The sequence below is a fragment of the Podarcis filfolensis genome (genome assembly GCF_964270895.1).
Source record: "Podarcis filfolensis genome assembly, chromosome: 3".
In the NCBI taxonomy this organism is placed as follows: Eukaryota; Metazoa; Chordata; class Lepidosauria; order Squamata; family Lacertidae; genus Podarcis; species Podarcis filfolensis.
Genome location: NC_139606.1, coordinates 31639042 through 31783220, shown reverse-complemented (window position 1 = coordinate 31783220; position 144179 = coordinate 31639042). Strand labels below are relative to the sequence as shown.

The 144179-nt window shown below is 42.8% G+C and overlaps 1 long non-coding RNA gene across 1 annotated transcript; it reads left to right on the top strand.

The window, feature by feature from the left end:
- The first annotated feature begins 58128 nt into the window (after positions 1-58128).
- Positions 58129-124457, top strand: LOC310759858. The gene is made up of 5 exons (XR_014546581.1): positions 58129-58219; positions 58520-58605; positions 61647-61715; positions 107195-107256; positions 124408-124457. It is a non-coding gene; the product is annotated as an uncharacterized lncRNA (long non-coding RNA).
- Positions 124458-144179: the final 19722 nt, after the last annotated feature.

Sequence of the window (144179 nt, the reverse complement as noted above, 5' to 3'; positions counted from 1 at the left end):
TTAACTTTCATTAGCCCCTGGCAGCATTACTAGTGCTCAGGGATGATGACAGTTTTAGTCCAGCAATTTTTAGAGGGCAGTATGTTGCCTGTTCCTCCTATAGATGGTCCCCACAGCGCCAGTTCACATGCAAGGATGGATTCTGAGGAGAATGCTTGACAGATTCTGAGCAAAGATGCAGCAATATTAGCAGTGTGAATTAGAGACAGATAGATAGAGAAATACTGGATCAGAGCAAGTTGTTTACTATCTAAAGGGATATACAGTGGAACCTTGGGTTAAGAACTTAATTCTTTCTGGAGGCCCGTTCTTAACCTGAAAATGTTCTTAACCTGGGGTACCACTTTAGCTAATGGGGCCTCCCGCTGCCACTGCACCACTGCCACACGATTTCTGTTCTCATCCTGAAGCAAAGTTCTTAATCCGAGGTACTATTTCTGGGTTAGCGGAGTCTGTAATCTGAAGTGTCTGTAACCTGAAGCATCTGTAACCCAAGGTACCACTGTATCGTTCTCTCGCACATATGATAAAGGGGAATGCAGGGAAATTGCACTTTCAGTGTGATTTCTGTATATGTCCTAATTACAATTTGAAAGTGGTAGGTTTTTGATTAAAAGTATAGAGGTATTTCCCCCCCCCCCAAATGCTGTAGATATTCCAAAATGATGGCGTTTTTTTTTTAAATAAGACAGCAAGCTAATCCTTCTCCTACAAACTAGGTATTTTAATATAGTTTTTGTAGCATAATTAACCCCACTTAAGATATGCATTACTTGTCCCCTTGCCACATTATTCCATTAGTAATGGCTCATTTTGATAAAATCTAATTGTTGCATTTAATAGTAAATTAAAAGTGTTTCATGCTTAGAATTTAGAGGGGGAAAATAATGAGAAAGAGAAAGTTTTCATCCTGTGTATTAGAAGATGGTAAAAGCATTTATAGTTCTGTCCCACATTATTATATTAATGAGTGTAAATTTGTTTTCTTTTTTGATGGACTGACTGATAGATCTGGGAAGTGACATACATGCACATAGTATGTGGATGGGGGTGAACGATAGCCAGAACTTAAAGCGGGGGGGGGGAGGAAGTGTTGCAACAACAATTGCTATGTGGCTGAAGATACAGGCTGCTACTAAACTGTAACAGTGGCTCGGCTTGTCAGTTCTGTAAAGTACTGTAGCAAAATCATGCCTCTTGTCCACTTCAAATTTAATTTCTATGCACCCTAGCTAGGAAGTGCAATATATAGAACTGACCCAGAAGTAAGTTATTTTGTGCATCTTGTTCCTTATATCCTTGTATCTTGGAGACGTGTACTAGGGAGGGGCATAGCCTCCTTAGATCTGTGACTCATCCACTCAAAATAATGTCTGCACTCTGTTGCTTTTAAGCTAGTTGAACTTGCATGACCTTGCAAGAAAACCATTCTGTTTCCATTTTCAGGTTTTCCTGGGAACAAGGAAAAATGAAATCAAAGTAGTTAAATTCTGTAGTTAAATATGCTCTGAGGAACACTCCGCCTGTGGAAGGAAAAGGGCACTTTAGCACCCTTGGCTTGTGCTGTTTGTTAAGAAATGCATGCATTTGATTGGATCTTCCAAAGTAATCCAGCACAGCATTAAAATCATGCCAAATTGAATCTACTTCTGCCTGTTTTCTCAGCAGAAGTAAAAATAAATAAATAAGACTGCACTTATAATTATATTGTCTGGTCAAAAAGCCCTCTGGAACCAAGCTGCAAAGTTGGCACAGAAGCACAATTCAAACAAATAGGCAGAATTCAGATTGCGGAGAAATGCCACAAAAAATTATTGTTTCTGTTTTTGAGTGACGAAAGTAAATTCTGTGATCTTTGGTGTCAGAATACTACTATGCTACTAAGCCTATTAAGTGGTAGCTGCTGCTTGGGGACAAGTTCTGAACGTGGAGAGAGAGAGAGAGAGATTTCTGTTAGCAGTGTTTCTTAATCTGAGGTTTCTATATGTTGCTAGACTAAAACTCCCATCATCCCTGACCACTGGAAAAGCCAGAGGAATGTTCATGTAAGACATGGGATTTTTCAGGCTTCTGGGTGTGTCAACATTAGATAAAAAGTGTGGTATTCATGAAATTGCTGCAGATTTAATGAGGATTTAATTTATTTAAAATGCAATGTTTTATTTCTTCTTAATGTTGAATTCAAACTCCCCTCCCTGTCATCTCCCTCTCAGAACGAAAAAATGAACCCTCTCACTACCACAGGTGTCAAACTGTATTTTGTTAAGTGAACCGAACATAGGAAACAATAGAACAAGAAATGTGTTTATTAAGAGTTCATGATTTAGAGATATTCTAGTACCTGGAACACTAGTATTAATGAAATAGTAATTTGACAAAATGTCTTAAATCTACTAGGAAATGTTATATTAGAGGAAGTCTTGAAATGGTTGTACTAGGTGCTTAGAGTAATCTGAATCACTCTTTAGATTGAAACTGCATTTTATTCTGATCTTTATTCCATGGGATCTACATCAATGGATGAAGACATTTCAGGGTGAAAACAGTAAGGATTGGCGATTGTAAAGGTGTGGATGGTAAAAGTATGGTAAAAAGACGGAAGGATCCCGGCACCATCCGTATGGCACTGGAGCGGCGGCGCCAGCAAACAACTAAGTACAGCACATGTGCACCGTCACTACATACAGTGCATGTGTGCAATGCCACACATGCACTGTACATAGCGATTTGCCGGTGGTGGCTGCTCGGGCTGCCGTGAGCCCCCGCAGGGTGACTTGTTGTCACCCCCGCAGACATGGAACCCAGGATGCACTGTCCCCCCGCCTCCATTGCAACGCCACTGGTCTTCACCATGTTGCAGTCTGTGCTGGTCCCAGTGGTGGAGGAAGCCGCTTGGGTGCCTGGGGCTGCACACCCAGGGGAGGAGCGAGCCTCTGCGGGGCCTCTGGAGTCTGCCTGCCTCCTCCTATTCAGCCACCCTACAGCTGGGGGGGGGAGCAGGCGGATTGTTTGGGCAGGGCAGAGCCTGCACACACCCAAGCCACCGCATCTCTCCCAGGAGAGGCCCTGTGGTGAGTGCCGCCCAGCATTTTGTCACACACACACCCCCAGTGGTGACACCCGGGGCAGCCCACATCCACCACATCCCCCCTTCCTCCACTCCTGGCTCGTCCCACCCATGGCTGCCAATCAGCAGCCACGGTTAGCTACAGGGGGTGGGACTAGAGTGGCAGACAGTGCCATTTTTCTAGAAGAAGAGGTGCCGGAACTCACCATGAACACCTCCCTTGTTCTCTTATAATGGCAATGCCACACACCTGAGAGGTGAGTTGCTGGCAGGTGACTTGCTCAGGTCCATGGAGTTCCTTTTTTTGGGGGTGAATAAACATTATATATTTTGAGTGCCGAAATGCCTCCTTGTGGGGGTGCTCTCTAGGAATTATGAAGTATTTATCAAGACTTTGCTTTATGCATTATGCTTTCAGCTTCAACAGCCTCAGAAAGATAAGGATCTAGAAAATGCTCTATAAAAACAAAAAACAATTGCCATTTTAATGCATTTTGCTCTGCAGCTCCATTTTGAGAATTAGGGTGCCCATTTCTGTTATCTACTAACCATTTTCTAAGAGATACTGAAGAGCTGTATCAGGCCAAATGACAACTATTGATTTCTTTCACACCAAGGCCTGTGGAGCTCACTGAAAGACTAGAGCGGGATTATCATAACTGTAACTGTATTTATTATAGTTACAGGCCTGAAAATAATCTTGGAAAAAATGAATCTTCTACCTAATTCACAGAGTGTTTTAGAATTCCTTGATTATTTTGGTGAGTGCTATGTTGAGCTTAAGGGATGCGGGTGGCGCTGTGGGTTAAACCACAGAGCCTAGGACTTGCTGATCAGAAGGTCGGCGATTCGAATCGCCGCGACAGGGTGAGCTCCCATTGCTCGGTCCCTGCTCCTGCCAACCTAGTAGTTCAAAAGCACGTCAAAGTGCAAGTAGATAAATAGGTACCGCTCCAGCGGGAAGGTAAACGGCATTTCCGTGCGCTGCTCTGGTTCTCCAGAAGCGGCTTAGTCATGCTGGCCACATGACCCGGAAGCTGTATGCCGGCTCCCTCGGCCAATAAAGCAAGATGAGCGCCGCAACCCCAGAGTCGGCCACAACTGGACCTAATGGCCAGGGGTGCCTTTACCTTTACCTATGTTGAGCTTACTTTATTGTTGCAAGATGGCTGAGAATGACGTGTGTTGCACCTTCCAATAAAAATTTACCCAGAGGTGACTTTTAGGCACCTCCTTGTCCTATATTTAGAGATACATTAACAGAAGGGTTCTAGGGGTATGGATAAGTCAGGAAGAGTTTATGAGGCCACTCTTCTGTTGTAATAATACTCACAATTAGGGACGTGGGTGGCGCTATGGTCTAAACCACTGAGCCTCTTGGGCTTGCTGATCAGAAGGTCGGCAGTTCAAATCTGCATGATGGGATGAGCTCCTGTTTCTCTGTCTCAGCTTCTGCCAGTGTAGCAGTTTAAAATCTCACCAGTGCAAGTGGATAAATAGGCACCGCTGCAGCAGGAAGGTAAACAGCATTTCCATGCGCTTTGACACTCTTCATGGTCCTCTGTGCATTAGTAGCATTTAAGTCATGCTGGCCACATGACCCGGAAAGCTGTCTGTGGACAAACACTGGCTTCCTCAACCTAAAGAGATGAGAACCATACCCCATAGTTGCCTTTGACTGGACTTAACCATTCAGGGGTCCTTTACCTTTACCTTATCCTCACATTTCAGATGTGAATAATTAATAATAGCTAATAATATTAATCATTGCTGTTTAGTTTCTATACCAGGAGTCACCAAACGTTTTCAGCAGTCCACTGTCCCTCAGACCTTGTGGTGGGCCGGACTATATTTTGAAGGGGGGGAAATGAACGAATTCCTATGCCCCACAAATAACCCAGAGATGCACTTTAAATAAAAGCACACATTCTACTCTTGTAAAAACGCCAGGCAGGCCCCACAAATAACCCAGAGATGCATTTTAAATAAAAGGACACATTCTACTCATGTAAAAACACGCTGATTCCTGGACCGTCTGTGGGCCGAATTTAGGCAGCGATTGGGCCAGATCCGGCCCATGGGCCTTAGTTTGCCTTCTCATGTTTTATACCCTGTAATTGACAAAATGGCAGTTTACAAGCATAAAATCAATTCATATAAAATCACATACGATGGAAATACACAATAAAGTTGTGGTTTTTTTTGAAATATTGAAATCAACATCCACAACTGAAATGTGCAATAAAGCAACCCCATTGAAGTAGCACAACAATTGAAAAAGCTAAAGCAGTTGAAACAGATGAACTAAGAGGTTCGAGTCAGAAGATCAGGGGAATGCTCATCTTAACAGGTGTGTCTTCAAGAGCCGGATGAATGGCAATACTGATGAGGCCTCTCATATTTCAGCAGGGAGGGTGTTCCACAACATTGGTGCCTCCAGTGAAAAAGCCCACCTCCATGCTGTCAATGCAAGTGATTCATAGAATTGTAGAGTTGGACGGGACCACGAGGGTCATCTAAGTCCAACGCCCTAAAATGCAGGAATCTTATGCCCAACATGGGGCTCAAACCCACAGCCCTGAGATTACGAGCCTCACGCTCTACCTACTGAGCTATTCCCCTTCCCCAAGGACGTTAGGTATTTTCCTTCTTTATTTTTCACTCCTTTTCTTGAGAGCTGGTAGAAGACATGTTCTATCCTTCACTGTTGTTTTCTTTCCATACATAATCCCCCCCTTTCCCTCTCTATATTGCATACATTGATCTACTGAGTTAAAATTATCCCCAACAAAATTTATTAAAAACTCTTGAAATAATGAATGAATGAGAAGAAATTATAGTCTGCCCACAGATGTTCTTTCAGTTTTTTTTAAAGAAAGAGTATTAGCTGGAATAAATTATTCATGGAAAACTATTAAACTTGGTCGTGCGCATTAATGACTTCTAAATCACTGAGTTTACAAATTCAGATGACATTTTTCCTAATAACTGATATCCGAAGGAAAATAGTTGAAACAATGAAATAGGCAATGAGCTATACATAAACATAGCTACAAACAAAACCGAGGAATAATGGTTAATAAAAAACAAGACGTGTTATATTAATGTAACGTAATTGCTTTAAATAACTATTGGCAAATAATACTTTGAGCATCAATCACAGAGCTGCAGAAAAATGCCGAGTATTGAGCTTTGCCTTTTGCTTTCCTTTCGTTGAATAAATGAACATGTTAGGGAGTAAGCCACAGTGGACCAAGTAAACATGCATCGGATTTGGGCTTTTAGGGAGAAATTCAAAACCCACTGGGATGAACAGTGTTAAGTTGTGGGTGAACATATCAGACGACACAGCAATTCTTCAAACAGCTCTTGTTTATTCAGAGGCCAGAACAGAACTGAACTGAAGGGTTCAGCCAGCCTGCTTATATAGAGCTCCAGTACAACGTAACTGTAACAACTTTCTGTAACTATCCAATCACTTAACGTCACTTTCGATCCCTTATTTGCATATGTGGACAGTGTACCCCTGCTGGCCCAGGGTGAGAACTTCAGTACATAACAAGCAGAGTTTGGAATAGGTGTATCTGCAGCTCTGCCTGGTTTAGCCAGCTGCGCTGAGATGGAATTGATAACTATGCCTTCACATGTTCCTACTCACATGGCAGGACATTGAAAGGCTTCTGCTGTTAGAAAAGAAAAGAGAGAAGTTGGCTAGATCAACTTTACTTGGAATAAGGTTCCTCTTTATATAAATAATGCTACTCATTCTTCCACTGGTTAGGAATTTGAGAAAGGCGCTGGATATTTTTCAAAGCCCTCATTGCTGAGATAAGTATGGGCTATGGCAGAATAGATAAGGCATGTCGTTTCTATGGTTTATCATTGATTAAGAAGACAGCATTACACTTTCAATGTGATTTAGAACTAATGAAACACAGTTGCAGTCCATGGGAGACTCACAGCCATAACTTTCGGGGATGCAGCCAAGTGCCATAAACCAACTGGTTCCTATGTCTAGGCAACTCACCACCTAATGGGAGGCACCAACTATGTATTTGATCCTTCAGTTACTGGGGTCATCTTCAGAAATAGATCATAATTTTTTGTAGGTTTATGGCGCTGAGACAAGATACAGGAGAATACCTTTAACACAGAGAGAGGATTAAGGCTGCAATGTGTGCATATTCTTTGGATAAATGCCGAACGGGCCTGGATTTCTGAAACTGGTATATGAACTGAACATTTCACTGCCTCTGCAGTTCCTGCACACGCCCCACCATTTGCTGGCTTGTAGAAAGGAACTGCTTTAAAGGCATCACCAACTGGGTTTTCTGTGCAGTGATCATTGACTCATGCACATATACATCTGCAGTGCAAAAACCTTTAGCTTTGATGGCTTTAAAATGGCAATAGCAGCTTAATGAGGCTGGTGGGGATAGGGCTGTTCAAAGAGGTCAGTGCCAGATACAGAAGATGGAATCAGCAAGCTATCTGGAAAAAGTGTGGCTGAGATACCCACAACACCTTATATCTCTCCATTATTTCTCCATTACTTCTATCTGCACACCAACTCAGATGCGGTCTAAAAACATTTGATGGCTTCCTTTTTTTGCAATCTCTCCACTGTTCATTTTATTCTGATTGTATTATTATTATTATTATTATTATTATTATTATTATTATTATTATTTTAAGTTAATTGCCTATTCCTATCACACTTCCAGAAGAAATCCAAGGGGTTCCAGTTTGAGACTGCTCCATGTTGTTTGAAGACACATGGTTGCAATAATAAGGCACTGGCAGACTCCAGGAGCAAAATCCAGTTTGCAATCTGAAATATAGGAAGCCAACAAAACTTATGCTGGCTTAAATTAAAATACAGCTCAGGTCTCCGCTCAGGTGAGGAAGTTGTGTCAGCATATCTCCGGCTGAGCTGGGATGTGGAGCTTGCACCAGTGTAGCCCACCTGCACCAGAGATCTGCAGTATCCCAGCTTATATTTGGGTTCATCTGAACCCAGTGCACACCCCCTAGCAAATGCCAACTTCAGAGGAAATGTTTTCCTCAGGACCACAGTAGGGTGTGGAGAGGATTACATTCCTCCTCCACATCTTGTGCAGTCTCAATGATGATCAGTCCTATTCCCATGGATATTAATTGCATTTTTAAATTGAAAGGTGCATTTAATGCCTCCTCTTGTTTAGCCATCAGACTGCTGGTCCCCATTTACACACCTGCTTACATGACTGTCTCTTAGAGCCTACTTGCCTCTAGGTCTCCTAGCACACCCAGCCTACTGCATTTATTCTGACTTTTCAGAAACAGTAGAACCTTTTAAAAGCACAGAGCATTTCAAAATCCAGGAGATCTAGCTGCAGATTTCCCCCCCCAAAGCTCTAGTGATCAGATGCTAACTAAATTAAAGTAGCAAGGCTAAACTCCAGTTGAAAATTGCTGGCAACTTTCCCTCAAGATTTATTTGTTAGTAGAGTTATATAAGCAAAGCTAACACAAACTACAAAGTGTGGGGAAAGATATAGATAGGTGAACAGGCTGTGCCTCTGAAGATCACATTCAAGAGCTTTCATTCTCAGAGGAGGGAAAGTCAAAGAAAGAAAAGGTGTGGACTGGAACTTCGAAACAGCAAACAATGCTCCCAACTCATTCTTTAATCCCTTGCATTGTCTTCAGAGGATATCCCTTCAATAAGAAGTGCAGCACTGAGAATTAATGGAAAAGAGAGAATAAAAAATCTGGAACTTTTCCTCTACCCTTGCTTTCTGCCTTCTCTTCAAGATCCTGCACTAATAAAAAGAGAGAAAATATTACCTGCAACTTCTTCTGAACAAGCTACGAATGCAATATCATCTTGTTTAAAGATTATTATTCTGGTTGGGGGGGCAGAATTACTTCCTCCTTACTGTTAGCATGGCATTATCCCTGCTGCAATATTTGGTTTATTACATTTATATCCTTCTCTCGGTCCTGCACAGGCATGCTTACTGGGGATGCAGGACCTTGTTGGTGGCTGCTCCCAGACTTGGAAATATTTTGAGGAATGCATGCAGTTAACTTCCTGAGAAGCCTATAAACCAGCCTTCCTCAAAATTGCACCTTTTCTAGATGTTTTGGAGTACAGCCCCCATGAACCCTGGCCAGGATGGCCATGGCTGATGGGAGTTGTAGTCCAAGCATCTTGAGGACATGAAGGTGGGGAAGGCTGGTAGAAGCTGCATCTTCTAAATTCACTGCTATGCTGGGAAGCATGAAAGCAAATTGCGTAAGTCCATTGTGTCTTCAAAAACTAGAAACAAGTGAGAAAGAAGAGCAAAATCAACAGGCATGGGGTCTGCATTACACCTATTCATCTCTGGCTTTGTTACATTCACAGCAATTATATTTGAAACATGGAAATGAAAAAAGCTATTGTTTACAAAGCAGAAAGTAATGTATTGGCCACTGTCTCTGCCCTTTTCCAGGTTGTCAGCAAAATGTGTAAACACAACTCATTGTTCAAAATTCAATTACACTTTGCATTCCTCTGGAATCTGCAGATATGTTGAGGTTGAGTGGCATGCTGGTGAATTCAATTCGTTGCCCATTAACCCGAAAGTACTGCAGGTAGTGAAGAAATTCTCCATTCGGTGGGAATAGGGAACTCTATTCAGTTCCAAGATGACATTTAGGCTGCATGCTGAATTTTATTCTTTTATAAATCTTTTAGCATTAGCATAACTTGCTTTTTACTAAGAAATTAGGTGATTAATAATAAACCTTAACATTTGCATAGCACTTTCAAGTGTTCAAAGTGCTTCACATGCATTATCCAGTTGCAATCCTTACAGCATTCCTGTAAGTATTTGTATCCCCCATATCGCAGATAGAGGGACTAAGGCTGAGAGTGACTTGCCTGAGGCCATGTTGTGAGTTCATGGTGAACGAAAGATTCAAACCAGGGACTTCCTGATTTGTGGCTCTTAGCCACTATGCTACACCAGATCTCAAGCTCTTATTACTCATTGACATAACTAGTAGGAGTAGATGAAGGTTATATATCAGCTCTAAGATTCAGCTTGTATCTGTATCTACATTCTGGCTTATTACTGAGTCGCTGTGAGCTCTCTCCATTTCAATCTGTGTCTTGGCTTCCAAGACACAACTTTCCTCCATATGCTATATTAGGCCAACTAAAACTCCCAAATTCACATTAGTTCCATATTTTTTCTCTAGTTATTTCTCATCTTTAAAAAAAGGAGGTGGTAGCATGTTGTGTGTTCCTACTTATATGCTTTAAAACCTCCACAGTGGTTGTTTGTGTCCTTTGAGATAGGCCTCCAAGTCTCCAATATAGGTTGGAGGTAACTAGAATTCTACCTCTAGGGTTCTGAAGACCTATGTTTCTTGTTTTTGTTAAAACAGAGAAACATAGGGTTTTAAAAACCCATTGAAGCTTTTTTTAAACTCTTCCAAAAAATTGAACTTCCCTGAGTGGTTATTCTACACCAGAGCTTTCCAAACTAGGTGTTGTGACATGTTAGTGTATCAGCTGCAGTGTGTAGGTGTGTCAGGCAAATGCTCTCCACACTCCTTCCGGGGCTGGAAAGGGGTTAGTTTAACCTCCAGTTTGCTACTAAAACTGAATTACTGTGTTGTGAAATGGTGCAAAACTGAATTACTGTGTCACAAAATGATGCATGTCTAAAAAGTGTGTCACCAACATGAAAAGTTTGGAAAGCTCCGTTCTACGTGAACCGATGCTCAGCTTTTAATAGGGGACACCTGCTATCAGGAAGAATGAAGGAGGTGCCTCAGGTGGCAAATGCTGGGGCAGAGAGGTGCTTGAGAACATAGCTGTTCACACAGCTTGCTCTGCACCCAGTAAGGAAGCCTGCTACCTTCAATTGAGGTACTACAGCAGGTGCTGAAGTAAGAATCAATTGCCAGTCCAATCAGTTTCCAGGCAAGGGGTCATAAGAAGATGTTGTTGCCTGGCTAACACATCTGATATGTCACATGCTGACTTCTCTTCCATGTGAGCACTGTAGTCTTTAAAGTGGGTTTCTTGAGTGAGAAAGTTTTTGGAACGTGGATAGCTGCCTTAGGCTCCTGGAGCATCAAGCTCAGCTTGCAGGGCCTTTCCAAGGTTTCAGATAGAGATGAGTGAATATGACTATTTTGGTTTCTTCCCATTTCTCATTTTTCCAGTCTCAAGTTCAGTTATTCACATTTCTACATCCAGTTGTGATTTTCCATATATGTCCTCATGAAAAGTCACCAGCATTTTAGTGCTAATTTCTCTTAATACATGCATTTTCATATGCAATTTTGCTTAAGATGCACCTTTTTGTTTGCAAAGTGATCTCCTCTAACATAATACATTTTTGGCATGTTATTTTCAGCAATATATGCATTTATAGGCACACTTTACCCTAGTATGTACGCCTTTTGTACATATTGCTTGGCTGTAGAAATGCATTGCAAAACTTGGGTGAGTGGCAAATTTTGAAGGAGGGCTGCATTTCAGTCTTTGGAAAGAGCATGTTAGGCAGGTTTACCTTTACATGCAAACTGAGGTAATTTCCTCCTCCGATCCTAGTTTCAGATGGGAGCGTTTTTCCCTCGTCCCTCCCTGGAGATGTCAGGGGTTGAACATGGTACCTTGTGCGCTCAAAGCAGATGTTTTACCACCGAGCTATGGCCCAGCCCTTGGAGCGCAATTGATTTTAAAGATGTGATTACCTTTGAGATTCAGAGCTTGGGCTATCAGTTTGTGTTTGCTGAGTTGCCGTAATGACTGCCTTGAAACAAGCGGGAGGGAATCAGTCCCCTGGGAGTATGGGTGAGAAAGTGCTGAATCATAATTTCAAATAATCAATGCAACCGTAAGGAGTGGTGGCACAGCTGAGACTTCTTTTGTCAGGTAAAATGTGCCCCCTATGGACATGATGAAGCAATCTGAAGAGAGCCATTTTTCTTTTTAACCACCTCACGCAGCCGCATGAGCCTGTCAAAGCCTGGCTTTTATCTCTTAAATTATAATTAAGGCATTAAATTGTATTGTTGAAAAGCTTCTACTTAAGAATGAACCATGAATCTGAATAAAGAAAGGGTTAGTGTGTGTTTGTGTGTGTGTGTTTGTGTGTGTGGAGGGGGGGGATAATCAGAAATTAACCAGCTGAAAAATAAACAGAGATGCCATTATTTCACCCAGAAGCAGGCGCTGAACAAAGAGAGACACATTTATTTAAAAGTGCACAAAAAATACATCAGCCTGCAGTTATCAGCTCACCATGACAGTCACAGAATCAAAGTTTAATTTGGATAAATAGATTGGAAAAGAAATGTTGTTTTCTGCTGGCAGGTAAGCCTGTTTTCAGTTCAGATAAATTGTTCCACCAAATAACTTATATTGACAGGCTTATGAGGAAAGCAAATATGATTGTGAGCTAAGGGTACAAGTGGGAATAGTGTGAGAGAGTGTGTGTATGTGTGTAATTTATTTATTTCATATCAGCTGGAAATGCTGTGGATTCTGAAGCTGCATTTTGCTCCAAGTTACAACCTAGGCTATACAGCATGCCTGAGTTTGCCTGACAGAGAGGGTTTTCTTCTTTTCTTTTCCCCTTTACCCCCTCTCTTATTTATTTTTTTAAAAAATGGCTTTAGGATGAATAATAGAAAATAAGTTATTCTCTTTTAAAGTGCAAAGGAAAGCAAAGATCAAGATTCTAGCAAGTGTATCTTGCGAGCATCTTTTCTAAAGGCAAGAAAACATAACAGTCCGTAGAGCAAATATAAATGATGTGGCTTATGTCCTCCGGTATTAATTGCTGGTCGAAAATTGCTGGCATCAGGAATGCCAATTTAAATAAAATATTAAGGAGGGGCAGATAAGCCCCACCCCACATAACTGATGACATGATGTGGTGCACACACAACATTTGAATGGCAATGCCCATTAACTTGGGGGAGGGGGGCAGTGACCACCTCAAATATTTTACAGTGGTACCTCAGGTTACATACGCTTCAGGTTACAGACTCCGCTAACCCAGAAATAGTACCTCGGGTTAAGAACTTTGCTTCAGGATGAGAACAGAAATCGTGCTCTGGCGGCGCGGCGGCAGCAGGAGGCCAATTAGCTAAAGTGGTGCTTCAGGTTAAGAACAGTTTCAGGTTAAGAACAGACCTCCAGAACGAATTAAGTTCTTAACCCGAGATAGCACTGTACTGGAGGAGCCAAAGGGACTTTGGGGCTGAGGAGTTGGCTCCAATGGCTGACTTGATATCTTTGATTGCCACAAGAGCCATGCTATCCAACACTTCATGGATGAAATTGCTGTTGTGTATTTTAATACGACACAGCCAGGCTGTTATCATGGTAAGGTCCTGTCTAGCACCCCAGCTGCATGTGGATTTATGGCAGAGACTAGAGAAATGCTAAATAGGTGGGTGGGAATTATGGGGTGGAAGCAGGCTAGGCATCTTATGTGCCCTCATCAGAAGTTCCCTGTGAAGAAATCACCAGGGGGATATTTTCATGGCCTGGAGCTACATACCTTCACCTACTGAAGAGACAGAGGTGACCCTAACATACACAGAAACCAAGTGTATGTTGTAAGAAAGGGGTTTATGAACCAAGTTCTGGCATAAGAACAATATGGGGGCAGGGCACAAAAAGGACAAAGTACACCTCAGATGGAGGCAACCTTGTCTTGGGATGTGGGAAGGTATTGCTTTCCATTCCAATCTGCATTCACATGCAGCAATGTTCTTGTTCACTGCAGTTTGGTTTCTTATCAAAACGACGTTGTTCGTCTCACTGTCTGATGTGGTAGAATTTTATGTAAATAATTATGTTGTTATGGTATCATTATATTATTTCAATGCAAGTGAAACACAGTGCTCACAACAACAACAACGACAGCAAATATCAATTGCATTTGCAGGATTGATTTTTCATAGAATCATAGAGTTGGAAGAGACCACAAGGGCCATCGAGTCCAACCCCCTGCCAAGCAGGAAACACCATCAGAGCACTCCTGACATATGGTTGTCAAGCCTCTGCATAAAGACATCCAAAGAAGGAGACTCCACCACACTCCTTGGCAGCAAATTCCACTGTCGAACAGCTCTTACTGTCAGGAAGTTCTTCCAAATGTTTAGGTGGAATCTTCTTTCTTGTAGTTTGGAACCATTGCTCCGTGTCCGCTTCTCTGGAGCAGCAGAAAACAACCTTTCTCCCTCCTCTATGTGACATCCTTTTATATATTTGAACATGGCTATCATATCACCCCTTAACCTCCTCTTCTCCAGGCTAAACATGCCCAGCTCCCTTAGCCGTTCCTCATAAGGCATCGTTTCCAGGCCTTTGACCATTTTGGTTGCCCTCCTCTGGACACATTCCAGTTTGTCAGTGTCCTTCTTGAACTGTGGTTCCCAGAACTGGACACAGTACTCCAGGTGAGGTCTGACCAGAGCAGAATACAGTGGCACTATTACTTCCCTTGATCTAGATGCTATACTCCTATTGATGCAGCCCAGAATTGCATTGGCTTTTTTAGCTGCCGCGTCACACTGTTGGCTCATGTCAAGTTTGTGGTCAACCAAGACTCCTAGATCCTTTTCACATGTACTGCTCTCAAGCCAGGTGTCACCCATCTTGTATTTGTGCCTCTCATTTTTTTTGCCCAAGTGCAATACTTTACATTTCTTACATTTTTGTTCAGAGGTGGGACAAATAAATGAGGCACAGCAATTTCTGCTCCTGTTTCCATTGAAATTCTCTGACATCCCTGACTCTGTCCCATGTGCTTCAGATTTCTGAAAGAGAAATAACAGAATATTTCACATTAATGCTCCCATCCAACTTGTATTTTGTCTCTGAGGTAAATCCCATTGATTTTGATGGAGTTCACTTTCAGACAAGCATGCTAGCGATTACTGTTTTATTTTAATTTCCAGTGTATGATTCAGTTATAATTTTGTATGTGAAAAGTGCCTTTCCTTCAAGGAACCACAGGGGTCCAGCAATGGTGGGGGAACGCTTCATCAAAATTTAATCTATTTTTCTCCTTCTAAAGGAAAAAGAACTGTGCAAAAAGAAACTCACCACCCAAGGCTGACTTTTAAGCATTAGCTACCCTGCTCATAGGCAGTGAATCCTTTGGGAATGCATTCCCACAGTTTTTCATCCAAAGGTTCATGGAGCGGGTGGGCTTTGTTCATGTCCCCCCTCCCCCCACCTTAACTCCAGAAGTTATAGCTACCTCAGGTAGCAGTGCAGTTTGTCATGAGCCCCATGGAGATATCTTGGCAGCGTTGGACAGAGGAGGAGAAGGAATGGTACAAGAGTACAGAACTGGATCCTGGTAAGGGGCCCAGCATTTTGGGAAGTGCTGATCTAGATGCCGGGAAGGGGTTGAGTGAGTTGTCAGAGGAGAGGTCAGCCTAAGTGACATCAGATACCCAGGCCACTGTGGAAGAGTTGCCTCATTTGCCACACACCCACACACCCCATCAGTGAAGTGCTGCCCACCTCCAGGAAAGTTTCTCAGGCTACCAACAGTGAACCAGCTGCATCAACTCCATCTCCATCACTGAGGGTGCATCAACATGCGAGATATCAGCAGTTCCAGCTTACCCCTGGGAGTGTCCAACTACTTGCCCAGTCCTGTAGTTTTGTGACATGGATGCATGAATGAATGCACCTACTCCGCTCTTCAAAAGGAGAGCCCTGGGGAAACATCAAGTGTTGAGATGATGCCATATCTTACGTCTAGCTGTATAACTTAGAGTTCTGCTCTGCCTTCTGAACTGTAGAGCCTGTGACCTGATCTATGTTTGGCACTGTAGTGAATTCTGGAACAAAACCATAATAACCAAACCAAGAGTCCAAGTACTGAGTCCGAAAATGGAAGTCAGGACGCAGCTCTTCTTGGGAGCTGTCAGCCACTTTCTTGAGTGGTGGCCAACATTTCCCCCCACCTCAGAATGATACTGCATTTCGGACATCTTTATAAGAAGGAAAGGATGACTCTTAGCTATTCTTTACAGATGGTTGAAGAAAAACAAAATGGCTGGTGCCACCTTCTTCAAATGATATGCGCCACTTCACCTCAGCATCCCCCTATGATTGTTTACATTTTAAAATTTTTCCCTTAAGAGCCTCCTGCTATTTTTAAGGCACCATGGAACTCTCCCAGAGTTAGCCAACATGATGTCCACTAGCTGCTGCAGGACTGCAGCTCCCATAATCCCTGCCCATTGACCATGTTGGCTGGGACTGATGGGAATTGTGTTTCAACAACATCTAGAGATCCTTGCCTACCCCTGACATATGCCGGCTTTCAACTAGCCCACAGAGCTGAGTACAGGAAAGCCCTCAACTTTATACCATTCTTGTAAAGAGCGCTGAGCTAATATATGTTCAGTGCTTTCAGCACTGATGATGAATGCTAAGCATTGTTGCTATTAATGACCAATGTTTTGAGCACTTGATGATTTCAAATGACCATTTCTGGCATGGTGTATGTGCCATCTCTAAGTGCCTGGAGAGCCGCTCCATCTGTAGCTTATATCTATGTGCTGATATGGCAGTACCATTAGCACTCTGTTACCCTGGATTTCTGAGCTGTTAAAGCAGTCATGCAGTGAATATTAAGTAGCTACTAGAATGCCAATGGTTCTCTAAAACTTGGAACCCATCAGTATATATGGGCAGTTAAGATGATTTGCTTCAGTCTGCATTGCTTCTCCGCCTCTCACTCACTCTTCAATTGCCCAGTGTGGAGTTAGCCTTCTGGAGCCCTGTACTATGGTAATTTTGCATTTTACAACCCTGATTATATTTGCTACAATCTGCAGATTTGATTTGCTCAATACGTCCTCCTCCTTTTCATAATATTCATGGACAACAGGTACTACTAGGGCAATCCATTCCTTGTCATCAGTTTCCATTCTCTAGCTGTTTAAAATGAACACACTAAGTGTTTCCAAAGTAGTTTACTGGTGTGTCGACATCACACTGTGCAACCCTTAGGAAAAACCCAGGGATTCTCTGCCTGCCCTGAAATGTGTACTTGGCTTTCTTAGGTTGAAGACTGTATGTCCATTGCCTGTTCAGACACTGTCTTGCTGTTATCATTGCAATAAACAAGTGAGACCTGCAACAAAATGCTGCAGTATATGCTGTTCCCTTCCTCACAGGAGCGCTCCTATTCAGAGTTACAGCCAGTCAGCCCTGCTCAGCCTTTCGGGGGGGGGGGCTTTTGGGGGAGGGATTTGTACCTTCACAAAACTCAAGGTTTCCTCAGGCATGATGCCTGTTCTCAGTGACCCTCTTTTGGCTCTATCGGCACTTACCAACCATGTCTCCTATTAAAGGGAAACAAGGAACACGTCCTTTAGATTTCTTGGTGTGAAGAAACTACAGCAGCAATCCAGTCTAATCAAGCAAACAAAGGTAAATTGCGTCTTCTCTTCTTTACTTCCCAAAGTTGTCTTACTGCGAGACAAGATTACTTTGTAAAATGTATGCCAGGGTGCTAATTATGTAGAAAGCTGCTGCACAGAAGGTTTTAAGCAAAAGTTCACGACAGGGATGAAAGCATCCCCGCGAAGCTGCGGCACGTTGGAAAACTCTTAAGTGGCTGCTTGTTCTTGAACGCATACAAAATTTAATGAGTTTTGGAACCTGAACTGATTGAACAAATTAATGAGGTTCCGTCACCTTTGTACTCCCTCAAGATCCCCAAAGAATTCGAAAGTATCTGCCTTTCCCTGAAGACTCATTTCATTTCATCTCCTTGGGTTCCCCCCTTCCCCACTCCATTTCTTTTTCAGCCATCCAGGATTTGCAAAACCTAGAAGTGTTCTCGATCCAAGGTGAAACACATGGCAATTACAAAGTGACTGTGCTTCATGTCCAACTAACAATTGCTAAAGTAGCAATTTCTCCTTGTGGGGCCCATTTTTATACTGTAATGCTGACCCCACTTTGGGTGCTGAGAGGTTCCAAGGGTGCTGTGCTTGCCAGGTTTTAGTTTCCTTTGGACGGTGGTCACTGGAGACATACAACATTCTGTAATATTTCGGTTTATTTACAACAAATAAATGAATTGAGCAGAGCTCAAACACTCCCAGCAAACTGCCAAAGACCACTGCACCTATACTAGGAGTCTGGGGAGAAGGCAGAACTTTAAGATGCTCCCAGACACTCTCTGCATCTCTCTGTCCTTCTTCATGTCTACCAAACTGCAGCTGGGGATGCAAGAAGGCATTGTTTTCTATTCCACTCTGCATTCATTTCATGCAGCACTGCTTCCATTCCACTGCAGTCGGTGTTCTACCAAAAATGACATTATTTAACTTGCCATCTATTGTGGCAAAATTACATAAATTTACATAAGCAACTGTGGCACAATGTTTCATATACACACAGGTCCCACCTGCCAATCACAATGTGTTCCTTGGAAATCATTTGTTAGGTGAGCGTTTGCATAACAAGTCAATGGTTGCCATGGATTCCTATGTGAAAATTTCTAATGCATTCCTGGTGATGGAATTTTGACTGCAAAAGGCCAAAATAACCCAGGAATACGCAGGAAAAAATGCTCTTTGGTTTGTCTGATCACACCTCTTCCTTCCTTCCATTCCTCAGACAACCAGCAAAAAAGCAAACAAGGAAGTAATAAAAATACTCTGTGTTTGGATATCTGACTCTGCAGTGTACATAGCTAATTTTGGGTACTAATTCCGTATGTCTGGATAAGTGAATTTTTGCAGAGCAAATATTCGTAAACCAGGATGTGTGTATGCATGAACTCAGCCTTACAGATTTTCAGTACTGGAGTACATGAAAATTTTGTGGATTCCAGAGTATGCAACAAATACGAAACCTTAGCTCAACTTTCACTATAGTACACGAAAAGACTTCTTGTAAAAAGCTTCATCATGAAATAATTGTAGTGTAGCAATGCTAGTCAAAGCAGAAATGACTCATTATGAACTTCTGTTCCTAGACAAAGTTTTATCCCGAAATACATACAAGTCACTTGTCTCAGCATGATTATTGTTTCCAGAGTACAATATAATGGAAAATGCTCATCGTGCTCAGAAGTAAGAAACAATTTACTGCTTATTCTGCTATTATAAATTTAGCTTGATATGCTGTGCACAATAGCTTAGCACGCTAATACTTTATATGCTTTGTTGCCGCAAATCAACATGAAACGGCAAATGGGGAGGGGAGAGAGGGAATGACTTCAGTCTTTTGTTTCCGAAAAACCATTGTGTGGAATTGAAAAATTCTCATTGTTTCTAAATGTATGTGCCCTTAATCAGGATATTATACCAGAAAACCATATCTAACAAAGGCCAATCCAGCGTGTATTTGTGAAATGCTGAGAAAAGAATTTTCACATAAGCCATATTGTGTTTTTTATTTACTTGATTTGTATTGTGCTCTTTGATCTAGAAAGGTTCCTAAAGTGACCAACATGAAATAATACACCAGGGCTGTTACAACTGACTTTGGTTGTCTGTTGGAGCATTTAAGCTTCTGGGACATCCAAAAGATTGTGATATACAGTGGTACCTCTGGATACGTACACCTCCAGTTGCGTATCCTTCAGGATGCAAATGCGGCAAACCCACAACCAGAGGTACCACTGTACTGCCATTTATATCTTTATCACATTCAAGCTTAGTATCAAGAGGCAGTGGGACACGGGTGGCGCTGTGGTGTAAACCACTGAGCCTCTTGGGCTTGCCAATCAGAAGGTGAGCTCTCATTGTTCGGTCCCAGCTCCTGCCAACCTAGCAGTTTGAAAGCACATCAAAGTGCAAGTAGATAAATTGGTACCTCTCCAGCGGGAAGGTAAACGGTGTTTCCGTGCACTGCTCTAGTTTCACCAAAAGCGGCTTAGTCATGCTGGCCACATGACCCGGAAAAACTGTCTGCAGACAAACGCCGGCTCCCTTGGCCAGTAAAGCGAGATGAGCGCAGCAACCTGAGTCGTTCGTGACTGGACTTAACTGTCAGGGGTCCTTTACCTTTCTATCAAGAGGCAGTAGAATATTTTCCGCATGACAAGTACATGTATGCACTTCCGCACATTCTTACACTCCCTTATATGCTACATAAATCACGACCTAGGGAGCGTAACTGATCCTTCCCTTCCTCAAAACCAGAAATGGTTTCAGAATGAAAGGTGGGGTGGGGAAAGCTGAATATATTACTTCCGATAGAACAGTAGATTATTGTATTGGAAACATTGGAAAGGAATAACCATTATAGCAGTAAAACAGGCTATTCACATAATTGTTCTGAATCAGCTTGGCAATAAGCTGCAAACTTATGTCATCACCAAAACAAAATTTTGACTTGATTGCAGTTTCATCATAAATAGCAACCAAACTATGCTTGCATACTCAGAAGTCAGTCCTTATTCTAAAGTAAGTGCACACTTGACTCCATATCACTTCCAAAAAGTTATAAAATACAAAAAAGGAATTGCTGTAAAAAAAAATGAAAATTCAATGCTTCCCTAGAGATTTATTCACTGATGCATGTTGTGCTGCCTGATATTTGCTGACCCCCTTCCTTAAATTTTCGCTGTTGCCACCATCCCTATTCCTATGCTGAAGGTTCCCCCTCTTTCAGGAGCAGCTTTTGTATAAGCAGAAGTGCTTTGTGCTCATCTTTGGAGCCCAGCCATCATTCCAAAATGTATATAGATGGCCTGTCAAGAGAAGCCTAATAATAGTAGTAGTAAAACAGCAAGAAATCAACTTTCTATGAGCCCGAACAAACAGGAGGACTAAATTAAAATATAGTTTCCCGGGGCTTCGATGGTTTCCAAGTGTGCATCTTTAGCTTCAAATCAGGATGCTGCAATTTTTTATCATTCTTCATCTGTCATCCTGGTTCTATAATAATTTGAAAACTAATACAAAATAAACTAAAAAAAAATCTGGGTACTGAGAAAACATGGGTGATGGTTATATAAGAAACCTACTTTCCATTCATGAAATACTGAGCAGAAAGTTTAGAATTTCAGGGTGAAAGAGGTCGGAGCCAAACAATACAAACTGAAAGCTTTCGCAGATGATTTAGTATTGACATTACAGGAGCCAGAATCTAGTACTAAAAGAGTATTAGAACTGATTCAAGAATTTGGTCATGTGGCAGGATTTAAGTTGAACAAGTTAAAAACTAAAGTTCTTGAGAAAAATTTAACACCGATTGAGAAAAAGAGGTTTCAGAAGGAGACAGGTTTAACATTGGTCAAGAAAGTAAAATACCTGGGGGTTAATATGACTGCTAAGAACTTAAACTTATTCAAAGATAACTATGAGAAATGTTGGTCAGAAGTGAAAAAGGACTTAGAAACATGGTCAAATTTGAAGCTTTCCTTGTTGGGTCGAATTGCTGTTATAAAGATGAATCTATTGCCAAGAATGTTATTTTTGTTTCAATCATTGCAAATTTTGGACAAAATGGACTGTTTCAAGAAGTGGCAGAGAGACATTTCTAGATTTGTCTGGCAGGGCAAGAAGCCCAGAATAAAATTTAAAATACTAACTGATGCAAAGGAAAGAGGTGGATTTGCCCTGCCAGACCTTAAACTTTATTATGAATCAGCAGCATTCTGCTGGTTGAAAGAATGGCTGCTTCTTGAGAACACAGACATTTTGGATCTAGAAGGTTTTAATAATGTTTTTGGGTGGCATGCATATTTGTGGTACGACAAGGTTAAAGCACATAAAGCATTTAAGAACCATATTGTCAGGAAAGCATTGTTTAATGTCTGGATAAGATATAAAGACTTGAAAATAAAACCCCAAGGTGGTTGTCACCGATAGAAGCAAAGGCTCAGAAAAAGCTCAATATGGAGGCCAAGTGGCCGAAATATTGGGAAATTTTGGAGCAAGAAGGAGACAAATTGAAATTGCAGAGTTTTGAGAAATTAAAAGACAAAGTGCAAGACTGGCTTCACTATTATCAAATAAGAGAGGCTTATAATTTGGACAAAAAAATTGGCTTCCAGGTGGAAAAATCAAAATTGGAAACAGAACTGCTAGATCCCAAAACAAAGATACTTTCAAGAATGTATAACTTGCTGTTGAAATGGAATACTCAGGATGAAACGGTTAAATCTGCTATGATTAAATGGGCACAAGATGTTGGACATAACATTATGTTTGCTGACTGGGAACAGTTGTGGACCACAGGTATGAAATTTACGGCATGTAATGCCTTAAGAGAGAATATTATGAAAATGATATACAGGTGGTACATGACACCAGTCAAGCTTGCAAAAATATATCATTTGCCTGATAATAAATTTTGGAAATGTAAAGAAAATGAAGGTACATTCTTTCACCTTTGGTGGACGTGCCCAAAGATTAAGGTTTTCTGGGAGATGATATATAATGAAATGAAAAAGGTATTTAAATATACCTTCCTGAAGAAACCAGAGGCCTTCCTTCTGGGCATTGTTGGCCAATTGGTGCCAAAGAAGGATAGAACTTTCTTTATGTATGCAACAACAGCAGCAAGAATACTTATTGCAAAGTACTGGAAGACACAAGATTTACCCACCCTGGAAGAGTGGCAGATGAAGGTGATGGACTATATGGAATTGGCGGAAACGACTGGCAGAATCCGAGACCAGGGAGAAGAGTTGGTGGAAGAAGATTGGAAGAAATTTAAAGACTATTTGCAGAAATATTGTAAAATTAATGAATGTTAAAATGATGCTGGATTGAAAATAAGTGGCATCAGCAACAAGGTTAATAAGAATATGCAAAAATGGATTGATAATGGATGAAAACATATAGCTATAATATGTTAAGATATAGAGTTAAGATAAATGAAAGAGGGTAAGGATTTGCTGAATTGATTATGTAAATGGGAATACAAAAAGGGGAGGTGTGAGGAGGTCAAGGAAACAAGCAAATGAGCTTAAAGATATCAAAAAATGGATTTGTTTTTTAATTTTTTCCTATCTATTTGTTCTTTGTATTTTGTATTTTCTTTTTTTCTATGTATTTTTGCATTTTTTGTATTTTTTATTTTCTTCCTTTTCTTTGCTTTCTTTTTATTCTGTAAATCTCTGTTTTTTGTAAAACCCTAATTAATATCTTATTAAAAAAAAGAATTTCAGGGTGAAAGATATTGTGCCTATATGATGTCCATCTTTAGTAGAGTTGGGTGAATGACATGGAATAATCCAATTCACAAGACCAATTTCATTCTGTGAATTCCAACAACTTTGCAGAATGCAAAAGCAGGGCATTAGGGTGGCAATGGGGTTTCCCCTCCCTTTGTGCTCCCAAGCTCCCCCAAATTGGCTCAGGGCAGGGTGCGAAGAACCCCCTAGAAACATGCATGCAGGGTGGGGGGGCAGGAATTGTTCTATCTGAAACAATTGCACAGATGAAATGATTGCACGGATATAATGTTGAATTCCTCCCAGTAGTATTATTATTCAATTTATATCCCACCCTTCCACCCAGAGTAGCCCAGATCAAACAAGCCAGAATCAGTGTTATATGCTCAGACTGCCTGGTCCCAATCAACAGTATGGTCACTGAATTTTGCACTAGCTGCAGCTTCTGAACTGTCTTCAGAGGCAGCCCTATGCACAAATCATTGCAGTAATCTAACCTAGAGGTCACCACTGTCTGTTGACCTCTTGCTAAAATACTTTTAATCAAACAATCTGTGTGGAGTACACAACATCTCACTAAGTTCAAGCCGTTTGACAGCTGCCACTTTCTAGCAGCCAGTCAGAGAAGCATATTGAGCAAAATGTCAGCTGTTACTAGGAAGCAGCACCTGTCAATGTGATCCTCTCAGCTCACAGGCTACTGGGATATCTGACATGGAGGCTTTTATAGCAGGTGGAGTGGCCCCATGTTCCCATACCCTCACAGAGACCCCTGTCAGCTTTGATGCAGCTGATAACCAGTTTGAGGGAATGAGAGAGACTCAGCCCAGGTCCCTCTCTTTCTGCTTCTATCACCAGCAGGATGTTTTGCTGTCACAACTGACAGCAGTGATCATCATCTCTGTGTTACAGGCCAAGCAGCGAGTGTGAGTGTGTGGCCATGGTTAGTATGGGCTGCGGTTCATGGTTTTGCCCTTAAGTATCTGCATATGAATGTATTCAAATGATGGAGAACAAGCCAACAAAACTGGAAGAAAAAACATCTTGGCAATATTCTTTCTGAACAGTATTGTAACTTGTTGCCCTTCATAAAAGTATTTGCACAGCAAAATGTAACACTCCCCCCTGTAAAAAAAAAAAATCAATCAGGCTTACATTCCACATTTTGAAACGCTTGCAATATTATTCAATTTCAGATAATGTCACCTAAAACAGCACAGCTCTACATGGAAAATATGTTATCCCTAAATCAATGATCTCCCCCCTTTCTGGGTTTCTTCTGGGAAACAATGAAGATATTTGGGGTGTTTTTTAAAAAATGGCAATGCAAATCAAGGGGGGGGACTTACTTGTTACCAAAAGACTTACAGTGTGGATGTTTGACTGGGGTTATATAGCTACAAGGAAATAGTTGCATTAGCAACTGTTGTAATTGTGGGTTCTTGTAATCTATGGTGAGGTCATCCCTCCCACCTCAAAATCACAAAAGCTTGATTCATACATTACTTTTTGACACAACTGCATGCAGTGTTTTACCCCTTCATTTACGTGCACTATGAAACTGTCTGCATTTGAAATGATTTTACAAAAGCTTGACAATGTCAGGTGGATGAATCGACAGCCTGTTGAGCAACCACACCCAATGAGTGCTCATTAATAGCTCTGCATCAACCTGGAGGGAGAGCTAGACTGAAGTGTCAGAAGACTTGATCAACATTTTCCTACCTGACTTGGATGAGGATGTTTCTCAGATGTGCAGTTGCCACAGATCTGGGAGGGAAACCAAATACCGTAGAAGACAAGCGTCAAGATTTAAAAAAAACAATCTTGACAAGCTGGAACAATGAGCCCAAACCTACAAGATGAAATTCAGCAGAGATAAATGTGAAGTCCTGCACAAAATACAGGAGGGGAGGGAAACCTGCCTTGACAGCAGAATATTTGAAAAGGATCTAGGGGTCTTAGTTGGTCAGATGCTGAACATGAGTACAATGTGACTGCTTAAAGCTAGTGGAATTTTCAGCTGCATGAACAAAATCATAGGGTGCGGATAATGGGAATCAACCAAGCAACAACAAGGCATCTTCAGACATTCACATGAGCACACAAATGTTCAGAGTGATAGAGGGCACCCCTTCTCAGGACCCAATCTTCCCTGTGTTGCACTGGAAAGGTCTGCAGGAGTCTTCTACTCATAGTCACTTGAACATGAGTAGAACATGAGTAGAACCATGATCAGAGAATCCTGATAAAGGTGGTTGGGGTCAGGCTGTGGATGGAGGGCTATGGACACTGCAAGTGGGGTTTCATGCATTCTGTTTGGTTCCATGAAGACTTATACTTTCACTTTATTCTGCACTGGTCAAGTCACACCTGGGGTATTGATGTGTCCAGGTAAGGGTGCCACATTTTAAGAAGAACATTGACAAAGTGGAATGTGTAATGAAGGGCAACCAGACTGATAAAGGAATGGGCAACAAGTCCCATGGAAAGCTGTTGAGGAGTTGTGTTTGTTTAGCTTCGACAAGAGAAGACATGAGGGGGGTTCAAATATCTGAAGGACTGCCATGCAGGAGAAAGAATAATGTGGAAAGGGGAACCTCCCTGGAAACTGGGCTTGGCTTCTCAGATAAGTTAGCATAAGGAAAGTAATGGAAAGGAGTTTTCCATTTCCCCACTCCTGCAATTCCTCCCTGCCCCAATTGCTCCCGAATCCAATTCAACACTGTTCAGAAGGCACACAGGATCTTCAGTAGGGATGGGTGAACGTGTCAGTTTCCCATTTCTGGGATGCAGCCCGGAAGCTCTCTCCCCTGACTCTCAAAAACATCTATGGCAAATGAGAGCACCAAGTGGCCATGGTGTAAATGTATCTCACAAAACTACATTCCGGTATGTTGAGGTGGACTTACTCAAAAGGTGTGCCGATTCAAACTGACGTATCTTGTTTTACCATATTTCCACTAAATACCACAGCTCTCTTTACTCATTGCTTGTGCAAAGGGGCAATATAGAAAAGTTTTCAAATTTGTGCAGATTTTCCTTCAGCACAAACATCAGTAAAGTTCCATTTTTTAAATAGATGGAATAAAAGGGATGTCTAGGAACAGTCCTGTTTAAAGTTTAAGATAGCTCTGTGGGATAGTATGTAAGATGCTAGAAGCCATGAATTTTGTGGAGAGGAATTGAAAAGCATGCCCAATGCCTCTTTTTGGGTAATCAAGGTCAAAAAGTTGACCTTGGGAGACTGGAATATGGATTGCTAAGTATTTCTCTCCATGAACATTTCATCTTTTTCTCCTCAAGAGATACTCCTATTGTTTTTGGTGTGGCCTGTCTAAGCCTCAGTGAAATTATATATGCAAGTTCATCAGCAACTGATGGAATGACATGTCACCCCCATGTTTTTTGTATGTAACATGAAAATTCATGCACCAGTTACAAAATTGCAGAACACACTCTCCCTTTCTAAGGCAACGTTTTTTGTTTAACTACCAGCTATGTCTTCCATTAGCTTTTAATGATTGGTGCTGTCAATGTTTAATATATCTTTCTTCCTCTAATATATAAAATTATTGTGATGAAATATTCATTGCTGGTTGACTCATGTCTTTTATATCTCTCTAATGCAATTAAAGCTGAAATTAAGCCAGCTTTGTGACACATATATACGATTCTCTTAAGTCAGGGATGGGAAACTTGTGGCTGTGGAGAAGTTGCTGGACTTAAACCAACCACTGTTGAGCCTGGCTGAGGCTGATGGTAACTGTAGTCTGGCAACATTGGGGGGGGGGGGTTCCCCATCATTCTTCCAGGCTGTGGTTTGCTGTGGATCCGCTGTGCAAATTGAGCTATACTTTTAAGTCTATTTAACTTTTTTTTTTTTTACTATCTACTGTTTTATGGCAACATAGGGGGTCATAAATGTGCTTCCTTCTCCAAATGTTTAGGCAGGGGAAATGCCTAGCGGTGAAAATTCTCTTCCACTCTTCGACATTTTGGCAGGAAAGAGCAGCAGGATTTGGGCATAATTGCCATGGTTTACAAGGCTCCTTGAAACAACCAGGTGTTTGTACCCAGAAGATCTTGCTAATTATTATTTTCTTCCATTGGTCCTTTAACATCAAAAAGGGTGGGGGAAGGAGAGGGGTGATATTCACACATTTTTCAAATTAGAAATGAATAAAAAGGAGGAGGGGAGAAACTATGATAACGATGTTGACATTTTTATAACGTGAGCAGAGGGAGATGGATGAGGTCACATACATAAGGTGGCTTCTTTTTCATCTGGCTGGGAAATGACTGACAGCTCCAGGTGAGCTGCAGATACTGCACGTTAGATGATCAGACATCAAAGTGAATCATAACTGAGTTTTGAATGGAAAGCAAGAGGCACTTCTTTTTCAGGTGCACTTTTTTCAACCTTGGTTGCTCAATGCGATTCCACGGTTCTATAAGTGTCACTCAGAGAGGCTCGATTTGCATTTCCAAGTATAGTATGAACATTCAAGACAAAAAATAAAAGGGAGAAACTCTCCAAATTTTGTGTGTGTGTGTGTGTGTTTGATTTCCATATTTTATGTGCTTGGCATTTAGCACATCATGTTTCCGGTGCCACACAGTACATGACTGTCAGGCTGGCCCCCACTATTTTTCTTTCTGAGGTGGGGCACCCCAAGTAGCCAAATAATAATATCCCAGGCCAGGCAAGTTGTTTTGGCCCCCAAAGCAGACAATTCCCCAAGAACCTGTCCCATTCCATTGCAATAAAAATAACATCAGTAATGCCTGAAATCATTATCAGAGGGTTCTTTTTCATTAGATGGGCTCCTCATTCTGCCTAATGACAATCACAGGAATATTCTTGAGGGTTGCAATTCACCATAGGTTTAGGCACACTTAAATCCACTGGTTTAATTAGGAATCGGATTCTCACAGCTGAAAACTCACAGAAAAAAACAAGACACAATATATGTCATTGTCTGGCAACAATAGTAAATCCTTTTATTTTCTTTCAAGGTTTTGTAATGGTGTTTGTGTGTAGAACAGATGCTCAGGAAAATGTTCTTCCCTTCCAAACCCCCCCCCCCTACAAAACCCCCAAAAAACCTTTCAATAAGAATTATTTTCTTTCTGCATAGTTTCTTTCTGTTGGTGATCAAAAATAGCCTTAATATTTTGAATATTTTATTTATTGATACTCTGGTTTTATCTCTTTCTGTGCTTTATAGTTCTTTAGATATTGGTCCAATAGTTCAGCATTTCCCCACAGATCCAATTCACTTTCTGACATGCATGTTTTGAGATGTGCAATAACTTAGTCTCTGTGTGCCTCTGTGTGGGGCAACTTTGCCTGGAGGTGTGAGGGCTCTGGGCACAAATGGGAGGCAGGGCTTCATCTCCCCAAGGTGCTCTCAGGAGATTTCACAGAAATGATATCATCCAATGGGATCTTTGAGGGTGGAGAGAGGCCAGGACCTTCAGAAGGTCTTGGCCATGATGGTTCAGCACCATTTTGCCCATTCCCACCCTGCCTTGGTGTTAGAGCTTCACAAGGGTCACTTGTTGATGAGGCTGTAAAGGAATTGGTCCTTGGTTGTTGCTGTTGTTTTGTGCCTTTCCCTCAGTGAAATGCTTCTTTGTTTTAGGCAGTTAAGAAGGTATTCCCTCGCCCCCAATTTTGGTTATAAATAGCATTGGACAACATCTCTTTCAGCTTCTGCCTTCTGGAAGAAGGTACAGGGTTATAAAGACTAGGACTAGCCGCCTGAGAAACAGTTTCTATTCAAATGTGATTTTGGTTTTAAACGCAGTGTAAGGTAGTCTCTATGGGAGTCTATTGTATTTAATTACGGGGTATCAGAGTTTTTAGGGGCCTAACCAGGCTGGGATAGCTGGGATAGCAGGCTTGCTGGTTTCTGAATGTCTGATGTAGATTTTCAATTTCGTTGTTCTGTATGGGACAATGACAATAAAAATTATTGTATTGTATTGTATTGTATTGTATTGTATTGTATTGTATTGTATTGTATTGTATCGCATCGCATCGCATCGCATCGCATCGTATCGTATCCTATCGTATCGTATCGTATCGTATCATCGTATCGTATCGTATCGCATCGTATCGTATCGTATTGTAAGGTGCCTGGGGGGAGGACTGGGTATGGCACCTGACTGGCTGGAATCTCTCCCTCTTTCCAGTTGCCCAGGCGGATCCTAGATGTTTGGCTTGTGCCATTCCAGAACTCAGAGCTGGTTGAGGGGTTGAGTGCTTCCTAACCCTGAACAGAATGCCATTCCATCAGCAAGGTGGAATAGGCACTGATCTTCATCCTACTGCTGTGCCAACCCTGCTTGCCTGCCCAATAAACTTGTGGTCTGATGATGATGATGATTTCACCCAACTCTAGCGTCCAGTCTGAGTTATTTTGCTTACGTATTTTGTGTTTTTATATTGCGATTTTATTTTGTGAACCGCTCTGACACCGGTGGGTATAGGGCAGTATACAAATATTATATGTGAGTGGTGCTGTGGTCTAAACCACTGAGCCTCTTGGGCTTGCTGATTGAAAGGTCAGCAGTTCGAATCCCCATGACGGGGTGAGCTACTGTTGCTCTGTCCCAGCTCCTGCCAACCAAAAAGTTCGAAAGCATGCCAGTGCAAGTAGATAAATAGGCACTGCTGTAGTGGGAAGGTAAACAGCATTTCCGTGTGCTCTGGTTTCTGTCACAGTGTTCTGTTGTGCCAGAAACATAACCCAGAAGGCTGTCTGTGGACAAACACCAGCTCCCTTGGCCTGAAAGCAAGATGAGCGCCACAACCCCATAGTCACCTTTGACTGGACTTAACCGTCCAGGGGTCATTTGCCTTATTATTATTATTATTATTATTATTATTATTATTATTATTATTAATCAAATTTGTATACCTGCTGGTTCACAACATAAAATCACAATATTAAAAAAAAAAAACATAACAAGAGCAACCCCCCCCACACACCAACAGATTTTAAAAGGGCATTGGATAACAATCAGCCAAAGGCCTGGTTAAAGAGGCACGTTTTTGCCTGATGCCTAAGGTGTATAATGAAGGCTCCAGTCAAATCTTCCTGGGGAGAGCATTCCACAAATGGGGAGCCACTGCAGAAAAGGCCTAACAACCACAGCAGCAGCAGCAGCAGCAGCAGCAGTAATTCCACTGCATTTACAAGCTACTTTTTTTTTTATTAAATATTTATTGGTATTTTCAAAAAAAAACACACAACAAACAAAAACAAAAAAAAAATAAACAAAATAAAGACAACACAAAAAAGCATATTCGAAACTAAACAGAAAAATAGAAAAAACACATACAGTTTCTGATACTTATTTTCCTCAACCTTATTTCTCAGACCTCCTCACACCTCCCCTTCTTGTATTCCAATTTAAATTGTCAATTCAGCAAGTCCTTAACTTATTTAACTTATTTCTTCACCTTAACTTAAACATTTATTCTAACATACTGTTATTTTACTTTACTTCTTTTTTCCATTTCCTCCATTTATTTTTAATAGCCTTATTTTCACTTAATTTAAAAAAAAAGAAAAAGAAAAAAAAAACCAATTTCACCTTATTAAAATTACACATCAATACTTATACCTCATTAATTTATTCTTAAACCTTTTTCCTAAGGTCGACCAAAATTTCCCTTCCACGGTTTACCCAATTTCCTTACCACTAACAAAATATAAAACAAACAAAGCAATGCAAATTATCCTTATGTACCCTTTGGATTCCCAACCTCCACCCACCCTTCTCCCGGTTCCAGTCCCCAACCAATATCCATCAGTCTTTATATTATTTATTTAGCCTGGAGATCTCAGGTCCGAGGCCCTTATGTCTCTCTCAGTTCCTTTCTGCCGGTCTCTTTGATAGACCTTGATGTTAAGCCCCAGGTCTCGGAGGGGCTCCGGCCCAACAGAATCGGTGTTGCTTCTAGCCAGTCCTCCATACTTAAAAGCAAAAGCAAAGCCTATGGGGTATTCCAACTCTTGTTTCAAATTTCTTTCAAATCCAAATGTCCCCACAGCTCCAGCTTCCACCTTCAACAAATTTATAATCCTCAGGTCTTCAGATCTCCTCAAAAGAGGATCTCTCCATTTTCCAAATTCCCAATCAAACCAGGCTTTCCGCATCCAGTTTTTATTGTCCTTTTTTATCATCATGTCAGGCCTCATATTGTAGCTCTCCTTTGACTCCTGCAAACCTCCATCTCCTCCTTCGTTTTCTTCAAAAAGAACATATTGCTCCATCGTGTCTACGCTTTCGGTTTCATTTATTTGTTCAGTTGAATAGGCTTCCTGTTTCAAATCCTTATCAGACTCCAAGCTGTTGTTTACTGTCCAGTGTAATAGCGATACCTCTGTAGACAAAGCATCGTACTCATCTTGTAAGTTTCCCAAGAGAACCAGTGCTCTGTCCAATTCTGCTTGGAATTTAGACACTCCAGCCATTTTTGTAATGTAGTATCCTTGTTACCCCTCTAGGGGGATTTAATTCCTTGATCTTCCTTTCAGCTCAAAAACCAAAAGTCCAGTTATTTTGTATCAACCTTATTTTCAACAAGTTATCCCGAATAAACCAGCAAAAACAGCAGAAACAATGTTCTCTTTTTCCAGCTGACAACTAGCTGACTAGCAGCTCACTTGACAGCTGTCAAAATCTTCCATGCAACAGGCTTTCTCATCGGACGTTCCCGGGTCTGGGGGGGGGGGTGTAGTTTCAGCTCCCAAAATTCTTTTTATCCTCCAGAATATCTTCTTATAATGTCCAAACCGTGAGGTCAGGATCTTTTGTTAAAAAAAGCAAGAAACAGATTCTCTCGACCTTAGCTGCCCAGTCCTTTGCTTTAAGTTGTTTACAAAGAGGGGGGGGTGGACTTCCTTTTTAGCCCCTTCCCGCTCGTTCCAAATCCAAGATAAGAAATTTTTTAAAGTTCCAATCTCCGTATTACTCACAGGTTGATGTTTTAGGATCCAATCACTCTTAGAAGAAGTTGGCGCTCTCTGTCAATGGCTTGCGGCTTCACTCCGTAGACGAGGGAGTACTCTCAGCACCACGCCTTACCCTGCCTCCGTTCCGAAGCCTTTAAAAAGGCTCCGTCGCGGATTGGGGGGGCGCAAATGGTGCCCGCCGAGTCTCTGTGTTCACAGGCATCCGCGCCTGTGATTTTAAGGGTCCCCGCTTCGCCGCAGCGGCCAGACCCAGACACTACGGAGCCGATTCCCTCCGGAGCTCGGAGGGAATCCGCCATTAAACAGTGGCACCAACCCGGAAGTCGTGCATTTACAAGCTACAAACATGTACCTGCTTGGGTAATACAGCAAGGCTATAGGAATTTGATCCCATATTGGCTTAAAGCAACATTAATTTGCCTTTAGATAATGTATCCTTTGGCAAGATAAGGTGAGCTCCATTGTGAAACATGGATGTATGCTATGACTTGGAACTGACAGCAAATTGCATAATGTATTCCACCAGGGAAGCATGTGGTTTATGATCTGAAATAGCAGAGCCGGGAGAAACTTCGCAGAATGGTGGAAATATCCTATATATGATCCTACAATGTCGCACAGCACAATCCTACGCCTGCCTAATTGGAAATATGCCCCGCAGAGTTCAATAGGCCTTACCGTCAAAGATTGCAACCTTCGGCATTTGATGGAGTGTCTCTGTAAAGAAGAACCCCATCAAGCAGTAAGCATGAATAGGGTGAGTGTAGCAATTCAGTTTTGCCTTCGCTTTATGAAGCATTATGTGATTGCACCTTGTCTAGTTTGCATTCCGCCCTGCATTATACAGCACCGTGCAATGTCACGTTAAATGAAAATATGCAAATTTAACAAATGGATTTTGGCAGTGCTTGCAGATGCATGTTTCAGGTAGATTAAATTACCTGTTGGTAATCTGAGAACTTTGGATATTGGAATACAATATATAAATGATTAGTTTAACCCGGAGAACCTCATTAATAAAATACAGTAAGGAGCTCTCCAGTTCTGATGACTCTATGAAAGTTTTCAAGAGTTGCAGGAATAGTAATTTCAAACATGGTTAAACTTTCTAAATAGCTCCAAGAAGCCAAATCAATGTTATTGGAAGAACATCTCACCTAGGCTCATGGAAATAACAAATATGAAATATGTACCTATCTGACAATTAATTCATCTGAATGTCAAAATAATGACTGGATCAGCACATCACTCTTCACTAAGAGGGACCTAAATGAATATTTTAAAGCCTCAGCAGGGATGGTTTTTAGGTACCTCGCTGAGCAAATCACTTTTAGAGCTTGTAGTGGTGAAATAGTTCTTAGGAAAGGCATCATTGGGCTCAGAATGAAAATGAAAACCAATTCCGACCTTTTCTCAAATGTCTAAATTGAAGGGAACTTTAAAAATTCAAAAATCATTCCACACATTGGGAATGATCCAGCCAAACTAAGCATTTTAAAATCCCATTGATTTCAATGAAAGCATTAAAAATGTGTGCTTATAACAGTGCAATACTATGCATGCTAACTCAGAAGGAAGGCCAGAGCTCAGTGTTACACTCCCATTATAGTGTTTTGCCTTTCTGCATGATTTGCGTCTTTGCAGTGCAAATCATGCAAATGTTGAGCATCCAGCTTTCCATATCAGGAATTCTGTGATGGTCCGGTGTACCATTCTACTTGTGTGCTAGAGTGTATATTTACAATAGATTGACACAGGATGCACCTGGGGAGGAAGTGGTTTTATTTTACAAAACCCCACAATGCAATTGTTAATCATCGCCCTACTGCAACATGTACTTAGACAGGCATAGGCAATCTCGGCCCTCCAGATGTTTTGGGACTACAATTCCCATCATCCCTGGCCACTGGTCCTGTTAGCTAGGGATCATGGGAGTTGTAGTCCCAAAACATCTGGAGGGTTCAGGTTGCCTATGCCTGTACAGTGGTACCTCTGGTTACATACGCTTCAGGTTACATACGCTTCAGGTTACAGACTCCGCTAACCCAGAAATAGTACCTTGGGTTAAGAACTTTGCTTCAGAAAGAGAACAGAAATCGTGCTCCGGCAGCGCAGCGGGAAGCCCCATTAGCTAAAGTGGTGCTTCAGGTTAAGAACAGTTTCAGGTTAAGAACGGACCTCCAGAACGAATTAAGTACTTAACCCGAGGTACCACTGTACTTAGGTCTTTAATTGGAGGCCATTTGTGCCTGTGAAATGGGGATTCTTCTTTTTCTCCTTCTTCTTTCATGTAATCTATTTTCTCTTAGAAAGCAGGAGTAAATTTATCACCAAGAGCCTGGTCTGTTCCACACACCCATGGGTGCACAGAAGCCTCTAATGTGCACAGGTTTTCTCACATGGAAAAATTAACACCAGAGATGAGTAGTAATGTGGGAATCCTATGGACACAGAAGAACTTATGGAAGGTTGTGTAAAGGACAAAGCAGGAAACTAGATTGTTGCCCAAGCTGTGTATGCAACAAAGGAGCAGCAAATATTTGTAAATATTTTTTTGTGGCGGAATATAGCACCTCATCAATTTGTTGTGCTAGAGATGTTATAACAAGGGCTGTGCTGAGTGTTCATGTTAAAAACATCTCAGCATAATAGACTTGGGAGTAGAGTATTTTAAAGCTCTCTACCCACCCAAATTCTTTCTGCACACCTATTCACAGACTGATCTGATTTATCTCACACTTTTTACCTTAATCGCGGACATGCCATGTTATTTGAAAGCTCAGAATTCACCAATTTCAAGGGGTGGGGAAAATATGCCACAGCCCAACCCACCTTTCCCTGTAGCTGTTGAGGTTTTGCAGTATGTAGTACCAATGGATATGATCACTTGAGGGGAAACTTAATAGAGTAAGGGACATGGGAAATGGAGACAGTAACAATCATTGCAAGACTAGAAGGCGACAGGAGTTTAAAAGTTAAATTATCCTACAGAAAATCTATACCAGGAAAGGCAGGAGAGGCAGGAGGCCTAAAAAATGTGGCACCTGACAGGTTGTCAATAAGGCCATAAGTATCTCAAGGTCAGACTGCTGAGTATTTACTTATGCCAGACTTTAAAATATTTAGCATTTCCAGAGGCTGCAGAAGATAAGATATGACACCATTGACATCTCTAATGGACATCCAGGGTTATGCAACACTACAATGTATCCTGGGTTTTTTTGGATTGGAATGACTCCATAAATAGTGGGGGGAGGCTTTCATCCATACTTTCGTCCCTCTCTCCCCATACAAAGGGGGTAACTGAATCCCATGCTTAGTGACATTCTGACAGGGAGAACTGCTATATGCAGCTGTTGCTGATACCCTAGTCAAGGTAGCTCAAGGTTAGGAGACGCTACTAAACTAGTATTTTGATAACATGGGACTGTGCAAAATTTGGCATGCATTGAAACAGCATGGAATTGCCAAAGGAACTAAGGCAAAAGCTGTGAACCCATCCAGCCAAAAAAAGGTACTAGACCAGGAAAATGGTGAGTGTTTGTGTGTCACATGGCTTGAAGAAGAAGCACTAAGATAGGTGAATGTAGGCAGCAAGTGCCAAATTTGCCACTCCCTGATATGCGTATGGGTCCTGTAATGGTTATAAGGGGTTGCTCGTGCGTAAGTTGCACTCCAGCTGCTTGCTCCGTGGCGCCGGCTCCTCCGGTTTGGCTCATGATGCTGCCTGCCTGTCGCTGTGCACAAGCAACGTCAGGGACTGACGGATTGCTGTAATGGTTATAAGGGGTTGCTCGTGCGTAAGTTGCCGCCACTCCTGGCTAGGTTGCCTGGTTAAACCTTTTCCTGGCTGGACAGCCCTTCACTTCGTGGCTGTTCAGTCGCTAGCAGAATCCGTCAGTGGGCGTTTCTTGAACTTCTTCCAGCAAAGAAGTTCTTTGACGCCAAGTCTATGCCTACTTTCCCTGCGCGGAAGTCTTCTGCGCAGGGTGGGTGTGGGTAGCGGAGGACCTGTGCTCTCCCCGCTGGTCTCCGGTGAAGAGTCCTGGAGCCCCCTCTCTGATTCCTCCATCCGCCCCCCTTTATCCCTGGTGTTACGCTGATTTCCTTCCCCAGCCGATGATTCCCCTCTCTCCCTGCTGGGCCCTTCTCCGGCATCGCTTGGGAGCCTTGCCTCCACTACTGGCTCCGATGTCAGTTCCCTGACAGGTCCCTAGACAAAAAAAAGAAAGAAAGAAAGAGAACCCTATCAAAAGAGTTGAGCAATTAGTATGCCAGGGTGCTAAGGCATATTTAGTAGTGCTTAAGCAGCCGATCATGCTGATCACTTCAATGCCGTGTTCAATATGGAAACCAATGAGACATGTCTGCTCTATGCAAACAGAATTGTAGCACTAGAGAAGCCAAATGCTGTTCTCTGGGCGGCCTGGAAATAGACAGAGCAAGAGAGGTTTTCTTTTATTCAGGTCCTGTAATTTTTCCCCGGGATCATTCTGCCTTACATTCTGATAGAGGGAGCACAACAGTGAGGAAAGGTGATACAGATTTAAAAATACAATGGAATCGGGAGGCGTATATACGTTTCCTTACTTTTATCAGTACTATTTTTCTAGGGAAAAAAGAGATGCCAGAACTCACCAGGAACACCTCCCTCATTCTCTTAGAATGGCAATGGCGCTCACCTGAGCGGTGCCAGAACTGAGTTTCTGGCAAGTTCCAGCTAAAAATACTCCCAAACGAAAACACAGCCCATTTCCCCCAGACTGGCTGAGACTGCTCAACTAATGATAAGTCCAAGAGCACCCACATTTTTCCAGTTCATAGATCCTTACCCACTTGTTATTCATAGAATAGTTGTTCAGTCTTTGTCACGTACATTAGAGTGATAACACAAATGCTAAGTAGATTTTTGCTGGCAACCCAGTGGCATTTAAGATACCAGCCATGTTCCTTTTTTAAAAAAAGAATCACACATTACGCGGCTAATGAAAATTATAGAGTAGGAGACTTTTCCTTTAAAAGTATTTTAAACTGTCAAGCTGCTGTCACACTCCAGTGCCGAAAAGTGCATCAGATGCTAAACACAATTAATTATTCAATAAAAGCAGAACTCTGACAAAAGGTTACGTTTTTAAAAGGCAACCAAAATGAGTAATAAATAAGGGTTATATGGCACTTCTGATCTTTAAAGATTGCACAAACAAAAACTAATTAAGACTAAGCAGGATTTAAATGTTGCTGTGCCCTGATGGCAAGCTGGGCATGATCTGCTGTGGCGCAGTAAGTGGACATATGAAACTCCCTCAGCTTGGCCAGGGATTTTCCTGCTGGCAAGTCAGTATATCTAAGCTGAGAGCCAGTGTGGTGTAGTGGTTAAGAGCGGTGGACTCGTAATCTGGTGAACTGGGTTCGCTTCCCCACTCCTCCACATGCAGCTGCTGGGTGACCTTGGGCCAGTCACACTTCTCTGAAGTCTCTCAGCCCCACTCACCTCACAGAGTGTTTGTTGTGGGGGAGGAAGGGAAAGGAGAATGTTAGCCGCTTTGAGACTCCTTTGGGTAGTGATAAAGCGGGATATCAAATCCAAACTCCTCTCCTCTTAAGCTGTGGGGAGGAAGTATCAGTCCAAAGACCACATTCCTTCCTGGACAACCTTCTGAGAGCCACACAATTTGTTAGTGCCTGAGTGACAACTCTTGGGGTTCATTTTCTTCGTCCCAGCAGAGTTACTCAGAAAGTCTTCCTGTGTCTTCACAGCAACTGCAGTCCAGCCCTCTCTTGGTGAATTCCCGTGACATGAATAACCACCTCACCCATCCAGTTCTTCTCTTAAAGTCTTTATTATTTACATTACAGGTTATATAACACTACTGGCCTACATATAAAATAAGATACAGAACTATATACGGATCTCTACTCCCTTCAGCCACCTGGCCAGAGAGACAGGCTCTCAGATATTCTTCCACATATTCTGGCAGCCACACTGACTGCCTCACTCTCCACCACATGCCACAATAAAGACACCTGTCGCCGGGGAGAAGTCTTGTTGCCAAGCGGACATTTTAGGTGTGCTTCAAGGATGTGCTTGATTCGAGTTCATTTTGGCAATACAACAACGCACCTGTGGTAGGTGGGATGCGAGGCAAAAGTGGATGGAGCAAGACATGGGACTCTTTACCTTTGCATTGGTAACATGGTTATATTCAAGCCACAGTGAAGGAGGACATTTCTGTACATAGAGAGTCTTCTCTGTGCTCTTCCCAGGCAAGCGAGAGGCAGTATCACATCTCAAAGACACATTCCAGCTAGACAAAAGTTTTCAGTGAGGGTGCGGCATCTGGGAATGGAAGTTGTGTGGCCTGGGATAGTCCCAAAGGCCAAATAGGTCTGGATTTTTGACCCTCAGGCCTGAAGTTCCCCACCCCTGACCTTAGCCTTTGAAGACAGTAAGGCATTTAGCGTGGCAGTCAGTCTAGTCTTGAGTTTTCAAGCTCAGATGGTTGTGAAATGTCAGGAGAGGAAGAAACTTGGCGGAACCGAAAGGCTTGGAAAGGGGCCTCAAGAGACTAGATGGGACACTGTGACTTCAGAGTCAATTGCATCTTTTCAGGCATGGAATAAATGAGGCAAACATGGCAAAGTCTCTCACGGAGAGGGCATCAGAAAATAAATGGGCAGGGAACAGAAGGGGCAAAGTATATTTTTAGGTGGGCAAGCTGTGTCCCACATGTTAAGATGTCTGAATGAAAAATAACAGTATATGTCAATGACATAAGTCCAGCAATGAGGAGGCCTGGGGGGGGGGTTTGAGCTTCTTGTTTGGGGAGAATGTGTCCCCCACCCCCCTCTGGCACCTCCCATGGTCTCTCAGCTGCATGTTTACTTAGCATGTCTTTCAGACACATGGGAATACCTTTCAAAACTGACAGAAAAGACCTGTTGGGCACACATTTGGAAATGCAAAAGCACTCTCTCATCATTTGTGAAAGGCCCCTGAGATGAACAACAATTCATAAGCGCTACCAAAGGAGAGGGGGAAATGATAAAAGGAGTGAGAGACCTTGGGAGAAGGAGGTGAAAACAAACATCTATTATGATTTATGGTACTTTTGACTGTACCTAAGATATGGCAGTATATGTGTTCATTTTCATTGTGAGATGGAATTCTTCAGTTTAAAGGTTATGTTCTAATTTCATTCAAGCCATTGCATTTGCTGTCCTTTTTCCATTTGTAAACAGGTAAGAAGAACATGTGTTGTCTTTTTCACTCACCCTCTCTTCTTTGAAAAGTTTTGCTTTACAATAGTGCGCCATTCCCATTAAACAGACGCCAGGGACATGTGAAAGAAACTCCTGAGAGAAATTGCTGTTCGCCATGAAATCCTTACTGCTGCTCACAGGCTAGAATCTCCAAATTGGCCTTCACATTTTGCTTTACCAAATTTTGGAGACAACTCCAGTCCCTAACCTTGTGATTTTTGCTCAGTGTGTGGAGAGTTGCATCACCAGCCGTGGACTCCAAATGGGTTACCCTGTGATGGTGAGAAGCAACACACAGCACACTTTATTTGAGAATCTGTATCGGTGTTTGCGACTGCTTTCACGACATCCCATCCTTCCCCCCACCTGGAGGAATATTTACAAATGTTGTCAAAACACGTTCCCCCCCTCCCCTTCAATGTCTCGTCCAGAGAGGAGCCTCCATACATGGCCGGAGAATTAAATTTATGTGATATTTAGGTGTCAATCCTAGTATAAATAATTATATTTTCTGTGTACAGACCTAATACCCTTTATTAATTAATTTTATTCCTATCCCACCCTTCCTCCAAAGATTTCAAGGCAGGGCATATATTAACCCTCCCCCCATATTATCTTCACAACTAAGCTGTCAGGTAGCATCGACCAAGAGGGCCAGCCAATCAGCTTTGTAGCTGAGCAAGGATCTGAACCACAATTGGCCCAAATGAGTCAGACACTCATTAGAGCCACACTACATTGGCTGACAGCGCACCATTAGTGCAAATAGGAGCCTCCTCCCTTATGCAAATAGTAGCAGGGATAAGTAAAGTAAATCACACATTTAAGTCCAATAGCTCTTGCAAGGTTGTTTTAAGGGGAGGAACTGCTTATCTGAGCTGTTGGTAGGAAGCACAGAATATGAATGTAACAATAGCACAACAACTACAGCCGTTCCTGGACCAGGAGAGCTTAGCTACAGCAGTTTGTACGTTTATTATTTTAAGATTGGATTGCTATAAGGCAGTGAACTCCTGCACTTCAAAATGTACTGGGGGGAGAAGGGGAGCAAGCTTCCCTTCATTCACATATATGTTGCTGGGTCCTACTGCTTTCTGTTTGTCGGAGGACAAAGTGTGACGTAGGGAGTCAGCTCTATGCATGTGAGCTCCACACACGAGTTAGAACCCGGATGGTGCAGGTCTTTTCCTTCAGTGCATGGTGCACACCAGGGGCAATGTAGGGAGCGGTGCAAGCAGGACAGGTGCCCTCTCCACCATGTGATTCTATTCATGTGAGGGACTGAACATGTGAAGGGCTTTGATCAACAGTCCATGCAGAAAGGTAGGAAGGGATGTTCTCCAACTGCCACTGCCCCACTCCAAGAACTTGTATTGGTTTCTTCAACATTCCTCGTTTCTGAAGTTCTTGAATTTCACTTTGGGACAAATTTGATGCCACCTCTACATCCGCACTTGGATCAGGCACACACATGTTGTCCCCGTAGGTGAAAACGCTGCCGTTTCTCCCTGGTGATTCTGATAGAAGGAGTCTAGATGAAAACACTAAAAAGGAAGACTTTGATCTGAAGCTTTTGTTCTGTTCTTGGTGGTCCCTGCAAATCTATATTTACAACTTCAGAGACATCTAAGCAGGCAAACATCTGTTTAGCAATTAACATGCTCACCTCCAAGATTCCGTCGTTTACATTTCAATACATGGAAGGTTGTGAAAAGAGGATCCAAGGCAAGTTATAATAAGCCGGAATCCTAAGTGTTCATTGTGATGGCTTTGGACTGTGCATTGTGGGATGTAATCCACTGGGAGCAGTCAAATACAACATTCCTTGTTTTGCTAGAGTTGAGATGCAAGGGAATTTTGGTCCAGCCAGTCGAAACTTCCTGTTCCTCCTGGCCTGGATCATCCTTCCTTGCATGTGACTAGTGGGTGGGCGTGACCTTTCCAGACCTGGTAAAAGGACAAGGCATGCTGCCACTCTCTCTCTTTTCCATCTTCTTTTCATCCTGCGAACTTCCTGGAATGAATTGCTGGTTGGCAGCCAAGCAGTCCCTCAGGCCATCTCCCTTATGGGGTAAACCTGTTAGTATAAGTTTGTAACTTTATGCCTTAAGCCTGCCTTCAGGGATCACACTGTGCTCTGTCTGATCGTGAGTAAACTTTCTTTTTATTGCTTATGAATAGGACTGTGGTGTCTTTATTCTTTTAGGAGGGATTCAAGGGGTCTTACCAGGAAAATATTAGAACACATTTCAATCTGGACAAGCCAGATTGAACTGCGTATTGTCTTCAGAAACTCACACGAGTTTGCAACTAGTTTTCTGCTGTGTAAAGGGGAATGCACTCTGCTAAGTAAAAGGAACTTGCTAGCGCAAGTTAGGAAGGATATTCATAAACAATATATCCTCTCCTGCCACCCTGAACATTCCCACATGCAAAGACTATGAAATGTAGGCCACGTTCACATTTAAAGCACTAGGATACCGCTCTAAACAGCCATGGCTTTCCCAAAGAATTCTGCGAGTGGTAGTTTGTTGAGGGTCCTGAGAGTGGTTCCCCTCACATCGCTACAACTCCCAGAGTTTTCTGTGCCGAGGGATTGATTGTTAAGCCACTCGGGGAATTGTAACTATGGGAGGGGAATAGGGATCTGCTAACAAATATCAGCACGCTTAACAAACCACAGCTCCCAGCATTCTTTGGGGGAAGCCATGACTGTACAAAGTTGTATCATCGTGCTTTAAATATATGGTGTGAAAGTGACCTTGAGAAGGTTGGGGTCCTAAGTTACTCCTCAGCTACTCACCCATCCTCCAATTTCAGCCACAAACCCACATCATATCCCACACATTCCCCACAGGTTCCCCATCCCAGGAGCAGCTAATGGGGAGTGGGGTCACTGACTGATGGGAAGGGCTCACTCCATGAATGTACCTCTCTGTTCCTAGAAAGAAAGTTAGAATGCAAGCCATTTTGCTCCACTGGATTCAGGACCAAAGCCTGTAGCACTTCCGTCTCCAAGATTTAACATGGCATAAAGAATCTCATCCATCAGCACAAGCGCAACTGCTACAACTAATTCATCAATAAAAGGATGTTACAGTTGTTCAGCTGTTAAATTATGATCCTTTTTGAATAGTTCTAAAAGCCTGTGGGATTCAGGCACACACTTTCCTCTGGTGTTTATTTTTTAATTCCTAATGCACACGAAGGAAATGAGTTATAGTGATGAATTTCTGTTTTGTGATTATTAGTTTTTTAGATTAAACTTTTTATCTTGCCGGCTGGAGCGAAATAAATGTAATTTGCATGCAGAGCACTTTCCCCTTTCTCATTAAATGCACACAGTTTAGAATTTTCAATCCAACCTCAACTCCAGTGGCCAAAGAGAGAGAGAGAGAGAGAGAGAGAGAGAGAGAGAGAGAGAGAGAGAGAGAGAGAGAGAAAATGCCATCTAATGATCAAGTACTGTGGAGCAATTAATAGCACGCATCCTTCCTTTCAAGTCCAGCAGCAGGGAAAGAATCCCTGTTGCTGTCATCATTCCTGTTTCACATATATTTGCAGCAATATCCAAAACAAAGGATAAACACAAAGTTCACATTTAGCAGATTTTGTAAATGCCCATTTGAACTGTCCCCACAATGGGGGCAACACTGGGCATTATTGACTAGTTTCTGTAGGAGGCTCTCTCTATTTGACTCAGTTTCATTGAGAAATGGCCAATCCACTTGATCAGAATAAGCATAAGAAGGCCCAGGAAGATCAGGTGCCAATGGCCCATCTGATCCAGTCTCCTGTTCTCACAGTAGCCAACCAGATGCCTGTGGGAAGCCTGTAAGCAGGAGCTGAGCCCTCTCACCTCCAGTGGCTTCCAGCAACTGGTATTCAGAAGCATTAGTCCCTCCAGTTGTGAAGGCAAAGCAAAGCCATCATGACTAGTAGCCATTTCTAGCCTTCTCCTCTTGTGAATTCGTCCAGCTCTCTTTTAAAGTCATCCAAATGAGTGGGCACATTCCCACCTTCCAATTTATCGAAGGGGGTGTACATGTGGTGGATCCGCACAAAAGTGAGGTGGTGTTCGGGGGAATCAAGGCAATAACGGGGCAAAATGTTATTAAATGTCTGGAGTTGGCATTACTTGAACTTTATTTGGGGTGTCATACAGACCAGCAATTATAAACACCTTAGTGGACAACGCTGGCTAGCAGCAAGACTAGAGATAAAATGGTATTGGGAACTTTTGGAGGGTGCCATGCTGACTTCAGCATGGTGTGGGTGGTGGGTGGCACTGTGGGTTAAACCACTGGGCCTAGGGCTTGCCGATCAGAAGGTTGGCGGTTCGATTCCCCGCAACGGGGTGAGCTCCCGTTGCTCGGTCCCTGCTCCTGCCAACCTAGCAGTTCGAAAGCACATCAAAGTGCAAGAAGATAAATAGGTACCGCTCTGGCGGGAAGGCAAACAGCGTTTCCATGCGCTGCTCTGGTTCGCCAGAAGCAGCTTAGTCATGCTGGCCACATGACCCGGAAGCTGTACACCGGCTCCCTCGGCCAATAAAGCAAGATGAGCGCCGCAACCCCAGAGTTGGTCACGACTGGACCTAATGGTCAGGGGTACCCTTTACCTATGCTGACTTCATGGCACAAGAAAGTCTTGTGACTAGTGTTAACAGAGAAGATAGTCAATAAAATAAAAATAGCAAAGGGAAAAAAACAAAATATACATTTTTCTTAGACTGGTACCTCTTTATTATGTACACAGCAGCAAGGGAGAGGGTGGGACCCCTACATATTGTAGGTTTTTTAAAAAACGAAAACAAACCCAAAACATATTTTTTTAAAGGGAAATAATATTTTTGGGGGATCAAACCTTCCAAAAAGCCTTTCCTTCCTCTCTTGATTGCTTTCTTAAGCAGCTCATCTAAATTCAGATGCGAAACAAAGGTTTGAGACCAAATTGAGGCTTTCCGAAACAAAACGTCCGCACATCCTTTATAGTGGCATGATATATAATCATTTCCGCACCCCCAGCATTACGTGACCACACGACACTGTTCTTCTTTATTTTTAGGAGATCTATGAGATCAGAACTAATTCACATTTTCCATTCTTCAGAATAATTCTTTTTCAGCCCAGGCTTCACCCGAATACCATGCAGAGCCAAGTAATGAGAAACTGTCTCAGATCTCACAGCTATATTATGTTTAAAGAGCAAATTCCAGGAAAATGCAAAACTGGGAACAGCAGATGCAAAACTGATGCAGGTGAGGGTGGCGTTTCTCTCCTCCGTTCCCAGGAAAACATGAGCGAATTGGGATGTCTACATTCTCCCCTGTTCCACTAAGCTCTCCCCTGCTGAAATTGTACTGACACATTAGACAGTTTAGTATTAACTTCTGCAGAGAGCCATCTCTCTGCTTAACTTTTCTCCTAGCCGCTTATCACCCTTCAATGGTGCAATAATCAAATTTATTTATTTACAGCTGCTGGAAAGTTCTCCTGCACGGGGGAAGCACACTGCAGGTGTGGGTACAAATCTCAACATCTCTGCTCTGTTTCAAAATCCACAGGTACATAGGGAATCTATTTTTTTCTCGTTGGGTGGGATTGCTAGCTCAGTTTCCGTTGGGAAGTATTTCAGCCATGAAACCACAGCTGTGGTTTATTTAATAGCCACTTTTAAAAAGAGAGCTTTGCACATTTTCCTCCAAAACATTTGTCGATAACTTAATGGTCCTTCCACCCTTAACCAGTTTTTGCTCACAGCAGTGCTGATGGGCAGATGTACAAATGTGTCTGATGAAGCATTTTTTTACTGCTTTCGCTGGAGAATTTCATCATTTCTCTTATCTGCATCCTGTAAGATAATATGCAGAATCCTCTTCTGTTCTTCTGCTGTTGAAAATGCAACACTCCTGTTTATGCATGTATTCATTGGGGCGGGAGACCCCCATTGCACACCGAGATGTTTCCCCCTAACCCAGCTCCTGATATTTGCCTGTAAAGGTAAAGGTAAAGGGACCCCTGACCATTAGGTCCAGTCGTGGCCGACTCTCGGGTTGCAGCACTCATCTCACTTTATTGGCCGAGGGAGCCTGCATACAGCTTCCGGGTCATGTGGCCAGCGTGACTAAGCCGCTTCTGGCGAACCAGAGCAGTGCACAGAAACGCTGTTTACCTTCCTGCCAGAGCGATACCTATTTCTCTACTTGCACTTTGACGTGCTTTCGAACTGCTAGGTTGGCAGGAGCAGGGACCGAGCAATGGGAGCTCACCCTGTCGTGGGGATTCGAACCGCTGACCTTCTGATCGGCAAGGCCTAGGCTCTGTGGTTTAACCCACAGTGCCACCCGGGTCTCTGATATTTTTTTCTGTAGGTGCAGCTAAAAGTGGTGTGTGAAAGCCAGTTCAGTGTAGTGGTTAAAGTGTTGGACTAAGACCTCGGAGAGACCAGGGTTCAAATCCCTACTGTGCCATGAAACTCACTGGGTGATCTTGGGCCACTTGCTCCTTTTCAATGAGCGGTCCAGGGATTAAATGAGGCAGAACCATGTGTACCACCTTGAGCTCATTGGAGAAAAAGGTGGGATATAAATGCAATAAATAAATACAGTGTGATAGAATAAATGTGTGCAGAAACTGCCTTTCTAACGTACTGTATATTCCTGTCTGGATGCAGAAGTACAGCTCAAGGTGCTGCTTCTAACATTCTCCTTTCAGATCCAGCAGATGGGTCTGGACATATAAACCTCTACAGTTGTACCTCGGGTTACATATGCTTCAGGTTACAGACTCCGCTAACCCAGAAATATTACCTCGGGTTAAGAACTTTGCTTCAGGATGAGAACAGAAATCGTGATCCAGCGGCGCGGCGGCAGCAGGAGGCCCCATTAGCTAAAGTGATGCTTCAGGTTAAGAACAGTTTCAGGTTAAGAACGGACCTCCGGAACGAATTAAGTACGTAAGCAGAGGTACCACTGTATTTCGAATGCTGAGATTTGGGAAATCAGCTGTTTGGGTAGACAAACAGAGGTTGGGATCACTTTCCCCATCTCCCCAAACCACACCATTGGATTGGGGTGTGTTTGTTTAATCTACGGGTAGCTAACATGGATGCCTGCAGATTTTGCTGCACTCCAGTTCCCAAGCCAGCATGACCAATGATTGTTGGGCTCACCAGCTGCTGTTCTGCAGAACCTAGAACACTTAAAACCTCTGAGAACCAGAGATGGAAAGCCATCCTCTCTTCGAAAGAGATGGTGCAACAGTGCGATGGTGGGGACCCCTGGCTTTGCATTTGGTTCACTGTGTTGGCTCTCTGCAGAATACTGATATGCCAAAGCTGGACACGCAATCAAGCAGGACTCATCTGACAGTAGATAATATCCCCTTATCTTGTAAGGCGGCGTGTGCATGCACACGGGAGACGGATTGCTTCCTTTCTACTCTAGATTCCTTTGATCATATATCTTCTATCTGAATTGTGCATCTTTAGTCATTTATTTCAATACTTGCCTAGTGACAAGCGAGTGTAATAGGATTTATGGGAAGCTGCTACTTAGCCACCCTGTTTGTGTAAATCCCATTAATCGACATGCCAACCAGGATAACCAGTGGGTCAGATGATTGCTTGTAACCCTGCAATTATCTTCATCACTGCATGCATAAGGATGCTATAAATATTAATATGTGGGCATTTCCATCATGCATGCATAAACATCCCCTTTTCCCATAAAACCTTTGATGAGCATCTCCGCAGTCAAGGTGTTGTTTTTTCCCAGACATGCCGCAGCGACACAGACACTGCTTTGTGGCAGGAGTGGCTGATGAAGCGGAGGCGGTGGAAGTTATAGACTAGCTTCTTCCTTTTTTTAAGAATTTAGAGAAAAAGTGACTGGCTCTGACATTTAAAGTAGCAACAATTTCTGCATTATCTTTGCGTAGTACAACATGCTTCTTTGATGTAGGCATACGTGAACTGAACTTTAAAGAGAGAACGAAAGCTTGAGAGGAGCCAACTAAAGCCAAGTTGCAGGTGCCCAGTTTTTTCCACCAATTAAAAATTATCTTTAGTAGGGATGGGGAAGGAATTTGATTCTGTTGGCATTTAAAGGAGAACTACCTGATTCCACTTTCCCAAACAATGTGAGAATGAGAATACAGCCATTATATCAAATCTTCACTTCTCCAAATTTTGCAGCATAGTTCTAATGCGTGCAAAATGCGTAGGTAAAGGGACCCCTGACCATTAGGTCCAGTCGTGGCTGACTCTGGGGTTGCGGCGCTCATCTCGCTCTATAGGCCAAGGGAGCCGGCGTTTGTCTGCAGACAGCTTCCGGGTCATGTGGCCAGCATGACTAAGCCACTTCTGGCGAACCAGAAAAGCGCACGGAAACGCTGTTTACCTTCCTGCCAGAGCGGTACCTATTTATCTACTTGCACTTTGAGGTGCTTTCAAACTGCTAGGTTGGCAGGAGCAGGGACCAAGGAACAGGAGCTCACCCCGTTGCGGGGATTCGAACCGCCAACCTTCTGATCAGCAAGTCCTAGGGTCTGTGGTTTAACCCACAGCGCCACACAGGGTTAAAATGTACTAAAATATCGTATATAGAAAATGGCATTTTAAAATGCATAGCTTCAGCAAAAAAAAAAAAACCCTCTTTGCAAATATATGCATATTAGGAGAAAGTGCATAAAAGCGTGATCGTACTAAGAGAAATAAGCATTTTCTTTTAAATAATAATAATCTCAAACTTAAGACCTGAAACCTTAGGGTGAAGGCAGGTAATACATTAAAAACAGCAGCAGCAACAACAACAACATCATCTCCCCTGCCACTACTGCCAATTTTGCCACCTGAAACAGGTCGCTTCACCTTTGCTTTATGGCAGGCTCTGCCAAAAAGCAACCTGCAGTGGACACAGTAATTATCAACACAATTCCAGGATCCGGCGGAATTACAACAGAGGATTCTGCCTCAGGCAATACTTTTCTCTCTAGTGCTTCAGTCAGTTTCAGAACATAAATCACCTTGCTGGATCAATGTGTATAGTCATGTACATTGAAGGAGATTTGGGGTGGGGGAGGAGAGCCCTAGCTTTACATATATGTCTTTGGGGTCTGAATTGGCTGTGACGATCCAGGAAACAGAATCCAGAGGTAACTCAATGAAAATGTCAACTCAGTGTGCAGCAGCCATGAAAAATGGCAAATGGCAGGCTAAGGGGTTATTAAGGGACTGAAGCTAAAAGGGGGAGCATTTGCAATTCCTTTATTTAAATTCTGGGGTGCTGCTGTATTTGGAATACTGTGGACAATTCTGGTTTCCTGCTTCTCAAAGAGAATATCCTAGGTTTGGAAAAGGTACACACACAAAATTAGAAAATGATCAAAGGATTGGCGCCCCTTATCTCTGAGGAAAGATTAAAGTATTTGGCTCTTTAATTTAGCAAAAGACAAAGATGGCTAAAGACATTATTATGGACCATAAAATTGTTAATGGTGCAGAGATAGTGGAGAAATATGTTTTCTCTCTCTCATCTTTAAAACTACTGATTGGTAGCAGGTTGGGAGAAGATGAAATAATCCATGTCTCCATCACAACACATCAATTGCAATTTATGGGATTTGTGGCTGCATGGACTGTTGATGATGCCTATAAGAACAGAAAAAGAGCCTACTGGATCAGGCCAATGGCCATTCTAGTCCAGCATCCTGTTCCCACAATGGCCAATCAGATATCTGTGGGAAACCCACAAGCAGGTCTTGAGCACAAGAGAATTCTCCCCTCCTGTAGTTTCAAACTACCGCTATTCAGAAGCACCACTGTCTCTGACCTTGCAGGCTGAGCATAGACATAATAGCTAGTAGCTATTCATAGCCTTACACTTCATGAATTTGTCTAATCCTTTTGTAAAGTTGTTCAGGTTGGTGCTCATCGCTCCCTCCTGTGGAAATGAGTTCCATGGTTTAGCCACTGGCGGAGGAAGGGGGTGTGGTGGGGGTGGTCCGCCACAGGTGCCATCAATGAGAGGGTGACAAAATGCAATTTGATGCTGCCTGTAGAACTGAGCAGGGTTGAGTTGCATTGTGACGCGTCCCCTTCCCCGCGATCGGCCAGGCTCTCCCTGCCTGTCCCATCCATATCCTGCCCTTAGGGGGACCCTGCCTTGCCTCGTGAGCAGCAGCAGAGCTTCGAGCACAGCCGCATGCCCACACACACTGAGGGGGGTGATGTTCGGCATGCTGTCCCTCCACGACTCCCAAGCCTACCCTGAGTCGTCTGGTGGAGGCGGGGAGCTGCGCTGCTTTGCCGGCAGCCTTCCCCCCTTCCCCCTTCATTTTGATAGCTCAGGGGAGGCTTGGGAGTCGCAGTCGGGTGGCACGCCATTGCCCCCCATGCCCCCAGGCTGCTGGAGGAGAGCAGGGCACAGCTTTCTTTGATGGGGGGGTGGAGTGAGGAAGGGGGAGAAGGCGGGATCTACATCGGATAACTGCCTGCGTGGTTTTCTTTGATGGGCGGGTGGAGTGAGGGAGGGTGAATTTCAATGGGGGGGGTGACAAAAAAAAATGTGCACCGGGTACCACCTGACCTTGCTATGCCACTGGGTTTAACTATGAGCTATGAATGTCTCAACCTATGTGTGGAACTTCTGGTTTATGCAGTGCTCTATATGAATGCATATGGTGAACAAGCTCATTGTTTCCAATGACCATCATGGCTGTGAGTCCTGGAAGACCTGCTCCCTGCCTTGCAGGCATTTCTCCACCTGGCCTGGGACGGAAATGCTGCTGAACGGACCACTTATGTTGTGGGGTTTTGTCTAGGGGAGTTTTTTTTGGGGGGGGTGTTGCTGCTGCTGCTGTTAATTTTATGTGAAAATAGCTTATTTAATTATAAATTAACAAATTGAATGTTCCAAAAGATGGGAATTTTGATCTTTAAAATCATATCCTATTAGTTTATTATGTTAGTATGTAGGTAGAAATTAATGTGTTCCAATGATGGGAAGTGTTACAACGATAGATATTCTGGCCAAGACTATGTAAGTTAGCAATCATTGAGAGAATAATGTTTAAATATGATAAAGTTATATAGAGAAGTATTTTTAAAACTACAGTCGAAGTGAGTAAATTACTCTATAGCAACATAGGTTCCAAATATGTTTAAGAGCAATGGTTCACAAAGTAATTCTACTCTGCTACGCTATCTAAGCACTTAAAAGTTTTCATATTTGTGTCTAGAAGTGGGTGTTTCACCCTTGGATTTTCTGACAGAATCTTTAGGAATTCAGCTTTAAAATTACAATCCAGCAGAGATATTCTGAACCATTCCTATCTGCATAATGGGGATGGGAGATGTTGTGTTGGTTTTTGTTGTTGCTGTTGTTTTTAGTATGTATTTAGTGTTTTTATCTTGTGTTTTTATGTTGTGAACTGCCCTGGGATCTACGGATGAAGGGCGGTATAGAAATTTAGTAAATAATAATAATAATAACAGATTGAACATATCAAAAATAATGCCTCAAATGTGTTGATTTCTCCACTTTATTTTACTTGCAGTCTTCCTTGCAGTCTTCCTCAGCCTGGTGCCTTCCTTCAAACGTTTTGGACCGTGAGTCCCTCATCCCTAACCATTGGCCATGCTGGCTGGGGCTGATGAGTGTTATAGTCCAAAACATCTCTAGGGCACCAGGTTGGGCGAGGCTGTTGTATGGCAATTCCTAGCAGGAAAATCATTTGTCTTTAATGTGAAATCATTTCAGAGTTCTTGAAGGCAGGCTGATCTGGAGGTCAGTGTTAGTGTGATCCAGGATTGGCCAGTTGCTTGGATCAACGCAAAATACTTTTTAGCCTAATGCAAAGGACAAGATGGTGTACCTTCCTTATTCCATGTACAGAAATGGACCGGACTGGGAGTTAAATATTGCTTCCACACTGATGATAAGATAATATCCCTCACTGTATCTGAGGTAACTAGTTTAGTAAAACCATCTCAGGCCATGGTCCAAACACCACAGGTTCTTCATTGCATCACAGGACTGGACCAAAGTACAAAACTAGTTAGACACAAAAAGAGCTAGAGAGCATGGCAGCATGTGTCCTGGATACCGGTAAATGGGAAAGGGCTGCACATTCTGGCAGGGTTGTAAACAATTTTGGAACAACACTTGTCAAAATGTATATTTTGACATTATTTCTGCTTTTTTATGAACTGTGGCAGCAAATGAATTTTGTATGAATACGGATTACCGGTCAGGGGAATCATTACAGTAATACTGCTCAGTTACATTGTGAGATTGATTGTTATGTATTCGCTCTGCTCTTCATTCGTAGATGCTGTGTCCAATTCCTCCAGGCTGTTACCAGATAGCTCCCATTGTCAAGTCGCATATACTTTACCTCTACTCTTGTCATTAGCTCTGAATATATGTCCCTGTGGCTTCTGTGCTTTCTAGAGGATTGTTGTTTGGATGATGGCATTTCTCATCCATGTGCCACTTACCATTTTGCAAGCCAGGAATTCAAGTTATTTTCTATCTGCACTTCTAACGCATTTTGGGTTCCTTTTCTGTTTGCACTTAATATGGCATTAGAACAACACATCACACAGCTTGGAAGAACCCATTTCCCTGCAGCACTTGTTGGCAAACATTTCAATCTGGGGGGAAAGGGCCCCTCGTGGAAGAAGGTTTAAAAATGGCAGCAGTGGCCTGTTGTTCTGTTTACGGAAATTCCTCTGAGTTGGCCAATGGCTAAAAAAGTGGCAAGGAACAAATATTGGTGAGAGTGCCCTGCCAAGTGACTGACATTGTTGAGACCAGGAAGAAACAGCTGGCAGATCTGTAGTGTTGCTAAAGCAGTGATCAAAAGCTTAAGGCTAAGAACAAAAAGAAGGGTGTTCTGTCGAGACAGAAACTGGTTTCCCAATACTTTGCCACTCTGTCTTCTTGTACTTTCCCAGACAGATCAACTGACATCCAGCTATTTGCCTTCCATATGTCTGTGATTTTAATTATAATCAAAAGTGTCAGGGTGGCATCTTAAATCACAAGAGCTTGTCAGTGTCTGCTGGCTCAGGCATGGAAAATTTCAGTGTTAATCTTTTCTCTGACTTCAAATTTATATTAATGGCCATCGTTCCGCAGGCTCCCTTTTGGAGAAGTGGTGGGACTTGTGATTGAAAGAGAAATAAACTATATATTGCCCCCAGCCATGAACAGCTGGTGCTTTAATGGCCGGAATGCAAACTTAAGATGTACAATTCCAGCTTTCGATGACAAGGGTTTTTACGGCTCTGTCTCCCCACAGCATGTCGCTTGTCCAACTTAAACCGTAAGAACTGACATGAAGAGATTACTGTAATGCTAAACTGTGTTAAGGTGGAAGCTGTTATTACAGGGAAGGGTGCCAATAGAAAAAGAAAAGAAGAACAAGATGGAAAGCTGTCCAAGTTCAGAGAAACATAATACAATTATTTGCTCAGACAAACAATGGCATCCCAGGGATGAATATTTCCTCTCCCAAAAATGGATATGATGCACCGGGATATTTCAATATTTATTCCAGTGCATCATATTTCAATGAGGCAAAACACCAGCTCTGGGTTGCCTAAATGGAGGATGGGAGGGGGGAAGGAACCAGAATAATAATAATAACAAGAATACTGCTACTAATAGTGTTTTATATTTCTACTCCTTGACCTTTAGAGGATAAATCATTTCCCATACTCCATTTAAATTTTGTTACACAAATTTATAGAGCCTTAGTAAGAAATTTGGACGTTCTATATACTTCTCCACATCAGACAACCACAAAAAACAGGTCTTTGCAAGAGTTGGCCTTTCCTTCTATTGCATTTCTATTGCATTTCCATTCTATTGCATTTTCTATTGCATTGCTGGGGGTTGGACTAGATGACCCTTGGGTCCCTTCCAACTCTAAGATTCTATGATTGTGTAATCTTAACAATGGGTGGATGCAGTCGCTTCTGGCTACTTTGACCCAACAAACAAAACTCAGTGCAGTCAACTGAAGGCAACCAACCATGCCCTGGGACCCCCAGTCTCTCTCACCATAAACAGAAACCAATAAATGAATAGATAAAGAACCTACTCATGTGACGCTTACACAAAAACATTACTCATGCACTATGCAAAAGTGGGAAAGTGTACTATCCCCCTTTCTCTCTCCCCTGCTCTCTCCTGCCACCTCTCTTCTCCTCCAACCTTACACTGTCTATAACAATAGTGTCCCACATTGAATGTAGCTGATCTGTAGAAAGGAACTGAAAGCAGTACTTTTGTTGCCCAAGAAAATCTTTAATAAAAACAACAACACAGAGACACAAAGGTTACTTACTGTTAAGGTCCCACCGATGTTCATAGTGATAAGGGAGTAACTCCATCTTATGTGTGGCATTTGGTTTCGGACACTGACTTCTTTTAGCAAAGCACAATCTTCTGTGCTAGAGAAAGTTGACTAAAGGGGGCAATACTTCAGTGGAAGAGCATCTCCTCTGCAATCCGAAAGACTCAGGTTGAACCCCCAACATCTCCAGGTAGAGATAGGAGAGACCCCTGTTTAAATTCCTGGAATCAACAGCTACAAAAGTGGCAAGAGTCTTGATAGCACAAGGATGGAAGAATGAGGAAATCCCAATGAAAGAACAGTGGCAAGAAAAATTGATGAGCTATGCAGAGCTGGCTAAATTGACATACAAATTGTGGGACAAGGACAACTGTGACTTTAAGGAAGAATGGGAGCTTTTTACAAATTATATAAAAAGACAACAAAATGAATTGGACTCCTTGGCAGGTTTTGAATAAACATACACAAATTTATTGCTTGATAACATGTTAGATAGATAATGTAAGGATATGTACAATTTTATAACATGCAGAGAATAATATGTGCTGAGAAATCAGAGAGAGGAGCTGAGGGAAGTCTCGGGGGGGGAGGGAGGGATTGAAGGGGGGAAGGGGGAAAATAATGTATATGATTATATGGTTTGATAATTTGTTATGTTGAAATTGCTAATAACAATATTTAAAAAATAAAATAAAATAAAATCCTGGAGTCAATATTGACCTAGGTGAACCAATGACTTGACTCAGTATATGGCAGCTTCATTCAGAAATGGACTTATGAGAAATGAGGGTATAAATAAGCTACCTTTTGCATCCTTCCTTCCACCATTGGCACATATGGCACTATTCAGAATCCCCTCTCCACCCAGCAGTCCTTAAGGGAATTGAGAGCTACACTCCATGGATATCTGTATGCAACATATGCATATTGGTGGGTGGGATATGGGATGTGGGATGATATGACTAGTAATGACCGAGCCCTGAATGAACAGTTAATGGGGCTATTGCAGGATGTTGCATTTATAGAGCAAGGATCACATATACTTGACATTTAGTGATAGCTCCTGTTTTATTCATTCTGTTCTAATATGAAGAAAAATGCTTGCAAACAGAGGAAATTGCTTCTGCCTATGGAAAAGTAACCTAAATCTGTAGACATTGTTTTCTTTTTCCTCCATTTTTTTTAAAAAAAACCTTCAGATGCCAAAGTCATTTTATAGCGCAATCCAAAACCGATATCTGCTGGGATGAGAGAGTGTGGATTCAGCAGCTCTTGGGCTTTCATTGCTGAGCCAGTGTTAGACTGGCACAGGTCCTTCCTTTCAGCTGGGGTGGAGATCCATCGGCATAAAACCTTCACCCTGGTTCAGCCAGGTGGAACTTACACCAGTGTATTTTGGGTGTGTGCTGAGGGGTGGGATGCGGTCATGGCTTACATCTATTCCAAACTCCATTCAGCTTGGTCATGTGTCACTGGGCCCAATCCTCAAAACTCCAGCCTACCCTCACCTGCTGGCTCGCCTGGTAGTAGTCCCACTCAGACGATCCTTGGATTTGGGGTATATTATACCAGTCTGGGTTACACTGGCTTTCCATAATTAAGATTGTTCTATTAGTCTTTCAGAATAAGGTGTGCAAAGAAGGACTGAGAAGGCTAATCCCATTTCATCCAAGCATAAACACAAAGATAATGTCCCACATTTATTCATGCCTATCAAATTGCCACATCCCATCTGTCCCACACAACTGGGAAGATGTGCAGCTGATACCGCTGTTTTGTGCAGCACAACTCATTCATCATCATCAAGCTACACATTTGTCATGACATGGTGTCATGTGCCTGGAATGAGGAGCATATTATTATGCAAAAGACAGGTAGTCCCACTACATCCACCACTAGAGATGTGTGTGGTAGACATTGTTTCTAAGAGAAAACTTGAAAATACAACCCCTCCTATGAAAAAAGGCATGCACTAGGTGATTTCCATCTCCTACACGCAGCCATATTATTCCACCACTTATAGTTTATTGTTGTTTTAAGCCCTGGTTCAGCCCTCTATACCTGAAGGAGAGACTCCATCGTGCAACCCAGACACTGAGGTCTAGCTCCAAAGGCCTTCTGGTGGTTCCTTCATTACAAGAAGTGAGGTTACAGGGAATGAGGCAGAGGGTCTTCTTGATAGTCACAAAAAGATAAATAATTATATGACCTTCCACAGACATCTGAAAGCAGCCCTGTACCAGGAAGCTTTTAATGTTTGATGTTCTTTTGTGCTTTTGTACATTCTGTTGGAATAGCTGGGGCAGCACCAGACAGATGGGTAGGGTACAAATAATGTGTTGTTCTTGTTGTTGTTGTTTACACACCAGGCCTTTGCTTCCCACCCTGCTAAAACAAAAAGCCAAATGCAGCCTATCAATTGTGGCTAAAACCATAATTGGAGGCAAATTCGGAAGGTCCTCTTCAGGAGGAAAACCTGTGTGAATTTTAAGGGAACTTAAAATAAACTTTGATGAGGTTGGATCTAGGAATTGATGGATCTGTCTGTTCCATTTTCTCCCTGTTTCTCATTTCCCCAAATGTAGGATAAGTTCTCCACATATTGGCATAAATTTGCATTTTTAAAATCCTAATAAAAATTCATAAACATTTTAATGTGCAGTTCAACTTTTCGTATGCAATTTTGCCTAATACACACATTTTGACAAGCACTTTCCCCTAATAAAATGCATTTTGTGTGTTGTTTTTGACAATATATGCATTTTTATGCACACTTTGTCCTAATACGTTCATTTATTATTATTTTTATTCATTGTTTGGTTAGAGAATTGCACCACAAAATTTGGAGATGTGCACATTTCAAAGGATGGCTGCATCTCTGCCTACATATTGTTTCGGGAAGTATGAATAAGGCAGCTTTTTTTTGGATTAAATTGCAAAGCAGGCCAAATTTCTCTGCCATACCTAGGCAAGTCACGTTAAGTTGCTACCAAATTTTACCAAAAGCAACATTCTCTGCTCAAGGCTATAGAAATTATATTGAAAGAAAATTGATCGAAATTTGTGAAATTTCTCAAGAGATTTTAGGTTTCTCAGTCAGGATATAGAATACAGGAATGTATAAAGCAGCCTGCTGAGTGAAGCCAGAGGCCTATCTAGTCAAGCCTCCTTTCCTCACCATGCCTACTCACCTGTGATTCCTAGTATACTGCCTCCAACAGTGGTGGTCACATTTGTTAATCTGAATTTTCATAAACTCCAACATTTCTCTGATGAAAATTGGGACATCCTATTCCATGACAATGATGATGATGATTTTATTATTTATACACCGCCAGCTTCCAACAAATATAAAAACATAATAAAACATTAAACATTAAAAAAATTCCCTCTACAGGACTGCCTTCAGATTTCTTCTAAAGGTTGCCTAGTTACTTATCTCCTTGGCTCAGGGGTTACATAACTCCATACCTCCAATATTTCTCTGATGAAAATAGGGACTTCCAAAGGAAAAGCGGGACATTCTAGGATCAAATCAGAAACTGGGATGGCTTCTGTGAATCCGGGACTGTCCCTGGAAAATAGGGACACTTGGAGGGTCTGAACTTTTGCTAGTCTGAATGAGAAGCATTCATTATTTCTAGTGGCACTTGTTTTCACACACATGCAAAAGCTGCATTCACAGGAGGCCAAACATGTCACAGTTTCCAGAATTACAGTCGCCAATATTACCAGCCTTGATGCTTAACTAACTTTTATTGCAACTTATTCCTCTGAGCACTGTCTCTTTTACAGCAGTTACAGAAAGATAGTACCTATTCCTTTGACAAAGCAGGGCACCTAATCGTCCCTAGCAATCAAAGAATTTTGTAAATGTCACTGCACTTTGTCACAGCCACCCTGCTGCTGCTACAACAGTCACAAGTTCGCTTGAGTGCTAAAATTCTTTTGCCTGACCTCTGTCATTCCATACACAACTTCTATCAGAAACTGAAAGCTGCCACTCTTCAATGCTTTAACCCCCAAACGCCCCACTTTTTTTGTTTTCGTTAAAGACAGTAATTATATCAGATGAATCATCAGTGCAGTTTCAGGGAGCATGAAGCAAGTCTATTAAGGGTTGATTTGCAAGCTAGGCTGAACAGAGTCGCTCAATTGCAAGTTTCATAGGGTTAATTACCAAGTGGTAAGACTATGGCAGGATCCACCCATATGCAGATGTATGTTTGAAGTTCTTTGCTGCTTTACGTGTCCCACAAAGTGGTGTTGTGGAAGAGGAATGCAGAGGAACACAGCTCCAGGTTGTCGTTTTTCAGAGCAGGAACTGTGAGGTCATCTGCCAGGACCCTCTTTGCTCTGGTAAGTGAACGAGGCTTTTGAGTTTGGCAGATTAGCAGAAAGCAGGTCAAAGAATGAACAAACAGAAACAATAAAACACAAGCTGGGTACTACTTTCCTGGGTTCTATCTCCCGCTGCATGAACACACACTTCTCTCTGTGACCGTGAAGTGGAAACTGGAGCCAAGTTGGAAACTATTTGCCAGAGACTGCAAATGTTCCCACCTCTAATTATAACTACAGTTGGTTTGTTTCCTACTGAGGTCTAAAGTGGTGAGCTTGCACCTTTCAACAGATTCTTGTCTCTACTTATGCTTTTAGCAAGTCTCGTCATAACACGAGGATTTTAAGCGGGCTGAAGAGGTGCACTGATGTTGTGCTGACCTCCTGTACCAAGGTAAAAAAAGGTATTGATTTTTTATTATTATTTGTTCTGCTCAGCCAGGGGCTGTTGAAATACTGCAACAAAATTGGAGGATATTTCAAGGCATTTGGAAGCAAGAAAGCATTGTAAATCTCACAAGAAGAGCCTGCTCTTGCAAGATTAGCAGATCCTTGGGTGGGTTGGGCGGGTAGAATCAAATACGAGTCAGCCCCCTGAATCTAATCAGAAACTTCAAAGCACAATCATGGCAGAATGACAGCTCTGGTGCAAAAGGGAGGTACAGACATCTCATATCCTTGGCACAGAGATGGAAGCATGTCTCTATCTCTTACATATCTCTGCTACACCTTGAACAAACTGAGCAGGGTTACTTAAATCCACAGTGCTTTGAAATGGATATTGAAACGTTCCATAAGAGCTTATGCTTCCTTCACCCACCTTATGCTTCCTCAAGTACTGAAACATGTATAGTGGGCCCTGGGGACATGAAACATCCCTGTCACCCATGTGACATACCCACCCTGCCTCCCCCACTTCTGACTTTGGCATGTTCTGCTTAGTGCCGTGCAGTTGTGGCTGGTGATGCAGGTGCGGTTGATGGCTGGCCTGGCTTTCTAATGCCACTCACGGCTGCCAGTGACCGATAGGGGCAAAGTTACTGCTAAGGGCAATGCAGCACAGTGCAGAAGCAGAAGCAGATCAGTTCTGCCATTGCACCTGCACTGTGCCTAACTCCCTGATACTTTGCTTCCTGCCTTCTCAGTAACTGGCAGCGGTTAGCCTGCTCTGCAATGCAGCTCCTCCTGTGTCGCTCCATTGATCAACATCTGTCTTCCAGTTCCCACCCCCACCACAAATAGTGGCTCATAGTCTGGAGTCATCCAGTCCCGAAGCAACTTTGCCATCCCATCTGATTGTGAGAACCAGGCCTGCGCTGCACTTCTGTGCTGTTAGAGAGAAGGAATAGTCAAGCGCCACCAGTGGTATTTATAAGCCATCTGATTTATAAGCCCATTATCTGAGGCAAGAGCACTTCTGCTCACTAGAGATCACATCAACGAAGAAATCAGATTTACAAATCCATGTGGTTTGTGTGCAATTAGTACTTTTCAGTCCCGGGGTTTTCCCCTTTTAGCCAAAACTCTCCTCTCTAAACATTGGTGATGGCTTCATCATTACACTCTAGGATGGCCATTTTGTTTTTTGGAAGGGCTCTGGTGCCATGAAGAGCTGCACGACTGCAAAAGATCAGCAGGTGATGCTTTCCCCTCCACTGCATGCCCTGGACCTGTGGAACGTCTGCCTGCCATGTCACAAAGGCAAATGAAGCCTGTTGGAGAAAAGATGGCAACCCCATTGCACTGACACTTGAGCACTTTCAGACCCAGGAAATTACTGAAATATAGTTTTGTGGGTTCCCACCTTCCTGTGCAAATAAAGCCTGCAACCTTTGTGCTTTCTTTAGAACACCGACTTTGCTGAAGTAATTAATCATTCACAGTGTTTTTGCTTCAAGCCTGCCTAAGGCACCTTGTCTCTCTGTGGGGCTTTCTTTGAGCCCCCAAGCCTCCCTCTGGAGCAGAGTACACAGGCATTCTCCTGTGTACCGAATGGTAATCAGCAGCTTATGCTTTCAAACAGGGGAGATGTCTTCATTGATTCCAGCCCTTCTTCCTTTCTCAGGTCGGCTGACCTTAACATGCACACTTCTTCTTTCTTAATGATCTAGTTCTGCTGGAGGTCGATAAATATTTTGACGCCCACTGCAATTGCTTCGGGAATGACACTGTAGCACAGTCGCTACATTTCAAAACCTCAGTCGCTGCTCCATGCATTGAAATTACTCACAGAAGCTTCCAAGGTGTCGCCAGCTGTTTATGTGAAATGAAACTGATTTCCTATGTGACAGATTATCTGCCTTATATCTGTTTACCTTCTATTTCAGAAGATACTGCATGACACAACTGGTTTCCTTGTCAAAAACTGCAGATTTGCAGTGTGGTTTATTATGCATTTGTTTGCGAGGGAAGGTTATAGCTTCTGCCTGCCCCTCCAGTAAATGGAGTATCCCATTAAAGGGATCCACTGGACATGCTTCTGTCTGGATTCCTAGGAGAGGGAACTCCCTCACTTCCAGTTGACTCCAAATTAAATAGACCAGAAGGAGTGTGGTCTACCCAACGCCTATGCCAAACCTCTTACATTTGTAGTCAATAAAGTTGTGGCCTGATTTCACCCAAAATAAGAACTTCTTGTGTCTCATTATTTATTGTTTAAGATGGGGACACCTGGGCACGCAACACAGACAGACCATTGGTCTACCCTGGCTGTTGGGTTTCCGACAGAGAGCCTTCCTAACCTATCCTGCAAGGACCAAGGATTGAACCTGAGACCTTCTCCATGTCAATCAGATGATCTACTGCTGAGATACAGTGCTTCTGAACAACAGTGGTTGTCACGACAGCATTGCTCACCTGACCTGTTCACCATACAAAGCGCCAGGGAGCTCAGTGCAGTGCAGGCTCAGTAGCAGAACCAATCTGACCCCATACCAGCAACTGCACCTGCCAAACTCCTTGCTATCTTGCCTCTCCACCTCTCAGCACCAGGCAGCAACACACACCATTAGGAAGCCAGGTTATCCTGCCTACCATACTGCTTCCGGTGACACCTAGATATGAAGAAAGAAGGCACACAAGCAAGCAGTCATAGTTCCAAGGAAGCATCACCCTGCACCCAGTAGCCAGAGAAGCACCTCTTCAGCACCTTGATGCATATATTTCATAGCCTGGCCCTAACAGAACCAACCTACACCTCCCTCTCTCTGCTGCTCAGATGCCAACTGTTTAACATTTTCATTACATCTTCCATCTTCCAGGTAGAGGAGGTTCCAGGTACCTTCCAGAATGGGTTTTGTGAAGTCAAGAACTAGTCTCATTAAAATTATATGCCTCATAATCACACCACAAGGAAATGATGTTTCATTGCCAGGCAAGGAGTGCAAGTTATCTCCTATCTTCATATTCCTATTATTTATTTCATTCAGGGCTTCTTATTTTTCAGCCGAACACGCTGGAACTCAGTTCCGACACCTCTCAGGTGGGCTCCATTGCCATGAGAGAGGTGTTCATGGTGAGTTCCAGCACCGCTTCTTCTAGAAAAATAGCACTGATTACATTTATATACCATTTTTCCCTCCAAGGAGCTCAAGATGGCATATACGGTTCTCCATCTTCTTGTATTATCCTTACAAAAACCCTGTGAGGTAGACTAGGTTGAGAGACAGTGACTGTCCCAAGGTCACCCAGTGAACATCATGGCTGAGTAGGGACTAGAACTCTGGTTTCCCAGGTTTTTAGTCCAGCACACTAACTACTACACCACACTGGCAGTATTGTATCTTCTTCCTCCCTTAAGGTAAGGTCTTTGGCTTGGAGAAGTTCAAGAACAGGTTGGAAAGGGAAGAGTTAGGAGACAGAATACAATGTACATTTTAATCCCACTTCAGCTTGAAAGGGGCTGGAGCCGATGCTGGATGGGACCATATACATGAGCAACGGGGAAGTTCACATTAAACATTTCCCACATTTGAAGTCATGCACCTTCCCTACACCTGATCTGCCATCAGTGGCCCATCTGTTGATCCTAGAGAGAGCCTTGGCCTATCAGGGAAACATAGTGCATGGAAATATGAAAGCTGATCAGAATTACCACTATTCAAATCATCAGCTAGCTGCTCCCTGGAAGCAAAATCTCCGAGATATTTTCCTGCTTATAAAGCTCATTATTTCTCACAACTACTCTCCTTAATAGCTCCATCCGTGAGTCATTAGGCAGCCAGAGAGGAAGAATATAAATGCATTAATAAAAAAAAATGACAACATACTGCAAGAATGGCATTCACCAACACAGTTTAAGACAAGATCTGTGTTTTGTTTTTTTCTAATGTAGCTGGTTGGCCTCTGCTCCCTTGGTTGTTCCTACATGATGAAGGGTTGGTTAAGGCATTTACTTGAGCAGCTACATTATTTTCTGTGATGGAGGAGAAAGCATGTCCCTTCTCCTCTACCAAAAAGATAATGGGAGAAATCCAATATTTCTACTTGCCAGAAGGATCTCCCCTCATGCACTGTTCTGAGGGTTCTCCTGACCCACTCAGAGATGATTTGGGGGGGTTCAGAGCAAAGCCCCATTGCAGTGGCAGGACTTGTTATGCTGGCTTCTTCTAGACCAACTATTTAGTTGAATCTGTCTCAATGTTGTGAATTACCGTATGTGAGCCCTGCATCTGGACAACAGATTGTGTTGATGCTAAATCAGTGTCAAATCACTCCGTCTACAGAGCCATCAAGAAAATCTCTTTATAGTATGAGGTTTGTTTGTTTGTTGCTGTTGGTGAGGTCTGACATCCATTTTCAGAGAGTCATCATGGTGTAACTAGAATGCAAAAATCTGGATGGGAAGTTGGGGAACCCAGGTTGAATTTTTTGCTTAACTTTGAAATTCACTAGGTAGCTTGGGATAGGATGCCAGCCCTCAACCAAACGTAGCTCACAGGGGATGTTATGTGGATAAAATGGGATGACCCCAAGCAGGCCACACTCATGCCATTTGAAGGGATAATGAGAAGCAGAAGGACATTAGAGCCTTGTTAGATCAGACCAGTGACCTGTTCTTACAGTAGCTGACCAGAAACCTTTGGGAAGCACCAAGAAAAATAATTAGATGGTACCCATATCAGTGATTTTTTTGTCCCTTGCCCACCCTACTAGCATTCAAGCAGCATCAACCAAACAATTTGCTATAATGATTGTAGACCTTTATAAACAAATCAGCTATTTTGGCCAGGCTGACTCAACCAGGATTATCCCGGAGTTTATTCCCTGAGGTTAATGTTACTTAATGTTTTGTTCCTCTACTGAAAGCACTTCCTTCCTGGACGTCATCAACTATTGTAGTTAGAATTGCCTTGAGGGCTCTGGTTCCATCAAGAAGCAGATGCACTTTTTCCATTACAAATGCTGATGCAATGCCTAGCTGGGGTCAGGACTACATTTGACATAATTGCCCAAGGCAGATTTTCATCTCTGAAAGCTGCCAGACCCCATAAGGATCAGGCATAAGCCAAGATCAAAACAAGCTTGTCGACTAATCTCCTTCACTTTCATTTAAAAAGTGTACACTTTGGCATCTGGGTCAACAACTTCTGGTCTCTTGTATTCACTGCATGTAGGAATTCGGGAATGGCTCCAACAACATCCAACATCTCCCAAAAGGCTGACTAACAGCGCTGTTGATTTCCTACCATGGCAGCCCAAGCAGCTGTATTGGGGGAGCACCCATGTTTCAGAGGTCATTACAGTTTGGGGTGACCATCTGTCCTACTTTAGAGAGGACAGTTCTCGGTTTGAAATAGTGTCTGGTTGAAATCAATTGGAAGAACAAAAAAAGTGTTAAAAGGGAGAGCAGGTACCTTGAAGCTGTCCATCAAAAGTTAGCTCCTGGGCAGCATATTGACATCATACAAGTCATCTGGGCACAGTTTTCCTCGCTATGATGAGATGTATTTATTTTTCAGTAATAATCATTACAGTGGTACCTCGGGTTAAGTACTTAATTCGTTGCGGAGGTCCGTACTTAACCTGAAACTGTTCTTAACCTGAAGCACCACTTTAGCTAATGGGGCCTCCTACTGCCGCCGCACTGCTGGAACCCGATTTCTGTTCTTATCCTGAAGCAAAGTTCTTAACCTGAAGCACTATTTCTAGGTTAGCGGAGTGTGTAACCTGAAGCGTATGTAACCTGAAGCGTATGTAACCCGAGGTACCACTGTATTTCTAAATTTGTGTCTTTATGTATAATATAGGCACATTTTACAAAAATCTACATCTTATTCCCTGTCCCCATTTTGGGAGATGCAGAAGTAACCCCTCTAGTAGACTTCCATCTAGGGGCAAAATACTATCCCTTGATCTGCTGGGATGAGCAAGTTGGGATGTGGTTGGTTCCTGGATCAGCTGCCTTATGCCAGTCTCAGCCAAAGATATGCTGACATGCTGTAATTCCCCCATCATGGCTCAGCTGTGACCCAGCTGGCTGAGCCGAGCCAGTAGAACATACGCCAGGATAAGCCCTGAACACCTGGAAGGGAGGGTGCAGGACTGGAAGGGTGGGAGAGGGCTTACTCTGGATCCTAACTCTGTTCAGCTCAGTCATGTGACCCAGGATTCTGTGGGCGGAGTCACATGCTTTAAATGTGTGCTGGGTGTGCTTCAAATGTATGGTGTGGATCTGCTGGAGCAATGCAAAATACATAAAATGCTCATACAGTGTCAGCAGCTGGAGTCAAGGACAGGTCAGCAATAAAACACCTGGAGTCAGTGAAGTTAACTCTTTATTCAAAGGACCCAGAACAATGCAGGCCTAGTGATCACAGCAACTCTGCCCCAATGAGGCAGTTGTGAGGACTGAAGGTCCCCGCCTTCCCACAACTCTCTAAGGTTCCTCTCCTGGTTCCTTCCCCAGCAGCCTAAGCCTTTATCGTCTTGTTTCTCTTTGCCCTCTTCATTCTTCTTTGTGTTATGGAAGATAAGAGGGGAGGGAAGTTGGTCACAACAGGAGGGCAAGATCCCCTGGCTTCTTCACCAGCTTGCCTCCACTCTGCTTCTTGACCTTCTGCTTCTGCCTCTGCTTCTAGACTGTTCTCTGCCCCAGCCTCTTCCTGCTCACTAAACCCTGTTACCTCTTCAGCTTCTGACACCTCCTCCTCCCAGTCTGCTCTCTCTCCTCCCTCTGATCCCCTGGCTCTGAACCTTCTTCCTTTGGAGGTTCCCCAGGTGGTGCCTCCTGCCATTCCTCCACCAGTCCATGACACCCAGTAACATACTAAGAACAAGTCCTACTCATCACACTTAATGATGTGTAGCACATGCAGCCCTGATCTCACCACCATATATCACCCCAGCACTGTTGAGATAAGTTGTAGTGACTGCAGTGCCAGGAGCATAGCTCTGTTGCTCTTGCCCACCACGTGGACCACTATTGGAGAAGGAGGAATCTATGACTATCACCTCCCACTTTTCTGCTAGCAGGATCTTCAGCTGGTTCAAATACATTTTTGTGAACGGAAAGGGGTGCTTTAGTTTCAGACCCAAGTCAGTATCTTTCTGTTAGTCATGTTGCTTTCACTGAAATGGATGCAGAAACTCTCACTGTACCAAACAGTTGTTAAAACATTTTGTAAACTTTTGTGATAACTCGGGGGTTCAGTTCCATGACCTTCTCCTTATTGGGTGATTTGACAGAATTAACTTGGAATGTGTAGATCCAATAAACGATATCAACACTTAGCCCAATAAAGGAGCTACTCAGTTTTATGCCTTGAGGATCAGGTTGTAAAATATAATAAACTTGTTATATATTCAGTTTTAAATATGTTTGTTAAATGTTTCTAACCAGCATAATTGCAATGGAACCTGCAGACAAAGATAGCAAATAAAACTGCCCAATTTTTTATTTTTAAAATTGCTCATTAAATTTTATTTTTTTATGAGCATCTTTTAAAAAAGACATTCTGAGTTGCAAATGCTAAAGCGTATAGCCTTCACTGTGCAAAATTATTCTGCCCCCTTGATTCAATTGGCAGCAATAGCCAGGGTTGCTTATATGCACTGATTCTGTGAGAGTGGAGGAAAAAACACAAAATTCGGCTTTGAAAACATAATTCCCATGGCCACTTCCCTTATGTATAGGAAGCTGGTAGAACTTAATAATAGCTGAACTTAAGCTGGTATAAATTAACCCTGTTATAAACTTTGTTCAGCAAGGGAGCTACTATAGGCTGAGCTCACCAAGAGAGAAAACAAGCTTTCAGAATAATTTGATTTGAACCACCCTTTTTGCCAGGTTTTGCTGGGTTACCAGGTCATGTGACTGAGCTGAGCAGAGTTTGGATGTAGCATAAGTCTCCCCACTCCATCCATTCTTGAAACTGCCATCCCCCCCATTTTTCAGAGTTTACACCAGCATAAGATCTGCCAATCTCAGCTCAGGTGGCTGAGCCAGGATTCATGCCATCACATCTCTCATTGAGCAAGGATGAGGGGATTATGTTGGTGTAGTCTGTCTGTGCCAGGAACCAGTCAGCTGAGCCCAGTGGTGTAGCATGGGTTGACAGCACCCAGGGCCACACAGAAGGGGGAGAGGGAGGAAAACGGATGGAGTACAAAAACGGATGGAGGACACATGCACATTCAACTACCTAACAGTGTCTGCGTCGCCCAGGATATCACAGCTGCAGAGATAAGAAAAGAAGAGTCCTTCTGTTGTCTGGAGAGGTCACTTCCTGGTTCCCATGGAGGAGCCGTTTTCAATGGATTCCAGCAATGGAAGCATACAGCTGTATTGAGGCAGCACCAGGTGTTGAAATTCTGCGCCCTCTAACAATTTTGCACCTGGGGCAACCACCCCTGTGCTCCCCCCACGCTATACCACTGGCTGAGCCCGAGATCCACTAGATCCTAATTTGTTCATCCCAGTGGCTCTTGGGTTTGGCTTGTCCCAAGGTTTGTGGTTTTAGGGCTAAGTTGGACTATCCCCCTCAATTCACCATCCTATTTGCAGGCAGCAAAAATGAAGAGAAGCTTTGCTTCTATCACAAGCAGCAGCAGCAGAAAGAGAGAATGAGATCACCCTGGCTTGTCACTTTGGGGAAAAGGCCATAGCTCACTGCTGGAATGTTTCCTTTGCATGCAGAGGGTCCTTGCTACAACCCAAGTAGGGCAGGCAGGGAAAGATCCCTGTCTGATACCCTGGAGAGTTGTTATGTCAGTATAGATGATTCTGTGCTAATAATTATTATAATTATGAATCCATATTCATAATGACTTGACATGTCCAATGAGGTGCATTGCAATCATGGAAGGATCCTTGATCTAATGAGGCCTTTCCTCAGTGGAACTGAAGGCTGGTTTGCTGATTCATACTTTCCACTGCTCCTCCGAAATTTATACTGGAGGGCTGGGTGATCCTTTCAAGCAGTATGAGAAGTGACATGGAGGGCAGCAGAGGGAGGAGGAAATCCATAAAATTTGCCTCCCTTCCCATCCTGCTGATGGAAGGTTCTGCTGGATCAAAGAGCTTTCCATCAGTGTAAGAGGCACAATTGCATACACTTAAGAACACGTAATAATACATAGCTTTGGATGTCTTGATAGAAGAAAAGCACTTTTAAAAGTTGCAGCAAAGAAATCTAGCTTAGCAACAGAGAAGTTGAGGGAAACTGAAACCAAATGCTGCAGCTAAAAAGACAATTATTAATAACTTTAGAAAAAGACTCAATTTTAAGAAAAAATTCATGGGTTTTCTTTAATATAAAAAGCAGCATTTACATATATAAATGAAGACATTATAAAATGGGGAAGACACCAGTGACTCAAAAAATTAATACAAGTAGAAAGACATTTCGTATGATGGCAGTGTTGAATTGTTGAAAGAGAAATTCAGAGAAATTCATTCGGCGGTTTGTCGCCCAGCCGTAAGAGAGGTACAGATATGAAGCCTGAAACCAAAAGGTCATTTTCCATTAACTGAAGCAAAGAATGAGTGCTATATACCTAACTGTGAGAGAAAAATAAATGAGAAGTGTGGAACTACAGGAGCAAAGTTGGAAGAATTATAGTGAGAAGGGAGAATGGAAACACCAAAATATTAAATAAACAAATATGATTAAATAAATTAAATAATTTATGATTAAATAAACAAAACGCTGTTGGATTAGCAACTAGCACCCAACATAAACCTTTGGCTTATATTCACTTCATTTTATCTTTACTGGAGTTTAATACTGTCTTACATGATCGGAATACGACTCAAACAGATTTATGAAGAGGCTGAGAGAATACACCACAAACGAAGGTTGGTGTGAACAATTACTCCACGCCCCGTCCCAAAGATCTAAGCAGAAAGTTTACAAATGGGCATTCCGAACCCAAGATCCACTGAGCTGAGCGAGTTAGGATTTGGCAGTTCTATGGCTTGGCTGATCAGTTTGCAGCAGAGCCAGGCTATGCCAGTGTAAGTCACTCCTCAACCTGGCTCAGCCAGGGCTCACACTATGAAAAACAGATAAGCCCTGAAAAATGGGTGCTCTGGAAAAGTGGTGGAGGAGAGGCAGGGCAGGGGGACTTACACTGGATCTTAACTCCATTTAGCTCAGTCATGTGACTTGGCAACTCAGCGCCGATTATACTGGCAAAAAGAGGGGATTGTTTTCCCTCTGCCAGACTTAGGCTGGCTCAGATGGCAGTAACCCCTCACCTGAAAGGAGTTTGGAATAGAGTTAATTTGCACCCGCTGAATTTAAGACTGCATTAAGTTCCACCACCTTCCTTTGCTTAGAATTGCTCTGCCTTTGTTTACCCCAATGCAGGAGAAAGAAATCAGCAAGTGTGGGCTTCACCTTTCCATTTGTACAGCTCTGCTGTGGTGGCAACGAGACCAAAGGAGCACTTTCAACTAAACTAATGAGGGATAGGTAGCCTACGTTTGTATATGGTGTCTTTATATTTCGTGATGGCACACCTTCCTTTACCTGAAGAGGTGTGGAATCTGTGGCTGTTTGGATGTTGCTGGACTCCAAACTCCAAATATCCATGACCATTAGTCATGCTGGCTTGAGCTCTCACCAGCTCTGCTACTCTGCATATCTTAAGCTCTCCTCTCCCACTCAAGTGACACCTTCTTCATGCAACTTTCTTTTCCTTACTGTGGTTTCCTTAATGCTACAGAAAAATATTGGCTCTGAACTCAGAGAGTCTAATATTGTAAGTGCAAAGGGCTAGCTAAGAGGTTTTTAACTCATGGGCCTCTATTGCTCTATATTCCCATCAATTTTCCATATGTGTACAAAAAACTCTATGTGTTTCAATGGTCTCGGTGTTTTGGGGGTATACAATACTTGTTGAATTTAGTCATTATAGCATTATATTCACTTTTCTTATTCTGCAGAAAAGAAATTGTATATCTCCTGCACTTATTCCTAACAACATGCAACGAAAAAGATAGTTTATCTGGTTTTTCTTCATTCTCTATGGCACCCTATGGATAAAGTTCAAATCTTTGCCTGAATTTTCTGCAGTTTTTCAGTAATGTTGACAGACACCTGTTGGCTGGATGACAGTTGCAAGCATTCTGTTATTACCATTCTCCTGCTACCTCCTGCAACCAGGTCTCAATGTTTGTGTGGGTCTCTTCTTGTCCACAGTATCCAGCTGCCCCTACTTCTTCTTCAAACATCTGTTTGCTCTTTACGTCTGACGCCATGGGGTTCACCCCCATAAAGGTCAAGTAAAATAAGTTAATATAATGGTTTATTGCCGATCAGTTATAGATAGGAACAACATCTGGTGGGGCTCTTCTCTAAATTATCTCTTAACTCTCTTTCCTATGTCCCTTGTAAGGAAGTGTCTCTAAATTACAACACTCATTGCAATATTGTAAAGAGGGACAGCTAGAACATATGACATATGCAAGGCACACGTGGATGGCTCCCATATTATGTAATAGTCACGGACATTGCTGTGATTATTCATCATCTGGGAGCCAGCAAAGGAGAGAAAATGCTTTAGGAGATCATCTCCTGCAGATGGAGTTGCAAGCATGGGATGACAGATTCTATGCAATGTTTCTTTCTGTCAAACCAACAATCGCAAATGCTCCCTTCCCAACAAATAAGATTGTGTTAGGTAAAGGGACCCCTGACCATTAGGTCCAGTCGTGACCGACTCTGGGGTTGCAGCGCTCATCTCACTTTATTGGCCAAGGGAGCTGGCGTACAGCTTCCGGGTCATGTGGCCAGCATGACTAAGCCACTTCTGGCGAACCAGAGCAGCGAACAGAAATGCCGTTTACCTTCCCACCGGAGCAGTACCTATTTATCTACTTGCACTTTGACGTGTGTTAGACCCAGCTTAATCAGCAAATCAAATCTTTAATTCAGGAGTGGACAACCTTTGGCCCTCCACATGCTCTTAGGCCACAACTCCCATCATTCCTGGTGAGGATGACTAGAGAGGAGGGGAGTTGGTCACAGACTCCCTACCCCTTCTCTAATTCTGCTCCTAAAAGTTACAAAATGAAGATGGGCTGGAGTCTGAGTGATGCTCCTGCCAAGAGTAAAGAAATCAATTACACTTCTGAACACAGAGCAAACTTTCATGTTCAAGCAGAGTATATTATAGCTGTCATTCAAGATCCAATGACAGATTTGTCCCCAAAATTACAACTAATGACAAACAGCATGAATGCAGTCACACACCCAGTCAATAGATTGCATCATTACAGGTTGCCCTGCTCTGTCAAGTATTGATTACCTTGTGAGACATAACCAGGTAGCAAGAATTATCCATTGTAAATTGGCCAAGAATAGCAGTTTTAAACTCAAACGTCTTTAACGTAGAATAGCCAAACTCATTTGGATAAGTGATTTATTATACACTCCTTCCTGGGGCAAATGAATGATTACGACAAGCCAATAAATTGCAAGGTGCTGGCCTTGTTCTCTCTAGATCTTTTGCTACTGTTGTTGTTTTTTTAAGACACAGAAACACACAGCAGTTCTACTGGGTGACAGACAAAAGCCAAAATTGGAAAATAAATTCAGTGAAAGCCAATGTGGTATGTAGTGGACTAGGACCTAGGGTTCAAATCCCTAGCCAGCCATGCAGCTCATTACTAGTCATAGTCGCTCAGCCTAACCTACTTCTCACAGGATTGATGTTAGCACAACATGGGAAGAACCATGTATGCCAGCTTGAACTTCTTGGAGGAAAGATGGGTTATATGGATTATTTTATTTTGACAAAATCATCATCATAAATAAATAAGAATAAAAATGTGCACCCCACCACCAAGACCATTCCATTGTACCTACCCAACCTCCCAAAATTTCAACACCTCTTGAGATGGTTTGATCCCTTTCCGTTTTAACAGTACAAATTCTACAAACACCCTCCGTATCTCCTCAAAACCATTTCTCCTGCATATTACCCATGTTACCTTAATAACACATGTTAATTTATCATTAATAGCTATATACCACGCCTCTTTATACCATTCTGCCATTTTATATTCTGCTTGCCTCTTCCACTTCCTAGCTATCATAATTCGTGCAGCTGTCAATAAATTTGTGAGCAAGTCCTGTGAACCTTCCACCCCATCGTAAGTTGATAATAGTGCTACCTCTGGACTTTTGGTCAGCTTTAACCCAGTGATTTCTGTTATCTCCTTAAACACCCTTCACCCAAAAAATTATACATATGGGGTTTTTTTTTAAAAAAAGGAAAGCAATGCAAATTCAATACAGCTGTCACAATCCAAAAGAACCAAGAATGTACTCAAGTGTACATTGTTATTGTACTGTCTGCTGAACCCTGATCACTCATTCAAGCTTCACACAGATGCTGGTAATCTAATAATTATATTAAACAGGGGAGCACACTAGGGCTGTACATGGGATTTGGATGAATCCCAAACGGAGGCAGGATGCCTCTGAGGAACCTTGGGTTCATTTGAGGTGAGGGAGAATCTCTATAGAGCCGAGTAACCCAGTGCAGGGCCACCTGAAGTGATTCATAGTGTCTGAGTGACCCAAACATTTTAGAAAATGCTGCAGACAAATGTCAACTAAAAGCGTAACTATATCTCTAAGCTCACCATCTCAAGTAGGTTTGCAGAATCAAAACTTATGCCTCTAGCTTAAAGAAAACACCAGGGTCAGAAGGGGGGAGGGGGGAGCTGCTGTGTGACTGACAGGTCTAGTTTATAATCAGAGGTAATGATTTTAGCAGCAGTCTCCAATGCTTTGGAGAGGGAGCAGCTTTGCAAGAGCGAAAATGTCTCTAAGCTTAAGAAAGATTACAGGATGTAGAGGGGAGATGGTAGAGGGACATCTTCATTTTAACTGACAGGTTGATCTTGAAATCGGATGGAATGACTTTGCATAGAAAGTAAATCACTTTGAATTCCCCACCCCACCACACACACACACAAAATAATAATTCAAAGATACTTATCACAAAAAATGCCAGACTATTTGTTTGCAATTTGGCACTGTGTGTGTTTTGTTTCTAAACCCAGAGACACCGTTTTCATGTCTGCAGTTTTGAAACTACAGTGGTACCTCAGGTTAAGTACTTAATTTGTTCCGGAGGTCCGTACTTAAGCTGAAACTGTTCTTAACCTGAAGCACCACTTTAGCTAATGGGGCCGCCTGCTGCTGTGCCGCTGGAGCATGATTTCTGTTCTCATCCTGAAGCAAAGTACTTAACCCGAGGTAATATTTCTAGGTTAGTAGAGTCTGTAACCTGAAGCATATGTAACCTGAAGCGTATGTAACCTGAGGTACCACTGTAATTGCTCACAAAATATTAGAAGAGATTAAGCAATTCCTTAAACCAAACAAACAAACAAGCACCACCCATCACCCAATTGCAATGGCTGCCCTTGTAGGAAAACCACTACAGCAATCTTTCTGAAATTTGGCAGGCAAATTTCATCCACTTCTTTCAAAAGTTCAATGAAAGTTATAGCATTAAAAATATATATATAAAAAAATCAATAGTGAGTGGGGGAGGGAGAAATGAAGCTGACCTGGACAGACCCCAAGTTGGTCTGCACTGAATTTTGTGATTGGTGCACATGCCAGCAGGGTTTTTAATGCAGGCCTTTTTCGACATCTCTTCCTAGGGGAGAAAGCAGAATTAAATGTAACATGTGCACCAGTCTCACTTTTCTACATAATAAATATGGAGGGTTAGAAAGGTAGAAAGTACATTTCCTGAGGCCACCCATGGAGCTCCATAAGCAAACTGGAATTTTGACTCAAGTCTTCATATCAAAACCAGCTCAACCACTGAAACTGGAAAAGAACCTTATATGTTCTGATTGTGAGTTGTGGAGTTCATCAACTCAGCATCAAAAAAGGACTCTCTCTCCTAAAAGAAGTGTCCAAAATCTTGAAAATGTTGTAAAGCACAATGATGGGCCTCACTCAGTGCTAGATTTAAGGCTGTTTGGGACGTCCACCCACAGAGAGCACAGAGCTGAAGGGATACAAAATTGAGAAGATCCATAATTGAGAAGATCCATTTTGGGGCACCAAATTTTGGCCTCGCACTGGGCGCCATATTATGAAAGATTAACCAAATCCATGCCTGCCTCACTAGGTCCATCTATTCTGTTTCTTCTGTAATATGGTGTATGAATCTGTTTAATACAACTCCCATCATCCTGGGCCATTGGCCATTCTGGCTGGCACTGATGGGAGTGTCAGCATTGCCCTTGAGCCAGTGCCACGAACTGGACTCATCCACTTCAGCCCGACTGGGCTAGGCGAGCTGGGTAGCACTTCCAGAGACCACCTTCTGCACAGGAACAGGTCAAAGTGCTGTGGACTCACAGCTTAGTGTTGTGAGCACCGGATTCACTCCCACAAGAAGACAGTCGTCGCACAGCAGAGTATAGCAGAGTATAGCAGAGTATAAACGACTCGGAGAGCAGCTCTGTATAATATCTTCTTTATTCTATCTACAACTATAATACAACTATATACAGAGCTAAATGAGGTCTAAGCGTAAATGAATGCTGAACTGCACTGAGTGTCTGCAGCTGCTCTTAGCAGCAACCTTATCTATACACACGATCTCTAACACTCAGTCTCTCTCTTTCCGACACACTGACTGACTGACTCTTTGATGTGGTGCTGGAGTAGAATAAGTAGAGAGCAGAACACCGCCCCCTCCTCTCTGGAGAATCATCAGACTCATCAGGAGATTCTTGGATATGGGAGGGGTGAAATCTCCTCAGGGAGCTGTAGTTCAGCAGCATCTGTACGCCTACCAGATAGTTTACTGGGTACTGTTTAGTGTCTTTCCATCCACTGAATGTTTCCACTACCTGTACACCTTTTGTGAAGAAAACAAATGCCAAAATCACACTGCAGTTATTTTTGCCACCTGTAAATCGTTGAAAAAGAATGTTCTAAGAAACATTTTTATAGCAAGGAGGTTGAATTGTGCACAGTTTTCCCAGTGATTGAATGTGTTTCTGACTTATGCATGGCTTGCAACCATTTCTTTCTCCAACTGTTGATTTATAATATGAGGTCATAATATATTTTTCATCCACATCTTTTGTTCTGTTTCGTTGAGTGAAGTTTTCTTTTCTTTAATCCTTTTTAAAAAAAACTTTTCCACAACAGCTTGCAATTCACTTCTGTGCTACCCAGTGTAAGATGTGGCTGCTGGATTGTGGGTTGAATTCAGGTGTGTGTATTTCGTTCAGTCTTCTCATACTGTAAATAATATATTCCATTTTCACAGTGCATTTGTTCACTGTTACCAAGAAATGACTTAGTATGGATGCCTCTATAGTTCATTAATATGGACTTGTCATCAATATGTGTGTCATTGGGTAAGCACTTTATGTATTCTGGGTTAGCATTTTTGTATTTTGCATTTTTCCAGATTTAAAATTTGTTGCATTTATCTTGTTAAGTCTCTCTAAGACTTTTGGGCAAAGTGACTGACTAATAACAATAAGAAAAAGAATAGTCTGGACATCTAATTCATGGCTCTAATTGAGGATTGGTTATAATTTTCCAGAGAAAATAATGAAAAAAGTCCTAAAACAATTTAAGCCAGTGTAAGTGGCTGGAAATGATAACTTCCATGCATAGCCTAATAATGATAGTTTTCCGAAAGAGGATGCTGAGAAAATTGGAGCGGGGGGGATCAAACAGGAATGATCAATGAAATATTTGATTGTTTTGTTGCATATTAGAACAGACACCGTTCACAACTTGAAAGCCATTTATTTGATAATTGCTGGATGTTGTGCTTTGCATATGAAGAGAGGACAAAAAGTGATGACGTGATGTTCATCTCCTCTGTTTCCGAAAGAGTCTTTTTCTCTTACATTGGTCCAGTAGAAGAGGCAAAAGCAACAGCATCCAGCAGCAAAGAGCACATTAGAGTGGAGCATCTTCAGAAGCAGCAGAATGACAGATGACCACAGTGAGGCTGAATTAATGAAGGAAGGGAAGCAGATAGGTATAAGTGGGCAAGGCACATCAAATGGAGAGTCAATTAAATAAGAATTCCTCTCTGATATTTAAAAGCCTTACACTTTGCCCCTGGCACAGTCATATGAAATATGCCAGAAGATGGATAGCTTCTGGGTGTGTGCAATAGGTTGCCTTTGAAAGACTCGTAGGCTGTGCACTGCTTGGGCATGTTATTTTGATGAGCAAATAAAACTTTTAAAGCTCTCAACTTTCCCAAAGTGGGCTTGCGCTGGGTAATATCATTTTCCTTCCACCAGAATTGAATCCAGACATCCAATTTAAATCTTGGCAGGCTTACAGGAACATTAAAAGAAAATTAAATCTATTTTGGTAGGCTGAGCACCTATCTTTTAATTTTTTATTTTTAGATAAATGTTTAAAACGCTCGGCTGTTTGGAATCCCTCCCTCTCTGAGGACAAAACCCCAGTAGTTCTAACCCTTTACCTGACCTTTCATGGAAATTTATTCAAAGGACGTGGTTTTTTTAGCAAAGAGGTTTTTGTGTGTGTTAGTAGCATCATGATGGGCAGAATGTTCTATATTCTTTGGGGGTTTTTCTTTTTGTTAAGCTTCCTCAGGTAAATGTTTCTGTCGGTTTGTTATGAGACTTTAGTGGTTAGGGAGAGAGAGAGAATCAGAGGCAGGCGGTGCAGTGCGTTGGCCATAACAATAATGGAAGAATAAAACAAATGGAGAAAGGGGAAAAAATATGGTGATGATTGCCTAGGCAGCAGCATTACAGAATATCTTTAGGAAAAAGAGAAAAGGTGGGTGGGGAGTATAAATTATAATAATAATAATAATAATAATAATAATAATAATAATAATAATAATTTGAAACTTTAACTGTAGAAGTGCAAAGCTCTGCTTTGAAGGATTTTGTAAATTAACTCAAGTAGAACTTTTCCTCTTTGTAAACTAATTCCCATTTAGAAATTAACTTCTCCAGACCCCCAAAAACGGTTCAAAAAGCTTTACTAACAGAACTTAGCTCCAAACATTACAAAAACAATGGAAATATGTTGCATCAGATATACATGAACATATACCACTCTCAGTAAAGACATGACTTTGTTATTCAACTTTTGAGTTAAAAATCAAACCTCCTTCTCTCCCTCATTTCCAACCTATTTGCCTCAGGCTGTTTTTTCCAGGGAGAAAGCAGGTCTGTTCTTCTCAGCAGTTGAGAACAAAAACCAATGTGGTCTAAGATGGATGACTTTCTTCATTAACATATGCAAACATCTTGTAACTCCGTCCAAGTATTGTGGCTGCATGTGACTGAGCTGTAAAGAGTTAGATCACTCCAGCTCTGTAATGGAAATTTACAGCAGGTCTCCATCTCAAGCCCAGGGCTTTTTTTCCAGCTGAAACTTACCAGAACACAGTTTTGGCACCTCTCAGGTGATCACCATTGTCACTGCAAGAGAACAATAGAGGCGTTCATGATGAGTTCTGGCAACTGTTTTTCTAGAAAAATATGACTGCTCAAGCCCCATGGAAAAATACAGGCATGCTTTTCCAGCAACTTCAATACAATAAAATCACTTGAGACACCCTGACTATAGCCCAATAGCTCTCAGATACACTGATCTGGATTTCTACTTCTCCAAAAGACAGTAAAGTCCTATAGTTTGTAACCAGCTGTTCTACTCAGGGTAGACCCATTAACATTTCTGGACCTAAGTTAGTTATGCCCATAATTTTCAATTGGTCTATTCTGGGTGGGTTTAACATTAAATGCAACCTATAACACACTTTCGGGGGAGCAAATACCATTGAATTCTGTGGGACTTCCAAGTAAACACAAATCAGAAGTGCTGCTCTTCTCCATCAACCATGTTCCTGGCTATGGAGAAGGGGAAATTAACAATACAACAGTGTATATATAGTGTACTCTGTAGTTCCTATTAGCAGGAGAACATGGAGAGTTATAATGGCTTGCTAATTGCCTATTAAAATGACTATAAAGGGTGAATTGTGAATGCTGTACTTTTTATCGTGGAAAAAGAAGACTGTAAGTTTTCTAGAAAATTGACATTATTCTATTAATAAGCATGAAAATGTTCCAATGTCCTATCATTAGCACACAGTCAACTAATAACAGAGGTTGTACAGTAACTCTTGTGGGTTTTTCCTTTTCTTTTCTTTTCTTCAAAATTTCTTGTAACGAAAGCATGAAAGACAGATAGGACTGAAGATCTGGATTCATACCAAGTGAGCTCGTTGCTAGACAACATTATAAAAGTTATGTAAGAGAAATTATAAGTCAAATCCAGCTCTGAGAAGGCTTGTGTGTATTTAACTTTATAACACTACTCAAATTATTTCCGCAAGACGAATCTGCGCAAATTACAAAATGGAAGGATTAGAAAAATAAGCCAAGGTAAACTGGATATAGAAGAGAATTCATATCTTTTCATTACTGAAAGGGACACCAGCAAATGAGTGTGGCGGATTAAGGATACAAACCCACAAAAACAAACAAAAAGCAGAGAGCTCTTCTCAAAGATTGCTATTTAACATGTTCAGATTTGGTTATCCATGCTGAGCAATTACAATTTAGGTATTTGGGTTGCAATCCTATGTATGCTGACCTTGGAGTAACTGCAACTGAACTCAGTGGGACTTCTGGCTAGACGTGGGTCTGCATCTCAGCCACACCTGGAAGCCAGTTCACTACCAGGCTAGGTTCAAGGTGCTGGTTTTCGTGTATAAAGCCCCTACACAGCTTGGGACCAGGATACAGGAAATTGCATACCCACCAACAATTATCAGATGGGACATTTCTCATTCCCTGTACTCTGCCCACCCCTCAAAGCCTTCATGTCATGTGGGGCTATACCTCAACAATGGCAGCCTCTCCTCCCATGAGAGCCAGCATGGTGTAGTGGTTAAGAATGGTAAACTCGTAATCTGGGGAACCGGGTTTGCTTCCCTGCTCCTCCACATGCAGCTGCTGGGTGACCTTGGGCTAGTCACACTCCTCTGAAGTCTCTCAGCCTCACTCACTTCACAGAGTGTTTGTTGTGGGGGAGGAAGGGAAAGGAGATTGTTAGCTGCTTTGAGACTCCTTAAGCGGAGTGATAAAGCAGGATATTGAATCCAAACTCTTCTTCTTCCTCCTCCTTGTCCACTCTGCAGCAGCAGCTATAAACTGCCCAAGGCCAGCAGCAGTGGCCATGGAGAGGCAACCAGATGCTTCCTCACAGCTGCCACCCTCACTTGGGACAAGTTCCAGCCTCCTCCCTATCAAATCCAAATCCTCCTATCAAATCCAAACTCTTCTTCTTATTATTATTGTCACTGAGCTTGGCTGCAGTGGCAGCAGTGGAAGAGGAAACAGGAACATTCTGGGATCAAATCAGAAGTTGGGGTAGCTTTTGTGATTCCGGGACTGTCCCTGGAAAATCAGGACACTTGGAGGGTATGAAATTGTGCCTTCTGCAGGTGAAGGCCTCCTGCGAATGCCCTCTTACCAGGAAGTCCATTCTGCAGGGTATAAGAATTGGGCCTTTAGTATTGTGGCATCTGCCCTGTGGATTTCCCTTCTTTTAGATATTAGAAAAGTCCTGTCCCTGTTGCCTTTTCAGCACCTACTGGAGACCTTCCTCTTCCAACAAACCCTTTAAGTAGAGTTCTTTCCCAGCCTGCACCTGTAATTGCACTATTGCTTAAGTTGGTAGCCCAGGGCTGCTTTGGAAGGAAGGGCGGTATATACACAGAGAAAATAAAAAATGAAAATAATAGTTGGCACATGGGGGTATTGAAAACTGACTATTGGTTTCAGTTAATCAATGGATTTAAATGAGGCTGCTCAGAGTATTGTTGTTGTTTAGTCGTGTCCGACTCTTCGTGACCCCATGGACCAGAGCACGCCAGGCACTCCTGTCTTCCACTGCCTCCCGCAGTTTGGTCAGACTCATGCTGGTAGCTTCGAGCACACTATCCAACCATCTCGTCCTCTTTCGTCCCCTTCTCCTTGTGCCTTCCATCTTTCCCAACTTCAGGGTCTTTACCAGGGAGTCTTCTCTTCTCATGAGGTGGCCAAAGTATTGGAGCCTCAGCTTCAGGATCTGTCCTTCCAGTGAGCACTCAGGGCTGATTTCCTTCAGAATGGATAGGTTTGATCTTCTTGCAGCCCATGGGACTCTCAAGAGTCTCCTGCAGCACCATAATTCAAAAGCATCAATTCTTCGGCAATCAGCTTTCTTTATGGTCCAGCTTTCACTACTGGGAAAACTATAGCTTTTACTATACGGACCTTTGTTGGCAAGGTGATGTCTCTACTTTTTAAGATGCTGTCTAGGTTTGTCATTGCTTTTTCCCCAAGAAGCAGGCGTCTTTTAATTTCGTGGCTGCTGTCACCATCCTCAGTGATCATAGTATTACTAAGATCAGAGTATTTCTAAGGCCTTATCCATGCTCCCTCTTGTTTCACTGCTTTCCCCTGGGGAAAACTGCTCTTTGGCTCTCAATCAGAGCAAACAGCAATTCAAGTTTTCTAGGGATTGATGTTTGCTCTGATATAGTACTAAAGATTGGATTTTCCCTTTGAAAAGAGTGGGGCAAGAGGAAAACCACTCACACCCATGCCTAGAAAGTGCGGGTCAAGTGGAAAACTTCTCAGACCCAGGTGTTTGAGGCATGACACAAGCAGAAGTGCAGACAAGCTCTTAGGGAAGTACCTATATGATCCTATACCCACTTACCTGAAGGTGATTCTATTATGTGGAAATGATTCTACCAATAGACTTGTTTAGACTTATTCTGTTAATGTGAAAGCTGCTGAGAGCTATAGTGTTCATTAATACTTAGATGTTGGCTTCTTTTCCATGTGCGTGTGGTGGAGGAAACCCTTATAGGAAAATTTACAACGATCCTATTTCGAACGAGTTTGAAGATGCTTGCCCTACAACTTTGCATTTTGCAGAGTCAGGCGGCGAGTTACATCAATACATTTATGAAGCCATACTTTCAACCTTCAGCCCTTAATTGGATTTGTGTAAACTGCTGCTCATTATGAGTTATGCTAGGTGCTTGCTTAGGGCCCTGAGAAAAAAAAGGGACTCAATTGCTGCTTAGCAGAAACAACCTAGTCATCTTGGCTCAAGTAAAAAATGGAGAGTCGTGGTATTTGGCTTCAGAGGTGCTCAGTTCAGTCCCAAGTGTGCGAGCCAAGTTTGTCACTGACATCTAATTGGGAGTTTGACACACTCCCCAAATAAGTGAGCTATTCAAGGATATAAAATAAATAAAGCTGGATGACATGTAATCCATTGATTTGCACTCTATAGTATCTCTATCTGTCTGTCTGTAGTCTCTCTCTCTCTCTCTCTCTCTCTCTCTCACACACACACACACACACACACACACACACACACAAACCATTCGATAAAGATAAACAACTCCTCACAAAGCTAGACTTCATATGGTTGCTCTGATAGACATGTCCAAGCTTATTAAATACATGCTGACTGTATTACATCATCATCATTACCTTCACCCCATCTGCCATTCCCAGTTGCAGAAGCCCATGTGCTGGCTGGCTGTTAATGAAATTCACTGGCTGGTAGAAGTACCAAGTGGGGTTCCCCATCAGAAAGTCAAGTTAAAATGAGCCATTCAGAGGCCCAGCCCTAACTGTCAGAACATCTCCGGCATTCAGGATTGCAGCATCTTTTACTGCTGTATGTTGGTTATCCATGATGTAGGGAACTTTTCCACCTGGTTCAAAACTAGTTTCATGGCTGATCATAGAATCATAGAATCATAGAGTTGGAAGAGACCACAAGTGCCATTGAGTCCAACCCCCTGCCAAGCAGGAAACACCATCAAGCACTCCTGACATATGGTTGTCAAGCCTCTGCTTAAAGACCTCCAAAGAAGGAGACTCCACCACACTCCTTGGCAGCAAATTCCACTGTCGAACAGCTCTTACTGTCAGGAAGTTCTTCCTAATGTTTAGGTTGAATCTTCTTTCTTGTAGTTTGGATCCATTGCTCCGTGTCCGCTTCTCTGGAGCAGCAGAAAACAACCTTTCTCCCTCCTCTATGTGACATCCTTTTATATATTTGAACATGGCTATCATATCACCCCTTAACCTCCTCTTCTCCAGGCTAAACATGCCCAGCTCCCTTAGCCGTTCCTCATAAGGCATCGTTTCCAGGCCTTTGACCATTTTGGTTGCCCTCCTCTGGACACGTTCCAGTTTGTCAGTGTCCTTCTTGAACTGTGGTGCCCAGAACTGGACACAGTACTCCAGGTGAGGTCTGACCAGAGCAGAATACAGTGGCACTATTACTTCCCTTGATCTAGATGCTATACTCCTATTGATGCAGCACAGAATTGCATTGGCTTTTTTAGCTGCCGCGTCACACTGTTGGCTCATGTCAAGTTTGTGGTCAACCAAGACTCCTAGATCCTTTTCACATGTACTGCTCTCAAGCCAGGTGTCACCCATCTTGTATTTGTGCCTCTAATTTTTTTTTTTTTGCCCAAGTGCAATACTTTACATTTCTCCCTGTTAAAATTCATCTTGTTTGTTTTGGCCCAGTTCTCTAGTCTGTCAAGGTCGTTTTGAAGTGTGATCCTGTCCTCTGGGGTGTTAGCCACCCCTCCCAGTTTGGTGTCATCTGCAAATTTGATCAGGATGCCCTTGAGTCCATCATCCAAGTCGTTGATAAAGATGTTGAATAAGACCGGGCCCAAGACAGAACCCAATCATAATTTGATTGGTGTTCAAGTAATAGGCAGCCATCTATAAAAAAGATCAAGGGGCCTCACCAGAAACCATTGATGTAGGTGAAATCATTTACAATCCTCAACCATCCATAAATTGTTTGTAGATTGGTAATAAGGGCCAGGTACAGGGAAGGGACAGTTTTACAGAATGTTTCATAGAAAGGCAAATTTGAACTATCCTAAGAACTCGTGATCTTTCAGCTCCATCTGCATGCATATTGACAAACCATCTGCAAGGTGGTTTGTCAATATGCTAATAATAACATACCTCCTAAAAGCATTCTGGGATAAACAGATACACTGGAGTGCCAAACAGACATTAAAATCATGGCATACAGGGAATAAAATGTTTTGCAGAAACAGAATGACTAAAAATGGAGTGGTCCTGTCTGAGAAGAAACAACTGAAATGCTAGAATGAGAGCCAAGGCACATTGTTCTTCAACTCTCAAGAAGCATGGGAATCATTTAACAAATGTACACATTCAAATTGCCATAATGTTGTGCCATTAGTCAGCAAAAGAGCTATTTTCCAACACTTTCTGAATCAGCAGCAAATCATTATTAATCCTTTTGATATTTACCGTTTTAATATTAAGCAAGATAAATTTGTTTGGTATTTGTAATGCGCCTTCTGACTTTACTTTAATAGACATTTCATTCTGATTCATTTATTATTCAGCATCCTGAATATAATCTTACAAAAGATGGCTAGAAACAGTGCCATCTAGTGGAATATATTACATGTCATATACACATTTCAGAGTGGATTGAGGTTTGTTACTATGCTTCTAGTACCAGAAAAGACCCTTGCTCTCCAAGAAGGATTTGTTCCATACAGTGTTCAGTACAGAAGTTTACACAGGAAGGTATTTCTTTTTGATTCTTGTAGAAGTAATTTTGCTTTTAATGAAGATATAAATAAAGAGGCAAATGACAAATAAACCATTCTTAACATTCAAAGATAAGCAACACCAATAGAATGTCCCTGTTTTCATGAGGAATGTTGGAATGCATTCTTTTTTCTGTTCAGTTGCAAGGCAAATATGTGGCTTGAAAATATTTTATCAGATGAAAAAAGATACTAATGAATTCTTTATTTCTGGTTCAGAGTATATTGGTTTGTCTTTTGAAGGTACAGTGGTACCTCGGTTTAAGTACTTAATTCGTTCCAGAGGTCCGTTCTTAACCTGAAACTGTTCTTCACCTGAAGCACCACTTTAGCTAATGGGGCCTCCCGCTGCTGCCGCGCCACCGGACCACGATTTCTGTTCTCATCCTGAAGCAAAGTTCTTAACTCAAGGTACTATTTCTGGGTTAGCGGAGTCTGTAACCTGAAGCGTATGTAACACAAGGTACCACTGTACATTGATTCCTACACTAGCTGAAGTTGCTCTCCTATGAGGAAAGGTTACAATGCTTAGCAAGTGTTTGTTTAGAAAAAAGGTGTAAGGCGGGGTGATGATAGAGCTTTATTCCCCTTCTTCCATCTCTCATAATACTAGAACTCAGAGTTGTTCAAGGATGCTGAATGACAAAAGGAAGTAATTTTTTCTACAGAACACATTACGTTACGGAATTTACTGCCACAAAATACAGTGATGGCAGCCAACTTAGATGACATTAAAAGGGGATTAAACAAATTGATGGAGCATACAGGCTATCAGTTGCTGCTAGCCATGATGACTTTAGCTCCAGGATGAGACGCAGTCAGCCTCTAAATACCAGATGCTGGAGAACAACAGTGAATAAGGGCTGTTGCCCTCATTTCCTTCCTGTAGGCATCTGGTGGGCGACTGTGGAAACAACATGCTGGTCTAGATAGGCCTCTGTTCTGACCCAGCAGGGCTCTTTTTACATTCTTTTATGCATTGCTGATGTACATGCATGAAGTGATAAATAAATGGAGGCAGGGATAAATTCAATCAAGATGCAGTAATATGTACAATTTGGGGGTTTGGATTTAGACTTTGTCTCTTTTATATTGTTATCCTCACCTACCCAGTGTCCTTATGTGAAGAGAGGGTTGGATAGATAGGTAAAAGGTAAAGGCGTTTGTCCACAGACAGCTTTCCGGGTCATTTGGCCGGCATGACTAAACCGCTTCTGGCGCAACAGAACACTGAGACGGAAACCAGAGTGCACGGAAATGCCGTTTACCTTCCCACCACGGCAGTACCTATTTATCTACTTGCACTGGCATGCCTTCGAACTGCTAGGTTGGCAGAAGCTGAGACAGAGCAACGGGAGCTCACCACCATAAAGCAGTTTTGAATCACCGACCTTCTGATTGGCAAGCCCAAGATGCTCAGTGGTTTAGACCACAGCGCCACCTGTATCCCATATGGTTGGATAGATGATGATAGATAGATAGATAGATAGATAGATGATAGATAGATAGATAGATAGATAGATAGATAGATACAGTAGATAGATGATAGATAGATATAGATAGATAGAGATAGATAGAGATGATAGATAGATTAGATGATAGATAGATAGATAGATAGATGATGATAGATAGAGATAGATAGAGATAGATAGAGATAGATAGAGATGATAGATAGATTAGATAGATAGATAGATAGATAGATAGATAGATGATAGATGATGATAGATAGATATAGATAGATGATAGATAGATATGATAGATAGATTAGATAGATAGATAGATGATAGATAGATAGATAGAGATGATATAGATAATATTTTTGTGATTGATATAACAAGCCTTATTCTTGGTTGCAGGGGAGATTGTAGTCTCTGCCTATCCCTCCTTGGTTAAGGGTATCCTGTTAAAGGGATTCCTGAGTAGTTGCTTCTGTTCGACATCCAGATGGGGGCTAGGGCCATAGAACCCCTATTCAATGTAGGTCATAATCCCCCACCCCCATGGTATGGTTTACCCTTAGATACACTCCCAGCAGACAGACTAGAATTAAATAAATGGTCTCACCTAATAATAATAATAATAATAATAATAATAATAATAATAATAAATTTTATTTATATCCCGCCCTCCCCAGCCGAAGCTGGGCTCAGGGCGGCTAACAACAATCAAAATAATCCAACATTCTAAAAACATTCATTATAAAATTAATTAAAATCAAATTAAAATCAAATTGATGGCAACCATTAAGCAAAATTCTGTGCAGATTGCCAGAGGAGGGGGTCAGGCTGCGCCCTGACCAAAGGCCTGGTGGAACAGCTCTGTCTTGCAGGCCCTGCAGAAAGATGTCAGGTCCCGCAGGGCCCTAGTCTCTTGTGACAGAGCGTTCCACCAGATTGGAGCCGCGGCCGAGAAAGCCCTGGCTCTAGTTGAGGCCAGCCTAACCTCTCTGTGGCCTGGGATGTTCAGGATGTTTTTATTTGCAGACCGTAAATTTCTCTGTGGGACATACCAGGAGAGGCGGTCCCATAGGTACGAGGGTCCTAGGCCGTATAGGGCTTTAAAGGTTAAAACCAGCACCTTAAATCTGATCCTGTACTCCACCGGGAGCCAGTGCAGCTGGTATAGTACCGGATGAATATGATCTCGCAGCGAAGACCCCATAAGGAGTCTCGCCGCGGCATTCTGCACCCGCTGGAGTTTCTGGGTCAGTCTCAAGGGCAGCCCCACATAGAGCGAGTTACAATAATCCAGTCTGGAGGTGACCGTCGCGTGGATCACAGTGGCTAGGTCAGGCGAGAGAGATAAGGAGCCAACTGCTTAGCTTGGCGGAGATGAAAAAATGCCGTCTTTGTTATAGCTGTAATCTGTGCCTCCATAGAGAGGGAGGTATCGAAGATTACACCCAAACTCTTAACGGACGATGCTGGCACTAATTGCATCCCCGCAAGAGATGGGAGTTGCCCCCTCAATCCCATATCGCTCCGTCCCAGCCAGAGGACCTCTGTCTTCGAAGGATTTAACTTCAACCGGCTCCCACGTAACCATCCAGGCACAGCTTCCAGACATCTGGTCAGTGTGTCTGGGGCCGAGTCAGGATGGCCATCCATCAACAGATAGAGTTGGGTGTCATCGGCATACTGATGGCAACCTAGCCCAAAACTCCGGACAAGCTGGGCGAGGGGGCGCATAAAGATGTTAAAAAGCATCGGGGAGACAATCACACCCTGAGGCACTCCACACACCAAGGAGTGGCGCGATGACAATTCCCCCCCAAGCGCCACCCTCTGTCCCCGACCAGAGAGAAACGAGCGCAGCCATTGGAGGACTGTGCTCTGGATCCCCACGTCGGCAAGGCGATGGTCTAGGAGTTCGTGATCGACCATGTCGAAGGCTGCTGACAGGTCTAGAAGAATCAGCAGCCCCGACCCGCCTCGATCCAGCTGCCTGCGGAGATCATCTGTTAGGGCGACCAGAGCCGTCTCGGTCCCATGACCAGTGCGGAAGCTGGACTGGAATGGATCGAGAGCTGATGTTTTATCCAGAAACCTACCAAGCTGTTCAGCAACCGCTCTCTCAATCACCTTACCCACGAATGGAAGATTCGAAACCGGGCGGTAATTGGATAGATCTAAGGGATCTAATGATGTTTTTTTTAAGAGCGGACGCACCACTGCCTCCTTCAGTTCCCCTGGGAATATCCCGGTGCCAAGGGACAAATTGATGATATCACCCGGGGGCCCGCACCTCGTCTGGACACGCTCTAATCAGCCAAGACAGGCACGGGTCAAGAGGACAGGTGGTGGGCTTTCCAGCTCGGAGGAGTCTGTCCACATCGGCTGGGGATATCCAATCAAAGTGGTCCAATACTGGACCCGAGGCCAGTCGAGGGGCTTCCAGTTCCTTTATTGTATCCAAATTGGCAGGGAGGTCATGCCTATGCCCAAACCTCACATCTGAACCAATAAAGTTGTGGCCTATTTGAAGCACTATACTCAAATACGCTCAAAAACTCTATACGCTGTTGTCTGGCCTGGTTATTTCACTATGTAGGGAGCAACAGGGTCATGGGGCCTTAGCACGCAAACCAGTGTCTGGGAACATAAGTGTGCATCAGTGAAATTGAAGGATCTTGATGAAATCATACACGTGTTCTTGTCAAGTCTGGCTTTTGGGGCAGTGTTCTGTCAACACATGCAAAAGTGGAGAACTCAACTTAAGAGTGAAAACAATGAAAAATTGTTGTTTTCTCTGATTGGCAGATTTGCTAATCCCTAATGCTGAGTTACTGTGGCTGGGAGTTCCATAGTGTCCAAAATATAAGCATTAAAGAAGTATAAATATATAAACTTCTCTTTACATAAAGTGGGAGCAAGGGATCCATTCCCCTATATACCTATACTTCCTTCCAATGTATTGAAAGCCATGGCACAGTCAAAGAGTAACACTTTAAGTCCCATTGATTTCGATCAGAGTGAATTAACTGCTTAAGTTGCCCCCTGAAATCAGCGAAACAGAAAAGTGCTGCCATTTTGGTGGGATGGTGCCCTCTGATTTAATGAACCTCGAGTACTCGGTGTTCTTTTCTGCAAACGGGTACTAACCCAGAAAGATATGCATGGGGTTATGGCAATGCCAGTCAAGTTGACGTTAAATTTGAACATCTCGAATCGTATCACAATCTCTTACTTTTTGCATGGCTTTCAACAGCTCCAAATGTCATTCTAATTATACAGACATTGTTAACAGGTCTCAGGGAAACATGGGGGGGGGGGACAAAAGAAAAACTTTTCTAGAAACAATATGCCCCCATTAACTTGTTAGAGCATGCTTCAAGTTGTAACTTTGGATCATAGATCAGCTAAGCGTTTGGCATTTTGATTTTCATCATGCATGATTATGGTTCTCCTGCTAAAGAGGTGGGTAAGAGACCCAGAGAAAATCATATTTACTACAGCTCTTAAATATGGATATATATCTCCTCCCTTGGAGAGATGAAGAATAAAGCTGCACTGGAAAAAATGACCACAGGACACAGTTCAATATGTAATTTACAACTTTCAATAATTTTTGCTTCCCCCAAAGCAGTACAAATAAAGATCAAATATTAGGCATTGGAAAAATCCACATTATACTGCCTAAGGTAATTTTGATTTTCCATATACTGCATTTTGAATTAATGGTGTTTTACTTTCAATTCATTTCAGTCCTGTACAAGGCAGTTGGGCATGTCCTTTTTTGTTATGTGTTTATTTTTCTCCTAGAAATATAGCCCACATTTCAGTGAGAAAGACAGTCAAAGCACGTCCCCAAAACATTATGCACGACAACAATATTACAACAAAAATTATAACCAGGAATAAAATAAGTGAGCAGTCAGATCATAGACCTATAAAATTAAGCATTTTAATTAGAGCTGAGCCAAAACAATTCATAGTTTTTACAAACGTTTTCAGTGGTGCCCCATCCCCAATCTTCCCTCCCTCTCTCTCTCTCTCTGTGAAAATGTTTGTTCATTTGTTTGCATTGTCATCAGTTGCCATCACTCTTTCCCTTAAGTAAGTCAACATGCAAGCAAACCTCATTGGCTTTGTAGCCTTGTGATGTCTCACTGTTTCACTGCATGCTTCCTGGTTAGGAGAGTTCACCTGTATGACTAAATATGGAAGAAGAAGCAACCTGTTAAGGGGGGAACCCTGAACTGAAGGGATGAAGAAAAGATTACTGTTTGTGCAGGCTTAAGTGCCGCTGTTGTCATTTTTTGCAGGGGCAATTTCTATCTATCTTCTGAAATTGCTAGTGTCTGCTAGAAAACAAAACTGCAAAAACATTTGTCACAACTTTCGTTTCAAAAACAAATGTCCTAGGGCCTCGCTAGAAAGTGGAGAATGCAGCTGAATTATGGACAGCCTGAGGAAGTGCCATTCACCTTGGTGCCTGCCCCCCTCCAAAGCAAACCCTGACAATGGGACATTAAAGCAGCTGGAGGAGGAGGAGGAGGAGGAAAGGGCAGAGGGTGAAGAAGGAGCTGTGAGTGGAGGGCCCCCCTCTTCCCAACCTTTGGACCCCCTGGGAAACTCAACAAACCCGCTGTATCTGGAACCGGGTGTGGAGAGTGAGGCTGAATGGGCACAGCTGTGGGCAGCCTGAGGAACTACCATCCACTTTGGGCCTGCCCATAAAAAGCAAGTCTACAGTGAGAGACTAAGGTGGTGTCCAATGCTTCCAGGGTCTCTTCTCTTTGCCTACTTTTGTGGGTGAGCTGAGAGTTTGTTTGGACCCTGTGTGAGAACCTGCAGTCTAAGAGGGAGGGTATGCCAGGAGGCAAATGAATAGATATTGTGTGTGTGTGTGTGTGCGCGTGTGTGTGTGTATTGCTAACTTTGTACGAATGTAGCATTTTAAACAACCCTCAGCACCCTTAAAGGTAAAGGGACCCTTGACCGTTAGGTCCAGTCGCGGATGACTCGGGGTTGCGGCCCTCATCTCGCTTTACTGGCCGAGGGAGCCGGCGTACAGCTTCCGGGTCACGTGGCCAGCATGACTAAGCCGCTTCTGGTGAACAAGAGCAGTGCATGGAAACACCATTTACTGGAGCGGTACCTATTTATCTACTTGCACTTTAACGTGCTTTCGAACTGCTAGGTTGGCAGGAGCAGGAACCGAGCAATGGGAGCTCACCCTGTTGAGGACATTCAAACCGCCGACCTTCTGATCGGCAAGTCCTAGACTCTGTGGTTTAGACCACAGTGCCACCCGCGTCCCAAACTACAATACCCTTAACAAACTACAGTTCCCAGAATTCTTCAGGAGAAAATCTTTGCTTAATGTGGTATTCTACTGTTTTAAATGTGTGGTCTTAGCGTAACTGTTAATGCTGCCCTTTTCTAACCACCACAAATTAGTTGGTTCAGATGTGAAGGATTCTGAAGTGCACTGTACAGAGCACTTTTTGTAAGTACTTAATGCCATTTTGACAGATGCACTTCTGCTTGAGATTCTTTCCCCTTATATGCAAAGGAAAATTTAAAACTCGGTATATCCCTCCACAGGAGTCTAGGTTACTGATAAAGCCATTTCCTCCTGGGAGGAGAGGGGGTTGCGGGCTAAACCCTCCACCCACACACGCGGGGGCGGGATCTTGCCCCCGCGTGGACAGGGAATCCCCGGGCGTGCCTTCCACCCCATCCGCCAATCGGCGGGCCGATTTAAGGCCAGGCACGCCCGGGGACCGCCCTCTTTTCCCTTTCCCAGCCGAGCGGTTTTCCCATCCCACCCACCCTTTAGGATTAGCTAGCTATGACCTTGCTATGGACTTCAGTTGGTCGCCGCAAGGGGCCTGGTAGGAATTTTTCCAAGTTGGCACACTTCAAGCCTTTTGGTTTTTTCACCTACCTCGTAGCAAACGTCACAACCTCCACGGTATTGGCGGTTAGGCATTGGCAGGGGTTAATTGTTATGCAAATGAATGGGGGGAAGGAAGCGCCATCACCTTCCCCAATGGAAAGGGTAGTCCGGTAGAGGACTCCGGGGGGCGTTGCCTTGTCCAAAACCTAGGGAGGTAAGGGCCCCCGGCACGCCCCCGAGCGGTGACACCCGTGGGATCCTAGTTGGCGTACTTCAACAGGACTCCCACGGCTTGTGGACAACCCTTCCTGGTCTCCATGCCGGGTAGACGATAGGAGCCAATGCCTAAGGCCAATACCTTTCAATTCTGTAATCAATAAAGTTGTGGCCTTTTTATGCCCATTAACCTTACATAATGTGTCCAGTGTCTTCATTTCTCATGGGGGGAGGGGACTTGCCACGCAAGGCTGCTCCACAGAGATTTTACAGACTGGAAATCTCCCCGAGTCAGGAGTTGCAAGTTAAGCAACTAAATATTTCAAAACAGTGTCTGTTGTACAATAAAAGAATCTCTGCAGTTTATGCATGCTACTCCAGAATGGAGCACTGACGGAACAAGCTTTCATTTTAATTATGAAATGTTTCACTGGAAGGCTGAAGAGGCAAGTGCCTTGAAAAATAGGCCTTCCCCACAGAGCGATGTATTCTGTAATTTTGCATGTTATATGCTTGCTTAATTTCTGTAACCCAACACCGCTATATTTTTCACTTGGAAAGGTATAACTATATATTTTAATGCAAAAGAAACAGAGAACTTGGGGGGAGGGGAGAGAGAGAAACACACACAAAAAATGAAGAATCTGAGGATAATTTGATGGGAGAGGATAGTATAGATTCCTGCACCGTACTAGAGACTATTTCTTTCCGCTTAGCTCCCTAGATGATGGTGGATGATCAGCTAGCTGATTTGCAGTCCTTTAGAATTAAATGTTAATTTAAGGAGTCAGGCATTGGCAAGTTTCGGTTTTAACTAGAATGTCCGTATAGCTGATTTGCAGAGGTTCAAGAAAATGTTAATTAAGGCTCCAGTACCACTGGAGAGGTTTTATATCTTCCCCGGGCGGCAGTGATGTAGTGCAAAGAAACAGAAAACAGTAACTGCAAACAAAACATGATGATTTGCAACATTTAAAGAGAGATGTTTTAATTCTATGGCAGCAGCTCCAAAGCAGTTAGCACCTAGTGGTTGTGAATCAGTCCCTAGGCTTCCTATCCTGTAACCACTAGCCGACCCGCTCCATGGAATCCCGGAATGATAATATGCACTTCTGTTTAATTAAAATAGTTTCTGAAGAACTTCTTGCAAATGTGATGGAACACCTCAAAGCAATTTTCTGAAAAAGCGTGTTAGGCTCAATTTCTCTTTCTTGAGACCCCATTCTTTAGATTAACAATGGAATGTGGGGAAGGGGAGGGGGGGAGATGAATGAGGAAATGATATCTAGTTCAAAGTACCACTTGAAGATACTTAATGATTATTCAGCTTTCATGAGCCTCACTGCTAAATATGTGTAGAAGTGCAACTGAACTCAGACCTGAACCAGAAACATCTCTAGGTGTGTGATGGATCAGTCTGCTTCTGGTTCCTGACAGTTACACATGTGTGCATTCACACATAAATTCTGTCCCATTTCCCCATTCATCTGCAATTGTCACTAGTCCTCATGAGAATTCGTAAGAGTTCTGCTGAGTCAGACAAAAGGCCAGTGCAGTTGAGGCTCCTGTTCTTACTGTGGCTAACCAGATGTCTATGGAAAGCTTAGAAGCAGGAGATGAGTGCAACATTAGGTATAGCAATTTAATCCACTGAAATTGTGAACGCTTGTATGCATTATTATGTGTTTACATTTCATTGGTTGGTAACTGAATTCTAGATAGTTCTCTAGTACTTCTTGTGTGATTGGCTAACGTTGATCACATGGGAGGTATCTAGTGAAGGAGAGACTCCGTTTTGTGTGAAGCAAGATGGCTGTGTTTTAGAATCCACTGTGAACACTGCTAAGTGGAATAGAGTGTTGGAGTGCTTCTTCTCAGCTTGAAGGAAAGAGAGGAAAGCTGCAGGAGAAGGTAAAAGTGGAAAACTCTCATAGGAGCTGCAAGGCATCATCTAACTGAGATACAGAAGGTTGAGTGCTGAGCTCTGGAAAGAGAGGTAAATGCAGTGGTTTGGAAGTTAGAAGAAGAGACTGTAAGTCCATGCTTGAAGAAGCATGTAATTGTAAATATAATGTTGTATTGTAATTCATCAAAAACTAAAAGTTTCTGCAAATAAAATTTTTGAATGTTAAAGTCTGGACATTGGTTTAATTTCCAAATAAGTGTGCTAGTCATATGATTTCAGCTTCTTAGCTGAGATTTCACTACTCTTACTTCAACAGACAGCCCTCTCTTCACTTCTTGTGTTTCCCGAAACTGCTTTTCAGAGGCAGGCTGTCTCAGGTTCTGGAGGTAACATACAGCCATCATGACCAGTAGACCATTGATAGTCTTATCCTCCATGAATTTGTCTAATCCCTTTTTATAAAGCCACCTGAGTCGCTGGCCATCACCACATCTTACAACAGTGATTTCTATAGCTTTAACTGTGCACAGTGTGAAATATTTCCCTTTCTCTGTCCTCAATCTTTTAACATTCAACTTCATTGGGTGACCCCACCCCACCCCCGGTTCTAGTGTGATGAGAGATGGAGAGAAATGGAGTTCCTTACATGAGGTGGAGAAAGTCGATAGAAAAAAATCGAGCCTTCAGTGAGGGATTTTGTCCGAAGCTTTCTGGAAGTCGAACAACAGTGGGTGGAATTGAACACCACACTATTGCAAACATCGCATTACATATCAGCTTGCCGGAATGAACGTTTCCCCCTCCCCTTTCCCCACGTGCTGTTCTGGGGATTCTCCTGATCCCTCCTGAGTCCATTGTGGGGGGTACCCTGTAGCACAAGTAGAGGTCCTTTCACAGGGCTTCCACTAATAGGTTTTATTAGGTGAGTCACATTCAGTGCCTACCATGCCACCCCTGTTCACATGCTTACTGACAGTCTGCTTCTATGTTGACCATTATGGCTGTCACTCTCCAACTTGTTTGTTTTATATACTGCCCTATACCCGGAGGTCTCAGGGCAGTTCACAGAATAAAATCAAAATATACAACAACAAAATACATAATCAAAATAAAAACAACAACCCCACAAAAAAACTCCACATTTTAAAAGGGCATAGGATTTAGCCACCTCACCACATGAATATATGTCTTCCTTTCACTGGTGTTAACAACCAACAAATATTCACTGACTCCTCCCCAGCACTAACAGGCTACGTAGATGAACTTGTAAGTTGCAACCCATCACGATGTCATGGTTTATCTAACATGGTTTGCAACAGCAGCACTACAACCAAATAAATATGGGGTGTGGGGGGGGGATGAATGAATGAATCCCTAAATTCATTTTTAAGTTAAAAGTGGGTCCCAGGTATGAAAAAACTGAAGACTACTGATCTAGGCGGCATATGATATCAGCAACCTTTGTAAATCACCATGTGGTCTACACAACCCTGTTGAAAAACACCAGCTGCCTGTATTTCTAATGATGCAATCACCAATAATAATCCCCTGTACAGCATAGGCTCCCTCCCAAAATTGAATAATGGGGTGGTGGGGGAGAGAGGAAAGGTTAAGGACCAAAATGAATAAAAATTAATCACCAGGTTCTGTACCTAAATCCTGTTTCATAAAAGTATACTCTGGCCAAAACCCAGGTTTTCCAAGGTGTAAACATGAAAGGGAAATAATTATTCAATAAAGGCCAAAAGCCCTGTTGCTTTATTCATGTAAGTGGACCTATTGACTATGTATGAGTCAAGCAAGCAGGATATGCAGCTCCCATAATAAAAGGAATTATAACTAGGACTAATGGGATTAAATTAAAAAAGAGTTTTGGAAATGCTTTTTTTTTTTTTTTTGGCATATATATCCAGTAACAAATGATCTATTGTCATGGCAATGCAACTCACAAACATCCACCCTAGGGCAAATATGAACTATTTCTTCATATTTCACAAATAGGCTCTGATTTCAGAATGAAAACAAAACAAAACAAAACCTTGGTATTGAACAACAGTTTAGCATACAACTCATCCCAAACCCTTGTTATAAGAGGGGATCAATACATACCTCGACCTGTTTGTACATTAGAGTTGCATTTATTTCATTCTAGGAAGAGCTGTTAACAGATTTTAACATTACTTATATGAATGATTACATGTATGCCCCTTTGTATTGTTTTCTTAATTTGTTTCTGGGGTCCAATATTTCTTTGAGACGTCTTGAATAATGAGTTTCTTGGCACTACTTCAAACCTGCTCCATTTAAGGCACATGTGAAACAAAACAATATTTATCACATATGGATGCCTGGTTATGTTCAAAATACTTTCTAGCGTCTGTTTCTTACATCTTCCACATACCCTTAGCTGCGTGCCATTCTTTTCCTGTTCCATCCCCATCACTTACAACCCTGCACATAAAAGCAAGGAATCTGCACAACAGTGGGGTTGGGTACCTCAAACCGCCTGAGTTTTGTGGTACCTTCCATCTCCTGTAGACACCAAGAGGGTGTTTGGAGAAGAGATAAATAAATTTAAAGGGGGGGATTGTCATCTTTCTTTTAAATATGGGGTGGTCAACAGTTCATTTTCCTGCCTTCCTTCTTTGGCTGTCCTCAGCTGCCTGGACCTGTTCCAAGGCAAAGGACATTGTGCCTTGAGGCTCCAAGCCACCCCCCAAAAAATAACTTCACACTGACACGTAATTTTGGTTTAAGGTTACTGGGCAAATTTTAGGCCACAACTTTATTGATTACAGAAAAGTGAGTGGTATTGGCTTAGGCATTGGCAACCGACTATAACTGACTCCTGCCTCTCTGGCAGAAAGTCTGGAAGGGTAAATACCAAACGAGGGAACAACATTGATGTAGATCAACCGAAGCTCACTTCAGGGTTCCTGTGGTCCTAGCATGGCCCTAGCTCCTCAAGCGGATTTCAGACAAGATCAAGGACCCCCAGATTTCTTTAACGGAATACCCTTATTCATGGAGGGGCAGGTGATGGCTGAACCTTCCCTCCCACACAGCTCCCCAAGCCAATGCCTAACTGCCAAACATTACAAAGTTGTGATGATTGCTGAGGGGGTAGGCAAAAACCAAGTGGCCAGTGCCAATCTGCCAAATGGAAAAATTCCTACCCAGTCCCTGTTCCAAAACAGGCAACCACACCAAGTCCAAAGCAAGGCCGAAGCAAAAAACCCACTCATAGGGACGGGTGAGCGGGTGTTCGGCAACGCTAAGCAAGAGTCATTGGCCACATCGCTCTGTCGCTTTGATAGCCCCACAATCACGCCTCCATAATCAGATTGGCACAAGCAGCCTGGCGTGACTGTGGGGCCGTACTATACAAGCTTGTCCCCACCCCAGGACCCTACCAATAAATTGGGGGTGTCCCAAGGCCCACGTGCAACCAGGACCCTCTCTGAGGAGGATCCCATTTATGAACACACACACAATTCCACGTACAGTTGGATCTTGCTTCAACTATGGCAATGGAATAGCATCCTTCAGTGCATAAGAAGCTGCGAGTAAGTTGAAGAGGAGCAGGGAAGTTCTATGACACTCATAGCTCCGGTTTCCTGCAGAGGGCAATAGGCAGGGAACTCAGTAGCAATGGCTGAGGTGCTTCGTCTACTGCCTCGCCCCACGACCTGCAAACCTGAGGCAAACGTCTCAGTCTACCTAATGGTAGAGCCGGCCTTGATTCCATGAAGCAGTGTCCCTTGGGAACAGTGCAGTGTTATGCTGTTGTGTCATTTCCATGGGTTTTCTGGGAGTGGTGAAGGGGAGTGGCAGCCCCCAAAGAGGAAAGGAAGAATCAAACCCCTCATACTGCTACTCCTTTCTAGGGCTGCCCTAGTTCCATGTGTCTGGATTTTGTGTCCAGATTTTCACTTTTTGAAATATGGCAGCCCTACTCCCACCACTACCAGTTATCAGACAAGGAAAGGAAAGGAAAAAGGAGTGTGTCTTTGGGGGGAAATTGTTAAGGGGTGCTTTCAGGATAGGAGCCTCAGATTGACTTGAAAATAAGGATCTATTTATATTGTTATGGGAATTCAAGTGGGCTTCTAGAATGAATGGGTTGTTTCCAGCTAATTGGGACAACTTCACTGGATATAAACCCATGTAATTGAAACGCAGTTTAGCATTATTATATAGTTAGTATATAGTTACTTATACCCACCCCTTTTCCCTGACAGGGAGTCAAGGCAGCTTACCGATAAAAATAACAACACATGAGGAAAAGCAATAATTAGATTTGTACTCTTGTGTTTGCTAGAAATCATTCTAAGAATGTCAGTGTCTGTTCTAAGAACTACTTCTAAGACATGAATAAGTTTTTAGTGGGCAAAAGCCTGGAGCAAGCATATATTCTTTAACTGACCTTATATAGAACATTGCCATAACAATATAAATTGAACTTTCCCATTGGAAACAGAGGAGGTGAAAAAGAAGAAGGAGCTTAGAACAATAAGTCTCCAGACTTAATACAAATGGATTTGTAGAGTCAGATTCAAAGATGTGTAATTAACACTTTCTGAAAACTACTACATAATCTATCCTAATTTGAATGACAGTTATAATGCCATCCAGAATGAAAATTTAGCCAGAATCCAAAAAAAAAAGGTCAAAGGGATATTGAATGTCTTTATTTTTCTTTTTTTGGTCTAAAAGCCCTGAAATGTAAGCATCCCAGACACTGCTTCCAGCAGTTATGTAATTACCGAATTGTCAGTAATTGTTTATTATGCTATTTGCTCTTTTCTGCATTGTTTCTGCAATTTGCATTTTATCAGCAAGCCACAGTCAGTAGGAATCAGATGCTGTCGGTTTGGGAACTGCCTTGAAACCTACATTAACATTCATGTCTCTTGACAACCCCCTCAAGTTCCATCCATGTAACAAAATTCGCCCTTGCTCAAAAGGCCACATCATTCTTATTTATGGATTTGGTTTTTGTAGGAGGGGGGCAGGGAGAGATTTCATTATGCATTGTACCTAATACCCAGACCGATGCAAAGCAGCCATTGTGCAGTCATTAGAGGAAGTGAGAGACCTAAAAGTGGCAAAGTGCAGCTTGGGTAATGAATGTTTGGACAACTGAGAATCCCACTGGTTTCGCAGACAGAACTGGTTGTGCATTGTAACAGAAAACAAACTGCTAACAAACAAAATCCCTCCATGATATCTGTAATGGCTTGGGTCTCTCCCACAGAAGCGAGACAACTCCGGCAGTAATTATCTCAGATTTATTGCTTAAACACGTAAATCACTGTGGAACTCAGTCCTTGGCGTCTTCTCCCAAGTTTGCTGTTGCCGAGTGTGAGCTCCGCCTCTTCCTCCCCAGCAACGAAACCCCCACTTTTGTTTTCTTTCTTGTTCCCGCCTCTCGCATGTTCTCGCGAGCCTATGTGTTTTTGGACAGGCTATTTCTGGTGCCCCTGCTTCTGAGCCCGAACTTGAGTTGACCGTTTGTGTTTTCCCCCTTGGACTTCTTGTTCTTTGTACTCAGAATTGAGGTTTCTACTGCAGCTTGGTTGCCTTTCCCCCATTTCACATTCCAGGCTTATCTCGTCTCATTGGCTCTCAGCCTCTGCTACCTGTGTCTCATCTCTGACAATATCTCTCCAACTTCCATATATTTTATGCACACCCAGCCCTAAGGCTGAGTCTATACATGACCCTCAACCATCATTTCCCGTTGTCTGCAGGCCACCTGCACTCTGTTGCCAGCTAATAAAGTAAAACCAGTTTTGCACATCCCAACTCAGTTCTCACTGGGATGTTGTTGTGTTTGTCCTTTTGCTCTTTTTAAAGCAAAGCAAAACAAACACCTGTTTTGTATATCTGCATATTTTAGATACCTCCCTAGCATACTGATACCCAGGGCTTTTTTTCCCCACCCAGAAAGTGTGTTCTCCTCCATGGAGAGCACGTGTTGCGGTGGGGTCTAACAGGACACCCCCTTTTGGTTACTGGGTAGGACCATTTGGATGGCCATGACTGTGATTGGACCAATTTGGGTTATTGGGGAGATTTTGATGTTACCATTTAGAGGGTTGGCCCGAAGGTTATATATTCTTGGCATGCAGCTTTTTTCAGTCTCTTTTGCTGCATGCATCGGATCGCCCGCCCACCCTTCCTAATTTAGGGCTGTTGCGTTTGACATTGCTATGCCTGTCATGAGGTTATCTGCTTTTGGGGCAGGGGGCTGGTGGGAATTTTGTCCATTTGGCAGATTGGCTGGTGCCATTTGGTTTTTGCCTACTGTGTAGCAAATTATCATAACTTGTAAGGTTGCAGTTAGGCATTGGTTAAAATTTGGTTGGTGGAGGGGTAAGGGTTGGCTGTGCCTGCCCCTCCAATGCTGCTGCTGCAAGGGAATTCCACTAAAGGAATCCAGGGGCTTGCCGTTCTTTCATCCATACCCCTGAATGGGGCTTGGGCCGCGCAAGCCCCTGGGAGTATGCGGGGAAGGTGAGGGCCCGTGGATCAGCTCCATTTCTCCCCAATATTGTTTTCCCTTACTGGCTTTCACTGGAATCCGGAAGTCAGTTCTGTCCCTGGGCAACCACTCACATTTATGTCTTTTAATAAAGTTGTGGCCAAAATTATGCCAAAAACCTTAAACAAAAATTCTGTGTGAATTGTGATTTATTTAAGGGGTGGCTTGGGGACCTCGACACACAACTCACTGCAACTCATCCAGCTTGAGTAATTGGAGGGACTGATATAGGTATGCAAACCAATGATTCTCCTAATCCAAGGAAAAATAAAAAATATATAGAAGGGCGCACGAACCAGCAAGAATAATCAAAGATAGAAGGGGATTTCAGGGGAGGCATAAATTAAATTTGGTCCAACATACTGTGGAAATATAGACATGTGGACATAGTGATAAGAATTTAGTCACAACTAGCATTCTTAACCAATGGTTTTTTAACCATACAATATGGAAGGAGGGAGAGAGACTGTTTCTCTTCTGATTACATTATGCACCCCAAGCATAAATCATTGCTTCTACACATACAATTGTTCAGCCTAGCAGTAATTCAGGGAATAAAGACTGATTCAAGGGAAACGATTCAAAAATAGGAACTTAAGCTGTTTGTTGCCTTCTCACACTACGCCCAAAGAAACAAAGGCAGGAAATGATCCAGCACATCTCCATTTTATAAGCACTTAGATCGGGAATAAAATATTACAACTGTCAGTTTTTGGTCTTCTTATAACTGCCTCCAAGCTTACAGAAGTAGCATAAGAATGAGACACTTGCGAACATGGTCCCAAACAAATTAAATCTCACATGTCTCAGCCTGCTTGTTGCTTATTTGATATATTCTTATGTGTGTGCCCCCCTCATGCACACACACTGTGAGATCCCCATAAAACTGAGTGACATTTATCTCATGCCAGGAAATATTAAGCAGATACAAGCTGGACATTTGTACGGATTAGAAGCTCCACAGAAGAAAACGATTATGGATGTGTGTATATATATATAACTTGTAAGAATTTCTTTTTCATGGGATAAATCAGAACTTTTAGGAAAGGATAATTAGTGGAGGAAAAGTTGTGAAGAGCTTGGTGATAGTCTGCATTTATCAACTATAACTGAAAATGCATTGATGGGCAGCAGTAGTATTGATATCACGGTCCAATCTTATGGTTGCTAGAGATATTTGTACAAGCCAAGACTGGATCTTATCTGCTCTCACCAACAACTCAGTGCACTACAAGGGTGTCCAAGGAGAGTTCATAGAAACTGAACCATTTCCTTGCACAACTGAGTTTGTATTCTTTTTGCTGTTTGGTACTGAAAATTTGAGAATAACTTTCAGAAAAAGTGGTCTGTGCTCCAGGGTTTATTACAGTGCCTCCATGGAAGATCTGTGGTGAAAGAGTTGTATAAGGAAGATATGGCCCAGGAAATAATCACAATGTAGTAAAAGATTAAGCCAGAAGGACAGGACGGCAGCAGCTAATACCACACCCTTGAACATGTTCCCTACCCTATATGTTTATTTATTTGTGCTGGCAGCCAAGAAATTAAGAGGTAAATTAGTTCCTTAATCTTGAACGTTCTTTCTGTTCTGCTATAGCTGATAGCTAAAGAAATGAAATTATTGCATACACAGCTACACCACACCACACACAACACTGAATGTTGTCACCTTCCCTAGCAACTAGGCACACACAAATGAGAATTACCAGTCAAGAGGGGGCAAGATGCCAAAGAGGAGGAGGACTGGGAGGAAGAAGTGCACTTGACCCTGCCACACTTATTTAAGCGCACAATGGCAAAGTGGTTAAGCAGTCATCATCAACAACCTTTTATTCGACCGTCAGTCAGAAAAAAGTACATTTGTCAATACACAGTTAAAACATCCAGGAAGATTTTAGATCTTAGCCAACACTAAAATGGGCTAAACAGATAGCCCCATATCAATACAGTCAATTATAGTCTTGCGACGCTTAAAAGCTAAAAAAAGAAATTTGGCCACCAAGGAAGGTATAGCTCTAGTGACATTATTCAGCAAGTGTAAAACCTGGTTTTCTCCAGGTAGGAAGCTAAATTGACATAGGTGTGGGTCTATAAAAATTTGTCTAAGCTCTGCATAAGAAGGGCAAATCAAGAGAATGTGTTCGGTGGACTCAACCACACCCATGGCACAATGACAGGTTCTCTGGGCGTATGGTACTCCCCTGTACCTTCCCCACAATATCGCAGAGTCAAGGACATTTAATCTAGCCGCTGTAAGAAGTCTGTGGTATTCAACATAGTGGATTTCTGCAAGGTAGGGGGCTGGTATGGTCTGATAAATCTGGTCCCCTAGGAACATCCCTGGTTTTACCAGGGCTATGTCCTGTTAGGGTTAGGGTTAAGCAGTCAATCCTTCTTCCCAGGGAACTCTGAGAATTGCAGCTCTGTGAGGGGAATGGGCTTCTCTTTACAACTCTCAGCAGCCTTCATAAACTACAGCTCCCAGAATTCTTTGGGGGAAAGCCATGGCTGCTTAAAATGGCATCAGAGCGCTTTAAATGCATTGTGTGAGTGGGGCCAAAAACAGTTCATGAAAGACATACGGCAGTGGTAGTCTTCAAAAGATACACTAGGAAAACACTATATCGGCCCAAACAAAGACTAAGTAAGAACAATGACTTCTGGCAGAGACCACTGCCAGAAAATAGGGGTTATCCCCAGGAAATGGAGACAGCTGGAGAGTGCATTATCCTTTGGCAATGTTACTGATCGTGCAATGAAACCCTCCTTGAAAATGATAATGGATTGAATATTTGCTATGAAAACCCCAGATCTGCCATTTAATTTAATGGAAACCTGTTTGTTTGTTTTTAGTGTATTTGAAACCCTGAGCATTCAGTGCAAAGATGCTGGTTAGATGCAACTGGGAGTTACATCATATTGATTTAATTTTCCACCTGATTGAACATGTCAGCATGAAAACTAAAATTCACTAAACATTTTGCTTTAAATGCATTAAAAATGGGTCATGGGAATGTCCAAGGGAAAGGAACGCAAAATGCCTGTAATAGGTTTTAAACTGGTTTATTTAAAGATACGATATATATATTTTCTTTTTAAAAGAATAATAATCTTCTGAATACAAAAAAGCACTTTTAGCTTAGTGCTGGCCTGTAAACTGGGTTCTCCTCAGGCTGTTTTACTCTAAATGCCCCACAAGCCCATACATAATATACTACGGAGTAGAATCAATGAGCTTCTTCTCTCTCTATCTTTAATGAGTGTACTGGCATTTGTTGACTATATTATGATTATGATTATATTATAATGAGGGAGATATTTCATGCAGGGGAGAAGGAGGGATCCCTTCACACAGTGGAGGTTTTAAGCACCCTTTCATGTCTTCGAAACAAGGATTGAATGCTTAAACTGGGGAAGGGGGAAGTGTGCATATGTCAGGCATGCCTGCTCCATTTCCCTCCATCCTTCCCACATTGAATGGGAATGCCTGAACTGGGCTTGTAAACCCATTTGGCTGAACATACCTACAAGTTAACCAGGGAGCTTGCATCACCAGGGGCCAGATTCTCATTATGTGTTCAGCCAAATGTGCCAGCAAGCCCTCTTGCAGACCCTCCAAGTGTCCCTATTTTCCAAGGACACTGCCAAATTTACAAAGCTGTCCCAGTTTCTGATTTGACCCTGGAATGTACCACTTTTCCTTAGGACGTCCCTATTTTCATCAAAAATGTGTTGGAGGGTATGGAGTTATGCGATTCTCAAGCCAAAGAGATACCGTATTTTCCGCACTATAAGATGCACCCGACCATAAGACGCACCTAGTTTTTAGAGGAGGAAAACACGAAACAAGAAAGCAATGCAAAGCCTCTTGAGCGAAGATGCAGGAGCGCTCCCGCTGCGCTCAAGAGGCTTTGCGTTGCTATCCCTGAAGCCAGGAGAGCAAGAGGGATCGGTGCGCACCGATCCCTCTTGCTCTCCTGTCTTCAGCGATAGCTGCGCAGCCTGCATTCGCTCCATAAGACACACACACATTTCCCCTTACTTTTTAGGAGGGGAAAAGTGCGTCTTATAGAGCAAAAAATGTGGTAAGTAACTATACGACCTTTAGGAGACATCTGAAGGCAGCCCTGTATAGGGAAGCTTTTTAAATGTTTAATGTTTTATTATGTTTTTATATATGTTGGAAGCCGCCCAGAGTGGCTGGGGGAACCCAGTCAGATGGGTGGGGTATTATTCTTATTCTTATTCTTATTATTATTATTATTATTGAAATCCTCATTTTCAACAGAGAAATATTGGAGGGTTGTTGTTGTTGTTTAGTCATTTAGTCGTGTCCGACTCTTCGTGACCCCATGGACCAGAGAACGCCAGGCACTCCTGTCTTCCACTGCCTCCCGCAGTTTGGTCAGAGGGTTATGCTCTTGCATTTCAGCTGTAATTCCACAGCACACTTATCTAGAGCTCAGTGGGCCTTCCTTCTGAGCATACACGTATAGGATTGCACCGTCAACATTGCCTATATTGAAACTGGGCTGCCCAAAGATTGAGGTGCAAATCATCCTAAGTAGAGGTGACATTATCCTTGGAATTGTTTCTTTCTTGAAAGAGGTTGGCACTAGTGCATAGAATGTTAGCAGCTCAGCATAAATCCATTAAGATTTCCTAATGGTGTAATTTAAGGGCTGAGGTGTAGTCTGCTACTGGTGCTGTTTCCTTCCCTTACTCAATGAACAAAATGTGCTTGCGGGGGGTGTGCATTTTTGCAGCCCTGTTAATTGCTTGTGTTGGTGGCTCTTGCTTATGGCAATGCACCTTAATGCACAGAAATTACCAGTCTTCACAAAAGCAGCACCAATCAAACAAGTAACAGGTATTTTTTCTTCCTTCTCTCTCTCTCTCTCTCTCTCCCCCACCCCTATCGTTATTTTTCGCTTTGACATAAGTAAATTCTTTTATATATTTCCTAAGGCATTGCTATCCATTATTGCTGATTATCTTCTTAAAAGGCTGAAAGTAGTCAACACTTCCCTTTTACGTTGCCTTCAAACTAAAGTCAATTTATTGCTTTATGCATTTATACTGGAAGAATAAAAGACATGTCTAATTGTACATGCAGAAATGTGAATAGTCTGAAAAGGAAATGGACCCAAACAATTAGCTAATCCTTGCAAATGAAGCCCATTTCCTTTTGTTCTTGGAAATGTTAATTATTCCTTACAGCTATACTTTCAAGCTGATGTGTAGGAGTTGATTTGTTTGGAGTCCATTGTATAGTCTCTCCCCCCCCCCTTTTATCCTTCCCAGATTAGCAATGGTAGGCTTTGCTATTTTAAATAATCAACCTCAATTAATGTAATCTTGACTTACAGATGCACTTGCTTAATAACGTGCACACAAAGATATTAGGATAATGGGGTGTGTGTGGAATCGTGAACATATTTAGCCACAGCCCTGAGATGATAAATTTTGCGTGTAGGATGTGTACCAGAACACATTCCATTTTAGAACTATGGCACGGGAAAAGGGAATTGTTATTGACTTAATGGCTAATTTCTCTCCTTGGGTTAACCAAGGGGCAAGCTACTAGATGTTACACACAGTTGCATGTAATATTCTCCTGCTGTTGAAATGAAAAACATCCTGGGGAGCTTTTGCTGTGAAGGGAAAATAGCAGGAGGGAAGAGGTGCTTAACCCTTTCATCACCTCCCATTTTTCTTCTGAAAATTACCCATCTTCATCAGTTTTTAAGGCCACAGCAGGAAAAAGATTAATGGCAGTTACTGTTTCTCTGCCATCTATTATTTTACTAGAAGTGTAGACATCTATGGGCCTGAACTGGCCACACATGACACAGCATCCCGACTTGTCAAAACACTTTGTTTCACAGTGACAAGTAGTTCCATAGTCTCAGCCATTCACATAAGAATTATGTGTAGTAAACGAAGATGTCTAAGTGGTGGCTTGGAAACTGGATGCAACTGGGCTTGGTAAAAATGTTTGCCCACAACATATGGAGGGCACCACATTTGCTACCCCTGCAATGGGACTTATTTCCAAGTGGGCTTGCATGAGTTTACACCACAAGAGATCCTTCTTGCTGCTGCTGATACTTCTGTCACATGAATCTCTCTCCCAAACCTGTAATTTACCCTTAAAATGTGTTACAGAAAAAAAATAAGAGCCTCTAATCAAAATACTCTTTTCCTCACTACTACTTGCATGGGAGCCACCTCCTTGGAGCCGAGGGGCCTTCGTCCCCATCCCCCCCAATAATATATTTGAGGGAGCTGGGGGGCCCCAAAGTTGATGGGTGTGTATGCACATGTGATTGATTATGCAGGGCAAGGCTTACTTGCCCCTCCCCCCATATTTTATTCAAATTGGCACCCCTGACTACTCAGTTCTCCCCCTAAAAATGGCTTCTAGACACAATGGCTATCTTCTGCCCCCGCTGTCAGAGGCAGAATGCCTATGGAAAACAATTGCTAGAAATCACTAGCCAGGGCTTTTTTTCAGCTGGAACTGGCCAGAACGCAATTGCCATTATAAGAGAACAGGGGAGGTGTTCCAGTACCTCTTTTTTTCTAGAAAAATAGCACTGGTGAGAGCACTCTTCTTGTGAGCTTCCCATAGCTTTCTGGTTAGCCACTATGAGAATAGGTTGCTGAACTAGATGGACCTTTGGCCTGATCCAACAAGGCTTTTCTTATTTTCTTCCAGCATCAAAGACCAGACACCTAAGTTCTTTATTTAGCTTCCAGGCAGCTTTGAGCTTCCTAGGTAAATTTTAGACATGACATTAGCAACTGGACCATTAAATGTATCCCTGGAAGAACAAGTGCTTTTTGATGCTACTCCTTCATTATGTCATACAGTTCACAAAGCTGGGTTGGGCTATTTGGTTGATTTCTTAGTAAACATTAGGCATTTATTCATTCCATTTTTGTTGTTGTCCCAAAAGTGGGCTCCTAAGCAAAAAAGCTATACAACTAGAAGAATCACAAGTGTTTACTCAAAAAACAAAAACAAAGGTGATTATTCCCCAGCCTTGACAGATAAGGAAGCTAGAAACTCGAGAAGGAAGATTCATCACCGACACATTATCTAACCACTGTACAATGTTCTGTACTATGGAAATAGGATTTGTGCCTGGCCTCAAAGGCTACCAGTCACTCGCTAGACTTGATTGCAGCGTCTTGAAAGAGGCATGAATGTGTGGCAAGGCGTAGCATAATGTGATGCCGAGGTAAAAGCTGCATGATTTATGATCTCCCAAGGATTACAGAACTTGTTTCTATCCCTGCTTGAAAAACAGCTTGACACATGAGTGATGCAAAGATATTTGTTCCTGTTCTTCAGCCTGGGGAAAAAAATCCACTATGCTCTTTTTTAAATACTTTTAAGAATTTGTCAGATGGCGTTTGCAACACCTCACTCACATCCCCTTCAACTGGACTACGTATTAGGTAGACATCCATTTTTGAGGGAGGTCAAAAGTTAAAATTGTCACTGTCTGAGAGATGGAATGTATATTAAATGTGCCATATTAACAATTCAAAACGTTATGGAATGATAACCCATATATATGTGTGTGTGCATATATATATATGTATATATGTATGTGTGTAAATGTAAGGAACAAATTTAAAAGGTACTGTTGTTGCCAAGTGTGTTGTTTTTCTAGGAGTGGCAGTGGATTACAGCTATACCCAGAGAGCAATATGAAAAAGTGCATGTTGATTCTGAATTGAGCTGGGGCAGGGATTATGGCCACACAGAGAAAAGCAGCACTTTAGGGAAGCAACTATGAAGTAATGCCATACCACAAATCTCTCTCAGGTTTTGTTGCACCATTCTCCATCGATTCATGAGAAAACAAACTGCATTCAACATTATGAAAGGTAAGGTAAAATTTCTCTGAAATGGGTATTGCTTTGCCATGCTTGCCTTATTTTCAAGGGGTGTTTGTGAGTGTTCTTTCATTCTGCAAATCCAGTGGTCTGCACTCTGCAGACTTACTCGGTGCCTGTGCTTCAGTTATAGCTGAGGGGAGAAGTCATGAGGTAACTCTTTCCATGGAGCTGTCTTCAGAGCAGGAAGTGTGCGTAGCTAGGGGGGCTGCAGAGCACTGGAAGAATGTTTACTCACACAACACCCTCAGCCACCTCACAATTGTAAGGTGAGGCCCAAACTCCACATCCACTGGAATTCCATAGCGCCCAGAGAAATGGAGGCAGAAAAATGGAAGCCACTTTTGCTGGGGGGGGGGAGGGTTCAAAACTTTGGAGGTCAGGTTTTGGTGTGACACCTATAAACATGCTGCTTTTCTGTGGCATGCAAGTTTGGATGTACAGTGGTACCTCGGGTTACGAACTTAATTTGTTCCGGAGGTCCGTTCTTAACCTGAGGCGTGCTTTCACTAATGGGGCCTCCCTCTGCCACCGCACCACTGCCGCACATTTTCCGTTCTCATCCTGGGGCAAAGTTCTCAACCCGAGGTACTTCTTCCAGGATAGCAGAGTTTGTAACCCAAAGTGTTTGTAACCAGAAGCACTTGTAACCTGAGGTACCACTGTGGTACATTTGTGGAGAAAGTTTGGTCCTCCAAATGTTGCTGTATTACAGCTTCCATCATCCCTGGCCACTGCTGGGAGTTGATGGGAGCTGTGGGTGAGCAACATCTGGTGGGCCAAAGATTCCTCACACAGTTCACCATTCTTCTTTCCACCTGAAAGTCCTAGAATCCAAATCCTACATGACCTCCTCTCCTAAAGTGGCATAGCAGAACAATAACTTTACAATGTGCCAGATGTGTAGAACAAGGCAAGGAAGAATTAGTAGTCACTTTTGGATGATGTCCCAATTAGTATTGTGTTACATACAAATAAATGCTAATTGCTCTTACAGTTCAAGCATGAAATGCTTATGTGAGCTTACTGAACAGGAATATTGTCAGTGAGAGAACACATTAACCACTGAACAACGAAGTAAAAAATATATATTAGAAATTCTGTTTTGGTTACATTTTTCAGAAGCTGCGGTTCATGTCACTTGTGTTTGCTCAGCCATTTTAACACCAAAGTTGAACATAATGTGTGAAGACATTATTAAATCCCTCCTGTTTACTTTTTATTCAGGGTGCAAGTGAGAAGGTAGAGGAGAAACAGTAGAATAATTAGATGAGCATTTTTTCATCCATTTATTCTGTGTCCTGCTGATATATATACACACATAAATTTATCTGTATGCCACCTTTCCAGAGTTCAAACTGTGCTCAAGGAAGCTTACAACATGGGGAGGGGGGGGGGAATAACCACAACATAACAAAAGTAGTTATAAACAAAAAACAAAATGTTTAAAAATACACAACCAAATTGAACAATTTACCCATGAATCAAAACAAGATCTAAAATAAAGATACAAAAAACCAACAGCAACTGCTCCTGCAACAACCCTGTGCCAACAATGTGTTTTTGACCTTTAAAGCACTATGCAGCCTAGGACCCACGTACCTACGAGACTGCCTCTCCTGGTATGCCTCACGGAGGACCTTAAGGTCCACAAAAGACAACATTTTGGAAGTCCCAGGTCGCAAGGAAGGTGGTTAGATTGGTCTCACCTAGGGCCAGGGCCTTTTCAGTACTGGCCCCGACTTGGTGGAACGCTCTGTCACAAGAGACTAGGGCCCTGCGGGACTTGACTTCTTTCCGCAGGGCCTGCAAGACAGAGCTGTTCAGCCTGGCCTGTCTGACCCTTATGTTTCCCTCCCCTTATGGTTTTGATCTATGGGCTACTTTTAAAATGAGACTGCATTTTAAATTGCATTTTAACCTGTATTTTAAATTGGTCCCCCCCATTATGTTTTTACTGTAATTTTACTGGTGTTAGCCGCCCTGAGCCCAACTCTGGCCGGGTAGGGAGGGGTATAAATAAAATTTATTATTATTATTATTATTATTATTATTATTATTATTATTATTCTCTATTGCAAGAGTTTTCAACATTAGAATATTTTAGCATATTAAAATGTAACATTTCAAGAAGATCCGCTAGTAATTATAGCCAAGGGCCTCATCTTCTCATGGGCAGTCTTCCAAGTGGCCCAGCACTCAGCGGTGGCCAGTGGTAAAAGTGGATAGAACAACAGATATGATCTTTACCTTTGCACAACATGGTGCATTCTGATCACACAAAAGCCGAGGTTTCCACACATAGCTCCACTATCCAGGTGAGAAGGAGGCATTATCACACAGTTCAAGATCACATCCCAGCTAAGCAAAAGCACTAGAGATGGGCACAGAGCCTAGGAGGCACATGGTCTAGGAGAGAGCCTCAGAGGTCAGGAGGGCTCCACCTGGAACCCAGGCCTGAGGTTCCCCAATCCTGAACTCCATGATGTTGTGAAAATCTAAATCAATATACAAATATCGGGGGGGGGGTAATCAGAACATCTAAGATTAATCAATCTACTAATAAGTCATACTAAGGTCTATTTACAGAAATACAAATACCTAAGGTCAGTAGCTGCAAAAATATCCCTAAGGAAAACTCCAGTCTGATCGTCTCCAGCAGTAACTTCAAGAGGAGCAGGGGCGCTTATAGCTGGAGCCAGTCAGGGCCTTCCCCTTCCAGGTTGTCTTGGACTGGTTGGATGCAGAAGATTGGTGAGAGGAACCAGCTGGGGAACCAGCAAAGGAAGAGACTCAGAGCCGGCAATGATGAGGAAGAAGAGGGAGAAGAGGGAGAAGATTGGAAAGAGCAGGTATTAGAAGCTGAAGAGGGAACAGGATTTAGTGAGCTGGGAGAGTCTGTGGCAGAGAGAAGGCCAGAGAAGAAGCTGAAGCTGAAGCAGCAGGATGGGAGGAGAGAGGCCAAGAGACAGAGATGAGTCAGGCTGGTGAAATGTCACAGTGTCTTCCCGTCTTGCTATGACAAGCTCCCTTCCCTGCTGGTCTTCCAGAACCAGAAGAGCCATGAAGTGGAAGGAACAAAGACAGGCATGTAGGTACCATCTCTGATTGCTTGGGGAAAACCCTGGAAAGGAGGGGACTTAGCTGTGGGGAGGAGGGGAACTTTGGTCTCAGCAACTGCTTCTTGGGGGGGGGGGCACAAGAATTACCATGAAGCAGTTGCTAACACTGAAGGTCCCTCTCCTCCCCCACAGCTACCCAAGTCCCATCCTCACACTTTTTAGAACCAATATTTTATACACTGCTAAGGGATATTATTTCAAACAGCCTAGTCGTTTCTTAGCTACAAAGATGGGGAGTAATAACTTTTTGAACAGGGGTCAGCTGGAAAGCTATTTCCCCATCTTGCTCATTTATTTTTGCTGCACGAAAAGGATGCAAAACACAAACTTCAGAAGCAGCATCCAAATTGCAGTTTGCGCCATTCCAGAAATCATCAAAACCTATTTGGCCTTTATTCAGATAATTTCAGACAACATTCGCTTCATCCCACAGCACCATCTTTCAGACTGTTCTAACCTTTTCAACCTAGAGATTCTGCTGTTATTTGATTTAGTCAGGCATTCTTTCTTTATTCTTTGTTTGTTACAGTTTCTACCTGCTCCTTTTTAATATATATATACTTCTGAGGTCCTCTGGAGCCATTATAAACCATCCTTCAAAATCATGCTGATTTCTTTAAAGAAAATAGCAGTTATTGTACGTCTGCATCTTTTCAGCAATCAGAACTGGAAGAAAAAATACCAGTTATTATAAAACTTTGACAGATACATATTATACGGAACTAGATAGAATCGGGGGGGGGGGGATGAACACACCCTAAGAACACTGCAAGGAACATCCGCCGTCAAGGCAGCAGTACCAGCAGTACCTTGGTACATAAATAGCAAGAATTAATTATATACATGCTACTGCAAATGTGGCAAGAAACATGAGGCTCTGGTGATTTTTTTTTTTTGTCAGATCTGAATGTTTTGCTATCTTCTACCTTTCCCAACTCTAGCATATACTATAATGCAATAGCTTAAAGAATGCATTTAGACAGAGAACAATGATGCCTGTCACTGAGATCAGATTTGATGGGGAAGTTCTTTTGCTTAGTTCTTGAAGTAACGAAGTGGTGCTGGAGAGAGCATTACTCCAGCGTCATTTTGTGCGTCTCTTCACATGAACCTTGCTTCAACAGGCTACATTTTGCCTGGAAAGGTGAGCCGGCGAGGATCGTTTAGCAAGTATTTTGGGCTCAGCAAGTACCAGGCGGAGGGCCTTCTTGGTAGTGGCACCCACCCTATAGAAGACTGTCCCATCAGATGTGAAGGAGATTAAGAACTACAAAACTTTTAGAAGACATCTGAAGGCAGCCCTGTATCAGGAAGTTTTTAATGTTTAATGTTTTATTATGTTTTTATATGTTTTCGAAGCCACCCAGAGCAGGGTATAAATAATAAGATTATTATCATTATTATTAAGCTCCTACTGGTAAGCAAACAGGCAAAAGATTGAGCGACCACATCCTATATTCATGGTTGGGAAAGCACAGGCCTAGGAGGAGAGCAGATGTGGTCCTCCAGGCCTCTTTATTCCACTCTGCACATTCCCCAGATCATACACGCCTCCCAGAAGCCACAGCATCCTTGAATGCTTTTGATTGGCTAGAATGTGCCCTTGAACTGTGAAAACGCCTCTTGCTTGCCTTGAAGGAGGATGGAAGGTCTGAAAGGTTTGTGCATAGTAAGTAACCACTGAGTTTTTCAAGGCTGGGATATAACCTGTTCTGCAAAGGTAAATGCCACATCCATTGCTCTGCCCACTTCTTCACCTGGCCCCACCCACCATTTGTATCCAGCCCCAGGGAAGTGATGGGATGTGGTACTCAGGGGATGTGAAACTCAGACAACAAAGGGTCTTATACTCTTGCTCTCTACTGGACTTTGAGAAAGAAAAGCCTTCATTGTCCACAGACCTCTTCACATGGAGGTTTCTTGAATCCCAATCCTTAGAACCAGGGGGCCTTACCCACAGCAGGGACTACACAGGTGGGACATCCGTACAAACATATGAGCATGGGGTCCAGACTTGGAGGAACTGTACAAGTCTACAAACAGAGCCACAGAACCTCATCATAAAAGTTTTACCTCTTCATGCAAATAATCTCAGTTTCCTATGGAGAGCACTGAGAGTTTGAATGACCTGTACTTTAAACTTCACGAAGCAGGAATAAGACTATTGTCCACCCTCCTCTTTCGTGTGTCTTTTGTCATTCAAACTGGTAACTGGTTTTGGATCTGTGAGCTCAGAGAGCTGCCTGGGCTCTCCATGAGCCTCCTGAACCTTCAAGTATGTTTTCCCTCTGCCTAATTACATTTTGAAGATCTCAGCTAGTTGCCTGTACTTGTACCGCTGAACCCACAGACTTATTCTTGTGACACAAGGAAACGAAGCTATAAACCAGCCTCTACTGTTAAAGTTAGGTTTTGGTTGCAAATTTGCCTCTTATCTCCTGGAAAGAAACCTGTGGCAAGGATACAGCAGATGAGTTAAAGGTTATTTGGAGACTTTCAAAATCATCTTGACCTTTAAAGTCTTTCATCAACCAATGTTCCCCATCTTAAAGTGGGCTTGGCAGCTAACCTGCCTCCTCCATTTGGTGGAAGTCACTAGCTTGCTTTGGAACTAATTACAAACCCACTAGTACTTTTTTCACCCTGCGCTGATTTCATCCTTCAGCTAAGATCAGAGGCAAAGACATTAAGGATGAAGCAGAACAGAAAATGAGCAGAGCCACCTATGGAGTCCTCCCATAAGGGGATCTAGAGTAATGCTGTGTGGATTTTTGTTTTAGCACTTTGAGGGTTCTTTCCCAGTTTAGACCAAGTACTTACCTGGAAATGTCACTTGGATGTCAGGCATGTGGAGATAGCATGTAGCTAATGTGTACTAGGGACGCGGGTGGTGCTGTGGGTTAAACCACAGAGCCTAGGACTTGCCGATCAGAAGGTCAGCGGTTCAAATCCCCGCAACAGGGTGAGCTCCCGTTGCTCGGTCCCTGCTCCTGCCAACCTAGCAGTTCGAAAGCACGTCAAAGTGCAAGTAGATAAATAGGTACCGCTCTGGCGGGAAGGTAAACGGTATTTCCGTGCACTGCTCTGGTTTGCCAGAAGTGGCTTAGTCATGCTGGCCACATGACCCAGAAACTGTCTGTGGACAAACGCCGGCTCCCTTGGCCAGTAAAGCGAGATGAGCGCTACAACCCCAGAGTCAGCCACAACTGGGCCTAATGGTCAGGGGTCCCTTTACCTTTACCTTTTAATGTGTACTAGGAACGTTATTTATTATGAAAGGATGGAAGCAAGTAAGCCTCATAACCAATGAAACTGATACAGTGCCACAGCATAAAAAAATTCAGTGTTGCAGCATAAAACGGAGAGGCAGCACACACACACACACACACACACACACAGTGGAGGAAGTACAGAAGGAAGTGAATTACAGGTGAGAGCATGTGAAAATGGTCCTTTCTTCAAGGAACACCCCCCTAGTACATCACAGGTACTGCATGCAAACGCTCCAGGTCCAATCCCAGCTGTAGGGTTCGGAAGGACTTCTGTCTGAAATCCCTAGACAACTGCTGCCAGCCAGTGCTGGCAGTATTGAGATAGATGGACAAATTGTCTGCTTTGGCATAAGGCAGCATCCTTTCTTCCTGTGTCCAGCGGTAGGGATGGGGTGGGGAGTGCTCGCTTCTCCTATCCCACCGCTGGTACTCAGTTATGCTGGGCTTCACATCACATTTTTCTTCCTTCCACCTACTGAGTCCACTCCTGCATACGCATCCCCATTTTACATGAAGCGACCGTCTTGTTTCACCGGAGTCACATGCGGCTTTGAATTGAGTAAGGATGCAGCTGTTCACCCCCACGGGCTTTGAGAACATGTGCCCTTTTGAGTCCGTGGGTTTGCATTCCTTGCTACCCTCTTTCTCTTCTCTAGCCCTTCTTCTTCCCCCCTCCAATCCCCTTGATGCTCAGTGCCTCAGGCCAAGCTCACATGAACAATCCAGAGATACAAATCATGTCCTGAATAAGATTTCAGCACACTGGGTGCTCTGCTTGCTGCTATCTCATGTTTCAACAGCTTCGGTGGCTGTTCCGCTTGAAGTAGTTTGAATTTCCCACTGGCTCAGTGGTGTGATTTTTGCAGAGGTAGGAGGGGAGAATTTCAGGCTGACTCCTTGCTAGCCTCATTCAAATGCACATTGGAAGGTGATGCAGGTGAATTTCACAGCACTGACACAAGAAAGGCTTTGCGAACTTTCCCAAAGTGCATGCAGCGTCTATAAATATATTACCCCCTGCTTATAGGTCTCACTGGCTTATGTACCACACACACACACAATAACTACACCTTAATGGGTTTAACACTTTTTTTCTCACTATGTTGACCAGTGTCTGTGATATACTGGATTTGTCACTGATTACTGGAGTTTGCCTGCCAAGCGTATTAATTTGGCTGCCTCAATGCTATTTGTCCTCATGAATCAGAGTGCACATTTTTTTGAAATTCTCAGTGTTTTACTGTGAAATGTTGCAGGACAACAAAAGGTGTAAATGCTTGACACTTAAATGGGTGCATTGTAGGAGAATACTGTTGAGAATTTCCATTCCACCTTTAGTTGCAGACATGGAACTGTTGCATGTCACATGTCTGTTCACATACCAGCACAGCTTGCTGGGAACTTCCGTTGTATGTATAGCTTTGGCTTTCCTCTGTTTCTCTAAGAAGACAAAGAGAGAGACGACATGTTTCTTTGTCCTGATTTATGATTAATAAATCCATAGTTGTAGTATGCTTCCACAAGCCTCATGCCTATTCTGTGTGTGCAGTTTGCTCTGCTGATATAGTGTGCCCTGGCTTTGATGCCTGGGTTGCAGAGGCCGATGGGTCTTCGCAGCGGGATAGCTGGAAGGAGACGACCCAGCTGGGGCTAGCCGGCTGGCCTTTCGACCCTCTGCATGCCGACAAATACATCTTTTAAAGGGATAGATTCCAAGTTCCTGAGAGAAGTATTCCATTCATGAGGTGCTCCCATTGGGGAGGGAGGCACTATTTGCTGATTCCCCTTACCTATGCAGCCCTCTGTGCCTCCTGCAAATCTGTTCCGCGTGGCCAGGGGAGCATCTTGAACAGCACATGAAGTGGAGCTGGGGGCTTCAGGTGGGATCTGGAAAATTTGCCTCCCTGCTTGTTTCAGCTGAAGCCCCAGCTGGAACAGAGACCCTACTGTGAAGGGAATTGGTGGAAGCGAAAGGGATTAAGGTTGGCAGGAGAGGCCCTCCTTGTAATTCTACTATCAAGGGAAGTTTGTTGGGTGGCAGCATGTGAGAGGGCCTTCTCTGTGGTGGCACCCCATCTCCATATTAAGGTAAAGGTAGAGGTACCCCTGCCCATTTGGGCCAGTCTTGCCAGACTCTAGGGTTGTGCGCTCATCTCACTCTATAGGCCGGGAGCCAGCGCTGTCCACAGACACTTCCGGGTCACGTGGCCAGCGTGACAAGCTGCATCTGGCGAGCCAGCACAGCACACAGAACGCTGTCTACCTTCTCGCTGGTAAGCGGTCCCTATTTATCTACTTGCACCCAGGGGTGCTTTCGAACTGCTAGGTTTGCAGGCGCTGGGACCGAATGATGGGAGCGCACCCCACCGCGGGGATTCGAACCGCCAACCATGCGATCGGCAAGTCCTAGGCGCTGAGGTTTTACCCACAGCGCCACCCGCATCCCTATCTCCATATTACCCTTCTCTTAAAGGTACATCTGGCACCCATGTTATTGATCTTTGGATGACAGGTGAAGATGCAATTCTTTGCCCAGGCCTTTAGGGAGGGCTGTCAGGATTGTGATGAGCTGCTCAGTTATGATCATATCCATTCATTTAGCAAGATTTATGTACCACTTAATCAAAAAGAAAATGTCTCTAAGCAGCTTACATGATGTGATATAAAATGTCCTTTCAAGATTAGCAATACAGTGGTACCTTGGGTTACATATGCTTCAGGTTACATACGCTTCAGGTTACAGACTCTGCTAACCCAGAAATAGTGCTTCAGGTTAAGAACTTTGCTTCAGGATGAGAACAGAAATTGTGCTCTGGCAGCACCGCAGCAGCAGGAGGCCCCATTAGCTAAAGTGGTGCTTCAGGTTAAGAACAGTTTCAGGTTAAGTACGGACCTCTGGAAAGAATTAAGTACTTAACCTGAGGTACCACTGTAAACAGAATTTGACATATTATCAGAATGTAGATGAAATCAACGTATTTTTTTGAGAACAAATGTACATAATAAAACTATGTAATTTTAGTGCCTGTTTCTCTATTGCATTTGATACTGGATATGTTAATGGTGATTTTAGTGTTGTAATGTGTGGGTGGGTGGTTAGGGGAAGGGTAGTACCTCTGGTGGGGGACACATCATGCTCCTTCTGGGTTAGTTTGTCCACCTTTGGTCCCCACCCTGCACTCAGCTCTCACCTGTGGCTTCTAGAAGCTGTCAGCATGTGACAGCAGCCACATCCCAGGAACAGATTTGACTGGTCAGTTACACCAGGTGAGGGTAGTTGATTGGTTTCAAGCAAATTGGGACTTCCTCTGTTGGGAATCTGAATATGTGCAGCTACTCACACAGAGTCAATTAAGATTTGGCAGACAGCCAGAAGGCAATCTGAAGGAGTAAGTCTGCCTGGTGATAACAGAGACATGGATACCGCTCCCTGATTGGTCAAGCTCTCTCAAGGGAGTGATAATTAATGGCCTACTAACTGGAATGTGTTAGCTCAGGAGTTCGTGAGTTCAGAGTTCTGTGTCAGTGTAGGAGTTGTGAGTCGTGTCAGAGAGAGCTAGCTAAAGATCCGTGTTCTGTTCCTGTAAATAGTCCACTGTATATAATAAACACCTAACTACAAGTTCCTGCTTCCTGCTTCGTCTATCCTGTCTGCAGCTAAGTCGCCAATTGCTTCCGTGGATTCTGCGTTTACTCTGCTAGGTCCTGCAACTAGTCAGAAAGTTGCATGTGAAGACAGACTCTAGTGGTTTAAGAGGATGAGACCAATAGTGGGTCCAGTGGTCAACGGAGAAGTGAAAAGCTGATGGGGTGTGACAACTTGAGAAGCTAGCCCACCTAGGAGAAGGAAAACTCTGACCCTGGACCTCCACTGCCTTGCGGGACACCTTCAGGAGAAAAAAGGGCTAAGAAGTAAACCTTACACCAAGTGGAGTCCCTAAGATGGTTGAATGGCACCTTGTGCATATGTATTGCTCTGCTGTCCTTTGGACCACATTGGTGAGGCCAAGAAGGGAGGTCTTGTTGTCTGGACAGCCCAGGACCTCCATACACACTGCCTAGGCTTGAGTCCCAGAGAAGCCACTTGGGTGCTGCTCGTGGATTGCTGAGGATTTCTGCCTAAATGGTTAATTTTATCTGCTCCAACACTGAGAAAGAAAACTCTGTTTCCGACATGAAACTTCCCACCATTACACATTGGAAAGCTAGATACAGCTGTGATAAATAAACATAAATACTGTACATTCGGAATCCATGAACATTTGGCTGACTCACTTTCAGTATAACAGGGGAGACGGAAGAAGAATTCAATTTGTTCTACCCCAGTTATCAAGGTGGTTGAAGACACTTAGAAGGAACAGACAAAGGAAAGAGAAAATGTTCTATTCCTCTTTTATTAATAATGTATGTTTACTCTGACAAAATGAAATCAGAATTGGTAAGACCCGACAGAGACAAAATAAGAGATTATAGTGGATAGCAAAAACAGCATGTCTGGGCATTAGCTAGGTCAGGGTTTTCTGACCTTTGGTTGAATCTTAGCTCAACATTCAGTGCCCAAACATAGTTCTGAAATGTCATAATTTTGCATGTGAATTGGAATTTATACCCTTTGCATTGAACTAAGAAAAAAGAGACAAAAATCAGGGGGGGGGGGTTTCAACCTACCAATAATACGCATTCTGAACAAATTTATTATAATTGTCCTGACAAAGAAAGACAAATGTTTTTTTTAATAGGGATGCTTGAGGAATTTGATCTTTTTGTATTCCAGAAGAAATGGACCTGACCCACACTTCCCAGACTAATACTAATTGGAACTTAATTATCCACCAGCTTTAGAACTTCCAAAACGTTCCAAAGCTGTTCTCAGTTCAAGCAACATATTAAAATGCATTTAAAATCTGAATACGGATGCATTTTAAAAGGCAAACGTGCAGGCTTTTTAAAACTCTCATATGAATGCATAAATGTGACAGAACAGATACATGGGTGAAAAAAACAAAGCGGCAAGGACCTGAAAGACACTAACCTGTCCATTCCCCATTTCCCATAAACCTGGCTAAATTATTCTTGCATTTCCTATTATTAATCAACAAGTATTTTAATGTGAAACCCTTTTTCCCTAAGCATACCTAACACCAAGGCACTCTTAGTTGTGAACTAGCAAGCAAGAGAGGGATACACCTGTGTTTTGGCCATGCCTGTACAAGAGATATGTGGTCAATCTCTCTAACACTGAATTAGAAACAAGTGTTGTGGAAGATTAACTCTTATGATGTGAGCCTTAAATAACAGACTGTAAATAGTTTAATATTTGTTTAGTTTTTAATGTTTGATGTTTTACTATGTTTTTATGTATGCTGTAAGCTGCCCAGACTGGCTGGGGGAACCCAGACAGATGGGTGCGGTAGTAGTAGTAGTAGTAGTTGTTGTTGTTTAGTTGTTTAGTCGTGTCCGACTCTTCGTGACCCCATGAACCAGAGCACGCCAGGCACTCCTGTCTTCCACTGCCTCCCCCAGTTTGGTCAGAAGTAGTAGTAGTAGTAGTAGTAGTAGTAATAATAATAATAATAATAATAATAATAATAATAATATGTGGGGTTACATCAGCAGAGGTATGGGGATTGACTTGCTGGATTAGTCTAGTGGATCTCTAGTATAGGGCACTATATGCAAAAGTGACAAGTCAGGGAAGGTCACAACTAGGGTGCAATGGCCTTCCTTTGATGTTTGTCCTCAGCATCTGACAATCAGAAGTATACCATTTCTAACTATGGAGGTTTCATTTTTAATTATCATAGTGACACACCTTCCTCCATAAATCTCCATAATCATATTTATATTAAACAACGCATCATCATCACATCAGTTTCATATTCGTAGTAGCAGAGCTCAAGTATAGTCACATTTCACCACTGCTTACACTTGCCATGTGTAGACCTCAAAGCCAAATATACTATTAATATTTTGAACATTTTCCAAGTGATTCCCCTAATATGCCAAAAGCGGCTTAACTTTCATTAGTAAAGCCTGGCATGCAATTTATAATGCTGCCTTGGAATTGCTACAGAACTTGCTGTATAATGAGAAGAGAGCTGCACTTTCTAAGTGTATGTAGATTTATTTAAATTGAATAAATGTATTAACGAACCACTTTATTAAAGGCAGGTAATTACTCAACTTTTTTGAAAAAAGTATCAGTTGACAGTCCTAGTTTTTACTCAGATCTTTCCATATGCTTGCTTATCATTCCTGCCCCCCAAATTTCTTCCTTGGGTCAATTCATTCTGCCCAGAGAGATGGCAAGGTTTCTCTGTTCCTACCATATAAAATGAATATTGACCTAATTGTAAGGACCCCTTCTGTATTTATCATGGATGTACTGCTAAAGGGCTTTTAATTGGCCCAGCTGCACTATAGTGACAGAAAACCATCATTGTGACATGTCTTCAGTATTAGAAACAACTGGGAAACAACTGTAGCAATCTAGAGAAGATGCCCATACAGTGGTACCTTGGGTTACAGACGCTTCAGGTTACAGACGCTTCAGGTTACAGACTCCGCTAACCCAGAAATAGTACCTCGGGTTAATAACTTTGCTTCAGGATGAGAACAGAAATCGCGCAGTGGCGCGGTGACAGCAGGAGGCCCCATTAGCTAAAGTGGTACCTCAGGTTAAGATCAGTTTCAGGTTAAGAACAGACCTCCAGAACGAATTAAGTACTTAACCCGAGGTACCACTGTATAAAGAAAGGTTGTACAGTGGGACCTTGGTTCTCAAACTTAATCTGTTCCGGAAGACCATTCCAAAACCAAAGTGTTCCAAAACCAAGGCACACTTTTCCATAGAAAGTAATGCAAAACAGATTCATCCATGCCAGACTTTTAAAAACAACCCCTAAAACAACCATTTAACATAAATTTTACTATTGGCTTCAGAAAAACGTTCGAAAACCGGAACACTTACTTCTGGGTTTTCAGTGCTTGGGAACCAAAGCATTTGAGAACCAAGGTGTTTGAGAACCAAGGTACCACTGTACTTAACTAAGGCAATCAAGTATAGAAATACATACAACCACATTGTTTTTACAGTGGTGCCCAATCATGTGAAAACTCTCATACATCACAGTCATGTGGTGAAAGTCTACTTTGCCACTGCCTTGTTTACTCTACATTATAGGAGAATTCCAGGAAGTGGTGAGTTGCTAACACACCACTAACATATCATAACATCCACATGAAGAATTGTGGCTCTTTTCACTATCTCAGCCTCCATCCTAGCTGTTTGTCAAAATCCACTTTACGCCGAAGGCAAATGCAGGAAGCATGTTTTTAACACAATCAAAAGGAAATTTTGGCACCAGCAATGAGTTTTCCAAATCTCCTTGAACAAGCCGCTCTATTTGAATTTGGTTCTGGTGGCAAACCATCAAAAGAAAGTCTCCACCTGTAGTAGGCACTCATCTTTAATAACTCTAAAACCCTTATTAATGAGCAAATCAAGTCAAAGCTACACACACATTTTCCTAAGCTTTCGGCAAAGAACTCTGATTGATTGCCAGCAAACTGAATCCTAAATGACCTGACTTGACAAACTCAATTTGGTTCATATGGTATTTACATCACCAACATACTTAAGGTGGAAGATAAGGCCGCTACTATATTCTAAGAGTTAATAACAGAGGTCAGTAGCATTTGAGATAATTGCCCAAAGGGTTGGTGAGGAGAGGGCTGTGGTGCCAAATGCAGTAAAGCACCCTAGCTGCCATGGTACATTTACACTTTTGCAGGGGGGTGTAAATGCACACAGTAGTCTGCAGTGATACAGGTAAATCTGATTGCAACAGTGACAGGAGTGGATAAAGTGGTGGGAAAGCAGTGTTGACTTGCCTTCCCAACAGCTGAGTCACTGCTAGGAGGAAGAAGGGGAGGATGAAGGGGAAGTCAATGCACTGCAGAACTAATTTGGTGCTCCTGGTTTTGCTCTTGCACCCTGCCAATGTCCCGTAAGCAACAGCAACAGCTGCTGGGAGGTCAGGTAAGCCCCACTGCCACACCATGCCAGACACTACTTAACAGTGACAATAGCTGTCAGGGAATCAGGAGCAGGAGCACTGGGGAGAGAGGAATTGGAGAGCGAAGGGGAAGAATCCGAGGGCAGCGTAGGGGAGTATGACAGTGGCCCGAGAGATTCCATGAGCTTCTCCAGCGAATCAGAAGATTCCCAGAAGGGGGCGCCGATGGTCAGAGCAAGGGGGGTCCCAGGGGGGACGCACCAGAAACAAGGAGCCAGAGGGGAACCCCAAAGCAGCAGTGGGGGATCGGGACCAGTTTCCCCACCAGAGCGTAGTGGGGGGGAAGAGTCACATGTGTCAGGGCCAGCGTCCCCTCCAGCGGGGAGAGGAGGTGAGTCAGGGCTGACCACGCCTCCATCGGAGAGTGGGGGAATGGAGGGGAGGTCAGTTGCAGCTAGCCCCCCCCCCCCGAAGGGGGAAGCAGTGACAGCAGCAGTGAAACGGTCAGGAGGAAAGCTGCTGGCTGGGTGCGCGCGCCAAGTTCAAATGTGCAGGCGCGGGGGACAGCAGGAGACCCGGATGGGGAACCAGCTCCTAAAGCCCGCCGGAGGGAGGGAGAAGGCTCAGGGGAATCAGCGTCAGAAGAGGCTAGAAAGGGCGAAACCCCGGCGGGCAGGCGGACCCGGGGGAGGAAAGAGCAGCGGAAAAGGTGGAGCAAGGCGAGGGTCTTAAACTGGTGTACGGGGGGAGGAGATTCAGAGGGATCATCAGCGGTCTGACAGTTGAGACGTAGAGCTGCGCGCTGCGGCTCTGGAAGTGAAACTGAACTTCAATAAAGACTTTTGTACTTAACAACGAAGCAGCGTTGGTCCTTTGTGAGCTGGGACCTTGGGCAGCTCTGACAATAGCAGACCCACAAAGCTTAAACAGGCTAAGGTTGCAAGGTGCTCATGGCTGCTGACCGACACCCTCCCCCTCTTTCTGAGTCAGCTTAGAGCAGGGGTCAGCAAACGTTTTCAGCAAGGGGCCGATCCACTGTCCCTCAGACCTTGTGGGGGGCCAGACTATATGTTGCCATGATTATGACCCGCATTTTTGACAAAAAACCCTTATTGGGACCAACCCCAACGTTGCCCAAATGTGATTTTTTGGGGGGAGGGTTTCCCTCATACACCCACACTGCTTCCTTTGTGTTTTATGTGTTGACAGTTATTATTTCTCTCGTAAGGCGGGGGGGGGGGCTGAGGTAAGTGCGCCATTCCTGTCAGCCCTGAAGAGCGTGTGCGCATGCGTGGGTGAAGGGAAAAGCCATTGCTCGCTCAAGCAAAAACGTGCTTTTCCCCGCGTGAGGGAAGACGAGGTGGCAGCGGCCGTTTACCTTTCCATGGCTCGCATCATGTAGCTAACAAGTGGCCTCCCTAGAAGAGCACAGAACTGCTTTGGAGTGCAGCCGCCCAGGCTCTCCCCACTTCCTTTGGCGGGGAGCACCACTGCCACAGACACCGACAGGTGTCGCTCCCGAGGCGCCTCTGAGTCCCTGCTGCCGCAGCTGCTCTTCCTGAGGTCAGTCGCTGGCAGCTCCATGGTGGAAATCCAAACTGTGGCTCCTTTTCCCTCTTCCCCATCCCCCACCCTGGAAGAAACGATTGCTGTGCTTGCGCGACAGAGAAGGGGTTTGTCTCGAGCAGCTGTCCGTCTCACTTTTGACCCCCCAAGCCTGGCTGAGTTGCAAAAAGCATCGTGCGCGCACTATGCCGGCTGCCTAGATTCCCGGACCATCCACGGGCCGGATCTAGAAGGCAATTGGGCCTCATCCAGCCCACAGGCCTTAGTTTGCTGACCCACGGTTTAGAGGCCAGCAGAGGGATCAGGAAGGCAATACTACAGAGCTACAACAAGTCCCAGTTGCTACCCATCTTCCATTAATGCCAGCCTCCTGCCTGCTAATGGATTACCCAGGCCAGCACTTTGAAGGGAGTTCTGGACTCATTTGGCCAAAAGCCATCATCATTCCACACCTGATTTGCCTTCTGAAAGCAGATGAAAATGGTATTGGATGACAGCAGTGGGTAGAAGGTAAAGCTGTGCACCGGATTCTACCAAAGACCCATCCCAAACCAAAGAGGGACCGAGCTTTGACTGAGTCAAACTGTGACGGCCCTGAATCACCCTGGGTTTGGCCACCCAGAGCTATCTGGTGCTGTCAGGAGGTGGGGCAGCAGTCTGGATGAAGGAGAGACAGCCTCTGCAAGCAGTGTGGGGTTCTTTGCAAAGGGGCTTTCAAATAGCCCTGCACTGTGCTTTGGCTGTGCACACCTGTTCCCAGCATTAGGGGAACTTCAGAAGCACACTGATGGTTGCACAAAGTTTGGCAGATTTTAAGCAGTTTATATGCAATGCCAGTAAAGCTAGTAAATTTCACAGGCAACCCCATGATGTGAAAACATTTTAAACAAAGGGAGGAAGAGGGAGGGAGGGAGAGATGATGTGGCCTTCGTTGTATTTTCTTCTTCTTCTAGACTAGCCAAGCACTGTACTTCATGTCCTGCTTCCTCAAAGAAGTTTACAAAGAAGTATTGTAAAATGTGTCTCCCTTAGTAATATTTTAGCTGTGGCATTTCTTCCAAAGGTCAAAGTAAATTGTTATCGTAGCGTAGGATGGCAATGAGCATGAGAAAACAATGTGTTCTCCTTCCCCTCCCTAATGGTTCTTCTATATTGTTGTTACAGGCAGTATTTTTATTGTACCATCAAAGGAAAAGGGAAAGAAAGACAAAAAAATCCTGAAATATTTGGTAAGTGAGGCCATAAAGCTTTTATGCCGCAGTGGGTTTTGAATGGATAAAACTTTTTCCTTCTTCTGAGGCATTTGACAGCATATTTTGAAAGGTTACTCTGGGCTATTTGGTGGGCCGTGATGCTCTACCAAGTGCTCTGATACATGATGTATCGTGTACACGATGGGCATCGACACCTGGTGACCTTGGGCAGATGCCAGGGCTTCCTCCTGCACCTAACCCCCTTTAAAAACATGTTGGCCTTGTACTCCAAGCAGTGCCAGGCAACTGGGTCAAGCCACCATTTCAATTCCCTCCTCCACAAACCTGTCTGCCTCATGACATGTAATACAGTTTAACCAGAGGCAACTCCCATTCTGGAAAACTGGTTCTGGGTTTCGTTGCAGGTATACAGTAACAACAACAACAACAACAGCAACAAAGAGGAGGAGGAGGAGGAGGAGGAGGAGAAGAAGAAGAAGAAGAAGAAGAAGAAGAAGAAGAAGAAGAAGAAGAAGAAGAAGAAGAAGAAGAAGAAGAAGCAGCAGCAGCAGCAGCAGCAGCAGCAGCTTGTAACAGGCATTCATGTCTCCTTCCCTGCCTGACCTTCTCTGGTTGCTGCATTAAAAAAAATAAATTAAAGATTTTCATGAATTACAAAAGAACATGCAATCTCTCCCTCTTTTTTGTTCAGATTATAAAGTATTTTGTTTACGTTCAATGTGAGACAATATGGTATCCAGAGGTAGGGGGAGAAAGTAGAGGGGAGAGTGGGTGATAAACTTGCACACTATGCCCGAATCCAATCTTTTTGGACAGCAGTCCAACAGGAAATATGTAAAATAGCTAGGTATTGGAACCCACCCCAGAACTGACTCAAATGAATATTTTCCAAGACAGTAATGCTCACTCACATTATAAAGAGCTGATAACCCACCTACTCTCAGAAGCATCATAGCTAGACACTGGAGAGACCTGTCAGGAGTAAACATGGACCAATGGTACCAGACTGGTTGCTGCATTTAACTCTATATAAATCATTTTATTCCGTCTTCTCTTTTTCCATGGCCGCAAACATGTCAGCTAACCAAATTCAACAGCTAAACGTGTAGGGTGGAATGGGGGCTTGGAATGCAAATGGTGAAATATTTACTCCTCGTGAGATATGTAGCACGCTGCAGCCATGTTGAATGGGGCTCTGCAGAATAAACTATTAAATCAAAACTGTGCCCTGCTGTTACTGTGATGCATTCTAATTCCTTGGTTTCCCCCTCGCTTCCTCCTCTTTGCCAAGATATTTAATGCCCGAGCTCTGCAGAGATTCGCAATTTGCTGTTTTGCAAGGCATTAATTTGAGACTAAATTGCCAAGGATTAAATCATTATATCTGCACAGCTGGCAAATACCACACTCACAGGAGTCATGATAAAAGCAGAATATTAGGAGCCAAACACAGGATGCACCAGGTTAGATTTCGACGCATGTCATCCTGCTGGTCAAATCAACCTTGAGATAAAAGGCCATTGCGACCGTGCAGGTTCTGAACCAGCCAGGCCACAGGAAGTTCTCAGCTGCAGACCGAGGCCCTCAAACTCATGAAGGACTCTGGAGGAGCCAGGAGAGAGCAGTAGTGATGTACATCTGGCCTCTTCCTGGTTCCAGCTTTGCTATGACTTGCTGGATGGGAGAGAAGGATGAGCAATGCAGTTGGGAGGTTGGAATGATGTGGACCTCCCTGCTGTCTCCTGCTCTCGCTCCCAGTAAACCTCAGTGACGCATTATAACATGGAGAGGGCCGGGAGGCCAGCTGATAAGTCCCAGCTCGGACGCTTCCTTCCATTGGCCTGTGCTCTGACGTAAATCAGCGACCCGCACTTTAGAAGCCCAGGGCACACGGGAGCCAGTGTGGTGTAGTGGTTAAGAGCAGTGGACTCGTAATCTGGTGAACTGGGTTCTCTTCCCCGCTCTTCCACATGCAGCTGCTGGGTGACCTTGGGCCAGTCACACTTCTCTGAAGTCTCTCAGCCTCACTCACCTCACAGAGTGTTTGTTGTGGGGGAGGAAGGGAAAAGGAGATTGTCAGCTGCTTTGAGACTCCTTAGGGTAGTCATAAAGTGGGATATCAAATCAAAAAGAAAAAAAAGAAAAAGAAGAAAAAGAAGTCAGGGCATGCTATTAGCAGAGTGTACTGCGCACACAGAATAGGCGTGAGGCATGTGAAGTCATACTATAGCTACAGATTTATTAATCATAAATCAGACAAAGAAACATGTCGTCTCTCTCTCTCTCATGTCGTCTCAGAGAGAACAGCTAGAGCAAAAGCTGTACGCAAACGGAAGTTCCCAGCATACTGTGCTGGAATGTAAACAGACATGTGACACACAACCATCTCATGCCTGTTCCTTAAGGTGGAATGGAAATGTCAACACTACCAACCCTCCCAACCAAATGCTCCTGCTCTAAATCATGAACAGATGACATGCCAGAGGGTGTGGGACAGCTTAGCAGTGTTACCCCATCCCCCCATGTGATTGCTTACATGTGAGTGGTATGAGTGCTCTCAACAGGGCTACACTTATCGCTCTGCTTGTCCTGCTTTTGCACCGATGGAGCAGTCTTGCTCTTTCCCCCATGCACATAACATTTTGTGGGAGACAGAAGCTCCGTAGGAAAACCTGGTTCCTGTTTATTGCATCTGCCCTAGAATCACTTGTCAAGGAAGGGGGAGGTTCTAGAGATTCTTAAATAAATGAATGAATAGATGAATTTGCATGGATCTCGTCCCTCAAAAAAGAAGGACATCTCACCAATCAGGCAGATGGACATACTGGGCAGAATTCAATGTTCCACTATTCCAAATGTTCCAGCTGTGCTCACACTCTCATCTCCTCCCCCTGCATGCTGTTCTGAGATTTTGCCAGACCCCCTTGTGCCAATTCTAGTTTGAGCAGGGTGTGCGGGGGGGGGGGTGTGGAGAGAAGGGGGAAAGCCCTTATGCAAGGCTTCCACTGACGGAGTTTGTTAGGCAAATCCTGCCCACTGAATGCTCACTCACTACTGTATTGTGATATTTGTCATGTGCCCTCATTTTTCCACCATGCAAATTATCTCTTAAATCTGGGCTGCAAATCGCTTTAGGTGTTGCAAAAAAAGCCCCCCCCCCCCGTCATTTCCTGATTTTAATTATCATACATTGTATTATTTATATTGTTTGCTGCGTGTTTTCTTTATACATCTTGGCTTTTCTTATTAGTCCTGTTCCCCACCCCAGTGCCAGATTTACGTATAAGCTAAACAAGCTATAGCTTAGGGCCCCGCTCTCTTGGGGGCCCCAAAAATTTTTAAAGGGAAAAAAACTGGATGTACATTTCCAAAATATAAGATAAAAAAACAAATAAAATAAAACCTACATACAGTGACAGTGTTTTGTGTTGTGTATGGATTTATTGGATCCATAAATTACCATATAGCATATATTCAACACAAAAAACAGTGACAATTTGTTGTTGACAAAGGACAGCTGGACATACAAAGGGCCCCATTACCTTCAGTAGCCTAGGGCCTCATCAAACCTAAATCCAGCCCTGAGTTTATATGCCTCATCTTGCATGTTGTTGATACAGGGTGCCTAACTACAAAGTTACATATCTAAAGGCTCTAGCCTGCAAGCAGCCTGATTAAGTCTTCCCTGGCAGCTAGATCAGGATTTAAAGTTACTGCTCATAATGCTGATAGAAGCCACTTCTTGAGAACAGGGTTTACATCATGTCTTAACCTGGCAAAATGTGGCGGTCAAAAGGGAAGTCTACAGATTGTCTTTGCTCTTTAACAAGTGGGCCCTACAGGCATGAGCATCTTCAATCTTTTGAAGAGCTCAGTTCCTAAATTAGGACCTGTGGCAGCAACTGTGGTCACCCTAATGAGCCTAGGAGGGAGATCAGGTTGTATTTTGGGCACCAGACATATTTACTTCAGATTTAAACTTTATGCAGATAAAAAATGTTACATGGATGATTGTGATATGTTTGTTCTTCGAAACCGGTGCTCTTCTGCAGTTCAGATCGAGAAGGCTGGTGTTTCTTTTCAGCGATTTCTGAGCTGTGAGATAAGAAGGGAAGGGAAGGCTTATGACTCTCGAGTAAGGCACCTGCTTCGCATGCACAACGTCCTAGTTTCAAACCTTGGTATCTCCTAGGAGGGATGGGAAAATGACTCCTGTTTGATAGCCTGGAGAGCACAATCAACCAGTGCAGACCAAGGGTAGCCAACATGGTGACATTGCTAGACTCCAGCTCCCATCATCCCCAACCATTGTAGCCAATGGCATGGAATTATGGGAGTAGTAGTCCAAAAAAAAGATGTGGTCGCCATGTTGCTACCTCTAGTGTACTGAACTAGCTAGACCAGGGCTCTGACTCTCTATAAGGCTGCTTCTGGTGTCCATCTATTCCTAAATCTAGGGATGATGGTGGTGGTGATGAAGAAGAAGAGGAGGAGGAGGAGGAGGAGGAGGAGGAGGAGGAGGAGTTTGGATTTGATATCCCACTTTATCACTACCCTAAGGAGTCTCAAAGAGGCTAACAATCTCCTTTCCCTTCCTCCCCCACAACAAACACTCTGTGAGGTGAGTAAGGCTGAGAGACTTCAGAGAAGTGTGACTAGCCCAAGGTCACCCAGCAGCTGCATGTGGAGGAGTGGGGAAGCAAATCTGACTCACCAGATTAGAGTCCACCGCTCTTAACCACCACACCACATTGGATGAAGAATCTGGAGTTAGAGAAGATTTCTGGTGTTTTGTGATTCTATAGATATCCACTCACAGATTAATAATAGGTGAGGATCTACAGCTTACTCAGACTCACAGCTTCCCTGTCAAATCTCTTAACGGTGGACGTGCCTTGTTTCCTCAGCTCCATTTAGTTCTCGGACCTGAGCCTGCTCTTGCGTCTCAGCCTCTGTAAAGAAAGGGAATGTGCCAAGCTAAATTTGTCCAACCAACCCACCTGACCTCCTTCGGCATCACCTGCCCCCCTCCAATCCAGGTTCATTTACATTCAAAGTTACTAGACCGGAATGGATCCTTGCAAAGTTATTTCAAGCAAGCGCCATCCCAACAGGTTAGCGGCCAGGTGATAGGTTGAAATCCAAAAGGGAGAAGGGCACAGCCAACCAGTGAAAGCATGTGGACTAGAATGTTGTTCTGTCTCCCCCCAAAACCAACAACAGCAACCCACACAAGCACGCACACACAAACACACAAATTACAAGCATTAAAATATTTAGAGGTAATCATGTAGATAGAAGCCACTCAGAAAATCTCTTCATGATAAGACCTTTGAAGATCATGTTGAGATGTGCAGGTGTGGGAAGGTTTTTCTTTTTTAAGATTTCAAGGATATCTCAGTCAGTAGAGCATGAGGCTCTAACCTTAGGGTCGTGGGTTTGAGCCCCACATTGGGCAAAAGATTCCTGCATTGCAGGGGGGTTGGACTAGATGACCCCCATGTCCTATACCCTCCAACCTTTCTCCGTTGAAAACAGGGATGTCCATTTCCACAATGTTAATTTTACCATTTATACCCCACACTTCTTACTGGGTTGCCCTAGCCACTCTGGGCAGCTTCCAACATAAATAAAAACATAATAAAACATTAAACATTTTTTTAAAAAACTTCCCTATACAGGATTGCCTTCAGACAGCTTGGGGGGAGGATAACTCCATACCCTCCAACATTTCTCCAATTAAAATAGAGACATCCTAAGGAAAAGTGGGACATTCTGGGATCAAATCAGAAACCAGGATGGCTTCTCTAAATCAGGGACGTCTCTGGAAAATAGCGACAGTTAGTTTGGTGGTCCCTTCCAATGCTATGATTCTAAGTATGTCGAGCATAAACTAAGAATGCCAATTAATGTAACTCCATACAATCACTCATTGCAGGACAAACCCAATCTCAGCTGCCTGCTACAAGCATATGCAAACATGTTCAGTATATTCACACTTTAGATTTGTAGGTGTACACTTCAATCAGGAATGTATGTATGTATTTTTAATGTTTTTAGACTCCGTTTTGATGAGTGCAATGGAATGTTTTAAACATGCTCACAAAAACCATTGCTGTGGATCTGAAGTATTTAAAATGGAAATAATTTCTTTAAACAATACTTTTTTTGTTTCTTAAGCTAGATCTTCTCCCCATTCCTCACTCATGTACATGCATGGCCTTTCGCTCTTAAAACCAAATAATCCCCTTATTAGTTTTCTCTTCTTGTTGTTTGCAAGGATGACGCCAGTCTCCAGTGCCTTCCAGCGTGGCTCAGACATAGGTAATGAGAGAATTTGTTTATTGCACTCTCTTACCTTCCTACAGCTCTCTCCTATGTATTAGAGAACTTTCTATGATATCGACATGTCAAAATGTATGGTAGCATTAGACCAGAAATTGTTATTATTAGGACTATCATTCCATTTACAGAAATAATGTGTTCAAGTGGGAGGGAAGAACAGGGCTGGTACTCTTCTACCTGGATTCTAGTTTCCTATGCACTGGGAATTTTTATTTTTTAAAAAATATATTGGTTGTTCAGTTTTATATCTATTCGTCTGTCTATCTATCTATCTATCATCTATCTATCTATCATCATCTATCATCTATCTCTGCGGAGATGCCTTCAATCATCTGAACTAGGGCTCTGCGACCAATCTGGATGAAGCCCAGATTACAAACCAAATTGGCCCCATCCAGTCTTCAGCCAGAATGGGTTGAAACAGCCCCAGATCTCCCCAGGTCAGGGGATCCACAACAGCAGATCTGAGGTCAGTGTGTCATTGAAGAGAAAGAAATTTTCATTGCATCAGTGGAAATGTGCTTGCATGACATTGGATGTCTTCCTTAGGCTATGTTACCAAACATACTAGCAAGTAATTGCACTTGAGTAACCATGCTTAGGATTATACTGCATATTTGTCCTCAGAATTAAAAAAAAGTTGGGTCTTTGGACTGCAATAAAGAATGTGTATGAAAAAGGTTTCTGTTCCCTTCTGTTTCAGTGTAAAGTAAATTACCACATGAAATAAAATATATTGTCCCTATCCAGAAATCTGCCGCCAAAGTTTTCCACCTTCCTCAGTGCTCTGGCTAGGTAACTGTAATGGCTTTAGGGGTTGCTCGTGTGTAAGTTACGTGTGTAAGTTACTGCCGCTCTGTGCTAGGTTGCCTGGTTAAACCGTTTCTCGCTGGACAGCCATCCACTCCGTGGCTGTTCAGTCGCTGGCAGAATCCGTCAGTGGACGTTTCTTGAACCTCTTCCAGCAAAGAAGTTCTTTGACGCCAAGTCGCCGCCTACTTTCCCTGCGCGGAAGTCTTCTGCGCAGGGTGGGTGTGGGCAGCGGAGGACCTGTGCTCTCCTCGCTGGTCTCCTGCGAAGAGTCCTGGAGCCTCCTCTCTGCTTCCCCTATCGGCCCCCCTCTATCCCTGGTGTGGCACTGATTTTCTTCCCCAGCTGGAGACCTGCCTCTCTCCCTGCTTGGCCCCTCTCCAGCATCGCTGTGGAGCCTCGCCTCCTCCGCTAGTTCCGATGGCAGTTCCCTGACAGTAACATACTTTCTTCCCTTCACTTTGTCCATTGTCTTCCTCGCTCCTATGGGCCTCTCGGGGTAGAAATCTGTCTTCTATCACTTTTGTCAAACCACCACATGAAGCTGCCTAACCAGAGTCAGAAAGTTGGTCCATATAACACAGTATTATATACATTGACTGACAGCATCTCTCCAGGACTTCAGATGCAGTTCCTTCTCAACGCTACTTGGAAGTGCCATGAATTTAAACCTGGGACTTTTTGCGTGCAAAGTAGAGATTCTACCACTGATTGACAGCCCATGTCAATACACAAGTTGTCATCATTATCATCTTTGCCATTTCTTGAATGGCCTGCAGGACTCATCCTTATTTCTGTGAAAAGTACTTGTGGATTATAAAGCTGGATTTCTCTGTTCTACTTCCAATACTTTTCTGAGTGATATTCTAAAATGAGCCAAGCCATATATCAATGAAATATTTGAGGCATCTTCAGATCATCTCTAAACATATAATGAATACTTCAGATACAAAACAATTCACCTGCACAAACCTCTATTATGCCACAAAGAGAAAACTGTTTTAAAATATTAATGTAGCAGTGCATTACTTCCATGGAGCCATGTAAGATTTATAACACTGTGAATAGGAAATGCTGTTTTGTAATATTAACAAAGGTATCCATGACAGAACTGTTGTGGAGCGATGGTTATAAATGTGAAGAAACTTTGGATTTTAGTGAAAACTGTACACTTCAAGCAGTTACATCTCTCTCTCTCTCTCTCTCTCTCTCTCTCTCTCTCTCTCTGTCTCTCTCTCTCTCACACACACACACACACAAACACACATTCATTCATACATATGAATGTATGAGTTCAGCAGTTGGGAATGGAAAGTTGGTAGGTGAGGAGAGATCTGTTAATCATTTTTCCACTTGTTGAAAGTCACTTCTGAGTTGCTTTTCTTCCATCATGGGAAAAACAGGTATGTACAAGCAGAAAAGTAGTGGTCTGGGGAGGGTTTTGAACAGGAAGATGGCTGGAAGGGGGAAGGGGTTAAGTAGCACCCTCTTCCCCACTCTCCTCTGCTCAAATTGGCATCCTCCAGTCTTGCAGTTTCTTTCATACATAAATACAGGGAAAGGGTGAATCAATCTTCTTCTGGTCCATGTCGTCTTCACATGTGTATCCCAATCCCGTCCAGTTTCTGCTTCAACCAACACATATTGGTGTAGGTGTGTTTTTAGTGCTAAAAACAGCCTTGAGATGCGTTGCAATGAAACAGTATTTTAAAACATAATTTCCCCCCAAGTACATGTTTCTCTTTCAAGAAAACTGCATTTTCAAATATATTTTGATACAGTTTTGAGACAACCCCACCCCCCAAAAAAATGTTCTCCCCTAGCTTCCTCATCTCCCCAAAAAACAATGAAGCCAAAATTCAAAAATTCAAACTTTGCTGGGCCTTGGTCTTGCTGGGAAAAGGCATTTTTAAACACGTTTAAACCAAGACCTAGTTCTCACTGAGGTAGTAATTTTGTGTCTGGGCTGGATTGCTTTAGACTTCAGGCTAGATTCAAATGACTGAATGTTCCACCAGTAAATAAATAAAACAAATCTAGGGTCGAAAACTGGGATGTCAGGGAGAGGGTGGACTAGAACACTCCTCTCTGATATCTATTGTGTATGTGTGTGTATATAATATACATGAAATTTTATTATATGAGGGAGTATTCAGTCACATGCTGCCTCTGAATGCTTTCTGAAGCGCTATAGCCCAGAGACACAAGTTTATCATCTGCATAAGAACTATTTCCAAATCTCCAGCCGTCAGGTAGCCTGTTGCCTTCTCTCTCCTGTAAAATCCCTGTAGGATACAAAACCTGCAATATCCTTTATCCCCTCTCCCTGCTCCCCCACTTTTTACAGGAAATAAATAAATGAGAGTTTGTGGTTTTTATAGATATTGCTGGCAAGGATCCAGAGGCTTGTCAAATGACTGTGTGAGTCCTCGGAGGCTTTAACCTTGTTTTCCCTCAAACAGCAGTTTGTTATATGTCGGGGGGGGGGTCTGCTGTTCAAAGAAACACACACACACACACACACACACATTCAAAGGGGCTACTGCAACTGCTTGTGTCAACCTGAGCAGCTTTTGACAGCTGACACAAAGTTGTACGATGTCCATGAATTGTAAAGTGTGCCTCACAGCTTGGAAGAAGAAGGCGAGGCACAAGTGCTGTGGTTCAGTATGTTACCTGAACCTGAAGGCTGGTCTCTACATGTTGTTTTTTTAAAAAAAAAAAAATCACAAATCTTTCAGTACATCCCATAATCCTTTAGAAATTGGGAATGTCATGCATGTCACCTGAACAAATGGCGAGGCTACCAATGGGCCAAACATACGAAATCATCAGAAGGATAATGCTTCCTGATGTCAGCATTTTATGCTTCAGTGACAAAGCGCTCCAATAATAGTTTTCTGCAGAGATATATTCTTTGGTCCAGTGAGCTTACAGATTCTAAATCACAGACCTGAAAATGAAAGAATGAAGCATCCTGCTTCTTGTCGCTGGTGAATTCGTTAATGGGGTAGAGCTGGGGGGGGGAGGGGGGATACACTCAATATGCACAATTCAACATTTACTTCATATGCAATTGGTTCCTCTCTTGTGTAAAGATTATGCATCAGCAAAAAACCTAATAAACTATTTCCTGTAACAGAATATGAGAGAAGGAAAAAGACGGGGAGGGAGCGGGGAGCAACTTCCAATCTGGCTGAACTATTTTTATCTCCCGGTGTAAGTGTAAAATGCATTCCTGTCAAGGCTTTTGGATATAAATTGGATATAAAATCAAGTTCTCTTTTCTCGTCTCTTGTTTAACGAATGCAACTCCTGGAAATAATTGCACTGGTATCAAGTATGAATAAGATATTAACTATGCAATGAAAAAAAATGCTCACGGCAGCATCTTCCAGGATGAGCTGTTCACATACAGCAGACCAACATGTGGATTGGGCTGTTGATCTCTGCAGAGCAAAGTAGTCCGGATGCTGAGAAGTTGATAGCTGTGTTGGAGGGTTCAGCCACTTCCTCATGGTGTCACCAAAATGGGTGCCTCAAGCATTTCATTGGTGAGGACAAAACATTCGACTAGATAGGCCTTTGGTCTGATTCATTAGGACTCTTACAGGGTTCATATGTTCTTGAAATGACAATGGTGCTGATTGCAAGGTAACAAAATCGGATGGCTATGAAAATGGATTAAAACTAGTCGAAGGTTGAGAAGATGCCCGGATGCTGAGGTCCAGCGTCGAGGGCCTTCTGGCGGTTCCCTCATTGCGAAAAGCAAAGCTACAGGGAACCAGGCAGAGGGCCTTCTCGGTAGTGGCGCCCGCCCTGTGGAACACCCTCACATCAGATGTCAAAGAGATAAAAAACTACCTGACATTCAGAAGACATCTTAAGGCAGCCCTGTTCAGGGAAGTTTTTAATGTGTGACATCTTAGTGTATTTTTGGTCTTTGAGGAAGCCGCCCAGAGTGGCTGGGGAAACCCAGCCAGATGGGCAGGGTACAAATAATAAAAATTATTATTATTATTATTATTATTATTATTATTATTATTATGTGATCAAATAAGAAGAATGAAGCAGTAACATCAGGAATTTAATGGACATATGCTTGCAATGGGAGTGGGAAACCTAATTACCTTTTTTGGGGGGGAATGTATTAAATAATTCGGATGGATTTGTTAAAATTTGAAAACTAATAAAAATTAATATATGTATATTTTAAAAGGACTCTTCTTACTGGAATGTTCATAGCAGAGCCATCCATTCGTTTATCTGGACCAGGATTTCAGAATGCCACAATCTGTCCCAGGAGTTAAAGTAGGCTGTCAAGACAACAGCAGTATATGGAAGGAAAAACACTGGTCTACATGTAGCTTTGTGGAGTCAAACCACACATCTACTAAGCATAGTCTGAATCCAGCTTATTCTTTCTAACAGTCCCAGCCTTCAGAACACAACACTTACATTCAGGGTGTTGGGCAAGGTGAAGGAGTGCTTGGAGCAAAGTGCATACCAGCACCTTGGCCAAAACACTGGAAGAGCCCATGGCTAACTCCTGCCATAGGCTCCCTAAAAAAAATAAAAAATAAAATAAAATGCAAGGCATGCCTAGGAATTGGTGAATCTGTCGATTTCAGTTTCTCATTTTCCCAGTCTTAAATTCCATTCTCCACATTTCTGCATTGGTTTGCTATTTTTAAAAACTCCTAGCTATATAATGCATTGCATATGTTATTCCTACTAATACATGCACATATATTTTTGCATACCTTACCCAAGTGTGAGCATATCCGTACAAGATGTTTGGCTGGAGAACTGCATTGCAACATTCAGGGAAGTGTGAATTTGAAAGAACAGCTGTATTTAAGTTTGCATACCATTTGAGAAAGTATTAATTAGGAAGGTCCTCCTTTTAACATGAACAGAATTGAATAGAATTCCTCCTCCCACAAATCCCTAGCTGTGCCAGACATATGGGCATAGACATTTTAAAAAGTAAACATATAATTGCTTCCAGCATAAACTCTGCAGAGAGTAGCAAGCTTCTTCTTACCTAGCAATTGGTGGATTATAAACATGGGCATAAATAGGAAGCAATGGGGGGTACCCCTGCAAAACAAAAATACTTGCTTAAGAAGAGGGATTTCCCCCAGGACTTTGGCAAGGGAGGAAAGAGTTAAATTATATGTGTGCTCTGATCCTCTTAATTATCAGCATGCACATGCACACGCCATCTAATGCAATTTGCATTTTTGAAAATCTTGCACGTTCATTAGCTGCAAATGCACATTTCCCATCACGTACAGTTTGACCCGATAATCTAACCTGGTATAAGGCAGATTCTTATGTTCTTCCTTACAAAAAAAAAGAAGAAAAACTATTTCTTTCCACAAACTATTTCTTTTCTTGCCCTTTCAAACACTTGCTGAGTCCCTAATTAGCCAGTGAATTAATAGTACATGACCAAATATTTATTTGTAATTCATATGAAACCTTGAAATCAAGGATGGGGAAGATGAAATTTCACCTATGGGCTCCCTTCGGTAAACGTTATAGGGAAACATGATTGCTCCTCTGAAAGTCTGTTAAGATTTACACTCCTCAGCTTCCTGTTTAGCAGCAAGGGCATCACTGGTGATGAATCTAGTCCATGCAACCAGCTGCATGAGAGCAAAACGTGACATAAAGGAACAAGCTATTGAATTGCTACAAGCTACTTCCATGCCAGTGACTTTAATCACTTGCTGTGATTTTGGCATAATCACAGAAGCACCCAAAATGCTTACGGCAAGAGGTTTACTCCCCCCCAAAAAAATTCTATTGATATGTGGTTCTATTGCCATTGTTTTAGATGTTGTTGTTTTTGGTCTTGTTATATTACTATTTTTTAAAAAAAAAAATGTAAGCCAAGCCCGGAATGTCACTTGGCATGTAGGGAGCAAGGTACACAGTTTGGAAATCAATTCATTGATTTGTAGGGTTTACAAAAAACATCCTACAAAACCTGCTCAGTGTTTTAGGTCCCAGGGAGAGGCTTCCCGGTTGTAGACATTCCCCTCAAATAATTGCCACTGTATGGTTTTTAATGCTTTTGTTTGATCTCTCATTCGTGTTTTCTGCAAGCACTCTAAGGTCAATGGTGACTTACAAATACTAGCGCACTGCTATAAAAAGCACATGAATTTCTGTAGCATTTTAAACAAAAAAGGAGGTTACCTTAGGGACCATTTGCCTCTCCATATCAGCTTGCTCTCCTTTCCCAGCTCTGAAGCCCCAATTCAATTCAGATCCTCAGATGTGTTTTTAATTAACAACAATCTTCAAATTAAACTCTGCAGCCCCCTACATCTCCGCAAACCTGATGTTTAATTTATTGCCATTTTTATGAGAAATGATTGTAATTATAGCTATGATTAGTATCAACCTGGCTGGTTTTGTCCCGCGTCATCACCATTGTCATCAATGGGGTGGGGACGGACACTACTGTTCAGATTGGCTCAATGCTGTTTTCTCAAAAGTTCTGAAATCCATCCGCTTCAGGAACAGACTCAGAGAGAAGGGAAGCATCAGTTGAATCAGTACCCTCACACCATTCAGGGTAGGACGTATGACTTTACCACACCCCTCTTCCAGCTGAGAGGACACCCACCCTTCCAATTCTTTCCTCACCCCACCCATACCATAAGAGTCATTCAAACTCAAAATCCTTGGTTTGTTCTGTTTGAGAAGTTACAGTTTAGCCTGGGATCATCTGGAAGCCAAACAAGCAGAGAGTCATTGGATATATTAAGTGCTTGGGCAAATTGGCCACATTTGTCTATGCACTGGTCCAGATGCAACTGTATTGTCTGCTGGGAAGTACAGTGGTACCTCGGGTTAACTACTTAATTTGTTCCGGAGGTTCGTTCTTAATCTGAAACTGTTCTTAACCTGAAACACCACTTTAGCTAATGGGGCCTCCCGCTGCCGCCACACCGCTACCGCGCAATCCTGAAGCAAAGTTCTTAACCCAAGGTACTATTTCTGGGTTAGCGGAGTCTGTAACCTGAAGCATATGTAACCTGAAGTGTATGTAACCCGAGGTACCACTGTATCCAAATTACAGAATAAAAGCTAATCAAATTGCATTCTAGAGGGAGCCAGAATGTCTTGAAAAGTTAAAGTGCTGGACTTCCGGGTTAGCGCCATCGGCAATGGCGGAGTTCCTCTGACTGAGAGGAACCTGCTCCGTGAAAATCGGGTCTTGCCACCGCGGTGAAGGCGGAGACCCCTCAAAAATCCCAGGCGGAGGAAGCCTGGGAACGTGGGATTCGGCTGACACCAGGAGCGCCTCCCCTACTTGCAGGGAACCCCTTTTTTGGGGATCCGAAGCGACGTGGGGTGAGCGGCGCAGTGTTTTGAATCGACCGCTACTTTTACGGAGTGAAGCCGCACAGCTGTTGCCGGAGAGCGCTGACTTTTTCCTGTGGACAATTGGACTTTAAAAAAGAAAAGAAAAGTTAAAGTGCTGAGAATTAATGAGGCCTCAATGGTGCAAGCCTAGATTTTGAATCTATCTATCTATCTATCTATCTATCTATCTATCTATCATCTATCTATCTATCTATCTATCTATCTATTATCTATCTATCATCTATCTATCATCTATCTATATCTATCTATATCTATCTATTGCAGAGATAACCAAGGAGAACGCTTCAGAGAAAGACGAGTTGGTCTGCCAATTGGCCTGGTTCCTGCAGACAGCTCCTTGTAGAGCATGGTCCTTGGCGATCCTGCAATCTTCCATTCTGTGCCTGTGACCTCTGGAATCTCATACTGCTGTGGAGATGGGTTGGCATCTATCTATCTATCATCTATCATCTATCTATCTATCATCTATCTATCTATCTATCTATCATCTATCATCTATCATCTATCTATCTATCTATCTATCTATCATCTATCATCTATCATCTATCATCTATCATCTATCATCTATCATCTATCATCTATCATCTATCTATATCTATCTATCTATCTATCTATCATCTATCTATCTATCTATCTATCTATCATCTCTATCATCTATCTATCTATCTATCTATCTATCTATCTATCTATCTATCATCATCATCTATCTATCAACCATCTATCATCTCTATCATATCTATCTATCTATATCTATATCTATCATCTATCTATCATCTCTATCATCTATCTATCTATCTATCTATCTATCTATCATCATCATCTATCTCATGATGATTGGCTCCTATAATGTTCATTCTTTAAAGATCCTGCCCAAGCTGGATAAAATACAAGTTTCATAAAACAAATCTAAACCATTCTAATAAGAAGTGTTAGATAGATAGATGATAGATAGATGATAGATAGATAGATAGATAGAAAAATAGATAGATAGATGATAGATGATAGATAGATGATAGATAGATAGATGATAGATAGATAGAGACAGATGATGATAGATAGATGATGATAGATGATAGATAGATGATAGATGATAGATAGATAGATGATAGATGATAGATAGATAGATAGATAGATAGATAGATAGATAGATAGAGACAGATGATAGATAGATGATAGATAGATAGATGATAGATAGATAGATGATAGATGATAGATAGATAGATAGATAGATGAGAGATAGATAGATGATAGACGATAGATAGATGATAGATAGATAGATGATAGATAGAGACAGATGATAGATAGATGATAGATGATAGATATAGATAGATAGATAGATGATAGATAGATAGATAGATAGATAGATATAGATAGGTGATAGATGATAGATGATAGATGATAGATGATAGATGATAGATGATAGATGATAGATGATAGATGATAGATGATAGATGATAGATGATAGATGATAGATAGATAGATGATAGATAGATAGATAGATGATAGATGATAGATAGATAGATGCCAACCCATCTCCACAGCAGTATGAGATTCCAGAGGTCACAGGCACAGAATGGAAGATTGCAGGATCACCAAGGACCATGCTCTACAAGGAGCTGTCTGCAGGAACCAGGCCAATTGGCAGACCAACTCGTCTTTCGCTGAAGCGTTCTCCTTGGTTATCTCTGCAATCATTTTTTTTTGATATGAAGTATTTGAAGATGTAAAATCTAACTGTATCTGAGCTTCTTGTGGCCAGGTATTTTTGTATCCATTGTTCACTTTCCAAAGTGATCTTGTCGAACATGTATACATGCATTGCCACCCTGAAAAATATTTATAACCGTACAGAAAATAACTGTATTGAAGTGCAGGATAAAACAAAACAAGCAGAGCCATATTTCACTGCAATATGTCATCTGTTTAATTACAAATGCAGCAAGGACAACCAATCTCAAAGCACTATTCCCACATGTATCCACTTACTCTGGGCAGTTGAGAAATTAAAATGCAAACACAAAATGTTACATTAGAAGAAGGATTGAAATGTCCAACTCTCTGCTGCTGGCACAGATAAACTGTGATGAAACAGTTTTGTAGCACTTTGGGTTGAATATCAGCATGGAATAGAATATGATTTATTTATTTGTATAGCTGAAGTCATTGAAAAAGATAAAATACATAAAACAGAATAAAATGCATTACACAGTTGAAATAATTATTAAAACCAGGCATTCCGTTTGCTCCCCTGAAAAATTTCTCATCCCCACAAACTTTTCTCATTAAAATTGTCACTCTAAAGGGAAAACAGGCCACTTTTTCAGACTTGTCTCATAATAAAAAGTTTATCAAATACCCAACTGATATCCCAACTGGGAAATGTAAATCTTTGAACCAGGTTGAAATATCAGCATATGAGCCAGCTGCCTTAAGAGAGCCAGTGTGGTGTAGTGGTTAAGAGCGGTGGACTCGTAATCTGGGGAACCGGGTTCACATCTCTGCTCCTCCACATGCAGCTGCTGGGTGACCTTGGGCTAGTCACACTTCTCTAAAGTCTCTCAGCCCCACTCACCTCACAGAGTGTTTGTTGTGAGGGAGGAAGGGAAAGGAGAATGTTAGCCGCTTTGAGACTCCTTCGGGTAGTGATAAAGCGGGATATCAAATCCAAACTCTTCTTCTTCTCTTCTCTTAAGATCCACAGTCTCAGCCCAAAGTTCATCATCCCCTCTGAAGATCTATGTGGGCACATTCCTCTCACTCGTCAAACGGCTGGTGATATCAGTGCCATTGTAGTTTGGAGCACTCTGTTTTTGTGTGTATGTGTTGGGGAACAGATTCATTTTCTTTTCTTTCCACAGACAGATCATTAGTGGTTCTGGCACCTTCAGAGCTATCCATCTGTTGAGCTCTGTGTGTCTAGTCTGGTTTAGTGCTCAAAGAATTGATTATTGCAAATTCCAGTAGGAACTCAACATGATCCTCATCCAATTTGCTAATGTACAGATCAGAATTTAATCATCTCCTGGATGCTGCACTTCCCAAACTTTCTGATGCGGCTCTTGGCATGCATACACACACACACACACACACACACACACACACATACATACATGTGTACTTTGAGAGAATGTGTATTTAGAAATATGCATTGAAATATATATTCAAATGCTCAGATGGAGCAGAAATGCAAGTGTTCTATGTATGTATTATTTGTGCATATTATAATTATTATTTGTTATTATTATTTAATTAATTTTTATTTTGCAAAATTTCTACAGACATACATAGGAAAAAGATAAATTGGTTGTATCCATTCACTTCGTCTACTCCCAGCCATGCTAGTCTTTTGCATTCATGAGTCCAATTCACCCTTTGCTGGTTCAGGATAGTGATGTTCCTGCATAGTGAAGTGAGAATCTGAAGTGATATTCTATGACTTGCTTCCTCTGACTGGAACTCTTGAAAAGCCTTTTTCATATTTTGTGGAAGTTCTTATGCCAGTTCAATTTAGCATCTCCTAAATTTAAAATGGGACGCGGGTGGCGCTGTGCGTTAAACCACAGAGCCTAGGACTTGCTGATCAGAAGGTCGGCGGTTCGAATCCCCATGACGGGGTGAGCTCCCGTTGCTCGGTCCCTGCTCCTGCCAACCTAGCAGTTCAAAAGCACATCAGAGTGCAAGCAGATAAATAGGTACCGCTCCAGCGGGAAGGTAAATGGCATTTCCGTGCTCTGCTCTGGTTCGCCAGAAGTGGCTTAGTCATGCTGGCCACATGACCCGGAAGCTGTACGCCGGCTCCCTCAGCCAATAAAGCGAGATGAGCGCTGCAACCCCAGAGTCGGCCACGACTGGACCCAATGGTCAGGGGTCCCTTTACCTTTACCTAAATTAAAAACATGGGCAAAAATAAATAAATCACTATATATAAAAGATTCAATTTGTATATTATATTAAAGATCTCAACTTTAAGGAAATGACTATAGTAACTTGATATACAACAATAAAACACTCGTTGCCAAAGTCATTGCTTCCATTATTTTCTGTTTAAATGTCTATTACCTTCTTTTCAAAAGTATATTAAGTCCCGTAACATTAATAAAAGAAAGGAGATTCTTCCTCTCCACTGTTAAACAAATTGAGTTTGAGAGAAATCTAGTTGTTGTTCCTCATTTGAGAAAAAAAGTAAATGATTTAGGGATGGTGATTGAGAGACGAAAATAACTAGCTAATAAAATGGATTATTCAACTTCAACAGAGATGACAAAGTTTAATAATCTTGGCTGACCAAGGGAACACTTAAGGTGCATTGCATTCATCAGAATAATAATAATAAAATGAATAGGCTGATCTTTTAATCATAGACAGGGAGAATGATGGAAGGAATGAGAGGCAGCCTAGAGATGACAGACAGAAAGATATTTATTGATGCATCACCAGATAATTCCCCTTGCACTGTGATGAAGTTTGTAAGAAGAAAAAAGAACAGAACATGATTATTTAAAATGGGAACGGTGCCAAGTCTCAAAAAATGTTTTTGACAGGGGATAGTAAGAATGCACTATCCCCAAGCCCATTCCAAATAAGATCCCTTCTATAACTTGGACCTAATTCGTAATAGCCTCACCCTTCAATGAGCCCTCTCTACAATCACCCTTGTCTCACAGGCCCTAGTCTATTTAATATCCCTCCACCTCATTTCACATTCTGGAATAAATGGGTTGGGGGAAGGCAAGAATCTTTCCCTATAGATCTGGAAGTTTATGGGAGGCCTTGTTAACAGTCCTGTGTGGCAACTTGGCTAACCAATTGAAGCTGTGATCTTAACTTGAATGAAATATTGTGGGGGCCCAGGTAAGGCCCACCCCACATAATCGATCACATGGCATTCAAAATGTTGATGGCAGTTTGCTATGTGCAATTTTTGTCCATGGATCTTAGATGTCACTGATGCCTTTTTATTATTATTAAATAACCAGTTTATGAATACATTTAATAATGCTAGCAGCATGTTTGGATGCTGTTCGCCGTTAATCTGTATGGCCCATTAATCCTGAAGACATTTGCTCCCCGCCCTCTAGTTCCACATGTCTCCTGGTGCTTAAATGCATATGTTAAGACAAATGAGCCCCTTGTGGAGTATCTTTAATCACGCCTTGAGAA